The sequence below is a fragment of the Sorex fumeus genome, unplaced genomic scaffold (genome assembly GCF_029834395.1).
Source record: "Sorex fumeus unplaced genomic scaffold, SorFum_2.1 ptg000122l, whole genome shotgun sequence".
In the NCBI taxonomy this organism is placed as follows: domain Eukaryota; kingdom Metazoa; phylum Chordata; class Mammalia; order Eulipotyphla; family Soricidae; genus Sorex; species Sorex fumeus.
Genome location: NW_026606179.1, coordinates 3,066,074 through 3,208,476, shown reverse-complemented (window position 1 = coordinate 3,208,476; position 142,403 = coordinate 3,066,074). Strand labels below are relative to the sequence as shown.

Genomic DNA, 142,403 nt, shown 5'->3' with positions numbered 1-142,403 from the left:
TACCATCTCCAGGCCCTGCACTTCCCGGGAAGCATCTTAGCGTCTCCCAGCAACCTCCGTGTTTGCCCTTATCTCCTTCACTGAGCAAAGCAACAAATTCTGAGAGATACAGTCCACCTGCTGCTAGATTATCATGAACAAGAACATACCCAAACCTCCCCAAATCCATTTTCCTCGGCCAAGTATATCACCGCAGCATGAGCCTCTCACCTGTGACTTGGACAGCTGCTGTGTCACCAGGTTGACGTCAGGTGACTCTGAAGTGGAGGGCTGAGGGGCCCCCCCAGGGTCTGGCAGGGGAGGGCCTGATGGGAAGTAAGGCAGAACACCCGGGGCACTGGGGCCAGGCAACCCTGGCGCTGGTACCAGAGACTGAGGGGCCAGGAGGCTAGAGGAGGTGGCAGTCTGAAGTGCAGCAGGGCCGGGAAGGGGCCCAGAACTGGCAGGGTGGGGGACAGGGCCAGGAGGCACACAGACAGGCTGAGATGCAGAAGCTGAGGTGGAACCTGCAGGTTGTGGTGGAGGGCCCGTGGGAGGGCTGGTGGGCTGGGTTGTGTGGGCTGTGGGTACTGGGGCCTGGGTTGGTGCCAGTATGGAGGCTGGTGCTGGGGTCGGAGCCGGGGGCCGGGCCATGCGAGTCCAGCGCTCCAGCAGGCTACGATCATTGTCACTGAGCACCAGGCCAGCCAAGGGATCAGTGGATGGGCCCCCAGAGACCCCAACCCCTCGCTCCTTGCGTTCCCGTTCTTGTCGCCGTTTCTCCCGTTCCTTGGCTCGCTCTTGTCGCCGTCGCCGTTTTTCCTCCCGCTCTCGCTGGCGCTCCTGGGCAGTCACCGGCTTCCGAGGTTCGGGAGCTTCCAGCGGGGCACTGGGACCATCTGCGGGGAAGTTGGCAGCAGTAAAATAAAGAGCCTGCAGCCACGTGCCAGCCAGGAGCTCCCCTCTGCCACCCCCTCCCCAGCCAGTTCCGGTTTCTACAAGGAACCTCTGAGCCGACTCCGCAAGGACTTGAGAAGAGCAGCTTTGAGCGCTGCCTTGGTGTTGTCGGAAATGGCGCCCTCCCTCTTTGGGGGAGCAGGTTCACTGGCAGGCAAGGGTGGCTGCAAGGTCAGATCAATGGTTTCAGGTGCAGGGCCAGGGCATGGTGGTGGGGCTGGAGGAGGTGACTCCATGGCACAGTCCCCACTAGGAGTCCAGGGACTGGGCATCTCCACATCAGGACAGCCAGGCTCACTGGCCACAGGCTGCAGAGAAGGCTGGAAGCGAATCTGCTGGCGAATGCCCTCACGCCGTGCGTGGAAGTCCTCGATCTCAGCCACGATAGCCTCCTTAATGCGCTCCCTGGTGAGGGCTTCTCGGTCAAAGGCAAAGTCAAAGGGTGGGGCACAGTCAGGCTCATCATCAGGGTCATGGTACTTGGCAAGAAACGGGTGACGAAGGGCAGTGGCTGCTGAGATGCGAGCACTGGGCTCAAAACGCAGCATTCGCCCCAGCAGTGACAGGGCCTGGCGGTCTGCACCTGGGTACACTGTCTCCCAGGGCACAGGTTGGCGTGGTGGCAGGCTCTGGATATAGGCCCGCACTCTCTCAGCCCCCACAGCCTGAATAACCGCTGGTGAGGGGGTACCCAGCACCATCATGATCAGCTGCAGTTGGTGCACATAGTTTTTGCCTGGGAAGAGCTGGCGCCGGGCCAACATCTCCCCAAAGATGCAGCCCACAGACCACAAGTCAATAGCCTGTGTGTACTCATGGAGTGAAAGCATAAGCTCAGGAGCCCGGTACCAACGTGTGGCCACATACTCTGTCATAAAGTACTGGTGCTCAGCAGGGGAGGTACACAGGCCACGGGCCATGCCAAAATCACCGATCTTCAGCTCGCAGTTTTCATTCACCAACAGGTTGGAGGGCTTGAGGTCGCGGTGAATGACCTGAGCCGAGTGCATGTACTTAAGGCCTCGCAGCAGCTGATACAGGAAGTAACGCACATGTTCCAGCGTGAGTGGCTGTGAAGAGTGAATGATCTGATGCAAGTCACTTTCCATCAGGTCCAGGACCACGTAGCTGGAAGGGGAGAGAGATGTGAGCCCCCCACCCCCAATACCCCAGCCCCTTCCTCATCGTACCATCCCAGCTCCAGGCAAGTAATGGCAGTAGCCTTGACTCTACAGAGGCCAACAGCATGATACAAAGATTCTAGACTCTAACTTTTCCATAAATTTAAGCTGAAGTATTTTTCTCACTAGAACTGTTTTTCGCGTCAGAGAAATGAGGAGGTTATACTAAACCAGGATAGGCCAACAGATTTGTGTTTAAAACTCTCACCATTATTTGGTAGTGACAGCTTGAGGGACTCTGATGAAAGCTGTGGAGGCTTCTCCTTTTCTGTAGGAAACTGTTTTGTAACTGGCAATGTTTGCTACATGGCAAGGAAGCCATGGTTATAGTAGGAGAATCCTACATTTACTATCCCATAGACATCTGTACTCTTCTGAAGAAATCCCAATTGTGGCTGGCAAAGCCCTGCGAGAGCACTAATTCTGAATTCATAGCAATTGTCCCAGTCTGCTTGACATTTAGGTTCAGCTTAGTTACTTCCAGAACAGTAGCAATATGGCCCCAGACTTCAGAAAAAGTCTCAACTTTGCCTCCCTCTCCCAACAATGGTTCTTACACAGACTTAAACTCGCCATAGGGAACAGTGGGCCTCAGAATGTCCTTGATGGCGATGATGTTGTCATGCTTGAAATGCTTGAGGATCTTCAGCTCCCGAAGGGTCCTCTTTGCATTGGTCACCACATCAAAAGCATTAGGGATCTTCTTAATGGCCACCTGCTGGCCTGGGGAATAAGGAAAAGGCTGACATCCTAATGTATCTGGGGTAGCAGCAGGATGGCACCAGGCCCCTTTTCACACCTCCTAGGATGCAAGTAAGAGCCATTCTGTACATAATCTGTGCCAAGCCCTGCAGAAGACTCCAGGAACATCTGAACACGAGCACATGTTCCCTTCACATCTCTCCCCAGGGCAGATACTGACCCAAAGTTAAGAGAGGGAAGCCTGGCTCCTCACTTGTGGGGCTTTGCAACATTAGTGGAATTAAAGCCTGTGTTTATTCCTAGATTTGCCCCACCTCACACCTCCCGCCCCTGTTGCCTGCCTCTGGCATCCCAATACACTTCTCTTTTGGAAAACAAGAACCTACATCCATGCGGGTCTAGAGGTGGTCACTGGGCCAAGGAGGAAGCTGACAGACAAGGAAGGAAAAAAAAAAGAAGAAGAAGAAAGAATAAAACCCACCCTTTCCGAGAAGAGGGTGGGACACTGAGCCTGGCACTCTGCTTGTCAGCAGCGGCGCCAAGGCAGGACTCAGACCCGCGCGCTTCTCATGAGAGTCACCTCCTCGTGAGGGACGCCGAGGCAGGGCTCAGCCCTGCGCGCGCCTGGTTGAGGGACGCCTGCTCGTGAGGGACGCCTCCTCGTGAGGGACGCCTGCTCGTGAGGGACGCCTCCTCCTGAGGGACGCCTCCTCCTGAGGGATGCCGAGGCGGGACTCAGCCCGCGCACCTGGTGAGGGACGCCGAGGCAGAACTCAGCCCCGCGTGCCTCGTGAGGGAAGCCGAGGCAGCTCACCCGTGAGGCGGCGGCGCGCCGACGACACCACCCCGTACGCCCCGTTGCCTATGGTCTCGATGATCTCGTACTCGTCGCCCACGTCGAAGGTGACGTCGAAGGAGCGGGCCTTGAGCAGGGCGAGGTTCTTGGCGGCCACCGAGACGGCGGGCTCGGCGGGCTCCGTCTTCACCGGCCCCGGGGGCTTCCCGGCGCCGTCGTCGCCGTCCTCCTCCTTCAGGGGCTCTGCCATGCCGCCTACACGGAGACGCAGGTGAGGGGGCGCGGGGCACGGCGTGGGCACCCCAACTCCGCGCGCCGTCTGCGCGGGCCGGGCGAGCACCTGGCGGGCACGGGCCGAGGCGCGCGGCGCGGGTGGGGGAGGGCGCGCGGGCCGGGAAGAAGGCGAGGGGCGGGGCAGTCCGCCTTCCTCGCGCCACACTCACCGAACGGCTCCTCGCCCCGACACCTCGCCGGGGCCCTGGGCAGTCCCCGGGCTTGCCCCGACCCGGGGCAGGGCGGTGGCAGGAGCCGAGGGGTCACTCGCTCGAGGCCGCCGCCACCACCTCAGCGTCGCGCCCAGCCCCGCCACCCTCCACCCGCCCCGCCTTCCCAGACCACGCTCCCTTCCAGCGTCTGGCCAATCGCTAAGGGGTCTCAGCTGAAGTTCCCGCCCCCTCGACTTACTGCATCGAATCCGCGCCCACCCCGGGACGAAGCCACGCCCCCGTCCCGCTCGCCGGCGGGGCCCGCCCAGAGGCCTCTGGGCGTTCCGCCGGGCTGAGCCGCCGGCCGGCGTGCTCCCCGCGCAGGCGCGCGGTGGAGGCTACGCCCGTGTGTGCGCGCGTGCGCCTGTCTTTCGGCCAGCCCCGGGAAGTCGTGCTCGCTCCCGGGAGCTCCGAAGACCTAGGTGGGCCGAGCCCGGAGCCTCGGCGGCTAGCTCGAGAAATTCCCCCCTCCCTAGCTTCCTCTTCCTTTACCAGTCCGTTCCGCCCCGGGAGCCCAGCTCTGCGAAAACGCCATCTCCGGTGGCCGCCAAGTCCAGTATCGAGATCCTGGTCCTCCGGGGCCGAAGAATCCAACCTGCAGCCACCCCTGACTTCCAGTGACCGGTCTGCTTCACGGCTTCCGGCAGCGCGGGGCCTCAGCTGGCGCTTCCCTGATCTCCAGCTGCTCTGTCCTTGATATGCCCAAGACCCCTGCCCCGCACGCCTCGCTCACTTTACTCTCTGACTGAGCCCTGGGGGGGGGGGGGGGGGGGGGGGGGCAGTGAGTGGCAGTCCATAGAGGAGAAGGCAGAAGCGAGAGGCTCATGCCGGCTGCGATGCTTCATCCTTGGGCCTGTGCATGGTGAAGGGGTGGGGATGAGCGCAGTTCAAGGGCGTCCAGGTTCCAGGGGCTTAGATTGAAGAGATTCTCCTGGCTCACTGCTTCCAGGTCACTCCTGGCAGAGGTCTGGGGACTGAACTAGGTTCAGTTGCGCACAAGACAAAAACCTTCCTATTGTGCTATCTCAAAAGTTATACTGTACCTTCCCCTGAAAAGTGAGCTTTAAGGAACAAACTAGTAACACAAGAGTAATCCAGACCAGAAGTGAATTGTGTTTTGCATGTTAATTTGCAGTGACACACAACAGAAACTTGTATAACGCATATGATGGATGCGATTACTTCAATTAAAAACAAACGATGAAACCATTTCTAGGACTGCAGCTATAGCACAAGCGAGTAGAGCGCTTCCCTTGCACATGGTTGACCCAGGCTTGATTTCCAGTATCCCAAATGATCACAGCCCTGCCAAGAGTGATCCTTGAGCACAAAGCCAGGGTTAAGTCCGGAGCACAGCTGGGTGTGCCTCTCCCCCAAAATAAAATAAACATCTTATATTCTCCACTTTTGTGTTTTCATTTAACTTTGTTTTGGGTGCTAAGTGCAGGACCCACTGGCTCCCTGGGATGCTTAGGAACCATGTGGTGCTGGAGCTTGCATGGAGCCCTTGGAACCATCTTCCAGGCCCTTCCTAAACATACAGAAAATTCCACTTTCGTGTATAGCTCAATCTTCACAAACTTAATATACAGTATATATTTCCTATTTTTTAAGAGTTTCTATTAAAAAATTGCCCCTCCCCCACACACACTGGGCACAGAGCACAGGCTTTGAGTATGTGAAGCCCTGGGTTCTATCCCTGACACCAAAAAAATAAATAAAAATAAGATAATACCAACCCCTCAGATGCCTCTTTTCCAGTGGTGACAGTTGCTTTTTGTTAACTCTTTTTGGTTTGTTTTGGAGGCCTCACCTGGCAGTGCTCAGGGCTTACTTACTCCTGGCTCTGCACGCCTGCCAGGGCTCAGGGTACCATATGGGGTGCAGGAGATCAAAACCAGGTCAGCTGCATGCAAGGCAAGCACCATAAGGAAAAATATAGTAGTATTAGGTTGGCGCCAGGACAAATAGGTATCTAGTACTGAGACATGGTTGAACTATAGGTTTGCTTCTTATTTTCCTAAGAGTATAGCAAAAAAACAACGAAGTATCTTTTAAACAGTTGACCATTAATAAAGTGTACTCATGGGAAATGGACATTTTCTGTCACTAAGGCCTGAAAATATTTCTTCAGTGCTCTTTCTTCACATGATGGGGCAGACAGTTTTCCCTAACTCTAAGACACATACAACACTAAGTCCTCAGTGTCTCTAAATATAAATAGGGGGATTTAAAAAATGGAACCACTAAATATCTTTTCAGGGGACAAAAGAGGGCCAAAGGAACAAAGTGGACAAAGGCATAGTCCTGTCTGATGCAAGAATATAATAGAATATCAGGAGCTCATACTGTGTGTCCTTTAAATACTTCTCTATAAATATTTCAGGTACACTGGGTATATAAGTTGAAACTACTCAACATTTTATGACAAAAACACACACTCTCTCTCTCTCTCTCTCTCTCTCTCTCTCTCTCTCTCTCTTACACACACACACACACACACACACACACACACACACACACACACACTGCCATAAAACCCTGGGAAGGTCTTCCAGTATCTAATAGACAAATTCAGTTGGCATTCCTCATTCTTGCCTTGCTGAATTCTGAATTCTGCCACATATGACACAAGACTGCTTTATTAAGAAAATGCTTCAGAGCTAAAGAGATAGTACAGCAGGTAGGGTGCTTGCCTTGTATGCAACCAACTCAGGTTGAATTCCTGGCATCCGATATGACCCCCCCAACCCAGAACTGATCCCTGAGCACAGAGCCAGAAGTAAGCCACCAGATGTGGCTCCCTACCGCCCCTCCCCCAAATAAAACCGCCAGGACCAGAGTACTGTACAGTGGGTAGGGTGCTTGCCTTACATGTGTCCAAAACTGGATTCAATTCCAGCGTTCTATATGGTTCCCTGAATCCTACCAGGAGTGAACCATGAGTGCAGAACCAGGAGTAAGCCCTGAGTACCACTAGATGTGGCCAAAAAACAGAAATGAAAAAGCTAAAGGTACAAAGGTTCAAGTGAAAAATCTTGATCTTACCCCTAAGTGGTCACTTTTGTTGGTTTGGTTTTATTAGAACCAAGAAATAAACTCATATGCCAAAAAGGAGAGAGAGAAACAGAGACAAAGACAAAGGGAGACACAGTCTGAGACAGAGACAGAGAGAGAGGCAGAGACAGAAAAAAAGCCCCTGCCATAAGCAGGCTGGGGGATGGTGGGGTGGGAGCTGATGGGAGGAAACCTGGGGATACTGGTGCTAGAAAATTTACACTGGTGGAAAGATGGGTGTTGAAATACTGTATGACTGAAATCTAACCACAAACAGCTTTTTAAGGGTCTATCTCACAGTGATTCAATAAAATTTTTTAAATAAACATTAAAAAAAGAAATAAGCTCTTATGCTGGAAATATGATTCAATGGTAAAGTTCATGGCTTGGGACCGGAGCAATAGCAAAGTGGATAAAGCTCCTGCCTTGAGTGTTGTCGAAGTCCAATATATTTCATTGTTTAGACCACATTTTGATTATCCATTCATCAGCTGGTATCCATTTAGAGTATTCCACTTTTAGCTATGATAAAGAATACTGTGAGTGAGTAATTAGTGCACAATGTTTGGTTGTATTTAACTTTTTGAGAAATGTCAAAACATCTTTTATAGTGGCTACACCATTTTATAATCACCCCAGCAATATACACATACACTGTGTGTTTTGTGTGTTTTGGGCCAGACCTGGCTATGCTCAGGGGTCACTCCTAGCAGGGTTTTGGGGACTGTACGTGATGCTGGAGATCAAACCTGGGTTGGCCGTGTGCAAGGCAAGGCCCCATCTGCTATATATTATTCTGGCCTTCCCCAACAATATTTGAGCTTTCCAATGACTCCACCAATGCTCAAAAAAAAATTTTTTTTCATACTAAAAATTTTTCTCTTTATCTCTTTTCTTCCATTTTGTTGTCATTGTTGCAGTGTCAGGAGTTACACTTAGTTGACTGTGGTGCTCACACACTTGTTTGAGATGTCCTGGGGATGAAACTTGTGACTATGGAGATCACATCAGCAGTACCTGTGTCACACTCAGACGTGTGGAGAAGTGCCTGGGTGGAACTGTGGTTTCACTCATGCCAGGAAAGTGCTCCTCCACTAAGCCACTGGACCCACTGTTTTTTTGTTTGTTCATTCATTCATTTATATACTTTTAATAATAGCAATCCTAGTAGGTTTCCTAAAACTGACATGTTGCTGTGGTCTTGAATTGCATTTTAAAATGGCTGATGAGTTTAAATATAAACACCTTTCCATCTGGTTATGGACCATTTTGTTTTCTTTGGGGGAGTGTCTGATCATCAAATCCTTTGTCCATTTGTAATTGCATTTTTTGCCTTTTTATTGTTGTGAGAATTCTTTATATAGTCTTCAAAGATCCTTATCGGATGTGTGACTCAGACATACTTATTTCTATTCTAGCATTTGTCTTCACTTTCTTTTTGGATGGGGGTTAAGCCACACTCTATACTGGTTAGGGACTACTCCTGACTCTGTGCTTAGGGATCACTGCTTGGGCAATCAACCTTATGTGGTGCTAGGGATTGAACTCTGTTGGCCCAGAGAAGGCAAGCACCTTAACCCCTGGGACTCTCTCCAGGCCCTGTCTTTAATTTCTTGATGGTGTCGTATGAAACACTAGAGTTTGTGTGGTTTTTAATTGTTATAAATTTAAAGCTTCTCATCTCATTCTGTCATTTTAAAAACAATACTTTGTCTTTTGTCATTTGTACTTTGAGTGCTGTATCTAAGAAACCTTTCATTTTTCAAAAATAGCTATTGTATCCTTTTAGAATTATAATCTCTAAAACCAACACCCCATAGGGGACATTTAGATTAACTGAAATTCTTTTTGCTATGGGAAACAGTATCTTGAACACATGCTTTTGCACAGTGCAAGGATCCCTGCAGGGTGCATAGCAGGAAGTGGGAGAGCTGCCTTAGAGAGTACTGTGCTTTGCAATTTTAAAGCTAATGGCAATTTTCTGTCCTTAGAGGTGGTACCAATTTAGACTCCCACCAGCAGTATGAGCAAATGACTCACATAGTGCTTTTGAAAAGTTTGGAATCATTTACCTATGTTTAACATGGAGGGTGGGCATCTGCTGAAAAGTCTAATTTCTTCTGGAAAACCATCAGAACTTTCCAAAGTTGTAGAGACCTGCATTTCCACAAAGCAATACTGAACAATAACAAGCCTGAGCCTCCAGCTAACCATGTCCCTCCATCCCCTCCTTCCCTCCAGCACAGCTTCCCTGCCAGAGGCCCTTTACTGCTGGGCTGCCACCACTGTGTTTTATATGGTATTAAAGTACAGGAGTTAAGGTGTTTGCCTTGCATACAGTTTGATTTTCCTGGCATTGCATGTGGTTTCCCAAGCAGCACCAAGAGTGATCCCTGAGCATTAGCGGATGTGACCCAAAAAACAAAAAGGAAAACAGAAACAGCAAAAAGACAGAAAAGCAAGAGTCTGAGAGAAAAAGAAAAAAGAGAAACCCATCCGGAAGTCAACCCAAACGTGTCTGTGAGAGTATAATGACTGTCCCTGCGTCATATACAAATATTCAGCTCTTTTGACTCTGTCCCCTGCTTCTCCACTGTAGGCATCTGAGTTCTGATCTAGACTATAGAAGTAATCTGAAAGTATTTCTAGGTGCCACAACTGCAATGCATTGGGGGATGTGAGGGGCATGTAGTGCCAGGGATTGAACCCAGAACCTTGCCTATACTTAGCACATGCTCTACCACTTGTGCAAGCTGGATGCTTCAATGTTTGGGTCTGACAATGTGCTGCTGCTCAGCCCAGTGCTGCTAGGGTCTACCAAGTCTCCACCCAGTGGTGCTGGGGGGGATGGGCTGGTATGAAGTGCTGGGGATCAAACTCAGGTGCTTGTGCATGCCAGGTATTCATTCCAGCTCTCTGGCTATTCCCACACTCCCATTGGTAACTTTTTAGTAGAATTGCTTTCCTGGGTTTAGGGATGTGGCTCAGAGGAAGAATACCTGCTTTGCACCAGATCCCTGGCGTATCACGAAGTATATTCCTGGCACTGTAGGTACAATCCTGGCTGCAGTGTGGCTTTGATCACTTATGAAACACAGACAGGGGCTGAAGATATGGTACAGTGGTTAAGGCACTTGACTTGCACATGACCAACCCAGACCCATCCTTGGTACCGCATGTGGTCCCCAAAGTCATCCAGAAGTCATCCCTGAGCAAAGTCCCAGGAACAAGCCATAAACTCTGCTCAGGAATAAGCCCTGAGTGACTGAGAAAAGGAGGAGGGCAGAGGAGAAGGGGAGGGTGAGGGAACAGAAGGCGGAGTGGAGGAGGAGGGGAGAATGAGGGGGACAGGGAGGAGAAAAGGGAGGAGGGAGAGAAGGAGGAGGAGGAAGAGGAGAAGACAGCAAGTCTTTAGCCACCACCCTCTGTTAGCCAGCTAATGTCTAACAATTGCCTTCATTCTGACACTCCTGGAGAGTCGCCACCAGGTAAGTCCCCAGTCATGCAATACCCATTCCACTTCAGAGGCCAATAGCAAATCGCAGGTACCCTGGTTTTCACTGCTTCCATTCAGCTTGGCTTGAAAAGTTCAGAGACTGAGGGTGGCTTCTTCCTCTTCGAATTTAACTGTTTGCTGTTCTAGCAAATAGGTGTTCTAACTTACAGAACTCGAAAATGATTTACCAGGTTACTCAAGGATCTGATCAACTTTCCAGATGACACAGTCAGATGAAGAGACGTAACAGGCAGGTGGGGAGGGTCCTGACTCAGGGGCTCCTGTCCCTGTGGGGTGCTCACCAATGTGGACCACTTCCAATGTTCACTTTGAGGATTTTCACGGAGCCTTGGCATGAAGGATGACATTAAGAATTATTATTTCTGGGGCTGGAGCGATGATAGCGGGTAGGGCATTTGCAGTGCACACAGCCAGCCCAGGTTTCATTCCCAGCATCCTATATGGTCCCCAGAGCACCGGCAGGAGTAATTCCTGAGTGCAGAGCCAAGGAGTAACCCCTGTGCATAGCCAGGTGTGACCCAAAAGGCAAAACAAAAAGAATTATTATTTCCATCTGCACCCCTCTCTTGACAGTAAGGACCAGTCTGAAATGTCCAAGTTTCTAATCTTAGTCTTCTTCTCTTGTGACTAACCCCCCAGTGCCACCCCATTAGAACAAAAGATGTTCTCTGTGCAGTTATCTCTAGGAAATTACAAGGCCTTTCAAAGGCCGGTGTCAGGGACAGGGTCAAAGATCACACATTAGAACAAAAGATGTTCCTGGTGCTCTTATCACTCAGGAAATTACAAGGCTTTCTGGAGCTCTGTGCCAGGAACCAGAACAGTTCTCACACAGATTGGGCTAGGGGGCGGTGGGGGGTGGGGGACCTTTCCGGAACTGTAGAGCTTGCGTGCTCTTCATTAGGGAAGTGTCGGGGAGGTCGCAAAGACACACTCCTACAAATAACTGGTAGGGGATGGGTGGAGAGTCACATAAGGGCAGCGGCTGTCAAGGGCCAGTAAAGGTTGAGCTTCACCTCTCATTGGACGACTCAGCCAGCCGGTCAGCGTTGATTGGCCAGGCACACTCGCTTCTGCAGAGGCAGAGTCTCCAGCTTCTGCCAAACTCAGAGGAGAGGCTAGAGGGCCAGCTTGAGCTTTAGGGAAGGTGGGTTGCAGTCCTGGGGAGTCATAGATGTGCTCTTCATGCTGCACCCACCCTCTCAAGGCAGAAGAGATGGTGTTGCCGAGGCCAGGAGCACTGGGTGGAGTCTCCATCCGGGGAAGCTGCCAGACTGATGTCATTGTCTCCCTTCCAGTCCCCAAACTCCCTTTCAAAGACAACAGTTAGGCGTCAATATCACATGGGTTAGAATCCTGCTCCTCTAGTGTGACCAAGACTTTTTTGTGCTAAAGAACCTGTGTCCTATCCCCCTCCAGGGGAGACTCTTACCTGGCAGTTACTTTCGGCTAGGAGGGGAAATCAGAGAAACAACTAACTTGGGCCTGAGAGCACCGACACAGGATCCAGCCAGGAGAGGAGCTGAGAACAGAGGACAGAGGGGTGAAGCACGTGCAAAGGGCTGACAACGCTGAGCGCACTGCAGTCTAAAGACAAACCTGTAAGGTGGGCAGCTGGTAACTCAGAGAGCTGATACAGGCCAAAGCCATGCGGGGAGCAGGACTGATTTCAGTGTCCTCATTTCTAACGTGGGGATGTCCAGGCCTTCCAGACTGGGTTATCTGGTGAATTTTGAGAGGTGGCCTGGCCTTTGGGAGGTTCTGAACCAGTTCCATTATCACTCAGAACCCCCTAAACCCAGAGGTATTAGAGCGCATCTTTTTTGTTTGTTTGTTTTTTGGGGGCCACACCTGGCAGTGCTCATGGCTTTCTCCTGACTCAGGGAACTCTCCTGGCGGTGCTTGGGGTACCATATGGGATACTAGGGAACCTGGGTAGGCTGTGTGTAAGAGTGCATAAACATTTCTATCTTCAACTTCCTCTTTATTTGAGCTGGAATCATGGTCCCCATTAACAGCAGAAAGAAAGAGGGGCACCTAGTTCAGAGGGAAGGTAATTGATGGAAGACTTTGTCATGGTGGGGGCAGGTGGGGGAGCTCCTCTGCATTTGGGACTCGCTGTGTTGGTCCCCATTCCTCACACAGACACACCTCTCACTGACTAAGGCACAGCCATGAGTCATCTGTGTCACGACCTCACTGAGTGCCTGCAAAGACACGGAGGGTGGGGTAGGGTGGGAAGCCCAGAAGGTCAGATCACACCCTCAGCTGCGGAGCCAACAGATGTGGCTCTCAGCACCCACTCTCGCAAGGGCTGGCACCCCACTTCTCCAGTGCTCCTGTCTGCAGCGGGCCCTCCTGCTCCTGCCCCTGGGTCCCCTATTGGACAGTATGGTCCTGGATGGGCAGGGCAGAGGCAGCTTCCTAAGCAAGGTCACTTTCATCCAAGAACCTGAAGAAGACACTGTGTTCTCTATCTGTGGAGTAAGGGCGGGGGGTAGGGGGAGTTCAGGAATAAGAACTCCTCCATGAGCCCTTTATACATTCCCTCAACTGTAACCACAGAGAAGCTTCTTCAGCCTTTCTGGTTTTTTTTTTTATTACAAAAATTTTTTAATAGTGAGACATCATGAGGTACAGTTGCAGACTTACACATTTTTGTGCTTGGGTTTCAATTATACAATGATGGTATCGTATTTTATTTATTTATTTATTGTATTTGGGGCAGGAGCGATAGCACAGCGGGTAGGGCGTTCGCCTTACAAGCGGCCAACATGGCCGACCCGAGTTCGATTCCTCCGCCCCTCTCGGAGAGCCCGGCAAGCTACCGAGAGTATTCGATATGCCAGACACAGTAACAACAAAGTCTCCAACGGAGACGTTACTGGGCCCGCTCGAGCAAATCGACGATCAACGGGAGGGCCTTTACCTTTACCTTATTTATTGTATTTATTTATTGTATTGATGGATGGTATTTACCATCCCTCCACCAGTGCCCACTTCCCACCACCACAGATCCCAGTATTCCTCCCACCCCCCATCCCTCCCCATCCCACCCTGTCTCTGTGACAGGGCATTCCCCTCTGTTCTCTCTCTCCTTTTGGGTGTTGTGGTTTGCAAAAGAGTCATTGAGTGGCAATCATGTTTGGTCTATAGTCTACTTTCAGCATGCTTCTCCCATCCTGGGAGGATCCTCCCAACACCTTTGTTTGGTGTTCCCCTCTTTATCTGAGCTCCCTTTCCCCCTAGTATGTGTGGTTGGCCTCCAAGTCATGGAGTAAACCTCCTGGTACTAATCTCGGCCATTCTTGGGTGTTAGTTTCCTATTTTGTTACTTTATGTTCCCCAGATGAATGCAATCTTTCTATGTCTATCCCTTTCTTTTTGAGTCATTTCGCTTAACATGATACTTTCCATGTAGTACCACTTGTATGTAAATTTCGTGACTTCGTCTTTTCTAACAGCTACATAGTACTCCATTGTGTAAATGTACCAAAGTTTCTTTAACTAGTCATCTGTTCTCAGGCACTCAGGTTTTTTCCAGATTCTGGCTATTGTAAGGAGTGCTGCAATAAACAGGCAATTGCAGATGTCACTTCGACTATACTTTTTTGCCTCTCTGGGATATATTCCCAGGAGTGGTATTGCTGGATCAAATGGGAGCTCAATTTCTAATTTTTTGAGAATCATCCATACTGTTTTCCAAAAGGACTGAACCGGTTTGCATTCCCACCAACAGTGAAGGAGTGTCCCTTTCTCACCACATCCGCACCAGCACCGGTTGCTTTTGTTCTTGTGGATATGGGCCAGTCTCTGTGGTGTGAAGTGATATCTCATTGTGGTTTTGATCTGCATCTCCCTGATGATTAATGATGTGGAGCATTTTCTCATGTGCCTTTTAGCCATTCGGATTTCTTCTTTGTGAAAGTTTCTATTCCTTTCATCTCCCCATTTTTTGATGGGGTTGAATGTTTTCTTTTTGTGGAGTTGAACCAATACTTTGTATATCCTTGGAATTAACCCCTTATCAGATGTGTAGTTGGCGAATATCCTTTCCCATTCTGTAGACTGTCTTTGTATTTTGGTAACTGTTTCTTTTGAGGTGCAGAAGCTTCTTAGTTTAAGATAGTCCCATTTGTCTATCTCTGTTTTCACTTGCTTGGCCAGCAGTGTGACATCTTTGAAGACACCATTAGCTTCTATGTCATGCAGGGTTTTGCCAACTTTTTCCTCAGTGTACCTTATAGATTCCGGTCTGATGTTGAGGTCTTTAATCCACTTAGATCTTACTTTTGTACATGGAGTTAGGCAGAGATCTGAGCCCATTTTTTGCATGTAGCCATCCAGTTTTGCCAGCATAATTTGTTAAAGAGGCTTTCCCTGCTCCACTTCACTTTTCTTGCCCTTCTTCTTTCTTGCCCTTTCTGGGTCTCAGTCTCCCATTCCCTGTAATGGGGATGGTCTCTTCTGTCAGGCAGAATCTCTCCAATCTCTCCACAAAACATGGGGAATGGGCTTGATTTAAATGTGGGCCCTGCTGTTAACCATGCAGTGGCAGGGCTAGAGGAAGAGAGGGAATACAAAATGCAGGGGGTGGGGGGGGGGGGAGGAAGCAGAATTCAAAGTCTCTTCCAGCTCCTAACTTAGGAAGAGGAGTTAAGATGTCATCAGAAGGGGGTATGGTGCCACTAGCAGGTAAATCTGTATCTGTGAGGTGAGTGCATCAGCAGCCTGATGGCGCCTTCAGACTTCCAGATACCCCAAAATTGCTGCTGTGCCTCTGGCCAGACCCCAAAAACTTGGGGCAAAGTTAAGCAAGAAAGTAAACAGCCAAAAGTTAGGTATGTGGGAGACACACCCACAAACCACCTCCGGCTCAGCTATATAATTGGAGACGTGGCCTCTCTGGTTCCTGATTGAACTGCTTAACAGCCATGAAACAAATCTTGAAACCCAACGGCTTTTGGCAGAAATGCGTCCGGTTCCTGCAGTAGGTTACCGGCATCAGGCCACCCCAGGTGGGAATAGATTTTGTGCCTTGTCCTGTTCCCCTTGGCGGCCCAATGACCGTCATCCTCCAGAGGTCTGGATAGTCAGGTTTGGGCCCGCAGTGATGAGACATGTAGGACCTCACAGGATGGGGGTGGATCCGGCCCTTTCCTCCCCACCCCAATGAGACCCCAACTCACTGCCCACAAACAGCCTCTCTGGCTCCTGATCAAGCTGCTTAATGGCCATGACCCCAGAGACTCGGAAACAAATCTCAAAACCCAGCAGCTTTTGGCAGAAATGCATCTGGACCTCACAATAGGTTACTGTCGCTGAGCCACCCCAGGGGAGAAAGGGTGTTGTCCCTTCACCTACTCCCTAGGCGGCTCGGTGGCCGCCATCCACCAGAGGCCATTGGACAGTCAGGTTTGGGCCCACAATGATGAGACATATGGGGCCTCATGGGATGGGGGTGGATCCGGCCCTTTCCTCCAGACCCCAATGAGACCCCGAGTCACTGCCCACGAACGGCCTCTCTGGCTCCTGATAAAGCTGCTTAATAGCCATGATCCCAGAGACTCAGGAACAAATCTTGAACCCAGCAGGTTTTGGCAAGAAATCCCTCCAGATTTAATTGTTAAAATTTCAGAATTTCAAAATCACGTGGCCACTACTGCAGCCACACAACATCATATGTTATTCATAACCAGCAATAGAAAACAAATTGTCTACTGTTGCCTTTTCAGCAGATCTGAGTGTTGGGGTAAAATCCCAAATAATAGTGGTGGGTCTGTAAGAAGAAAACATCCAACCCCATGAAAAAATGGGGCGACAAAATAAACAGAAACTTTCTCAAAGAAGAAATCCGAATGACTAAAAGGCACATGAGAAAACGCTCTACATCATTAATCATCAGGGAGATGCAGATCAAAACAATAATGAGATATCATTTCACACCACAGAGACTGGCCCACATCCACAAGAACAAAAGCAACCAGTGTTGGCATGGAAGTGGCGAGAAAGGGACCCTCCTTCATTGCTGGTGGGAATGCCGAATGGTTCAGTCCTTTTGGAAAACAGTATGGACGATTCTAAAAAATTAGAAATTGAGCTCCCATTTGACCCAGCAATACCACTCCTGGGAATATATCCCAGAGAGGCAAAAAAGTATAGTCGAAGTGACATCTGTACTTGTTTGTTCATTGCAGCATTTTTTACAATAGCTAGAATCTGGGGGGGAAAAAAAAACCCTGAATGCCCAAGAACAGATGACTGGTTAAAGAAACTTTCGTACATCTACACAATGGAGTACTATGTAGCTGTTAGAAAAGATGAAGTCATGAAATTTATATGCAAGTGCTACTACATGGAAAGTATCATGCTAAACGAAATGAGTAAATGAGTAAGAAAGAGAGGGACAGACATAGAAAGATTGCATTCATCTGGGGAACATAAAATAACAAAATAGGAGACTAACACCCAAGAATAGCAGAGATAAGTACCAGGAGGTTTACTCCATGGCTTGGAGGCCAGCCACACACTCTAGGGGAAAAGGCAGCTCAGATAGAGAAGGGAGGACCAAATAAAGGGTGTTGGGAGGATCCTCCCAGGATGGGAGATGCATGCTGAGAGTAGACTTTAGACCGAACATGATTGCCACTCAATGTCTCTTTTGCAAACCACAGCACCCAAAAGGAGAGAGAACAAAGGTGAATGCCCTGCCACAGAGGCAGGGTGGGATGACGGGGACAGGGGGTGGGAGGGATACTGGGATCAGTGGTGGTGGAGAGAGGGCACTGGTGGAGGGATGGGTATTCAATCATTGTATAACTGAAACCCAAGCATAAAAATTTGTAAATGTACAACTGTACCTCATGGTGTTTCACTAATAAAAATCTAAAAAAAAAATGGTGGGCCTGGTGTCAAAATATTGAATGTAATCAAAGTAGAGAGAGTAATTTGGAAATCATCTGCCCCACAGGTAGGGGGAGGGTGTGGAATGGGGGTATCCTGGGGTTTTTGGTGGTGGAGAATGGGCACTGGTGAAGGTACGGGTGTTTCATTGTATGACCAAGACTTAAACCCGAAAGCATTGTAACTGCACTCAGGGTGATACAATAAATAAAATTATAAAAAATGTAAGGTGGAGTTCATGCACAATTTAATCAGCTTAATAAGTGACTGAATAAATAGCAGTACTCCTACAAAAAATAAATAAAATAAATTTAGAAAAATTTAAAAAGAAAAGATGGCATCAGATTTGTTTTGACTGTTAGATCCCCACTTTGTAAGGACTATAATAATACTGAATTGGAAAAGAAAATGTCAGTCACACCATGTATACTGTTGGACCAATGGCGGATTAAAGGTTTGTCCCTGGAATTGACAGGCGCCATCTGTGCTTACTCTGAAATGATGTGCCAACTCGAACTCCTTGCTAGCCTCTGGACTTGATCTCTGTGTGCTCTGACCCTGAGCAGTGTAAAAAGAAACATTTTCTCCCTATTCGATCATATGTCTGTAACCATATCTTGCTCCCCTCAAATATGATACTGCTTTTTGTGACTACACACTGCAGTTAATCCTGTTGAACCTCGATGCTTTGTTTTATTGTATACTGGAATGTAGTTTCAGGGTACAAATGTGAACACAGGCTTGAGTTCTGGGCGCCTACCTGCTGTGCAGTGCATAGGAGGATGAATAAAGCTTCTTGTCCATCTCTTGTATCTGGCCTTCGTGACTCATTGAAGGTACAACACCACAAACAATAAAAACCCACCAACCATGGCTAAACACCTGACTTTTGAGTTTTCATTGTAAGAAATCCAGAGGACTTTGTCAGTTCCACTTTAGCTGTTGCACTGACCCTTGTCAAGGACTATGGTTTTTCTTTTAATCTGGAATTTCAATTTTCTATCTGCCTTTTCCATCCTCATGACATTTTGCCTCTCAGGAATGCAAGATGGCTGCTGTATTCCAACCATCACATTCATGTTCCAGGTAGGATAAAGAAGGGAAAAGGTCAGGCTAGAGAGACCGTACAGGGGTTAAGGTGCTGACCTTGCCTGCAGCCAACCCTGTTTCAATCCCCAGTACCACACAGTTCCCTGAACATTGCCAGAAGCCAAGATGCACTGTAGCACTGTAGCACTGTCCTCCTGCTGTTCATTGATTTGCTCGAGCAGGCCCAGTAACATCTCCATTGTGAAACTTGTTGCTACTGTGTTTGGCATATTGAATACATCATGGGTAGCTTGCCAGGCTTTGCTGTGAGGGCAAGATACTCTCGGTAGCTTGCTGGGCTCTCTGAGAGAGACAGAGGAATCGAACCCGGCTTAGCCTGGCCGGCTGCGTGCAAAGCAAACGCCCCACCGCTGTGCTATCACTCCAGCCCAGATGAGGGTTTTTGAAAGGAATTGGGAGAAGAGAGGGCAAAGGTCATAGGTGCAAGTGTTATCACTAGGGCTTCTGGTCAAAAGGGCAGTGGGGCAGTACTCTTGTGCCCAAGACCAAGGGCCTCTTCTCGAGGGGTCTGCACGCTGTGGAGAGTTCAGGATTCCCCAGTTGGGGTTAGCAGTACCCCCATATAGACCACAGCCTCGCCCAACCCTGGGGCTCCCGGGTTCTTTCCAGAGAGGTCTTGCCCCCAAGCCCAGTATCTCACTGCTGACAAGCAAGAATAAGTGAAGAGTTGAGAGTGGACAGTTACTTATTGCTTGACTTTATTTGGTTCTGAGACCATATCTAATGGTTCTCAGGGCCTAATCCCATTTAGTGTTTGGGGATCACTCTTGGCAGTGCTCAGGGTGTCATGTTCTGGAAACCTAACCCCAGCTGCCCACATGTACAACCTGTGCTCCAGACCTATAGCTATCTCTCAGTCCTTGGTTGGCAGCTTTGTCCTGCTCTATCCACCACTGTCAGCCAATGTCCAAACACACTTCGTAGTCCCCCACAGTGCTCACACCTACACGTAGTTCCTGAATCCACATGAAAATATGGGCACGCATGTACCCAAACAGGATACATGGGAACACTGCTCCACAAACACTGAACTCCCAGAGAACGTGGGACATACACAGATACTCTTTTTTTTTTTCTTTTTGGGTCACATCCGGCAATGCTCAGGGGTTACTTTTGGCTTTTCACTCAAGAATTACTCCTGGCGGTGCTCAGAGAACCACATGGGATGCCGGAAATCAAACCCGGGTCAGCCGCTTGCAATGCAAACACCCTACCTTCTGTGCTATTGCTCCAGCCCCAACACACACTCTTACATGTACATTTGTGTTCACACACATAAACTGACATATATGCATACACAAGGATGATGTGTACATCTGCAGACATATTCACACAGATACACAAACTCCTGGGACAGACACACTTACATATGTGTGCAAACACCTTTCCACCCTCCCTCCTCCACTGCTTCTACTTGGTCTTTTTTTTTTTTTCTCAGCTCACAGTCACTGGGATAATCTGTCCCCATTTCCACAGATCCTGAGGAAAATAAGAGGGACAATTTCTATTGGAAGATCCCTTCCATACTAGACACTGGGCCAGGGCCATGCTTAGCCCTGAGAGGCAAAGGTGACCAGTGGGGTGGTTTGTAACTTCCCAGAAACAAAGACCCCGAAGACTGTGTTCAGCATGGAGATAAAGCTGCCCTGGGACCCATTACGGCAGGTCCTGTCCTCTCTCCAACAGTGGTATGTACATGCCAGTGCCCTCTCTGGAAAGGGATCCCCCAGGCAGCCCAGGGACTGAGAGTGGTTTGGGTGGGGGGCCAGCAGGAAGTCTCCTGGGAAGTGGTTGTCCCCAACTTCCAGAGGCCAGAGTGGGTGGTTGACCTTGTGTCCAGATGACTCCAACTTGAGGCCATTTGTGGCTTCTCAGCACCCCACTCCTGCCACAGGGGGCTGGCCAAGCCAGGGCAGAGCAGGGTTTGACTTGTCATATTGTCACAGTGCCTGAAATGGCACAGTTAGCCTCATAGTTCTTTGTGGTCCTGGAGAACCCAGTAGTTGAGTAAACACCCTAAGGCTGGCATTGCCCATCCCAGAACATTCTGCAGGCCTCTCTGCTTGCTCTGGGGAAGGGCCTGGAGACTCATGTCTATTCTCTGTCCTCAGAGATCCATGAGGATGAGTGTCATTACGCAGCCACAGGGTCACGTGAATCTTCTGAGCCCCTCTGCTCCTGGTCTTCCCTCTTTTTTGCAGAGTTGAGTTCTTAAGGCTAAGCCAAGCCCTCCTCTTCCTCATTCTGCTTCTTCTCCCTGAATCCCATGCTGCCCCCTTTCATCCTGCTCTAACCTAGCCCTCTCCAGGAGTTCCAGATCCTATGCTCAGTGCTCAGTGCTCCCAAGATATCCCCTGAGGGACATGCCACAAGCCCTCCAAATCTATAACTTGACAGTTCCCCACCCCCACCCCCTCCGGGCCCCTCATTCTGCACAGGCTACCAGCCATCCAGGAACTCACCTGGTGCTTACCCAGGAGCCTTCCTTCTCCCTCCCCTCATTCCCCACCTACTTCTCCCATCCACTACTTTCAAAGCAACCCCCAATCTTAAACCCAAGTCCTTCAACCATAATTGATGAGCACCCACCTTAAGCTAGGTGCTATTCCAGGTGCCAAGACTTTGGCATGGAACTACACTGGTGCAAATCTATAACCTTGAGTAGCTCCAATATGAATTAAGAGGAAACAACTCATTATATGGTGAGTGATCACTCAGTCACACTGTGCTTTAATGGTACAAGGCACCGGACAGAGAGATCAAGCAGGGAACAGAGCTAAGAAGGGCTGATAAAAGAGAGGAGGTTCTGGGGCCAGAGTGATAGCACAGTGAGTCGGGGCCTTGTCTTGCAGGCGGTTGACCCAGGCTGGATCCCTGGCATCCCATATGGTACTTTTGTCCAGGAGTGATTCCTGAGAGCAGAGCTAAGAGTAACCCCTGAGCATTGTAGCACCCACAAAATCCAAAAAGTAAATGAATAAAAAGTAAAAGAAAGGTGGTTATAACTTTGAATAGATACCACCTACAGGGGGGAATATTAGGTCAAGGACTTAAAGGAGGAGAGGAAATGAGACCCGAGAAGATTTGATGAAGAATATTCTGGGCAGAGGGAACAATCAGCAGAAAGGCCCAGAAGCAGGGTGTCAGTGTCACAATGGTCCGTGGTGTCCTTCTGACTTCCTCTTTGGCTCTTATAATACACATGCAGCCAGAGTGCTCTATTGAAAAGCACAGGTGAGATCGTGTCCCTGCATGAGGGTCCCTATACAAGCCTCTCAGCTTGATGCCCAGGCCTGTAAGGCACGGTCAGGAGCCAGGAAAGGTGGCATCAGAGTAGGACCTGCTTGTCTGAGATGTGACATGAAGTTAAGATTCATGGGCACAGCAGCAATGCTACTTCAGAGGGTTTCCTGGGAAACCGTTCCTTTCTCCATCAGTGATCTCCATCTGTGAGTTCCCAACACAGCCACTGTCACTCATGCTAGAAAAGGCTGGACAAAACGACTGAGGGTGTGTACAAATGCAGGAATGGTTAGGAAGTAGGCTAGGGTGAGAAAAGGAAGGGGCTCTGCCTGAACACTCCATATGGATAAAATAACCAGTGTGGGGTGGGGGTATCTTGCCAGGGACTGAGTGGATAAAAGAAGAGCTGCGGGGCCAAAGAGATAGTACCCGGTTAAGGTATTCGCTTTGCATGCAACTGCTGACCCTAGCTTCATCCCCAGAACTACATATGGTCCTCTGAGCACCATCAGGAATGATCCTGAGCACTAAAAGACTAAATCTGGGTGTGACCCAAAGACTAAACACACACACACACACACACACACACACACACACACACACACAAATCAGAGCAGTGGTAGCCCTTCAATGCTCCTTCTGTAGAATTTGGATTCTAATGCCCTGACCATCTGGCCATTTTCATGGATTGCCACAGTTAGAAATTTCATGGTACTGACAGAGGTAATTTTGACACTTTAAAATGTATTAATGAGGACCGGAGAAATACGAAAATGGGTAGGCACTTGCCTCGCATGTGGCCAACCTGGGTTCAATCCCCAGCATCTCATACGGTTCCTTGAGCCCACCAAGAGTGATTATTCCTGACTGCATAGCCAGGAGTAACCTCTGAGCACCACCTGGTTTGGTCCCAAAATAATAAAAGTGTTCTAATGAATGTCTAACAGGCTAGAGCGGACTCAGCAGTCACATAGGCTGATCTGAGTTTATGCCCCTGGTTGAATGTTCTTTGCAAGGGTCATAAACCTCCACTAAGGTTTTCATGCCATCAGTCTGGACTGGTGCCTGGATTGGAGCATTTCTTGCCCTTTTCCATCTAGTCTCAAGACTGTGTGACCTAACAATACATCCCATTAGCTCTCTAATTATCTAACATATCCTCTGCAAAACAATTCCTGCAAAGAATGCAGGAGTTGGAGTTGCAGTGATAGTACAGTGGTTAAGGCTATTTGCCTTGCATGAAGTCAACTGGGCTCAATCACCATTATCCCTTATGTCCCCTAAGTACTGCCAGAAATAATTGAGTAATTGCAAAGGTAGGAGTTACGCCTGAGCATCACTGGGTGTTCCTCCCCACAAAAAATAATGCAGGGGGGGTTATATTTTGTCCAACTCCACTTATCTGTCAGGTCACCTGGGATCCTGCCAGGGAACTTGAGTCTTGAGGGCCACGGGACTTCCACCCTCATCCTTCTCTAACCCTCTCTTTTGGTTTGTTTATTTTATTTTGGAGGGGGGGAACCACACCTGGTGATTCAAAGAGCTTATTCCTGGCTCTGAACTCAGAGCATGGCGGGGGTCACATCCACCAACTGGCCCCCTGGCGCCGTGTAATCCCATCAACGGCCAAGACTCAGAGACTATAAAAACCAGCTCCCGGAAGAAGAACAGTGCAGTCTCCTGCCCCCGCGCCTAACTGTCCTCGCCGCTGGGGCCCCTTGGAGGGGAGCGGGTTGAGCTTTCCTCCCCATCCCAACCAGGGCTCCAGCAGCCAAAGACCTCCAGGACCAGCCACCACCATGCTGAGACCACTCTCCGCACACATGAAGGTACTGGCAGAGGGACAAAGTCACGGGGGTTCCGGGGCCGAGATCTCCAAGCCTACTCGGATTTGGGCCGAGCATCCTCCACCCAGATCCTCCAAATTCCAGTAGGCAGGGGTCACACCCACCAACTGGCCCCCTGGCGCTGTGTAATCCCATCAACGGCCAAGACTCAGAGACTATAAAAACCAGCTCCCGGAACCGCGTGGCCGCATTCGCAGCTGCGCGACATCCTATTATGGCATTTTATTATCTCATTCCTACTTTGGACAAACTGGCAGGCTACCAAATGTAGCCTGCCCACACGACAGAGTCTGGCAAACTCCCTGTGTCGTACCCAATATGCCAAATACCAGTAACAATGATGGGTCTCATTCTCCTAAAGAGCCTTGAATATAATCTCAGAGCTAGGATGAAGGAGATGTTACTGGGGCCTGCTTGAGGCAATCGACGATTAACAGGATGATTTGTGTGATTTGATTTGTGAACTCGGAGATCACTAGTGGTGAGGTGCCAGGGATTGAACCCAAATCCACTGTATATGAGTTTTACCTGCAGTACTATCTCTCCAGCCTCATCATTCTTTTCTTCCTACAACTTTCTACTGTCACCATTCTTTTGGACATCTCTTTACTTGCTTGCTATCTCACCGCAAAGTTAACTCCATGAAGGTACCATTGTGTCTCGTTTTTCAGCTTTATCCCAAATACCTGCCATGGTTCCAGGTACATAGTAGGGGCACAATGAAAGCCTATTGGGTGGGTGATAGTTCTAAGGTCAATGGCTCAGTTCTTCCGACTCTGATGTTCATTTTCTATGCATCTCTATAACAATCTGAGAGAGTCCCATTCCAGGTCTTTCATTCTTTCTAGCCCAACCCCTGCCAAGGCCTCTCACCAATGCCCCCAGTCTGGAGCCAGACAGCCACAATATCTCTTGCTGTGCAACTTTGATGAGGTCTTGAGTACCAAGATTTTATCCTCTGTGTGGGACCTATTAACTTCTACTTAATGAAGCTTTTACAGGGACCAAGTGGCCGAATGACCAGAAAGCACTTTGTGATATACCAGCTCCATAAAATAGCATCAGGAAAGGGTCCTCCCAACATCTTGCAGAGGGGGGAGTATTGGAAGCATTAAATACAGCCTGGAACTCTTGAAAGGTTCATAATCAGTTACATATGATGTGATAACATAACTAACAACTCCTTTTATAGGATATATTGTAATTTTACAACTTGTGATATAAAAACATAACACTCTGGGGGCCAGAATCAGGTAGGGTGGTGGTCTTAAATGCAACCAACCTGGATCTGATCCCTGGCACCCCATATGGTTCCCCAATACCCCATCAGGAGTAATCCCTGAGCGCAGAGCCAGGAGTAAGACCTGAGCTTGGTGCTTATAGCCCCCAAAACAAAACAAAACAAGCAAATATGTACACATAGGACTTTTAAAATCTAAAACCTACACAAATTGGAACATGTCAAAAGTTTGAAGTATCATTAAAAAATATAGTCTTGTTTTATATTTTATAGACCTAGAACTTGGGCTGGAGCAATAGCACAACAGGTAGGGCATTTGCCTCTCAGAGAGCCCAGCAAGCTACCAAGAGTATCTCGCCCACACGGCAAAGTATGGCAAGCTACCCGTGACTTATTCGATATGCCAAACACAGTAACAAGTCTCACAATGTTACTGGGCCCGCTCAAGCAAAAATCGATGAACAATGGGAGGACAGTGACAGTGACAGTGACAGTGACAGGTAGTGGGAGGATCAGGCGGGCTCCCTTAACGATCTATAAAAAAAAACAAACAAACCAGCAGACTTAGAAGATGCTTGAAGGAAGGAGTCTATGCCCAGCATTTGAAGAGCTCAGGTTTAATGTCCAACTGCAATAACTCCCAGCCACTGTCAGGTATAACCCTGGTGGCACCCCTCACCCTTAGAGAAGCCCCAATACAAAAACAAAGTCAAGAAACAAATTTTGAAACATAATTTTTTTGGTTTATTATGTAATAACTTTTTTAAAAAATCACAATTTCCATCAAGCAGAAAACTGAGGAAGTGAGTGGAATGATGTATTCTTCTCTAGATTCTTTGTACTTGTGATGTGGAGATATCTGCATGTCTTTGGCTCATCTGGGACACTTGAGCTGGGATGATCTCAGGATAGAACATGTGTCTCACAGATATGAGGTCTGGGTTTCATCCCGGCACACCCTCCCCCAGGTCATCCTCCTTTTGTCCCTTTACCAATCTTAGTGACTTCAGCTTATTTACGAATTATATCATGTTATGGGAGTGGGAAATGACTCAAGGGACTGGAGCAATGTTCTTGCTGCAGCTTTGGTTCAATGACCAGCACTCCACAGGTCCCCCAGCATTTTCTGAAGTGATTCCCAAACACTAATCAGGAGTAGTACCCAAGCAATGCTGGGTGTGGTCCCAAAACCAAACAAATCAAACAATATAAAATTTATGTTGGCATAAAATTGGTCTGGGTGCCCAAAGAATGTGTGCCCAGAACTAGGGACTTAATTCACATCACAGCAGAAAGGACAGGTGTAGTCAGCCATTCTGGTGCTAATATGGTAGCAGGATTACACCCCTCCAGCATATCCCACATGGAACACAATATTTCCTGGACGAGCACAAGAAAACAAATACAAGTTCTGACAAATTATGTTAGATAGCTTTGACAGGGAATAAAGAGAGCACCAAACAACTGATCGACCCACAGAGCTTCCCTGGAGGCGAAAGGGCAAAGCAGTGAACTGGAGAGACTCACTCCTAGTTTGTACTGGCACAATGGGGGAGCAGAACAAGGCCCCACCACTCTTAGTGAGAGAGGATGGTAGTCCTGAAGACACAGCCAGTATAGTACTAGCCTCTGGCAAATCTCCTGAGACTCAATCAGTATACAATACTAAATCTCTCATGTAAGAACATTAAAGTGGAAATGTGGAGGATGTTTAATGAGCTCAAAGAAATAATGGAACAAATATCTAGTAAACCACAAGAGAATATAAGAGCAGACGTGAAAAATCTATAAGCAGATGTGACAGAACTTGGACCATAGTACAGCAGATAAGACACTTGTAGTACACGGCCACCTGGGTTCAATCCCAGCATCCCATGTGGTCCCCCAAGCTCCACCAAGAATGATTCCTGAGTGTAGAGGCAGGAGTAACCCCTGAGCTTCACTGGATGTGGCCCCAAAACCAAAAAAAAAAGAAAAAAAGAAAATGTCAGGGGCTGGAGTGGTGGTACAATAAGTAAGGTTCTTGACTTGCATGTGGCCAACCCAGGTTCTATCCCCAGCAGCTCATATGGTCCCTTCAGTCCACCAGGATTGATACCTAAGTGTAGAGCCAGGACTAAGTCCTGAGCACTGCCATGGGTGACCCAAAAACAAAAACAAAACTAAATAAATAAAAAGAACCAGAAAAGAAAAGAAATGACAGAACTAAAGGATTTGGTAGGTGACCTGAAAGACTCACTGGAGGGCCTCAGCAGCAGAGTAACAGAAGTTGAGGACTTCAAGACAGTGAGTTCAAGACACAGAAAACCTCCAGACAGCAGCAGAGGTCAGGTGGGGGCGGAGGGGTGAGAGAGGAAACCCTCAAAATAAATGACCAACAGAGGTCAGAGAAATTGTATCCTAGGTTTGATCCCCAGTGTCCCATATGGTTCCCTGAGCACCAATAATAGTAATTCATGAATGCAGAGTCAGAGTAAACCCTGAGCATTAATATATGGCCCCCAAACCAAAACTTAATAAATTTAATGAATAGTAAATAGAGGAATTCTGGGATGAATTCAAGAGAAGCAACACAAGAATCACTAAAATCCCAGAGACCCAGAAATCTTTAGTCAAAGAAATTATCACTGAGAAGTATACATATTTGAAGAGTACATGCCCCCAGATTCAAGAGGCCCAAAGAGTACCAGCTAAAAGAGACCCAAATAAAAAAACTCTGAGACACATCCTAATAAGAATGATGAAAGCCATAGATAAAGATAGAATACTGTTGGGCTGGAGCAATAGCACAGCGGGTAGGGCATTTGCCTTGCACACGGCCGACCTGGGTTCAATTCCCAGCATCCCATATGGTCCCCTGAGCACCACGAGGGGTAATTCCTGAGTGCAGAGCCAGGAGTTACCCCTGTGCATCGCCAGGTGTGACCCAAAAAGCCATAAAAAAAAAGATAGAATACTGAAAGGAGCAAGATCAATGTAGAGAATTACATATAAAGTAGTGTCCCTAAGATTTACAGCATATTTATCAAATAAATATGATATTTTCTTCGAACACTCTTGAACTTATTCGCCAACGTGGCTTGGCACATGCCTCAGGCAATCACAAGCGAACATCCGAACTGGCAAAACAGTGCAGAGAAGCCATCAAGGATGACCTCAAAAACAGGAGAGCAGCAGTACTGGTACTTGTGATGTGGAGATATCTGCATGTCTTTGGCTCATCTGGGACACTTGAGCTGGGATGATCTCAGGATAGAACATGTGTCTCACAGATATGAGGTAGATGCGGCAGAAGCTGGGAAAAGCATTCGTAATGCCCGCCTGTCCTTCACCAACTACAAAACCAAGATGACTGCCCTCCGACATCATGATGGATCTATCACATCTTCTAGAAGGGCAATGGAGAAGATTATTCATCACTTCTACTCAGATCTCTTTAATAGCCACGTCCACTTGCCCACATACCACATACCACATGATGGATATGTCGTTCCCAATGTTCTCCCTTCCGAAATCCAACATGCCATCTCGTCAGTAAAGAAACAAAGAGCACCTGGCCCAGACAAGATCAGACCTGAACACCTGAAGAACTTACCATCAGTACTCATCAACACATTGGCTCGGCTCTTCACATGCTACCTGTCTGAATGCAAGGTTCCATCCCAATGGAAAACCAGCAGGACTATACTACTATACAAGAAGGGAGACATCCACGACATTGGCAACTATCGCCCAATCTGCCTATTGTCTGTCATCTACAAACTGTTCGCTCGAGTCATCCTGAATAGGATTAGCAGAACACTAGATGAAGGACAACCATGTGAACAAGATGGATTCCGAAAAGGATTCAGTACCATCGACCATATCCACACGATTACTAAGCTCATTGAGGTTTCTCGGGAGTTCAAGATGCCGCTCTGTCTAACGTTCATTGATTTAAAGAAGGCCTTTGATTCTGTTGAGACGGAAGCGGTCATGGAAGCCCTAGCCAATCAGGGTGTACAAACTCAATACATCAGGATCCTCCGTGAGCTCTATTGCGGATTTACTACCAGGATCTCACCATTCTACAAAGAAGTAATCATCCATATCAAGAGAGGGGTTCGGCAGGGTGATACCATTTCACCAAAACTCTTCAGTGCCACCCTCGAGAACATCATGCGACGACTGGAATGGGAAAGCATGGGAGTGAAGATAGATGGTCGGCAACTATACCACCTCCGCTTTGCTGATGACATCGTTCTAATAACACCAAATATCAGCCAAGCGGCACAAATGCTGAACGACTTTGACCGTGAATGTGGAAAAGTCGGACTACAACTGAATCTTACGAAGACAATGTTTATGAGAAACAACCTTGTTCCTGACGCTCCATTCGCTCTCAACGGAACCACCATCTCCGAATGCAACAGTTATATATACCTAGGTCGAGAAATCAACATGATGAATGACCTGGCACCTGAGTTGCGCAGGAGGAAGAGAGCAGCTTGGAATGCCTTCAAGAGCATTGAAGAAATAACTAAAAGGACAAAGAACCTCCAGCTACGAGCACATCTCTTTGATTCCACTGTTCTTCCTGCATTAACATATGCCTCAGAGACCTGGACCCTACGAAAACAGGATGAGAATGCTATTCGGGTCTCTCAAAGAGGAATCGAAAGAGCTATGCTTGGAATATCACGATTCACTCAAATGAGAGATAGAATCCGGAGTTCTGATCTTCGTCAATGCTCAAGAATCAGGGACGCTGTCTCATTTGCCAAGACATCAAAAATCAGATGGGCTGGACAGGTAATGAGGTTTACAGACAACCGCTGGACTAGAGCCATCACTGATTGGATTCCACGGGACATCAAAAGATCACGTGGACGCCCACCTACAAGATGGTCAGACTTCGTCAAGACCCTGAATGATCGGTTTGAGACTCTGCATGTTCCTAGAATGAACAGATACCATTGGGCTACACTAGCACGCAACCGGGATGAATGGAGACGTTACTGGCACCCGCTCGAGTAAATCGATGAATAACGGGGATTAAGTGATTAAGTGATTAAGTGATTATCAAATAAGACAACAATGAGAAATAGTTTTTTTTAAAAAAAAAAGAAAAGAAAATTTAAAAAGAAACCTCAATGAAGAGAACACCTCCTCATTCTTGTTCAGAATCAAAAGAACAACTTCATGGATAAGCAATAGCTCAGAAACTTCATAGATTCTAAATCTTTTCACAAGAAGAATGACAAGACAAATTTCACAAACATGCCAAATTTCTACTGAAAGATGGCACAAAACTCCATGATAATAATCTTATCCAATGTCAACGGTCTAAATGTACCAAGTAAGAGACATAGAATGGAAGGTGAATGAAAAAATTGAATCCAACCTATAAGAAGCATTAGGTGAAACACTAAGGGCAAATAGACTAAGAGTCAAAGGTTAGAAGACAAATTTTCAAGCAAATACCGTCCACCAAAAGGCTAGGTCACAGTCCAGTCCTCATCACGGTCCTCCCGTTGTTCATCGATTTGCTCCAGCGGGCCCAGTAACGTCTCCATCATGAGACTTGTTGTTACTGTGTTTGGCATATCGAACATGTCACGGGTAGCTTGCCAGGCTCTGCCATGCGGGCAAGATACTCTCGGTAGCTTGCCAGGCTCTCCAAAAGGGGCGGAGGAATCGAACTTAGGTCAGCCATGTTGGCCGCTTGTAAGGCAAGCGCCCTATCGCTGTGCTATCGCTCCAGCCCTGAAAGGCTAGGTATCAGATGACATTTGCTTCAGGCTTTAAAAAGTTATAAGAAATAGAGAGGGTTATTTCTTAATGACCAAGAGAAATGTACATCAGGAAATACTCATACTCCTAAACATATATGCCCCTACTGAGGACCAGCAAAACAACTGCTAATAGACTTAAAGGAAGACATCCAAAGTAACACAGTAAAAACATTGATAGCAACACAATGGAAACTTCAATACAACTTGATAGATCAACTAGACTAAAACTCAGCAAGGAGGGGTTAGAGAAATTGTACAGAGGATAGGGCACTTGCCTTGCATGCAGTCAACCAGGTTCAATCCCCAGCACCCCAAGTACCACCAGGAGAAATTTCTGAGCAGTAGCAATCATTGAGCATCACTATAAGTACTCTCCTCACCTCCTGCCAAAAAAAAATACATTAAGAAAATATTGAATTTGAAGGAAGAAAAGGGCTTAGTAGATATGTAAAGAGTTTTTCATACCCTTGTATATTGTTTGTTCTCAATAAATTGCTTTTATTGAGAACAGAATGATCAAAACATATTTTCTTAGAAGAAAATTGGTGTAAATTGTTGAATCTCACCTTAATGTGTCCAAGGTGAGATACAACAATTTACACAATTTATAATACAATAATATTTTATGATACAATAATTTTATAATACAACAATTTACACTAATTTTATAATTGTATGAGGAATTACTAAGATGTTGTTACAGGTTAAGCATTCTGTGTTATTATTTGAAGACAAATACACATTCTTCTTCAATGCACATAGGACATGCTCCATGATGACAGACCACATGTCAGGCCACAAAATATACATTCATAAAATCAAGAGAATATAAATCATGTCAACTATATTCTCAGATGATGATTCACTGAAAATAGAAGCTAACCACAAACAGAAATGGAAAAATAACTCAAATACTTGGAAATTCAATAGCTCACTACAGAACAACCAGTGGATCAGAGAGGAAATCAAAAGATTCCTGGAAACAAGGCAGCTTTCCCCCTCCCTGAACTTCCAGAATTCTGGCAGTCATGGCTACATCCTAAAGCCACCACCCAGTTAAAAATTTAACTCCAGCTGTACCATCCAGTGAAAAATTTTGAACTTCCTGGAGCACACAGCTGTGACAATATCTCCAAACTCTATAACACTGATAATCCAGTGGCAACACTCCAGATTGGATGGGAGATAACACAGAAGGCAATCAATCTTGACTTATCAAACAGTAACACAGAAGGCTTAGCATGGTGAGATACAATAATTTACACTAATTTTCTTCTAGGGCAATACTTTTGATCATTGTGTTAGCAATTTATTGATAATATGCAATATAAAATACATTATTATGGGCCTGCTATGGGGGCTGGAACGATAGCACAGCGGGTAGGGCGTTCGCCTTACAAGAGGCCAACATGGCCGACCCGAGTTCGATTCCTCCGCCCCTCTCGGAGAGCCCGGCAAGCTACCGAGAGTATTCGATATGCCAGACACAGTAACAACAAAGTCTCCAATGGAGACGTTACTGGGCCCGCTCGAGCAAATCGACGATCAACGGGAGGGCCTTTACCTTTACCTTATGGGGGCTGGATTGAGGGGTGGTTGGAAACACTGGAGACAATGATGGAGGGAAGGTGATAATAGCAGTTGGGTTGGTGTTGGAATATTGAACTCCTATAGCAAATTATCATGAACAACTTTGCAAGCCACAGCGTTTATATAAGAATGGGGGAGATTTACATAAGTAGGCTTTATCTATTTCATGTAAACTCCAAAATATATTAGCACAGAATTTCTTCAAAAGTTTTTTTAGGGGCTGGAGCAATAGCACAGCGGGTAAGGCGTTTGCCTTGCACGTGGCCAACCCGGGTTCGATTCCCAGCATCCCATATGTTCCCCTGAGCATCGCCAGGGGTAATTCCTGAGTGCAGAGCCAGGAGTAACCCCTGTGCATCGCCAGGTGTGACCCAAAAAGGCCAAAAATAAAGTTTTGTTAAAAACAGGTAAAGCTTCATTGTTATCATAATGAGATCCAAATATAAAGTATATTTTAATGCAACATACTTTAGATTCCAGAGTTGAGAATTTAATTATGTAAATGAGAATAAGCATTTTGCTATATTGTGTTAAAGGGTTTTATTTTCCTTATTAACATAGGTTAAAATCATATAGAAATCACAAATTGGCTCTTACTGATTCTTTTTCTGATCATTCTATTTGCTATTTCTTAAGGTTTTGTTGAAACAAGTAATAGAAAATAAATTTGTTGGGGCCAGAGTGATAGTACAGCAGGTAGGGCATTTGCCTTTCACGCGGCCGACCTGTGTTTGATCCTGGGCATCCCATATGTCCCCTGGGCACTGCCAGGAGAGATTCCTGAGTGCCGAACCAGGAGTGACCCCTGAGCATTTCTGGGTGTGGCCCAAAACCTAAAACAAAAGAAATAAATTTGTTATGTGACTAAGGGGACAGGTTGAGGATGAAAGGGAAACAGGGGATGGTGGTGGAGGGAAGGTCACACTGGTGGTGTTGGATCACTGAATGCCTGAAATGACTGTACAACAAACAACTTAGTAAATCACGGTGTTATAAATAAATAAATATTAAAATTTAAAAAAGAGATTTCTGGAAACAAATGAGAATGAGATTTGCATAGTAAAGTGGCAGGCTACAAAATTAAGATGTAAAGTCTATGGTTTTCTTATTGAAATATAAGAGATATTAAAAAACAATCCCATTCACAACTGCGCCTAAAAAAAATCAAGTACCTAGGAATCAGCTTAACTAAAGAGGTGAAAGACCTATACAAAGAAAACTACAAGATTATGAAGAAATAAAATAGGACATAAGAAAATGAAAACACATCCCCTGTTCATGGATTGGGGAGATTAACATCTTCGTAATGACAAGACTCTCCAAAGTATTATACAGATTCAATGCTGTCCCTATGCAGTTCATATAAGGATATACATACATTTTTCAAAGAAATATATAAAATTCTGGGGCTGTAGCTATAGCACAGCGGGTAGGGTGTTTCCCTTGCATGCGCCCAACCCAGGTTCAATTTCCAGCATCCTAATGGTCCCCCAGCACCGCCAGGAGTAATTCCTGAGTGCAGAGCCAGGAGTAACCCAAAAAGATATATAAAAGATATATATATATGTATATTTGTGATGAGGTGACCCAAAGTTAGCAGAAAAGCAGTGGCTGCTAACAGAGAGCTGAGAAGCAGGGTGTAGTGCTCTAAGGTCAGGAAGCCCTGGAAGCAACCTCTATAGATATCATACATTACTCTCTCCAGCTGCCAGAAAGAGGAAAATTTTACCCCAATTAACCAATAAAAGCCAAATACTTAAAGTCTAATTTCTGTACTGAAATTGTGCTTTACCCAATGAGAAAATTGGTTGATGTGATAAGGAATGTTTTAAATCTTGCCTAGACTCAGGTTCAGGACTATTCATCACACTGAGACCCTTGCCCTCAGGCTTGGCAGCCCCTGCAGGTTAATAAAGCTCTTCAATTCAGCAAACAAGCTTGTTCAAGACTACTTGAAAAATTCTCACTCCATAAAAAAAATTCTTGAAATTCATATGGACCAATACCCTCCACCCCCAGCCCCAATAACCAAAGCAATCCATGGGGAAAAGAATATGGGAAGCATCACTTTCTCCAGCTTCAACTGTACCACAAAGGTTGTAGTTAAAACAACATAGTACTGGAGTATGGACAGACCCCCAGATCAATGGTATAGAATAGAAAATCTAGAGACCCTCAGGTATATGATCAGTTAATTTTCAATAAAGAAGCAAGAGTATGAAGTGAAGAAAGGAAAATAACTCTTCAACAAGTGGTACTGAGGAAACTGGTAAGCCACATGCAAAAAAATTGAACTCAGACCTCTTTCTAACACCATGTACAAAAGTCAAATAAAAATGGATTAAATACTTCGAGAGTATACCTGAATGCATAAGGTACATAGGGGGAAATATAGGCAAAACTTTCCGTGACATTTAAGCTAGAGGCATCTTTAAGGATGAAATACGGCTGACCAAGAAAGTGGAAGCAAAGATAAACAAATGGGACTTCAATAAATTAAGAAGCATGTGAACCTCAAAGGAAATGATACAAAGAATACAAATAAGTCCAAAAACTCAAATTATTTGACCACCATTCATCTGATAAAAGACTAATATCTAAGATATATAAAGCATTGGTAGAATTCTACAAGAAAAAAAAATCCAACCCTATCAAAAACTGGGGAGGGACTAAAGCAACAGCACAGTGGGTAGGGCATTTGCCTTGTATGTGGCTGACCCGGGTTCAATTTCCAGCATCCCATATGGTCCCCTAAGCATCGCCAGGAGTAATTCCTGAGTGCATGAACCAGGAGTAACCTCTGTGCATCGCCCGGTGTGACCCAAAAAGAAAAACAAAACAAAAACTGGGGAGAAGAGGGGCTGGCGCAACAGTATAATAGGTAGGGCACTTGCCTTGCATATGACCCAGGTTGGATTCCCAGTGTCCCCTATCGTCCTCTGAGCCCACCAAAAGTGATTCCTGAGTGTGGCTCCAGCAGTAACCCTTGACCACCACCTGATGTGGTCCCAAAACCAAAATAAAAATAGAAATGGAAAGAAGAGATGAACGGAAACTACCTCAAAGAAAAACTACAAATGACCAAAAGGTATATGATAAAAAAAATTACTCTGGATCATTAATCATCAGGGAAATGCAAATCAAAATAACAGTGAGATATCACCGCACACCAGCATCAGAGATAGTGACACTCATCAAAAAGAACAATAACCAGAGTTGGCAACAGGGACCGTCTTCACTGGTGGTGGGAATGTCTACTGGCACAGACTTATTAATGTGGACATTTCTCAAAAAGCCAGGCACTGAGCTTCCAGTGATCCAGCAATTCCACTCCTGGGAATATCCCCTAGGGCCCAAAAGCACAAAGCAGAAAAGACATCTGCATGCCTATGTTCAATGCACCACTAATCACCATAGCAAAAATTCTGTTAACAACCTAAATGTCCAAAAACAGACAAATGGGATAAAGAAACTATAGATAAAGAAACTAGGGGCTGGAGACATAGCACAGCGGGTAGGGCGTTTGCCTTGCACGCGGCCGACCTGAATTCGATTCCCAGAAACCCATCTGGTCCCCTAAGTACCGCCAGGAGTAATTCCTGAGTGCAAGAGCCAGGAGTAACCCCTGTGCATCGCCAGGTGTGACCCGAAAAGCAAAAAAAAAAAAAAAAGAAAAGAAACTATAGATAAAGAAACATATACACTGGAATACTATGTAATGTAATTTGCTGCTACATGTAAAGATCTGGAGAGTATCATGTTGCGTGAAATCAATCAGAGGGAGAATAGATTTAGAATGATCTCTCTTGTATGTGGGGTAGAAAGAAACTTCACAGGGGAATATCAAATGCCCAAAGGCAATAGAAGCAAAGAGCAGAAGAACTGATCTTCAGTAAGGAAGGGTGGGGATGAGGGGATACGTTAGGGAAGGGCAATGATGAAAATGAAAAGTGCCTGCCACAGAGGCATGCTAGGGAAAGGAGGGAAATTGGGGACACTGGTAGAGGGTAGTGGACAGTGGTGAAGGGATTGGTTTTGGAACATTGTATGTCCGAAACTCAATCATGACTATCTTTGTAAGTGTGATTCATGGTGATTCGATTTAAAAAAATCACATCATTCATAATTCTAAAATCTCCTTCTCATAGCTTTCTAGAAAACCTCCACCACTATCTTCTGGCTTCTTTTCTACACACACACACACACACACACACACACACACACACACACACACAGTCTGCAGGCACATGCATGCCCTAAAATTCTGGGGTGCCTGGGACACAGTGGTGCTTCAAGAAAGAAACCATGAAAATCATCTCTCCAGAGGCTAGAGAGATGGAACAGTAGGTAGGGCACTTGCCTTGCAAGCAGCCAACCCACGTTTAATCTTCAGCATACCATATGGTCCCCTGAGCACTGATGGGGTAATTTCTTAGTGCAGAGCTATGAATAACTCCTGAACATTGCCAGGTGTGGCCCAGAAGCAAAGAAGGAGGAGGAGGAGGAGGAAGAGAAGGAGGAGGAGAAAGAGGAGGAGGAGGAGGAAGAAAAGGAAAAGTCATCTGTCCAAAACCATAAAAAGCCATGGGTGCCTGCCCTGGCCCTCACCAGTCAGCCACAGGGTACCAAAACTTCACCCAAAGATGGAGCTACACAGGGTCATGGGAAAATATGACCAACCAGTTCAATTGGGAGCTGTCTGAGAACATGTAGATTTCCTAGCCTTTTGTGGGTTGGTGGGGAGGGGAGGGAAGAGGCTGTGCTGAGGGTTTACTCCTGGCTCTGGTCTCATGTATCACTCCTGGCAGGCTCAAGAGACCATATATGGTGCCGGGGACGGAATCTGGGTCAGCTGTGTGCAAGGCAAGTGCCCTACCCACTGTATTATCGCTCCTATTTTCTGAGGAGCAGATGTTCAGGCAACAGGAACCCAAATGCCTCCAACAAAACCTGGTTCTGCTGGCACCAGGCAGTCTGTCCTAGCAGCAGGCATCCACGTGGGCTTGTTGGACACCTGTTTTAATTAATTTGGCGTCTGACTGGACTGGTTGGCACCCATCCTTAAACATTGCCTGGAGCTAAGCATGCTTCATTCATAATTCCTTTGATTACCTCTATGCTTAACTGGTCTGTTTTAGTTAGTTTATTAAAATGTATTAATCCTCTGTGAACAAGCTGCACAACGACCACAGATAATCATTGCAGAATCTCTACTTCCTCTGCCAGCTCCAACACTGGCTCTGCAGTCCCCTGGCTTCCTTCATTCTATCCTTACATTCCTTTCTCTGTTTCCTTGTGGTCTTTTTTTCTCTCACAGGCTGGTCTGTGTCTGGGTTCATTTTTCTTTGGCTAGTTGAAGGAATTCTAAATCATGCCAACGCTAGTGGTCTTTGTTTTGTTTTTGTTTTGTTTTGGGGCCATATCTTGGTCCTGCAGTCAGAAATTATTCCTTAGCAGTGGCTGGGAGAACATATGGGATGCTGGGGATTGAACCCAGGTCAGCCGAGTGCAAGGCAAGTGCCCTACCCACTGTGCTATCGCTCTGGCCCAAGGTCAGTGGTTTGCTACCACCAAAATGGGTTCCGAATCCAAACGCAAAGTTGACACAAAAGTGGTCTTGTACATTCTAGCAAGTTTTCCCTGAATTTCTGTCTTAGGTACTGTTGCCTTCCTAGGGTGGAGGCATTCATGACCACATGTTTATGTTGAAGTTGTCCGCTGGGCCCAAATTTCTGGTCTAGGTAGTAACAGTGTCATTCATGAATGGTGGTGTAGTTTCCGGCTGTGTTTTTCTTTCCTTTCCTTTTTGTCATGACAGGGACCTCTGTTGTGTTTCTTTCTTTTAAAAAAATACTTTATTTAAACATCATGGTTTACAAAGTTGATCATAATACAGTTGTTAAGAACTTTTGATGTTCCAACACTAATTCCATATGAGTGACCTTCCTACCATCATTGTCCCCATTTTCTTTTTTTTTACTTTTTTTATTGTCATTTTTTATAATTTTATTTATTGAATCACCGTGAGAGCAGTTACAAAACTTTTGGGTTTAAGTCTCACTCATACAATGAAACACCCGTCCCTTCACCAGTGCCCATTCTCCACCACCAAAAGCCCCAGTATACACCCATCCCACACCCTCCCCCTACCTGTGGGACAGATGATTTTCACATTACTCTCTCTCTACTTTGATTACATTCAATATTTTGACACCAGACCCACCATTGTTATTTAGGATTTTACCCCAACACGCAGATCTGCTGAAAAGGCAACAGTAGACAATTTGTTTTCTATTGCTGGTTATAAATAACATATGATGTCGTGTGGCTGCAGTAGTGGCCGTGTGATTTTGAAATTTCGGGATGTTAGCACTTAAATCTGGGGGATTTCTGCCAAAACCTGCTGGGTTCCAAGATTTGTTCCTGAGTCTCTGGGATCATGGCCATTAAGCAGCTTGACCAGGAGCCAGAAAGGCCGTTCATGGGCAGCAACTCGGGGTCTCATTGGGATGAGGAGGAAAGGGCCGACTCCACCCCCATCCCATGAGGCCCCATGTATCTCATCACTGCAGGCCTAAACCTGACTTACCAATGGCCTCTGGAGGATGGCGGCCACCTAGCCGCCAAGGGGGAGCAGGCGGAGGGACAACACACTTTCCCCCATGGGGTGGCCCGGAGACAGTAGTAACCTACTGTGTGGTCCAGACACATTTCTGCCAAAAGTCACTGGGTTCCGAGATTTGTTTCTGATTCTCTGGGATCATGGCCGTTAAGCAGCTTGATAAGGAGCCAGAGAGGCCATTTATGGGCGGGAACTCAGGGTCTCATTGGGATGGGGAGGAAAGGGCCGGATCCACCCACATCCCATGAGGCTCCACGTGTCTCATCACTGTGGGCCCAAACTGATTGTCCAGTGGCCTCTGGAGGATGGCAGCCACTGGGCAGCCAGGGGGAACAGGCCAAGGCACAAAACCTATTCCCAGCTGGGTTGGCCCAGTGCCAGTAACCTACTGCAGGGACCGGATGCATTTCTGCCAAAAACTGTTGGGTTCTGAGATTTGTTTCTGAATCTCTGGGATCATGGCCATTAAGCAGTTCGATCAGGAACCAGAGAGGCCATGCCTCCAATTATATAGCTGAGCTGGAGGTGGTTTGTGGGTATGTCTCCCACATACCTAACTTTTGGCTGTTCACTTTCTTGCTTAACTTTGCTCCAAGTTTTTGGGGTCTGGCCAAAGGCACAGCAGCAATTTTGGGATATCTGGAAGTCTGAAGGCGCCATTAGGCTGCTGATGCACTCACCTCACAGATACAGATTGACCTGCTGGCGGCACCATACCCCCAGTGTCCCCCATTTTTTATTTTCCCAACCACCTTCCAAGCCTAGCAGACTTGGACACACAGTATTTTGTTTTATGTTGCTTGTTACAACTAAATGGTTAGAGAAATTATCAAAAATACTTCAGTAAAAGAAAAATAATGAAAATTGTTAAAGCTCATTGGGGGTTAAGTCTTTGAAGATTTACTAAGCTGTTTGCTGCTAGTTGAGTCATTAAGTCATTGTTTTTGTTTGTTGAGCTTAGTTGGTTTCTATGATACCTTCCTAACTAATTTGATATGCTCCTACTAGAATTTTATTATTGTGGAGTTTGGATCTGTAGAACTGGGCTGTTGAGTTGACATGGCAGTGGCTGTGGGAGGTGGCATGGCTGCTGAGTCTTCTGGAAGTACAGGGAGGGGAAGAGGGGCAGGCTGCCTGCTCCCATTTTGAGAAAACTCCAGAGGTCTCAGCCTGACATGGAGGCAGCTGGAACTTTCAGTTTGGCGTCTGCAGAGATTCTTAGTGAAGCTGTGGAGTTAGGCCATTGACATGATGGCATCAGTGTGGTGCAGGTGCAGCTGCCAGGGCTTCAGCAGGGCAGGACTTGGCTTGCCTCGCTCCCATGGGCACCCCAGAGTTTTCAGTTAGGAGACCAGTGAGTCCATAAATTTTAGCTGTTTGGCTTGCATCTCCTAGGAAGAGATTTAGTTCATGAATCTGAAAAGTAGGGTGGGTGGGAGGTGGGCCTCATGGTTGTGTTTCTTAAAACAGAAAAATACTTTTCTTAATGGTGGGGGGAAGGTAAAACATGATGTGGAGATGTGTTTGCTATGATCAACAGAAAAGGGGGCCAGAGAGATAGTGTAGCAGGTAAGGTGCTTGCCTTGCATGCAACATGATCCCTGGCACCCATGTGCTCCCCAAGCCTGCCAGGAGAGCAGAGTGAAGAGTCCCTGCGTGTAGAGCCAGGAATAACACTGAGTAATGCCAAGTGTGCCCCTTTCCCCAAAATGATCAGAAATGAAAAATTACCTGGCTCGTCTATTCTGCCTTTTCATTTGCTGTCCTGACCCATAGAGTCTGTGGAAAATGCTCTGATTGTTCACACAGAAAGTGGCCTGGTGTTTCAATCCTGGCTAAGGGGTTGTGTCTGAAAATCCCATCCCACCAATGGTGTGCCCAAACCGTTCTACAGACAGGAAGCCTTTCTGAGAACTCCCCACAGTCTTCTTCATTCTTTGACCTAGACCCCGGTACCACATCTGGGCCGAGTCAGCTGTGTTGGGGCTAGTTGTGAACATGAATGCCCTGTGCTGAAGGGGTCAATGCAGGGAGACTTGAAAGGTCCTTGACGGCAGAGCTAGGTTATGATGTCTGTTATTTACTATCTTGTTCTTTGTATTTAGATTTTTATTTGGGGGACAGGATGCTGGACATATCTGACAGTGCTTAGGAGCTATTCCTGACTGCTTCTGTGCTCAGTGACTCCCCCTCACCCCCACAATGCCCACATGATGCTGGGGATTCCAGTTTGGGTCTTAGACACCATAGCACATGCAGGTATGGTGCTGGGCAGGGATGGAGAGAAGCTGTAGGACGGTACAGAGAGACCAGGGAAGACTCGGTCTTGGCTTGTATCCCTTATGAAATTCTACCCTGGGCCTGGCCTTGCCCCATCCCCAGGGCCTACGTGCCAAGCTTTGAGGAGCTCAGAGGCAGCTACTGGAAGCGCTTTGAGGGTACTGAGGAAAAACTAGGAACTGGAAGTCACAGAGCCCAGGCCCAAATCTAACTCATTTCCTAATCACTGTGACCTTTGGCAGTTACCGCTCTCTCTAAACTTGACTTCCCATTTGTGAACAGGAACTGAGTGCTTGCACGATGACGATGGACACCTGAAGTGTGTGGTCTACAGAATGTTGTGGAGGTATAGAAATGGATAATGGGATTTTCTCAGCACATTTTTTTTTTTGTTAAGGTTCAGGGCACATCCAACAGTGGACAAGGGCTACTCTCGCTCAGTGTTCAGGGTTCACTCCAGTGGTGTTTGGGGGTGAGGAGCATGCAGTGATGGACACTAGACTGGGTCTTCTGCATGCAGATTGTTGCTCCAGGGTGGGCCCCCATCTATAAGCAGGACCCCTGTCCCCAGCAAGTCCCTAGTTTCCCTTTATCAGGTGATGCATTGGAGAGGAGGACATGCAAGAGGAGACCCTTCCTGGATGTACAGATTGGAGACCAGAGCCAAGAGGAACAGATTAGGGGCCTGCTCAGAGGCTGCTGCAGCTGCTACTGCTCCTTGGTGAGAAGCCTGCAGGGGCCAGGGGAGCAGCAGGGAAAGAGGCGTTGTAGGGCACATCCTGCAGTGTTCTAAGCGTGACTGGCTCTGCAGATCACATCCTGTCTCTGAACTCAGGAATTGCTTCTGGCGGTGCTCAGGGACCATATGGGATGCCAGGGATCGAACCCCAGTCAGCCGCCTGCAAGCCCTGCCCACTGTACAATAGCTCAGGTCAGTCTTTTAAATCACCATGAATTACAGACTTACAAAGTTATTCATTATGAAGTTTCAGGCGTACAGTATTCCAACACCAACCCCCTCACCAGGGTTTTTTTAAAGATCGCGACGTAGTCTAGGATGGGCGCCACAGAACTGTCACTGGACAGTGGTGACCAGCGCCCAGTAAACCTCTTCCATCCCGTGAGCCCCTGTCCCGCTGTTCTCCCGGTGGAGCCAGAGCGACATCTCGTGGCTAAGAATTTACTCTACACCAAAGCTTCTGGCGGACCTGAGTCAGGGGAGAGCCTCCAGATTTCAGGGCGGGCTTACTAGCACATTCTGCCGGCTGGGGAAACCATACTAGCACATTCTGCCGGCTGGGGAAACCAGACTGGGCATTTGGGACAGCTCCATTCTCGCGCCCCGGCCACGAGTGAATATTCCGGACCTTCCATGGAGAGGGGTGGGGCTGCATAGCACGCCCCGTCAGGCCCCGCCCCTCGGACGCTCCCGCCCACTGAGCGGGGTGGAGCTGCTGAGCCGCCCCCTCAGGCCCCGCCCCTAGGCCGCTCCCGCCCACTGAGAGGGGTGGAGCTTCTGAGCCCGCCCCCTCAAGCCCCACCCCTCGGCCGCTCTCGCCCACTGAGCGGGTGGAGCTGCTGAGCCCGCCCCCTCAAGCCCCGCCCCTCGGACGCTCCCGCCCACTGAGAGGGGTGGAGCTGCTGAGCCCGCCCCCTCAAGCCCCACCCCTCGGCCGCTCTCGCCCACTGAGCGGGTGGAGCTACTGATCCGCCCCCTCAGGCCCCGCCCCCAGGCCGCTCCCGCCCACTGAGCGGGGTGGAGCTGCTGAGCCCTCCTCCTCAGGCCCCGCCCCTCAACGCTCCCGCCCACTGATGTTACGCAGCGCCTAGCACGTACCCTTGCCTCCGCGAACGTCTCCCTTATAAGAGTGTCCCGCGCGCCACGCCGTCTGTTTCCAAGGTAACCCTGGAGCCTCCTAGTAAGACGGCGTGCGCCGTCTGGGTATCCCGCGCGCCCCCTCCCCGCCATGGCCGCCGCGGGTCCCAGTGTCTTCCTTCTCATGGTCAACGGGCAAGTGGAGAGCGCCCAGGTGAGGTGGGGTCCCGCTCGACCCGTCCGCACTCTCCCGGCCGCCTGGGGCCTGGGGACGCGTGCTGTTCTCGAGCCCTCCGGGTTTGGGCCGGGGAAGGAGCCTGCGTCGGACAGCCTGGCGCCAGGTCGCCTGCCTCCAGCCTGGGGTGCTGTGTGAAGGCAGACCTGGGGGAGAGGCCTGTGTTGGCCCTGAAGGGGTGTTAGGGGGACACCCAGCACCGCGGACGCGCTTCATTGCCAAGGGACGTTGTCCCGCAGCTCTGCACCGCGCCCCTGCACCGTGTCGGAACCTCGAGACCCTTGGATTTGGCTTCAGAGTGGAGATGATTTGGTTCATCTGATTTGCTTGATCTGATTCAGGGTGGTCCTCCCGGGATGATCGGAGGAGGGTGTGTGTGTCTGAGAGGGGAACCTCTGTCCACTTGCACCTTCCACGCAGCCTTTGTTTCCTATGCATTTAGAGCAAGCCGCACTCAGCCCCACTCATTCGGTCCTTTCCTTAGGAAGAGAGGGTGTAACCATCACGGCCCCAGCCCGTTTCATAGATGGGAAAACGTACCCAGAGGAGGGGCAGAGCTGACACTTGAACCACAATCTGTTGATGGCAAAGCTTTGCCCTGTTCTACCCTGGCGAAGCATTGGAGCTGGTGTATGTTGTTTTGTCACTGTGAGGATTCAGATGATTTGGGTAAAGCTCTGCCAGGGCCTGAGTTGCAGTGGACATCTTGCCCTTTTTTTTTTTTATTGAGGGGGAGGGGGCACACCCAGCAGTGCTCAAGACTTGCTCCTGGCTCTGTGCTCAGGGATCACTCTTGGTGGGCACAGGAGATCATATATGGTACCCAGAGTTGAACCCTGGTTAGCTGCGAGCAAGGCAAATGCCCTACCCATTCTATTATTGTGCCAGGCCTCTCCTTGCCTTCTTCTTTCACCTGGAATGTGGCTCCAGGCATCATCTGCCAACCTTCCTCTGGACAGAGCATTTCCCCTCTTCCATCCTCTCCCCTGGGACTGGGCTCTTAATATCATCTCATCCTGCTCCTCTACCCTCATCGCTGGCACTCGGTTGTCGGCCTGCATGTGATGCTGTCTGGAGAGCCCCTGTCAGTCTCAGGTCCCTCATTTCAGCCCCAGGGCCCTGGGCATCCTCTGAGCTTGCCACCCTCCTAGGTGCCAGGGACACAGAAGTATCAGACTCGCTTCTGGTCACAAACTGCTAAAGTTGGCAAGAAATTCCACTGACACAGTCTTGACCCCAGAATGTGCTGAAGAGCCTGGGAGGTGGCTCTGGAGGATGGGGCAGGCTGCCTCTCTAAAGGGGAAGTTTGGTTGGAAGAGAAGGTTCTTGACTGGGAGGGGAAGGAATGGGAAGGGGTTGTCCTACAGGGCAGGAGAAAGGGGTCGGAGCAGCCCAAGATGTCCTTTGGACACAGGTCCACAGGTCTGAATTCTAGGCCCTCTGCTAGAGTCTGCCCCACACCATCTCGTAGATCCCACACCAGGTGCCTCGCTTGGAATTCCTCCCCGCTGCAGCACGTCGGTCTCAACCTGAGTCTGCAAACGTCTTGTGTACTTGTCTCCGCAGTTCCCTGAGTATGATGATCTCTACTGCAAGTACTGCTTTGTGTATGGTCAAGACTGGGCTCCCACGGCGGTAAGCTGGCCCTACCCACAGCACCATGACAGTGGGGGGGGGGGGGGGGGGAGGGGAGGTTCAGGGTCACACACATATGAGCTGATTTCTGGTACAGTTGGAGCGGAGCCCGCTGCCTCCACTGGGCTCCTGGACCCCTCCCCAAGGCTGCGCCCTCTCACCCCTCTCCAAGAAGCCCTTAGCTGGCCCAGGACACTCGGGCCTGTCTCCTCAGCTCTCATCTGCCCTTCAGGGGCACTCTCCTTCCAAGGCTTCCTGAGGAGCACTTGTGTCCACCAGGAGAGGGATTGGGAGGGCAATTTGGATCTGCTCCACCCAGGAGCCCTCAGTCATCCCTCACAGCAGTGGAGGAGATGGAGACCCAACTTGGTTAAATTCTCTGAGACTTTTTTCTCCTCCGTATAGCTGAGGTGAAAATACTTCATTTCCAGAACCCACTGGCTGATGCCCGCATATGATGAGTCTTCTGGGTGCTTCTGGGCTGGGGAGATGGTGGTGAATCACATCAGCTAAAGGCCCCTGACCTGGACTTCACTCTCTTAGGGGGAGCAGACAGCGGGTGGCAGTATTCCAGGTTGGCAGCTAGGAGTGGCAGCAGGCAGGGGCTGGAAGATGAGGAAAGAGCTGCAGACCCAAGCAGGTGGCAGCAGAGCAGAGTCCTTTCTGGGGAGGTAACTGTGTAAAGACCTGGAGGAGGTGGACATGTGTGGGTAGAACCGTTCAGGCTGATAGCAGTAGAGTGTGAAGGCCCAAGGCAGGAGCATCCTTGTCTGTCTGCAGAGCAGCATGAAGGACATGTGGCCAGGGAGCAGCGATGCCAGAGAAGAGAGATGTGGAGGAGGGGGAAGGGGCCAGATCATGGTGCCGTTGGGAGAGGTCGGAGTGGGACTGTTCCCTTTACTTGGTTTTTGGGGGGTTTTTTTGTTTTGGTTTGTTTGGTTTTTGGGGTGTTTTTTTTTTTTGCTTTTTGGGTCACACCCGGCAATGCACAGGGGTTACTCCTGGCTCTGGGCTCAGGAATTACCCCTGGCGGTGCCCGGGGGACCATATGGGACGCTGGGAATCGAACCCGGGTCAGCCGCATGCAAGGCAAACTCCCTACCTGCTGTGCTATCACTCCAGCCCCAGTTCCCTTTACTTGGTGGGATTGACCTCCATCAGAGTTTTGGAAAGAGAAAAAGTGATGAAATTCTGTGCTTCAAATAGCCCTCTACTGGATGGAGACATAGTAAACCAGGTAAGGCACTCGCCTTTCGGGCAGCACCCCAACACACATATGCTTCTGGAACCCACCAAGAATGATCCCTGAGTGCAGAGCCAGGAATTAGTCCTGAGCACCCCTGGGTGTGACCCCAATCCAAAATAACAGTAGTAATAATAATAATTAAAATAAGGTAAAATAGACATCTAGGTTTGGACATGTGGCTCAGCAGTAGAACACTTGCCTTGCATGTGTTCTGCCAGTACTGCAGAAAAGAAGGGAAAAAGCCAGCTAGTAAATAAATATAATAGGTTTAGGCAGTGGGGAAGAGGAGCAGGCAGGATCCCGGAGACCTCACAGAGACCCGCAGAAACAGAAGAAAGCCAGAGTGTGCTTTCTATTTGTTTTGTCATTTGGGGGCCACACCCAGCTGTTCTCGGGGATCACATGTGGCACTGGGGATCCAACCCAGGTTGACCCTATGTAAGGCTAGTGTCCTACCTGCTGAACTATTGCTCCATCCCCCAAAATATACTCCCAGTTTTATTATTTTTCAGTTATGTGTTTTTGGGGTCACACCCAACAGTGCCAAGGGCTCACTTGTGACTCAGGAGATCACATGGGGTGCAGAACCCAGGCCTGCTGCATGCAAGGCAAACACGTTACTTCCTGTACTATCCCTCTGGCCCCATCCAGAGTATGCTTTTTAAAAGGTAAATAGGATCTGGGGCGATCATGGCTGAAGTGCTTTCCTTGCACACATGGCTGACCCTGGTTCAATCCCAGCACTCCATATGGTCCCCAAGTCCCGCCAAGAGCAATCTGTGAGTACAGAGCCAAGAGTAAGCTCTAAGAACTACAGATGTGGCTCTGAAAACAAAACAAAAACTTATTTGAATGAGTGAAGTGGATGTTCCTTCTGGCTCCTCTGTTCTGAGCAGACTGGAGCAAGGCCTGGAGGGAGCTGCCACTGCAGATGAGCAGGTGTGGCCATTGGGAAGGCTAAAAGTCATTGAAGTTCAAGTTTATTTGGAAAACCAAGTCAAGGTTTTACTGCTGAACAGAGAAGGACCATAAGGGGAGGTAGAGTTAAGAACATCCAGGCAGGGGGCTGGAGCAATAGCACAGCAGGTAGGGCGTTTGCCTTGCATGCGGCTGACCCGGGTTCGATTCCCAGCATCCCATATGGTCCCCAGAGCACCGCCAGGAGGAATTCCTGAGTGCAGAGCCAGGAGTAACCCCTGTACATTGCCGGGTGTGACCCAAAAAAAAAAAAAAAAAAACCAGAAAACATCCCAGGCAGTTGAGTGCTTATTCTGTTAGGTGGGAGATGTGAGCCCAGCAGATTCAGGAGTCTCCAGAGTCCGGCCTGGCCTGGGTTTGATCCAGCTTCCCACCAGATTTGCAGGTAGAGCTGGGGGGCTGGCAGTGGAGACAGGGAGGGTCCAGGCTGGGCATGGAGAGCAACCAACCCCCGTGGGAACCCTGGTTTCCTAGGATGTCATGCGTGGAGAGATATGTGCAGGAAGAGGAGTTACTGCAGGGGGCAGCAAAAAGAAAGACCCACAGACCCGGGGGGGTCCCCGAAACCCAGCAGAGGAAACATCTGAAATGAGGGTCTGTGAGATGTTTCTGGTGGACCTCACACTCGGAGAGCAGAGAGTGGCCAGGGGGTGATCAAGGGCCCAAGCACTTGCGCCGTGATCGGGTGGCCAAGAGAGAGGGTGGCAGTGGTGTGGACGAGGTGTGCAGGAGCAGGGGCTCTGGTTGGTCAGGCTCGAATGTGCAAAGACATGAGAAGAACTACAAGCTGCTCCCTTAGCTCTTCATCCCCTTGGCAGAAGGTAGTTGAGTGAATGCATATGGGGGTGCTTGGCTGCTGATGTCACTGGCCTGGTCCCCACAGGGTCTGGAGGAAGGCATCTCCCAGATCACCTCCAAGAGCCAAGATGTGCGGCAAGCGCTGGTGTGGAACTTCCCCATCGACGTCACTTTTAAGAGCACCAACCCCTATGGCTGTAAGTCTGTGGGTGCTGGGGGTGGAGAACCCTCAGTTCTGCTGCTGCCAGCACCCCTCCCTGCCCAGTTCCAGGGCCCCGCCCAACTCTGTGCTCCTGCCACTCAGCCCGGGGCCTCCCCTCCCTCCTTCCCCCTTAACAAGCCCTTCCTTGGGAGCTGGAGCCATAGTACAGTGGGTAGGGCACTTGCCTTGCACACTGCCAATCCAGGTTCGAACCCTGGCATCAAATGTAGTTCCCTGGGCACCACCAGGAGTCATTCCTGAGTGCACAACCAAGAGTAACCCCTGAGCATTGCTGGGTGTCGCCCCTCCAAATCAAAAACAAACAAGTCCCTGCACGTTTGCTGCACAGCTTGGCCTCGGGAGTGCAGTGTGGCCCTTCGAGGTACCCTGAAAGCCTTGGGAAGCTCGTATCTGAGACTGGCTCTGGCTGGCGAGCTGCCCTTGCCTCTCCCTGCCCGTGTTGCACTCTGGCCCCGTGCCCACGCCTGCCCTCTCCTGCTCCTGTTGGTCCCTCTGCTGCTCCACCCACTTCCTTCCTCCAGGCAAGCGGTGCTTTCTGCTTCACCTAGCAGTCTGGAACCATTCTAATTGCTCACTTTCACTTAACAAAGTCTGGAAAGCCCACACTAGTGCCCGAGGAGATAAGAAAACCCTGCAGGCTCAGCCAGTTCCCTGAGCCTGTCTGGTGAGTGGGTTTCTCTCCGTTTGTTTCTTATATTTGGAAACAGAGAAACCTCCTCCCAGGAAGGTGACAGTACTCACTTAACCTTCTAGTTGCTGAGCCTGGATTTGATTCCAAGTTCTTTTGACTCCCTTTCTTCCTTCCTCCCTCTCTTCTTCTCCTTCCTTCATTCTTCCTTCCTCCCTCCCTTCCTCCCTTCCTTCTCCTTCCCTTCCTCCTTCCCTCCCTCCCTTCCTCCCTTCCTTCATTCTTCCCTCCCTCCCTCCCTTCCTCCCTTCTCCTTCCCTCCCTCCCTCCCTTCCTCCCTTCTTCCCTTCCTCTTTTTTGGCTCCCCAAGCAGTGCATAGGGTGTCCAGGTGCCACTCCCAGCCATGCAGAGCCAGCCCAGCCTGTGGTTGAGTGCAAGGCCTGAGGATATAGTGCTGTTCTAACCTGGCAGGGCTGAGGACAGCCAGGACCACACCTGGCAGGGCACAGTGAGGGAGGAGATGTGGGGTCATGAGGCTCCAGGGTTTGGTTTCAAACTGCTGAGCTGTCTGCCTCACCCCTATCTGATGTCTTAGTCCAAGTCTCTTTGGTGCTCTTGGCATGGGCTCAGGCTTGCTGGGGGCAGAGGATGAGGATCAGAGTCTGCCTAGCTCCATCCTGGGCTGGGAATGATGAAAAGCAGGATCAACTAGTTGAGGCATCAAGGAGTCCCAAGACTAGCTGAAACCAAGAAAAACACAGGCCTCCAGAGACGTCATGTCACTTTGGGAGCATGTGCTGAGTCCCACCAAGGTGGCTGCAAGTTGCACTAGAATGTTGGAGAGCTGTGCCCAGAGCCCCTCGCAGGTCTGTGTGCCCCATCCCAGACAAACATAGCTGAATGCGGCAGCTGTGGAGGGCCCTGCAGCAGGTGCCAGGAGGGCTTCCAGAATCAGAGCGTGTAACACCTGAAGTCACCATCCTACAGAGTCACGCTCATCCCATCAGCGGCGGGGAAAGGTGATGAAATGCAGTACCCACTGATGGAAAATACTTAGCAAACCAGGAATAGGAGGAAGTCCCCGAGATCTGATCAAAGCTGCCTGCAAAAAACCTGAGAGCAAGCATCACTATTTTCAGTGAAAGACTTACAGATTTCATTCTTCAGATTGCTTTGGACTGGAGAGATGGTGCAGTACAAAGGCGCTTCCCTTGCAGGTGCCCAGTCTGGATTTGAACCCCTGGCACCTACATTTTTTCTGAACACTGCCAAAAGTGTACACCGAAGCATCACCAGTTGTGACCCAAAAACAAAACAAAATTGTGTTGTTGGAGTTGTATTGATAGCACAGTGGGCAGGGCATTTGCCTCGCCTGCAGCAGACCAGGGTTTGATCTCCAGCATCACATATGGTTCCCCAAGCACTGCCAGGAGTAGTTTCTGAGTACAGAGGAGTAACCCCTGAGCATCATCAGGTGTGACCCAAAAAGAAAAAAAGTTTTTTTCATCCATAAACATGACATAAGTATTAGGAAGAACAAAACTGATATCATTCACAGGTGATAGTTATATATGTAGAAGTTCCCCAGAAATTCACAGATAAATTAGTAGAATTAATAAATTGGCAAAAATGCCAGGAATAAGACTGGTAAACAAAATCAGGTTTGTTTGTTTGTTTGTTTCTTTTAAAGGGGCCAGAGCAGTAATACAGCAGGTAGGGCACATGCTTTGCAATTCAGCTGACCTGGGTTTGATCTTTGGCACCCAAATGGTCCCAAGACCCCCAGGAATGATGCCTAAGTACAGAGCCAGAAGTAAGCCCAGAGCACCTCTCAGTGTAGCCCCTGAAAAATAAAAGTAAATAGAATATTTTTGTACAAAGTATAAAAGTAAAGGGGATTATATTTAAAATTTTTTTATTATTATTAACATTATCAAATAATATCAACATAATTCTGTCAGATATCAGACCTTCATTTTAAGGCCCAGTAATGAGGACAGGTGGTCCTGGCAAAGGAGAGACATCTGGATCCACAGAAGCCCCAGAACTGATCTGCGCCCTTGGTCTGGGGAAAGGTGGCACCACACGACAGGATGAGATAGGGACATGATAAGTGGTATGGGAACAACTAAATGCACATAGGCAAGAATGAGACCTGACCCCTGCCTCATACATATCCTCTGCCCGGAGTCAGCTCCAGAGGGATGAAGGTGAAATCAGAAAACTCCACGAGGGGTGGAGGGGAGGGGCTGAAGACTTGCACAAGACGGACTCGGATTTGATTCAGCATCATCCATGGTTCCCCACGCTCCAACAGGAGTAACCGCTGAGCATGGACAGGTGTGACCTAGCTGCCCCCCACCCCATCACCCCCACCAAGAGAAAAAAAAGCATGGGAGACTAAAGCCATACTGGTAGTGGAAGTTTTTCCACATGCACTGCAGTGGGCTGGGACATGGCTCAAGGGACCACACACACGTCTTGCTGGGATGGAGGCCCTGGGTTCCATCCCCGACCCCCAGGCACTACTGGTGCCACCCCACAGCAGTAAAATGAAAGCCCAGCCCTGTTCACAGCATTTATTGACCAGAAGGTATCAGTGACAGGACTCCATGGCAGTGGGTGCCTTGCAGACATGATGCGCTGACCCCTCCATGCTGCCCACAGGCATCCGTGCAGTGCCTGCTGCTTGGCTGGCTAGGGCCAGCACACAGCTATCCTGGTGCACAGCCAGAACAAGCACAGGCGGCACCCTGCGAGCACCACATGGAGTGAGCATGACAAGGGCAAGCACTTGTGAGCAGCACCACAGCCAAGTGTGTCACCCTGGACATATTCTCTCTCTCTCTCTCCCCCCCCCCCATCTCCTCCCTCTCTGTGCCTCTCTTGCTCTCTTGCTCTCCTCTCTCATCTTCCTCTCTCTCCACTCATATTTCTCTAAATGAAACAGTTTTACTTAAACACATGCACAAAGAGACAGCTTGTGCATCTCGTGTGTTCCTGCTTTGGAAACAGCCCAACAGAAACTGCAGGCAGTGGCAAGAGCTGGTGCGAGGGAATGGAGGATGTGCTGCCTCCCCACCCATCAGTGCCTGCCAGTGAGCACTGAGTTAGGTGCCCGTGCCCCACCAGGGGTCAGGTTTTAGCCAGCACTGAAAACCAGCCTGCCTGGGGCAATAAACAATCACACAAACGCAGCCGAGCCAAGGAAACTGCCCAAAAGCTCCAGGGCCGGGATGTGTCTCAACGGTGCAGCACTTGTGTTGTATGTGGGAGGGCCTGGTTTGATACCTGGCACCACATACAGGAATTATGAGAAGTGTTTTTTTTTTTAAATGAGGGAGCACAGGGCCCAGAAAGGTAGTACAGGGATTAACACACTAGTCTTTCATTTTGCTGACCCTGCTTCAAATCCCAGCACCTCATCTAGTCCTCTGAGCACATGAGGGTAACTCCTGAGCACAGAGCCAGGAATACTGCAGGGTGTGGCCCAAACTCCCGCCCCTAAAATGGGCAGAGCTGAAGTATTGAGTTTGGGGTCCCATTTTTTGGACCCCACTGTGAACAGAAGTGGCTTCATAAACTCCGCGGGGCCAGAGTATTAGACACAGGTTAGCCTTGGGTTCTATTCCCGGGTCCCGATACAACCCCCCAAGCCCACCAGGAGCGACCTCTGAACACAGCTGAATGTAGCCCCCACACAAATAGAAGTCCAAATGGTCATTCCCTGTGGGAGCAGCACTAGCAGGGACAGGCCTCCAGGGCATTTCTGGCCTGTGTTGGTGTCGGAGCTGGGCATGTGGCAGATAGGGGCCCAAGTGGCCGGGCCCCTGCTCCTGCCATCTGCCATCACTGTCCCTCACTCATCCAGAGGCTCCCATGCTCCTCCCAGAGCAGGGAGCAGGTTTTCTTGCTTGTCTCCTAAAGGGAGATGCACAAGGTCTACTGGACACTGCCCTCTCCTAGGCCCCCTGAACCCCCGTCTGGCCTGTGTGCATGAAGTGTGAGCTTTTGGCAGCCCTGCCCGCCTGCAGCCAGCTCCCAGAAGTGGCCTTTGGCTCAGTTCTCAGCAGGTCCCAGGACCCCAGAGGCACTGGCTGTGCTGAAGCAGGTGTTCAAGCGGTGTCGACTGTCTGGCTTGTGTCTCCTGAGTACAGCCTACGGGCCTGCCCTTGCATTTGGGTCTCATCTCCCTGGATTCTGTTTGGTTTGGTTTGCTGTGGTTTGGTTTTGGGGCCACACCTGGCTCAGAAGTTTCTCCTGGCTCTGCTTAGGAATTACTCCTGGCAGTGCTTGGGGGACCATGTTGGGATGCTGGGATCAAACCTGGGTCAGCCACGTGCGGGGCAAACCCCCGCTGTACTTGGCACTAGCTCTGCATCCCTGGATTCCAGGGCAGTGGAACCCGCCAGTACCATCTCCCTCACAGAACTGCCCTGCCCAAGTTTGCCTGTGTGCTAAGCCCGTTTTATCCCTCCAAGGGCCCCAGATCGTGCTCAGCGTATATGGACCAGACATGTTCGGAAACGACGTGGTCCGAGGCTACGGGGCAGTGCACGTGCCTTTCTCACCCGGGCGGTAGGTTCCCCCTCGACTGCTCCTCTCTGGGGCTCCTCGGCATCCAGGCACCCTCAGCCCGCTTTCCCTGCGATGGTACTTGCTCTGCTGGAGGTGTAGAATCTCCACAGGCAGGCGCCTAAAAACCTTTGTTTCAGGCACAAAAGGACCATCCCCATGTTTGTCCCAGAATCTACATCTAAACTACAGAAGTTCACCAGGTGAGTCTTGGGGGGGGGGGGGGGGGGGGGCTTCCCTCCTTACAGGGCACCTTGCCAGCCTCTCAAACTGCCCTGGGACTTGAGGCCAAACAGAAACGGGGCCTGGGGGTTGATGAGGGTCACAGGGCTCCCTTCACACCCTGTCCAGAGCAGAGAGGACACGTGTGTGGACTAGAGCGAAGGGGAACCTGTCAAGTGGGGAAACAAGTCAATCCTGTGATGGTCAAAGCTGAGGCAGCGGCGCCTTGTTGGATGGAGACTCCTCCCCCTGCACATCTGTGAGAGGAGTCTTGGGCTTGAGGGCACAGAACAGGAGGGCGTGTGACAGGTGTGGCGAGCAGAAATGTCGACAGAGACATCGGGAGGTAGGCAGCACAGAGAGGCGTAAGTACAGAGACCAGCCAGGGGCAAGCAAGAAGTCCCAGGGCCCTGCCAGCCGACCCAGGGTCCAGGTGTGGGGCAGCTGCTTCCTGTGCCTCACGCCAGAAACACTGAGCCCAGATGCCTGTATGCTCCTGTCTCACCCCCAGCCAGGGCCGGCTTCCTAGCCCGCCCCCCCCCCCCCGTTTGCCCCCGCCTGCCTCCCCAGGACCAGCCGCTCCCTATGGCCATGATGGCTTGGGTGCGGGCAGCACAGAGCAGGGGTACACGTGGGACCAGGCATGGGGGACAGGCTGGCATTGCCCCCAGCAGTGGGCAGCTGGCAGGGCACGCCCAGGAGCCTGCAGCAGGTTGAGTCCACTGGGAACTGCTCTGGAAATTCGGGAAGCCAGTGGCCCAAACCAAGTGCGCCTGCCAGCAGCAGGTGCGCGTCGGGGGCCACAGAGCCCACGTTAGGGAAGCAGGTTGCCAGCCACGCGGGGTGGGGTGGAGGACACACACTTCGGGGAAACGCAGCTCCCACTGCCTCACCTGCCATCCCATCTGGGATTCTCCCCTCAGTGTCCCCTGTGCCACCACCTGCCTGCACATCATGCCCCCCACGAGTCAAGTTGAGGGAAAGCCAGCACTGGCTGTGGGCTGAGACCTGAACCCACTGCCTAGCGCCCAGCACTGCCTTTCCAGTGGTGGGAGGGTCAGGAGTGCCAGGCTACCAGAAGAGGCCTGAGCCCTGAGCCCTGGTCCTCCCAATGTCCCCCGTCTCCCCAGCTGGTTCATGGGACGGCGGCCTGAGTACACGGACCCCAAGGTGGTGGCCCAGGGTGAAGGCCGGGAAGGTAAGGTGCGGGTCCCCAGTCCTGTCCACAAGGCGGGCGGTGCCGGCCCAAGGACCCCAGAGCCCTGGGGACATGCGGCTTCCCAGCCTGCTGACCTGCCCTTCTGTCTCCAGTGACCCGCGTCCGCTCCCAGGGCTTTGTCACCCTCCTCTTCAATGTCGTGACCAAGGATATGAGGAAGCTGGGCTACGACTGCGGGGCGCTAGACACGCACGGCATTTTGGGGGCCAGCCCCCCTGAGGACCTTCCCCGGTGAACCTGCACACAAGCGGCCACTTAGCCAGGCGGAAGCCGGGAGGAGAGCGTGGCGGGATAGCCACTTTATACAATAAAGTCACCTTTTCACCAAGTCCAGGCCCCTCAGCCTCCCTGGGCTGTGCCCACAGCTCCCTTGGATCCCACAGGGGCAAGGGGAAAGTGCCCTCAGCACCCCCACGACATGCCCTTGGGCTCAGTCCTCGCCCTGGATTTCCGGCCCTAAAACCCAGAACTGGGCACACTAGCCACAAGGGAGAGTTAGGGGTTCTGATGACTGACTCATTGGGTGCCCAGCACGTGTGCCAACCCCAAGCACCTGGTTGCAGGCAGAACCCAGCTCACCCCCGCCTTGGCCTCCTGGAGGGGCCAAGCTGCTTCCTGGGACTCTGCAGGAGGGTGAGCGTCAGGCCTGTCATTCACAGCAGCCTGGGTGCGGGGAGCTGAGCTAACTTGCAGCCACACAGCCAGTGTCTTCTCCCACACCCTGAGTAGATGTGCGTGCCCTTCACCAGCATTTGCCCCTTCCCCACCAGCCTCTCAGGTACTACCCCATAGGCCCTGGGTCATCTTCTTCTGCAGCCTTTCTTGGCAGCATCGCCGCCCAAGCCTCCCAGTCACAGCCTTTTCCTCGGCCTACCCCCTGCAATGACCTTGACAAGCCACTCACTCCCGTGCCCACAGACAGTCCCGGTGACGACCTGCAGAGCAACTCTACATGCATTTGTCCCGTGCTCTCCCGGGCCCTCAAGTCAGACCCGCCTGCCTGTGCCCATGTCAGTCCCTCCTGTCCTGGCTTTAGCCTGACCCAGCAGAGCTGCAGTCCGGGACATGCACTTGCCCTTCACACACCCTCACCTGTCTGCACTCGCGAGTTCGCTGACCTTGGCCTGCTTCTGCTCACACCGAGCACAGCTGGTCAGAGCCACCAGCCCACGCACACATGAATTTCTGTTGGTTCACTCTTGGCACTCTCAGGAAATGCTTTCAGTTTCCCCGAAGGCCTCCAGTGCCCCTGTCACTCTGTCAAGCCATGATCATGACTTGCCAGTGGCCCCACTGGAGGGCACCCCTTGTGTGGAGATACTGGCCCTCGGGCTTCTCACCCATGGCCGGCCTTTCTCAGGGTATGTCCCATCACACTACCCCCCAAACTGACCCCCAACACCTGCCTCTTGCTGGCAGGCTCCCCTGGAGACGCCGAGTCCATCTTAGGCCTCTCCCTCCCTACCCACACTCATGTCCAGCCTCCTGCCCAGCCTCAGACATCAGAGCCTCTCCCAGCAGCTCCTTCTCGTGTTTGCTTTTCTGTTCCATTTTTTTCCCCCCAGTGGAGTAACTTGTTTAATTTAGGGAGTAAAAGAGGGGAGTCCCAGAGTGAAGGGCAGGGTACAGGCAACACTGGGAGTGCACCCATTTACTCATTAGAACGATCAAACAGAAGCTGAAAGGGTTTTATAGCAAATACCCTTACAGTGTAAGTGGCCACGGGGGCTCCCACCCCCGCCCCGCCGCTGCCTACCTGTGTGCCCACATGCAGCAGCCTCATACCAGCCAAGCATCTGTGCAGGGATGAGCACTCACAGCCGAGTCCTGGAGGCTGCGTGTGCCCAGCCCCGTATCACCATCACCGTCACAGTGCTAGCCATTCCCCAAGTCCAAACAGTACAACTTAAGATCTGACTTGTCGCTGGCATGCTTGAGTGGGAGTTGGGCGATGGTGAGGAGTGTCCCAGAACAGGTGAGGCTCCCGGCTACACATCCCCATCTCACTCAAAGCTGTGTGCTCACCACGTGTCCTTTCCTCAGAGCTCTGAAGACACTTCCAGGCTCCAGGAGTGGGTGGTCCTGAGTAGCTCTGGCTGCACAGGCGGAGAGCTGAGAGCACGTGCTCCATGGCTCAGCTCATGCTTTGCCTGCAGCAGGCTAGGGCCAATCCCCAGTACCACGTGGTTCCCTAAGCACTGCTGGGGTGGCAGCACAGAGCTGGAGGTATCCCTAAGTACTGCTAGATGTGACACTGCCTTTCCAGGATAAAGTGTGTGTTGAACAGTTGTTCAGCACTGAGCTATGATCCATTTAAAACCTCCCAAAACGGGCTGTAGCTGGAAGCTGCAAGGTTGGTCCCGGACCGATGGAACTGATGCACCCAGGAGTGTGGGCTGGCGGCTCTGTCTGCGCCCCCTGGCACTCACACCACAGTGAGAAAGTCGTGCAAGCACCTGAATGACACCTGCAGCCAACAGCAGTGACCAGAATGCACAGGGCCACACTGAGGCGAAGAGTACTACCCACAGTCACAAGAGAGTATGAGAGGAAAGGGCAGGGAAGCACAAGAAAGTAGACCCCTCCCACAGTAGTAGACCCCTTGCACTTCCTTCTCTGGCACTGAGGCCCAATCGTAGCAGGACGAGCACGAGCCACTAAGCTGTCAGGACAGCACCGTCATTGTGTTCCTGCAAAGCTGATGGGGGCACTGGAGTCAGGCACGGTTTCTGCTGTGCCCAAGACCCAAGGCCATATGCAGGTGACACTGACTTAGCAGCTGGGTGGTGGGCAGGAACACAGACTGGCAGCAGGAGAACCTGTTGGTGGAGCCAAGGACAGAGGAAAGGATGTGTGGGTTTGTTGGCGGTTGGATGTTCAGCTGTCACTTTAGAGATGAGCGTGGAAAGTAGCTAACAGCTTACCAACAAATGGCAAGAAACAAACCAAGCAAGGATAGCAAAAGAAATGGTGGGAGATGGAATGAAAAGTGTTCTGAATAAAAAAGGCACAGTAAAACTCAGGTCAACAAATTCTTTGTTTTGTTTTTGGCACGTGTGTGTGTGTGTGTTCACTAGAGATGGAAGTAGTAGCTGCCACTGAGCAAAAGAAAAACTGGGGATAAAGCAGCATAAGAAAGAACTGTGTGCCCACTTCCAGCTTCAGTGACAAGTGAAAACTTTTAGTGCTGAGGGAAAAAAACCCAAAACTTTGTGACTTAAAAGCCCCATCATTTGAGCAAGAGAGTAAGTTCTGCATGCAGGAGGCCCAGTTCCCTGAGGACTATCAGGAACCTTCGCCGCCCCCCATCCCCCCTCAGCACTGCCAAGTGTGGCCCAGAAACCAGAAAACCATCATCATTTGTTACCAGGATTCTTTATTTTTTATTTGAGGACCACACCTGGTGATGCTTAGGTGCTATTCCTAGCTCAGCACTCAGGAATCCTTCCTGGTGGTGCTCAGTGGACCACAAGGGATGCCTTGGAATCCGTGCTGGCTATGTGCGAGGCCAACACCCTCTCTCGGGCTCAGCTAGCAGGGTTGCTGAGGTAAAGGGAGAGCTGCTTCACGGAGCGGCCCACTTTTCCTGTGGGAGGGAAACAAAAGCCTGGAGGCTAGAGGACCAGCCACAACACTCAGTCACGTGTCCTCCCTCCCTTTTTTCTCCACCTCATAAGTCCTTGGACATGCAAGACCCCGAGAACCTGGAACATCACTGCTGTATCACGACTTCTGTGCCAGCCTCAGGCTGTGCTGCAAGGGCCAGCAGTGGGGATCCCCAACACAGGAGGGTGGTGCCCTGTGGGGGATCGACCAGGCTGAATAATGCAGCATGACCTGACTCCACCTTGAAGCACTCATCTGTCCAGAGCACCTCGGCTACCTCAAGTCCCAGGCCCAGCCCCGCACTCTGTGCGGGCACCTCAAGGCCACAGAAAGATGAGTAGGATAAGGGTAGCCCGAGCAAAGGCTGACACCCAGACCCTGGCAGGAAGACATGCACGGCTCCCGTCTGCATCCCCCCACCTGCCTGTGTCTGGGCTGCATCCTCCGGGACTGCACTGGCCACGCTGCCTTTAGAGGCTGGTTGAGGTTCCGTAGCTGTTGCCCGCTCTCAAATCACAGGTCCCCAGAGACCCTGCATGCAAGAGATTCTGGGGAAGACACTGGGACCTCTGCACCAGTCAGCTCTGCCCTGTGAAAGCTGCCCAGCTGCCCAGTGGCCACTGGCACAGAGGTCACTGGAGCAGCTATTCTGTGGTGTGGCCCTGCCAGAGGAGCTCAGCAGCTCAAGGGTACTGCTTAGCACAGCCTGCCATCTGGGGCTCTGCACCAAGTCCACAGGGAGAGAAATGCACCCCGATGCACAGCCACAGCAACGGGAGGGCCAATGGCCGTCACTTCCCCAGAGGCCCTCCAGACTCCCAGCACATGCTCCTTCATGCTGTCAGAACACTGGGTATGGGGTCCACTTAGCTCTCAGGACCAGGTGGGCCTCCTCATGAACCCCAAGCCAGGCTGGGTTCTGGTGGGAACCAGTTGCCTCTCCTATGTGGTGAACTGGATAAAAGACGGGCTGGGGAAGCAGGAGTCGGTGCAGCAGGCTGGGTGATCGTCCTACTTGCATCTGGCCCAGGCTCCATCTCCAGCATTCCCCTATAGCGCCCTGAGTCCCGCCAAGAGTGATCCTTGAGCACAGAGCCAGGAGTAATTCCTCAGAATCACCAGGTGTAGCCCCAAAACAAAACCCCTGGGAAAGACTCAGGCAGAAACCGCATCATGATACAAATGATAAATTATATTTATATAGTAAATAAGTATCAATAGTCAACACAAGTTCAAAACTAGCCACCAGGCCCTGGAACTGAGCAGAGGACTTGGGGACCCCCCCACCACGATGCCAGGATCGCACGAGGGCACATGTGCAACGTGTGGCAGTGGCCGGTGGCTTCATGATCAGTGCATGGGAACAGGAGCGGGCAGGGCCAGGCTGCTGCTGGGGGAGGGGCTGGAGTCCTCCTGGGTTCTAGTGGCCAGTGGCTGTGACCCTGGGCCTGCCCTCGTGAAGGACTCCTTCTGTTCCCAAAGAATCACCAAGCTGAGTGGCAGTCTGGTCTGTGACCGTGAGTTGGGGCCCACATGCCCATCTGAGTGACAGCACCTGTCTAGGGCAGTCCCTATCCCTGCCTTGGCCTCTCCCAAGCTGGAAAAGACCAGAGACTCCGTAAGTAAGTGGGGAGCCCTGTGGACATGCCCCAGGTCTAGTCTGGGCAGAGGCATGGCCGGCTGGGAACTCTGGGCAGCTGGCTCCAGGACCCTCCTGGGGGAGGAGAGCAGCTGAGTGGACACCACCTGGCCTGGGCCATCTCCCCAGGGTCTCACTGAGGCTCAGCTCTCCTCCTGAGCTGAGGGGGAAGAGCAGGGGGCCTGCCAGTGGCCAGCTGGGAAGTCTACAGAGGAAAGCCCAGTATAGCCCCTTGCCAGGTGAAGACACTCAGCGGGCTGAGCAGGCTGTGGCTGCCGGGTGCCGGCCCTTCCCAGGAGAAGTCAGCCTGCTCGGGCCCTGCCATTCATGACAATTTCCTTGTTTTAATGATGGAGGGATGGGGAGGAAAGCAGGAGGGAAGAGGAGGTAATATTAGTGCATGTTTGTTAAAAATCTTTTCTGTGAAAATGATTTTCTTTCCCTCCAAAATATGAGATTTTTAATGTCACAAGTTAGCTTGTGGGTGGGTCGGGCCCAGCCCTGTTCTGTCGCTCCCAGGTCAGTCAAGGGCCACAAGCCCAGGAGCCACGGGCACCAGAGGCACCGCCCTCCCACCCCCGCCAAACCCTCTCTGAGGAGAGCCTAAGACCAAGGAGGTCCCAGACGCCTGAGCTCCCAGATGGCTTGTCCACATCTACGCTCCGCTGGGTGGGGAGTTCTAGTCAACCCTGCAACCCAGCCACAGCACGAGCCAGGGAGGCTGGGTCACATTCATACAGAACAGTTTCTCCTTACCCTCCTTGAAACTGGTATCATCAGTCAGAAAAATAGCCTCTCTCTTAGGATCTAGGCAAAAAGCCTGAAAGCTAGTCAATTTGGTAATTCACTAAAAAAATGGAGTTAAAGAAAGGAAAAGGCAACTGGAGGCTAGAAATGTTTTGTGGCTGTTGCAATTTTGTTTCTGTATAATCAATTCCCATATTTTTCCCTATAAAGAATTTGCTTTAGTTTTTTCATAAGGCATTTTTTGTCACTTCATTTTAAAATTTTAAAATTTTCTTGCAGAGTTAAAACCATAAATAAGAGGCTTTATATCACGGACATGACACGTGCCAAAATCTTAAATTCAGCCAGACCTGGTCAATTCTATCAAAACTAGACAGTTAAATAAGAACCACGTTATAAAAATATTAGCCAAAAAAAGACTATTAGATAATTTTGCAAACTCAAATATGAAACTGTACTAAACAAAATATGTGCAAACGTATACAAGCATAGAGCCGCGTGGCAGGGTTATGCTCAGATTAGTTAAAGCTTGCTCTAGTGGGTTTCATTCCAGAGCTCCCAGGGCTGGCGATGACTCTGGACTCACACAGGAGTCGGAGAGGAGAGAATATGCACAAGCACGTCCCCCAAAGGCCGGGTCTAATGAGGGCGGCGCTTTGCTCCCTACACACCAAGGGCAGCCTGGGGTCTCGGTGGGGCTGGAGCGGGGTCTGCCCCCTCCCCGTGGAAGGGCCGGGGCCAGGGCCACACTGACCACCTCCTTGTCCCATGCCACCAAGAGCCAAGCCCGTCTCCTCAGGAGCGGGCAGGAGGGCGGCGCTGGGTGGGGCGGGCTGATCCACCTGTGACCAGGGAGCCTGAGCGCCCCTGCCCCACTGACTCCAGTCACACAGCACCCCTGCTCGGCGTCCGTCTGCGCACCCCACTCCGGCCGTGTGTCTGCTCAGTCCCAGGCCCAGGCACTAGAGGAGGAACGGGTTGGTGGTGCCGGCAGCCGGGGCTGCCGCTGGGGGCATTCCCACGCCGCCCACCATGTTCATCGTCAGAGTCGAACCACTGGCGCCCAGAGCTGCGTGTGAGGCTGCCGAGGGCCCAGCCAGGGGCTCCACGGCTGGGCCTGGCCCGAAGGCCATGCTGGTCCCGAGAACAGGACTCCCCCGCAGCTGGTTCAGGGTCAGCGGCTGGGGCTGGTTGACCTGGAAGGGATTGACAGGGGCAGGAGTCGCAGCTGCACCTGGGGAGAGAGCAGGACAGCACAGGTCAGGACAGTCAGCGCCAGGTGCCACGCTCTCCCCTCCAGCAGGACAGGGCAGGGCCCACACACCCTCCTATGGTGCTAGGACCCCCACCTCAGCCCTTCTAATGCATCAGACCCTCTGTTTTTTATTTTCTTTCTGTCCCAGGGCGGTCTGGGCAGGCCATTCTAGGCAGGACCTGTTTCTTGTCCCCAGCACCCTAAGCCCTGCAAGAAGAAACTGGAGTAGGTTTCCTGAGAGGGACAGAGGGCAGTGGTATCTCACAGGACAGGAGGAAGGCGCCGCAGTGGGGCGCTGGGCCAGCGAAGGGGGGCAGGACTCGGCCTACAGTGTGGACACTAAAGCCAGGGCTGAGGAGCCCGAGGGCAAGTGCAGGTCTGCTGGGGGCCAGTGGGGTGGGCTTTGGTGTGGAGAGGCAGAAACCCACAGCAGACTGCAGGCCTCTGGCTCTCCAGAGAATATTCCCACGCCCAGGAGCTGGCGGGCAGCAAAGTCCCAGCTCTTCTCACCCAGCACTGTTCTCCAGCAGACAGGACTGGCCAGGGGCACTTGCCAGGTGGCAGCTCCCCCTCAGAGACTCCACCCTGCCCTGCACACCAACAGGTGGGCCCCAGGAAGGAGCCCTGAGAGAAGGGGATGGCGAGGCTCAAGGCGGCCCCACCAAGATGAGCAGAGTGCAAAAGAGGCAGGTGTGAGCGCACCTGGTGCCAGGAAGGGGTTGAGGGACGGGGCCGGCGGGGCCGGCTTGGTCACCAAGGAGTCCAAGTTCACCAAGGCGGCATTGGGGCCCAGGAAGGACTCCGGTGTCTTCCGGGCGCTGCTGGGCTTGCTGGAGGCGCTGCTTGGAGGCTGAGAGTCAAAGGGGTCAGGGCTGGTGGCTCCGTTGTCCTGGGGTGGCGGGGAGGCCACCTTCTCGGCTACAAGACAAGGACACAATGGACAGAGTTGAGGGCAGGGCCCGGCTCCCAGATGGGGACCCTGGTGCAGAGCAGAAACATCCCCAGGGCAGATCCCTGCGCAGAGGCCCGATGTTCATTGCAGGTTGCAACAGTCCCGACTGCAGAAGGACGGCCACGGTCGCCACGGCCCGTACCAGCCCCTGACGTGCAGGGACAGAGCAGGGGGGTCGGGGGCTGGCTCCAGTCAGCATGAGAAGCAGCCAGGACAGCCCCAGACACGATGCTGTTCTGGGTTGGTGGCAAGGCAGGAGTGACTCTTTTTCTTTCATGTTTTTTATTTTCAAAATTTTCTGCAATGAACATGAAGTTTTTGGTAGTAAGAAAGCTTTTTCTTTTAAAGAATTCAGCCAACAGAGGGTGTGCTGAGACAGGCCAGCGGGAATGTGGTTTGCTGTGCCAAGATGCAATGTGACAACAGGAAGACGGTTCTTAAAAATGGCCCTGCCCACCCTGCAGTAGTGCCATTTCTAGGAATCCAGCTTCAGGAAATAATGCAAACTTGTGAACAGGGACTTAAGCACAAAGATGTTCACTACAGCATTATTTACTTCAGAAAAACTTGAAAGCACCTAAAATGTCGTCTCGCAAAGCAGCGATGCCAGGACATCCAGAGAGATAAGCATTCTAAAATATTCTCTGAAGCACTGTTAACACAGTGATACAATGTTCCAGCCCACCCTCTGAGAGTGGATGGGAAGACTCTGACATAATGCGCCAAGCCAGAGTCTCAGAGCCCAGAAAATACCAGATGGAAACACGACAGCTGAGGCGAGAAGGGAGAATCAGACTCTTTCCTTTTCTTTCACACACACTTGCAAATTTTCTCCAATGGAACACCTCCAGAATTGGGGGTGAATATTCTGCTAGAATTGGGGGCAAATATTCCGCCACTGCGGAGACGCTCACAGCAGCTGAGGCACAGGGCAGGGTGCGGGCAAGGACAGTTAGGTTGGCTCTGGCCTGGAGAGGAAACAGGATTCTTGTTCTTAATGCAGCAAAGAAAGACCCCAAGAAGCAGCACGTTCCAAGATGCCCCTAGCTCTCTGAGCTGAGAAGAGGCCCAGGGGACCGTCACGGGCACCCGACTGACCATACCTTACATCAGGGCAGTCAGGCCTGTGGCAGCGGCTGGGCGAAGAGGCAGAGAAGTGGGAGGGAGGAGGGAAAGGCATGGGAGAAGCCGAGAGAGAGAGAGAAAGGAGACAAGTTGCTGGGAGACTCGCCCCAAGAGGCACAGAGACAGTCTGGCTTTGCCCCCAACCTCCATCTAGGGCGTGCACGTAAGCCTCCCCACTGTCCTCCACACTGCACCCTGCATTCTCCCAGACAAGGGCACAGACTGGGCAGCAGGGGAGCAGGAATCACAACATGGGGGTAATGAAGTTGGGCCGAGACACCCTGCGCCGCCCCAGCTGGGATGGCCCTCCCTCTGGAGATACGAACAGAAATGATGGATCAGATCAGGGATGGGAGATGGGGGGCGGGGTCAGGGCACCTCATCCTCCAGGCTCTGGGGGGATCATAGGAGGGAGGGCGAGAAGAGGGAGGCAAAGTCAAGGGCCCAACACAAAAGGAGAGAGAGAGAAATGCAGCCATGTGAGTTTTCACTGCAATTTGACTCATCAGTCTTCCAAGATCAAAACACAAAGGAAATGCACAAAAACTGTAGGCTTTTTTTTTTTTTTAGTTTTTTTCTGTTTGGGGGTCACACCCAGCAATTTTCAGGGGTTACTCCTGGCTTTGTACTCAGGAATCACTCCTGGCAGTTCTCGGACACCAGGGATCGAACCCAGGTTGATCACACACAAGGCAAGCACCTTATCCACTATACTATCACTCTGGCCCCAAAACTGATTTGAAAATGGATTATTATTTCTGCAATAACTGGGCTATCAAATATACAGAATATTACAGAAACTGCTACCTTTACATACCTGTTTTCTTTGAAGTTCGAAGGTTGTCAAATTCAGAAAAGTCATCTTTAACTGTACCATTCAAATTACTGAAGAGATCAAAGGCCCCTGGGTGAACACAAAAGGCCAATGATATGGCTTCATCGTGCTTCCAAGTCGACACCTAGAGTGGCTTGCCGCAGGGACCTCCTCCCTTGCCCCCCTGGGTGCAAGGGGCACATGTCTAAGGCCGCTCCCACAATCCCGTCCCAAACAAGAAAGGTCAGCAGTGACCAGACCCCATCTGAGCTGTGCCTGAAACCTGGGTCGGGCCGTAGGGAATAAGTAGGCGTGGGAATAAGTAGGTGTGCTCGGCGAGCGGCATGCCAGGGGCCCTGAGCTCCCCCTCACGCTGACACAGCAGGGGAAGAGTTGACAAGTGCAGGCACACTCACAGGTCCTGCCAACCAAGGCCAGGCAGAGGGAGGCTCACCAGAGGCAGAGGCAGACACAGGCTTGGAGGCAGAGGCGGCCGCCCAGGCATCAGAGTCTTTCCCAGCACTGGGTGCAGGGGGCTGTGTGGCTGCCCAGGGGTCTGAGCTCTTGGCGACGGAGTGTGTTCCCGCTCCGGTACCCACTCCCCACGGGTCCACAGAGGCGGCTGGCTTGGCACCTGAGGGTAAAGCAGATGGAGCTCAAGCCCACAGAAAGCTCTGGGCAGCTGAGGCTGATTCAGGATGCTGCAGCCATGGAAGTCGTGGCCAGGGCAGGAGAAGCAGCCACAAGCATGTCCACGCTGGCTGGAGGCGGCTTCCCGGGCTCTGCTCAGCCTGCTCTAGCAGTTTGGCAGTTTGGCTCCCGCAGTGTAGTAGTTTCTCAAGGGTGACAAACACAACAATAGCACGACAAGGAAAATAAAGCCAACTTACACAGTTATCACCGAGCTCTGAAGAACTCAATTCAATGGCCTTTTTCTACCGTTCAGAGGCTGAAGACTTAGAGCAAACCTAATGTCTGTGTTTTGGTGTTGGGGTGGTCGGCAGTGCTCAGTGGCAATGCTCAGGGCTTACCTGGCGGGGCTCGAGAGACCATAAAGGGTACCAGCGATCAAACCCAGGCTGGCTGCGTGCAAGGCAAGGCTCCCACCTTACAGGGCAGACCTAAGAGCGCAAATCTTCCGGTTCCTTTCCGTGCCAGTCTGCGCCCGGTGTGGGGTCTCCTTTCTCCCAGAGGGGCATGCCACTGCGGCCACCGAAGGCAGCACGTCCCCAGACCCACCCCGTCATGGTCTGTGTGAAGCCTGTGCTGATTTTTCCCAGGCTTGATTTTCCTTTGATCATGACAGAGCCTTGATTTTCCTTTCGGTTTGGTCATGGAGAAGGACCTTCAAATCACAGACCAAGTACTTGCCTGGGCCTCTTTCTACACTCAATGTAGGTATACATACTTGCCCGTGCTGCAGGAGGAACTCTCCTGTCTGCGGTGTAACTAAAGGGATTTGTTTTACTGCCATAGAACATTCCATTCCAGGTAGGTTGAAGGCTCTAGGGCTCCACTCAAGGGACTGACACAGGTGGTGAATCCTGGCACCATAGGAGCTGTGGCACGACCCAGTCATAGCACCATCCACCATCAGGTCCCACTAGTGGAACTGCTGTCGTCCCATGGGACAGAACTCTCCTGCTCCTTGTGGAAGACGCAGCGCCGTCACTCCCACCCTCCGTGACTCCTCTCCTCCTCAGCCGCCCCCACCCGCAGGGCCCTTGTTTATCTCTGATTCAAGGATTCTTTCCATGTTCTGAATAGTGATTCTTTCACTTGCGCTACAAATAACTTCTCCCAATTTGGGGCTTTCCTTTCACTCTCCTTAAAAGTACCTTTTGCTGAAGAGAGAATCTATGAACTTTAATGGAGCTGAACATTGTAGTCATTTTTTTTCTGGGGTGAGGGGACAATTGAGTCACACCCTGTGCTGCTGAGGGGGCGAGTATAGTGCTGAGGATCATACTGGATCACACATGCAGGGCAAGCACCTTAACTTTCTACCATCTTCTGGCTCCTCTGCTAGCTTAGTCCGAGTAACCTCACCTGTGGGAGGTGTCCTCCTCCTTTCCCTCTGCTGCTGCCCTCAGGGCTGCTGGGCTCTTCCTCAGCCTTCTGCCATTTCTTCCTGCTAGTGCGGACCACCAGGCCCAAGGAAAGCATGGGTGCAGACACCCTTGCTCTGTTATGATCAACTCTTCACATTTCCTAACCAAATGTTACCACAGGCTTCCCCTTAGAAAGTCTGGAATCAGCATATGGGAGTCCTCCATGTCCCCAATTTGCTGAGACTTTGGCAGGGGCTGTCGGGTGACTTGTACTAGTGGGCTTCTGCCTCTGCGACAACACGACTTTCCTTTCAGACTGTTCAGACAGGACCCTGGCCAATGCCTTGGTTGCAAGCAGGTTTTCAGATTGCACTAGATAATGCTGATGCTTTTTCCCACTTTGGTTTTGTGACTGCTTCTCTGCTGAGGGTTTTTGTTCCTAATAGGGGTTAACCTGACATGGGTCTCCTGACCCTAGGTGTCCTACTGGGTTTCAGTGTCAAGGTTATGCTAACTTACACAAGGAGATGGACACCATTTTCCCAGACTCTAAAGCATTTTTAAAAAGTGAAACTGGAGGTACAGGGGTTAAGGCGCTTCCTCTGCACCCCACTGACCCAAAGGTTCAAATTCCCAGCACCATATATGGTCCCTGAGCACAGAGCCAGGAACACCCCTGAGCGCTGTCTGGTGTGACCCCAAAACCAAGAAATAAAGGTTCAACTGTTTCATAAAATACTGTTAAAATTTGTCAGTTAAGCCCTTAGAGTAAATCAGGGCTTAAATACAGACACAACTTCTTTCATGGTTTACAGAACTACTTAAGAAAAAGTAGTTTGACCCAATTTGACTACTTTTGTTTTGTTTTAAGGCTACTCCCTGCAGTTCTCAGGGATTACTCCTGGCTCTGTGCTCAGGAATCACTCCTGGTCTCAGGGAATGAAATGGAATGCCAGGAACTGAACCTGGGCTGAACCTGGGTCAGCCACGCAAGGCAAGAAAGAGCCCTACCCACTATACTACCTTATACTTTCTATCCCCTGAAGGTTTTTTTAATTTATTCTTTTTTTCTAAGTCTTCAGATTTATAGACACAAAGTTCATCAACCAGCCTCCCACTGTTAAGTCTTAATAGTGTCTGTACTATACTGTTCTAATACAGTGGTGTCTTTTTGTTTTTTCACTTAAACTTTTTTTTCCCCCACAAACTTATTATTGATTTACAACATTACAGAATTTCGGGGGATAACTACCTTTAGAATTAATCTTGCCAGAGATGGTTGTAATAATCTTGTCAATGACCAATTTCTGTCTTGTGAATGTTATATGTTTGTGTCCTAAGTTGCTGATTTCTATAGTTAAGTTTATTCCTTCTATTTTGTAGTAGAGTGCTACTCTAGCCTCTAATTGTACCTCAATATTTTGGCACTTTTTTTTCCCTCTAAGAATATAAACATTTAAAGCTAGAAACTCCCCTTATCTATTGCTTCAATTCCCCAACAAATTCTGACATGATTACTTGGTTCTAAATATTTCTGATTTTTATCACAACAACTTCCTTGTTTTAGGGTTTGTAAATACTTTTCAGATGTGAAGTATTAATTTTTCATTATTTGAAGGCCACACGATGGTGCTCAGGGAACATCCCGGAACTGGGGTCAGACTGGGCCTCTTGAGCACTGGTACAGAAGACAGGGGCACTTGTCTTCCACATGGCCAACCAGATGTGATTCTCAACACCCTGAGCACAGAGCCAGGCATAAGCCCTCAATCCTCAATTCTCCCCAAACATGAAAGCAGGGTTCAGTCCTGCTCCCAATCCCCTCCTCCTTTTGCCCTACCGAGGCCCAGAGAGCCCGCCACTCAGCTTCCTCTCAGCGTCCTGGGACTCCCATGGAGGGGCATCTCTGTGGGGTGAGGCCTGCGCCCTCCCCGCATAGGCCCCGCTCACAGCCTGGCAGCAGGACGGACGTGAGGGTTGGAGGCGCTGTGGCTTCCAGAAACAAGAGACAAGCTGCCACTGTGCGGCCATGTGAGTCTGGAGCCTGCGCCCAGGCCCGGGGTCCTGAGCAGGCAGAGCACAGGGCAGAGCAGGGAGGGAGGAGCTGCTTTGAGGCTGTGCCAGCAAGCAGAGCGCTCTCAGAAGCAGCCGGAGCGCAGAGCAGTACCTGGCCGTGAGCTGGAGGCCAGGGTGCACTACCCGCAGGCATGAGTGATTATCATTGTCACCCCAGCCTGCAGACTCCCATATGGACTCAGGGCTTCTCCTGAAGCTGGCCCAGCCCACGAGGGCCTCTGGAAGGCTTATCTATGTGCAGAGATTCCTCCAGCAGGACACCGAGCCTGCTCTCTGCCTCCACCCCGCGGCTCGCAGAGCCATGTGGGGAGAGGGGAGGGCTGGAGCACGTGTTCTGAGCTGGTCGCGAGGCAATGGAGAAGACACGGGTTTGACTCACAGCGGCCCCGGGATCTGGTGCCAGGTTGCCTCCAATGCCCCCAGACACACCATAGGTGAGCGCTGAGCAATGCTGGACTAAAGGAAAGCACGCGGAACCACCAAGTGTTGCACTTGGGGAGCGAGGACCACGGTGTGGCTAAAGGCTGCTATCCAAAGTCAGTTCTGTGTGCTAAGTGGGGTCTCTGGAACCAAAGAATGCAGACAGCTTTTTTTTTTCCGGGGGCGGGGGGGATGGGAGATTGAGGTCATACCGGGCAGCGCGCAGAGACCAGTCCTGCCTGGCCTCAGGGGAACTATGTGGTGCCGACCTGCTGTGCTATCGCTCCAGCCCCAACATAGCTCCTTTTTAAAATTGAAGGTGCTTCCTGTTTACAATAGCTAGAATCTGGAAAAAACCTGAATGCCCAGGAACAGATGACTGGTTAAAGAAACTCTGGTACATCTACACAATGGAGTACTATGAAGTTGTTAGAAAAGATGAAGTCATGAAATTTATATACAAGTGGTACTACATGGAAAGTATCATGCTAAGCAAAGTGAGTCAGAAAGAGAGGGACAGACATAGAAAGATTGCATTCATCTGGGAAACATAAAGTAACAAAATAGGAGACTAACACCCAAGAATAGCAGAGTACCAGGTTTTAAGTACCAGGAGGTTTACTCCATGGCTTGGAGGCCAGCCACACACACTGGGGGGAAAAGGCAGCTCAGATAGAGAAGGGAGGACCAAATAAAGGGTGTTGGGAGGATCCTCCCAGGATGGCAGATGCATGCTGAAAATAGACTATAGACCGAACATGATTGCCACTCAATGCCTCTTTTACAAACCACAGCACCCAAAAGGAGAGAGAGAACAAGGGGGAATGCCCTGCCACAGAGGCAGGGTGGGAGGGGGGAGAAGGGGGTGGGAGGGATACCGGGATCTATAGTGGTGGAGAATGGGCACTGGTGGAGGGTACCGGGATCTGTGGTGGTGGAGAATGGGCACTGGTGGAGGGATAGGTATTCGATCATTGTATAACTGAAACCCAAGCACAAAAATTTGTAAATCTCCAACTGTACCTCATGGTGTTTCACTAATAAAAATCTAAAAAAAAAAAACCAAAAACCTAAAAAAGGTGCTTAGGGACTGAAGGTAGTACAGCAGGTAGGGCAGTTGCTCTGCACATGGCCAATCTGCAGCCCAAATGGTCCCCCAAGCACTGTCAGGAGTGATCCCTGAGCAGAGAGCAGGAGTATGCCCTGAGCACCGTCACACATGGCCCAACCCCCAGCCCACCCCCCTAAAATCAAGGTTCGAGATATAGTGAATTCTTTCTGGGCAAGGGACATGGTCGTGTGTACAAAGCAACGAACTGTACAATGAGTCCTGAACAAAATGAACAAAAGCCCCAGAACCTTGGGGTAGAGGAACCAGAGGTTCATCTGCCCTAACCCCCTAAACTCCCCACTCTCAGGGCAAGACCAGGGACACTGAGGGTCAGCAGCCACGTGAGAGCAGGGGTGGGAGAGCAGGGCCACCTGAGTATATATAGCATCACACACAGGCAGAAGGGATGTGTGGGCAGCGGCAAGATGCATCTTGCCTATCTCCACGGCCCAGGGCAGCCACAGGATGTGCTGGGCTTTTACAGTCTGTGGGATGGAGCGTCTCCACACCTGCTCACGAAGGCTCTTGGGAAACTCAGGAGTCGGAAGCACGCGCAGCTGAGAGCTGCCCCTCTATCCACAGGCATCTGTGGGGGCCCCAGCTTCGGCAGGATTTCATTCCCTCCGAACCACTGCTTCTCAACTGTAGGTCTCCAGGGGGGTTTTAATAAAACACCAATGAAGGCCTCTTCCACATTCCCACACACAGATCTTGGCGAGGCCAGGACCATTTTTAGGAGCTCCCACGTGGATATGACACGCAACCAGAATGTGTGAGAGCCATGGAGTGCCTCAAGATCTCCTGTGTGGGCCAAGCCTCCTCAGACCTCCAGCACCCGCTGTCCAAAGGCCCTGCCCAGACACACAGCCCCAAATGGACAGACCCCTGTGGGAAGGGGCTCAAGCCCGCCCCATGATCGGGGTGCTCTGCAGTTCCCTTGGTCCTGAGCTGTGCCTATGCACCTGGAGCAGGCTGAGGTCCTGCCCCACAGAGTCAAGCACAGACTCAGCACACACTCGGGGGCCAAGGACACACCAGCACTTTAAGGCAGCCGGGAGTGTATCACCAGCAGTGTGGATTTCTGAGCTGTGTTCTCAAAAACACAGCTTTTGAGTTTTCTAGGCAGACAAAGGTTCCACAATTAAAGCACTTGTGTCAAGCAAACACAAGTCTGGAACTCTCCTTGGACACCCCACCATTCCCAGGCTTTGGGCAGTGTCCCCCAACCTCACAAAAGAAAACACCCCAGTGACCCCCACATGGCACGCATGTGCAAAAACAGCTTTTGCATCACCTGAATCTCAACTCAGGTAAGGAAGGGCTAAGCATGCCAGTTTTACCCAAAACTGACGAAACCAACTACTCAGAGCAAAAAGAAAATATTTCAATATTCCTGAAATTCTTTTTTTTTTAACCATGGCACTGTGACCTAAGAGTCTAATGGAGGGAAGGCACTGGCCTCACATGTGGCTGACCTGGTTAGATCCCTGGCACCGCCAGGAAGGAGTGACCCCTGAGCACAGAGCAAACCCTAGCAATACCAGGTGTGGCCCAAATCCCCACACTCCACACCCAAAAATCAGCTGTACACACTACAAAGATTCCAGTGCTTTCTCACATGTCTGCACAGGTGGAGCACCCCCATCCTGGCTTCCACACGGAGTCCCCCACTGCTATCGCTAACAGAAAGCTGCTGCAGGGCCTCGGCCAATTCTTCCAGTCACTTGATTCCCCTGCAGAAAGGCCAAGAACCTTAAAAACCAGCACCATCCGTGAGGTGCAATGTTGAAGCAATACGCTCTGGCCCACAGGCAGGCCCTGCACTGTCAGTCACAGCGAGGAGAGCTTTGGAGGGGACAGAAAGGTGAGCTCGAGCCAAGCCCCGAGGGTGAGGACCAGGGGAGAGCTACCCAAGCGAGGGGAGCGCGACCAGGATTGTGGCCTGGGTGCATACAGGAGAGCTTCTGGCCAGGCTATGGCGGAGTCACCAGCCACACGCTGCCGTGCCTCACTTTCCTCAGACCCCTGGGGACCAATGCTGTGCCCACACACTCCCTTGGATATGGGCCTGTGGGAAAGCAGCCCAGCCCCTGCACACTGCTTCGGCCAGCAAAACCCAGGGCCAGCCTCTCCTGTGAATGAACAGTCACACACTGCAGGGCTCCTGTGTGCTCACCCGCCACCTCCTCGGCAGGGTCCAAGTCATGGCACGCACTGGATAAATAAATGCTTGTTGAAAGCACAAGTGAGTAAGACGGAAGGAGGATGGAAGCAGGGGCAGAAAGATCAAGCAGCTTCCGTCTCCGTCTCTGTGGGCCCGTTCAGAGGAAGCATGAAGCCTCCCCAGTACTCACCCATGAATATTCATGTGCACAGAGGCAGTCAATCCCTGTGTCACAGGACGAGCTGGGGGGTCGGAGGGGTGGAGTCACCAGAGAGCAGAAGCACCACCTGCTGCCCCTGCCGGAAGCCGCCAGCTCTGCCCGGGCCAGCCAGTGGGCGGGCGGGCAGCGAGAGCGCTGTGCTGGCCAAGGCCTTCTGAATCAGCCGCCTGTGCGCCTTCCCGGACCAGGTGGCTGTTTTGTGTGTCGGGAGGCGAGAGGAAGTGCCCCGCTGACCTGGCAGGCTCCAATGTCCCCCCCTCAGCCTGGAGCGTTTTCTCCCAAGGCCACTGTGGAAGCACGGGTGACGGCAGGGTCTGACACAGCGGCTTTCCCTGACAGTGCTGCCTCCCAAGACACAGGGACAGTCGCACCCATCTTTCTCACTTTAGACTCTGCCTGGGGTCTGGGGGTCATGCCACACCCACCACAAGGTTTTCTTTTTTATAACTGGTAAATCTGACATGTCTGGAAAGATGGGAGTAAACCATTATCACCCGGTGGTGGCCTTGGAAGTTGTGTGTCAATCGAGCTGTAGTGACCCAGTGGCTCAGTTGTACGGCATTTCCACTGATGCCTGGAGATGCTCAAGTATTGCAAATTTAAGGATATACATGTAATTATAAAGCAGTATGAATACAGTAGTATAACTGCTTGGACAATGTGAAAACATTAAGTGCCAAGAAAATAAGAGGGGAAATAAAAAGAAGCAGATAAGCTAACTTCAATTTTATTTGAGAATTCCTATTTTTGGGTTTGGGGCCACACCCTTAGGGCTCAATCCTGGTGGTGCTCAAGGGACCATATGTGTGATATCTGGGATTGAACCTGTCGGCAAAGTGCAAGACAAGTGCCTTACCCGCTGTACTACCGATCTGGCCTGTTCCTTAAATTTTAACCGTGATTTCTTGATGCAAGAATTTAGATGCCTTTTCTAGGACTTGTCTGGCCACAGTCCAGCTTTACCACAGTCCAGGAGAACAGGGCAGGGGAGCATGAGCACTGAGCTTACTGTATGACAGAGAAACCAACAAAGTCTCTGGGGCTTGACCCTCTATCCACTGCCCAAATCACTGGTGAAATGCCACATGCATCTGGCTCATGACAAGGGTCCTGAGCTGAGTCAATGGCAAGAGACAACAAACTTGCAGTTTAGGAATGATGTGTGGTCACCTGCAGATATGAGCCCAAGCAGGTTAAGTTTTTTTTTTCTTTGCTTTTGCTTTTTGGGCAATGCATTGGGGTTACTCCTGGCTCATGCACTCAGGAATTACTCCTGGTGATGCTCGGGGGACCATATAGGATGCTGGGAATCGAACCCGGGACGCCCGCATACAAGGCAAATGCCCTACTGCTGTGCTATAGCTCCAGCCCTGCGGGTTAAGTTTTTTAAATTGATTCTCAACTTCTAAAAATAGATCTCAAAAATTTAGTTCATAATCTTCTATTCAAAAGCATAGTCAAAGGGTCATAAAAAGAAAGAAAAGAAAGCCCTAAACTGAAGTATTATTTAGTCATAAAAAAGGAACAGAGGAGGACAAGGTGGATAAACTGAAAGCATAGGGCTGAGAGTTTGATACCATTTGTAAGAAATGGTCAGACTGCATAAACAGAAAGCAGACTGGTGCAGTGACTTCTCAGGTGGGAGGGAGTTTCTTCCTAGAGTGATGAAAACATACCACAATTAGCAAGAGGCTCTCACAACAAAGAGAATGGCTGCTAAACTCCACCAAACAGCATAACTATGATGAGAAACTTGAATTCCATTACAGAATAACTGGGGGAAATCTATGGCAGCTACCCTGGAGGTCTGGCTTTACTTATTCAAAAACTAAAGGATGGAGCCAGATCGATAGTACACTGGGTAGAGTGCTTGCCCTGCATGCAGCTGACCCGGGTTTAATCCCCAACATCCCATATGGTCCCCCAAGCACCAACCAGGAGTGATTCTTAAACACAGAGCCAGAAGTAACCCCTGAGCAATGACAGGTGTGGCCTGAAAACAAAGACCAAAGAAAGAAGAGGTTGGTCCCCAGTGGGCAGTTCCTTAGGCAGCACTCAAGGGGCCTCTCACGGCTGCCCTGGCGAACACAGGGTCTTGTTCTCTTGGGAAATGTAAGAAGCTCAAACACTGGAGGTGCAGGGCCCAGTCCCTGTGGGCTTGCCCTAACCCTCCCAGCTTGCCATGACCTTAAACGCAGGCTGTCTGCCAGCCAAAGAAAATGCAGGGCAAAGCTCTCCACTGAAAATATGCAACTTTGAGGATAGAGTGATAGTACAGCAAGCAGGGCGCTTGCCTGGCATGCAACCGACCAGGGTTTGATCCCCAGCATCTCATATGGTTCCCCAAGTCCCACCAAGTGTGGCAGGCCCCATAAAAAGGAAAAATGGTGTTTTGGGGGACAGTGATGTGGCTTGGTGATCAGGTACTTGCCTACAGAGGAAGCCGTGCTGAGCTGGACCCCTGCAGCCCGGCACACCAGATATGCGACATCTCTGGCACATCAGGCACGTGTGTCCCAGACACGGAAACAACCAAGGGAAACTAGTCAAAAAGTGAAAGTGAGATCACTTGACATCCCGTTACTCATTGATTTGCTCGAGTGAGTGCCAGTAACGTCTCCATTCATCCCTGTCACATGCTAGTGTAGCCCAATGGCAACTGCTTGCTCCAGGAACACGAAGAGTCTCAAACTGTCCGTGTTCCTCAAACTGTTCAGGTCTTGAGGAAGAAGTCTGACCATCTCTTAGGTGGGCGGCCACGCGATCTTCTGACGTCCCTTGGAATCCAGGAGGTAACAGTTCTAGTACAGCGGTCATCTCCAAATCACATTATGTGTCCAGCCCATCTGATTTTCAACACCTTGGCAAACGAGACAGGGTCCCTGATTCTTGATCCTGGACAGAGGTCGGAACTCCGGATTCTTTCTCTCATTTGAGTGAAGTGTGATACTCCAAGCATAGCTCTTTTGATTCCTCTTTAGAGACCCGAATAGTATTTTCATCCTGTTTTCGTAGGGTCCAGGTCTCTGAGGCTTATGATAATGTAGAAAGAACGGTGGAGTCTAAGAGATGTGCCCGAAGCCAGAGGTTCTTTGTCCTCTTAGCTATTTCTTCAATGCTCTTGAAGGCATCCCATGCCGCTCTCTTCCTCCTGCGCAACTCAGGTGCCAGGTTGTTCGTCATGTTGAGTTCTCGAGAATTGCTGCATTCGAAGATGTTTGTTCCTTTGAGAGCAAATGATACCTCAGGAACGAGTTCATTTCTCATGAACATTGTCTTCGTGAGATTCAACTGCAGTCCGACTTTCCACACTCATGGTCGAAGTCGGCCAGCATTTGTGCTGCTTGACTAATATTTGGTGTTATTAGAATAATGTCATCAGCAAAGTGGAGGTGGTATAGTTGTCAACTGTCTATCTTCACTCCCATTCCTTCCCATTCCAGTCCTCACATGACATTCTCAAGGGTGGCACTGAAGAGTTTCGGTGAAATGGTACCACCCTGCCGAACCCCTCTCTTGACCTGGATGATCACTTCTTTGTAGAATGGTGAGATCCTAGTAGTGAATCCGTAATACAGCTCACAGACGATCCTGATGAATTGAGTTTGAATGCCCTGTTTAGCTAGGGCTTCGAAGACCGCTTCAGTCTCAACAGAATCAAAGGTCTTTAAGTCAATGAACGTTAGACAAAGCAGCATCTTGAACTCCCGAGAAACCTCAATGAGCTTGGTTATCATGTGGATATGGTCGATCGTGCTGAATCATTTTTGAAACCCGGCTTGCTCGCATGGTTGTCCTTCATCTAGTGTTCTGCCAATCCTATTCAGGATGACTCGAGTGAACAGCTTGTAGACAAAAGACAATAGGCAGATCAGGCAATAGTTGCCAATGTCGTGGATGTCTCCCTTCTTGTATAGTAGTACAGCCCTGCTGGTTTTCCATTGGGACGGAACCTTGCATTCAGACAGGTAGCATGTGAAGAGCCAAGCCAATGTATTGATGAGTTCTGTCAGCAAATCCTTCAGGTGTTCGGGTCTGACCTTGTCTGGGCCGGGTGCTGTTCGCTTCTTTACCGACAAAATGGCGTGTCAGATTTCAGAAGGGAGAACACTGGGAACGACATATTCATCCTTTGGAATTTGGTATGTGGGCAGGTGGATGTGGCTATCAAAGAGATCCAAGTAGAAGTCACGGATAATCGTCTCCATTGCCCTTCGGGAAGATGTGATAGATCCACCAGGATGTCAGAGGTCAGTCATCTTGGTCTTGTAGTTGGCGAAGGACAGGCGGGCATTGCGAATGCTTTTCCCAACTTCTGCCACATTGGCCAGCACTGCTGCTCTTCTCTCTTTAAGGTCTTCCTTTATCACTTCTCTGCACTGCTCTGCCTCCTTTCACGAATCTCCAGTGACCCAGGGATCACAACCAGAAGACCCACCCTGCTGGGGCCAGATAAATACCTCATCAGCTGACCTCCACTATCTCCGCTACCCAGCCGCTGCACGCTCAAGGCCGCTTTCCAGCAGTCACGCGACACATCATAAGACACTTAATACCCATTTGTCATTATTGGTTTCATTTGAAAATATGGTTTGAACCATGCGAACACCCGCAAGGGCAATTAGAGGCCACCCAGAAAGCCTCTACCCTCTCAGAGAGCCCGGCAAGCTACTGAGAGTATTCCACCCACACAGCAGAGCCTGGCAAGCTATCCGTGGCATATTCGATATGCCAAAAACAGTAAATACGATGGGTCTCATTCCCCTGACCTTGAAAGAGCCCCCAATATGGCAGCGTTAAGAAGGATGAGCAAGGAGAGGCTGATTAAATCTCAGGGCTGAAATAGGCTACCAAAACAAAGAAGGACTAAAATGATTGTCTGTACTTTCAATGCACATACACTGGCATCGGAAGGACCTAATGGTGTGAGCGCAGAAGATCAAGTATGACATCATTGGTCTGACCAAGAGGAGAAGACATCGATCACATCACACCATTTTTGACACTGGAGAAGAACTGTTCCTTGGAACATGCAACAAAAGAGGTGTTGGTGGTGTCAGTGTCCTTGTCAACACAAACTTGGCCATGAGCATTGATTCATTCAAATGCTTAACAACCCGAATTGGATAATTACACTTGAACAGATGTGGCTCGCTGCCAGCAGTTTCTATCTTCATTGTCTATGCACCAACATCCAATTATGATGAAGAAATTGAGAAGTTCTACATGGAGCTGGAGAAGTTCTATAAGGAAGACCACACCATCTACAAGATCATTGTCGGTGATTTTAATGCCAAGATAGGACCGAGAACATTAGCCAAAGAACTCCACATTGAGATCCATGGCCTAGAATGGAACAAACAGGGTGAGAGACTATCTGAGTTCATCATGTCAACCAAGACCAATCCATGGTAACTCGCAGTTCCAGAAGGCTGAATCTAATCCTTGGACATGGGAGTGTCCCAGTGGACAGTTCCACAACGAAACTGACCACATCATATTTAATCGACGGTTTTGCCTGACCCATGTTGCTGTTGTCCCAAAATTCCAAACAGGATCAGACTGCCGTCTCCTTCGTGCAAAATTCTACTTCATGAAGTGGGGAGAAAGGGCTGCAAAGTTTACTATTTGGCACTATTGCAGCAACATGGAAAGATGCTGTTGTTGACGACATTGACAAAGAATACAATCGACTGGTTCAGCACCTCCATGATTGTGCAAGGAACACGGAGAGAGAGAAAGCCAGAAAAAGACGTCTGTCTTCAAAAATTCTCGAGCTTATTTGTCAACGTGGTTGGGTGCAAGCTCGGGCAACCACAAGCTAACATCCAAAAGTGAGATACTATGGTATAATGAAAGTCTGTTTTGCTCCCATAACCGCTGAGCATAACAAACCAACTAACTCAACTGGTTCCAGTGTGACCATTCTTTTTTGAGCACTGAAAAGCTACCAGTCTCTGGGGCCAAAGAGATAAGACAGGGGTTGTGGTGCATGCCTTGCATGCAGCAACCCTGGTTCAATTCCCAGCATATGGTGAGGCCCAAACTCATTGGCCCACCTTCCCACAAACTACTAATCTCTTCAATGATCATTATTCAGCTCTCAAAGCGACAGGTAATCTTTCCTTAGAACGTCTTAGTTACAAAGTGAGGTGGCCACTGGGTTTGAATACGGAGACTTTCATTTGTGTCTCCTGCACACGGGGTCCCTCACATATGCCTCATGCCCAGAATGCGCTCCGAGATCTCCCAGATGCCCTGACAGGGCTACTGCTGAGGTGTTCCCGTCCTGCTAGGCCTGCAAAGGACAAACGGGAGTCGAGTCTGGCCCATGCACGGCAGGGTAAAACCTGACATCTGCTACACCTGGGCAAGCATCCAGGAAACCAATATGAATGTGAAGATAGTTCCAGGTTGGGGAAACACACTCCAAGGCAAGTTGCCACAAAATATACAATTTAAATTTCAAAGCCTGAAAGCCTCCCTCTCAGGCATGAGCAGGCGTGTGACCACAAACTCACGAGCTAAGGCCTGTGTCAAGGAACTGGGAAACCCAAGATGCACCCAACATGTCCAACCAATTGCGCCACTCCTGTTTCAAATATTCTGTCACAAACTCTCTTACATTTTGCATTAAAAGGAACCATCAGGGGCCAAGGAGAGAATACAGTGGGTAAGATGCTTGCCTTGCATGCAGCTGACCTGGGTTCAATTCCTGGCACCCCAGATGATCTACCAAGCCTGCCAGGGGTGATCTCTGAGTACAGAGCCAGCAGTAAGTTCTGAGTACAGCTGGGTGTGACCAAAAACAAAAATAATAATCGTAACAAAACAGAAATAAGAAGAACCATAAAGTATTCATTTAGCCTATTAAGCTTATGCACTATTGCTTTAAATGAGTACAAAATTTCATTTCTATTCATTATAACAACTTGAATTACATATTTCACATCATATATTACAGTTTCTTAACCTGGAGTTCTGGGTACAAGGCCAGGTGAGTTGACAAGTGACCAGATAAAGGACAAGTTTCTGATATGTGTGGCAAATAGCAGGAAACTGTTCCCAGGAAGGAGAGTGCAGGGACGCAGGCCACAAGCGCGGGGTGTCAGCTGCTCGACCTGCCCACTGAGGGTATGCAACCACACTGGCTCCCACCTCCCCCAGATAAGAGCAAGCAGTTCAACCCAAGCTCGAGCCACCCAGCAGGCAGGGAGCAGAGACCCAGGGGTGTCTTTACCGAATGACGACCAGGAGTCTGCAGCGCTGGCTGGGGCCACTGGCCCGCCCCAGGGGTTGCTCTGGTTGGCGGAGACTGACGGGCCCCACGGCTCTGCTTTGGGGGCAGCAGGGCCCGAGCTGGGGAGGGCGTCCATTAAATCCAACAGAGTAGTCTGCGGTGGGTGCGAGCAGTGCTTTTGAGATAAACAGAAAGAGACAGGGTTTAGTTTGGCTACAGCAGACATTCACAGAGTGGCTGCAATGCTGCCTGCTCCTCTTAATGGAGCAGGGGAGGCCCAGGAAGGCATGAAGCCCCATCTCCTGCCCTGTCCCATCATCCACCAACCCTCCATCGCCTTTCCCCCTGCAGCTCAGCTGCTGATGGTGTGCCAAGGGCCGCCCAGTAGGTGGCTGCCCCTCCCCCTGCCTCCCTCCCAGTTGCTGGCCTGCAGCCAGGCCCCCAGGCTGTGCCCTCCCGCTCTCCCAGTCTCTCCCGGACGGAGCCCTGGGCCCTGTGTGAGAGGCTCTGTCCCTGCCTGGGGGTGAGTTCACTGGGGACAGAGCTGGGCCCTGCCACCTTCAGGACCCAAGTGGGAGCCTGGCCTGTAGTGGCAGTGGATAGAGGAACCGAGACCAGAGCCAGGAAGGGTTTTCTCTATCGGGAACAGTCCCAAAACACTTGCTATGCCCCAACTGAACAGGCCTTGTCAACAGGGCTCCTGGACGAAGAGCGGCAGGAACTGAGGGTCCACTCAGTATCCAGGGCACACAGGCCCACGGCAGCCAGGTGTGTTTAGCAATAATCTGAGGGTCTGAGGGTTGGGGTGGGAGTGTGGGGGGCCACAGCCAGCAATTCTCAGGGGGCTCACTCCCAGCTCTGTTGCTGGGGGACAGAAGCAGGATGGGCACTGAGCAAGGCAAGCACCTCACCCCTGCACTGTCTCTCGGGTCCCTGTGGTGGCTCACCCCTGCCGCAGGTGAGTGCAGGATGAAGCGAGTCTCCCAGTGCCCTTTCCAGGACGTGCTCACCTCTCTCTTTTTTGGAACTTTCACTGTGTCTCTTCTGCTTTCTTCAAGGGCCATCTGTAACCTGAGGTCATCCCCCCGCCTGAGCCGTTCTTCCTGCAGAGGACAATGGACCGTGAGGCCAATGGTCACTGTAATAACATCACTAAGAACAAAGCACCACAGACAAGAAGCAGGAAAAACAAAACTACAAGACAGATTCTTTCAGAGAAGGCTCATGGAACAATCTAGAACGGTTACACTTCTACATCCAACATGGCTCTCCTCCATCTCTCAGGAGCCTCCCCAGAGGGGGGTCCCAGCAGGGAGATGGGGGTGGCGGCATCACCAGACTGGGAGAGTACTAATGTACTAATGTGAGCGTGTGTTTTCCTCATAATGAAAATGGCTTTATAGTTCTTTCCAATTACAGAAGCAGTATGTCTCCTTACAAGACACAGAAATACGACAATCCAGAAAGGAAACAGAATGGGGATAAAAATCACTTAACACTCCACCTCCCACTGGGTGTGCTTCCAGAGATGACTGTAGGTATTTGTTTCTAAGATTTCTACCTGAAATGATTCATTATACTTAATTCCTATTTACTCAAGGCAAAGTTGTCATGTACAAAAGATGGGATCATCTGGCTTTTATCCTCTATAAGAGCTAAGCATAAATATATTCATTATATTTTGCTTCTCACAAATATGAAAATGGAGATGAGTGATGAGTGAATACGGGCTGGAGCTGGCTGTGGGGACTGTGCCGGGCACAGGGGCAGACTAAATGGCTGTGTCTCAGCCAATGCAGCTGCTCAGGGTGGCAGCTTTAGGTATTTCTGGATATTGCTATACAAATCCCGCGGCAATGAACTGCCACCTAATCACTCCCAAGTGAACCCCACTTCTAAGAGGGCAGCAAGCACTTGCTACTTATCCTTTCTTTTCTGCATTATTTTTTAATTGAATCACTGTGAGATACACAGATACAAAGCTGTTCATAATTGAGTTTTAGTCATACAATGTTCCAATACCCATCCCTTCACCACTTCACATTTCCTGTCACTGATGTCCCCAGTTTCCCTCCTGCCTCGATGGCAGGCACTATTCTTTCGCTCTCCCTCTTTCCTACCAGGCACTGTAATTTGCAAAACAGGTCCTGACAGGCTCTCATGCATGTCCGTTTCTCTTCTTTCAGCATGCAGTTTTATTTTTAGGGTTTTTTTTTTTTTTTTTTGCTTTTTGGGTCACACCTGGCAACGCACAGGGGTTACTCCTGGCTCTGCACTCAGGAACTACTCCTGGAGGTGCTCAGGGGACTATATGGGATGCTAGGAATCGAACCCGGATCAGCCACATGCCAAGGCAAATGCTCACCCGCTGTGCTATCGCTCCAGCCCCCACAGAACACAGTTCTTGTGTAGAGGGATCATTTCCAGCCACCACTGCCCTGGCGTCACTCTCTGTCCCAATTGTCCTCACACTCAACCCTTTTTAAAGGCCAGTTCTGGGAGACAGGCCTGAGAACTGTGGCCCGAGGGCGGCCGTCCTGGGAAGGTTTCAGCAGCATCTCCATCCCCTCCCCAGCACCCCCAAATGCTGCATGCTTATTAATGCAAACCAAGAACTGGGAACATTAAGCCTACACACACACTTCCGTCACTCTTGTTTCCTGAGACATTTTATTTCAGCCAATCCCCCCAACCCACCACCACCACCATACACATACATACAGTGTTTCGAGGTTTTTGATTCACTTTCCTATAATCTTCCCAGGACACACACACACACACACACAGTTCCGAGGTTTTTGATTCACCTTCCTATAATCTTCCCAGGGTGCTAAGCCACATGAGCCACGCCCTGATGGCCAGGCCTGCAGACACAGCACACGCTCTTGGCAAGACAAGGGCCCTGCCTCCTTTACTGTCCCTCCAGACCCTTGAAAGCACTGTTGACTGTCTCCTTCCTTGGCACCTGCTTTAAAACCTTTCCCTAAAGAACCCTGAAACTTGGTAGCTCACTCTGCAGAATACTCCCTCCCGAGAAAGAAACATGACGTGACCCTCGGGAAGCCCATCTGAAACGCCCAGGACAGGCCCCAGGTCACTGTCCTCCCTCACACAGAACCGTCACCAGGTGGACCCCACTGACCTGCTCGGCGACTTCTCTGCTCATGGCCAGTGCCAGCTGTAGCTGCAGCTCCTCTTCTCCACTCGTCTGGGGCCGGGCCTGCTCCAGCTCAGAGGACACCCGCGGGGAGGTGGCTGTGGGAAGGGCAGAGTCACCAGAGGCAGCGGCAGTGCTCGGCGATTACCTGACCCGCGCGTCCCGCTCCCGTCCATACCCACCAGGCCTGCCACAGCCTAACCACTGGGCACTGTACAGGAAAGGTTTGCCAACAGTTCAGTGTGCAAATCGAGCCATGATCAAATGGTGTTTTACAGCTCTATCAGCCATGTGGCACCAACCAAGAAAAGAGACCTTCGTAGTGGAGCCACTGCAGAGAAGACAGAAAATATATACAGTTCTTGGGGAAAAGGACCAAAGGACATCTTTCAAACAAGCATGGGACACCCCAACACTTAAGAATCATCCTAGGAATCCAGGATATGGCCCAAGGGGTAGAGTACAGACAAGGCCCTGAATCTGATCCACATGCCCCCTACCCCAAAAAGCAACATGGGGCATAGGCCTGTTGACCCCCCAGCATCACTGAATATATAGCCCCACAACAAAATAAATACATAAATAACCCAACAAAAAATGTTAAAGAATCTTAAAAAAAGAAAGAAAGAAACTCACTCTCAGTATGATAAAGATCAGGGAAAATGAAGCCCAAACATTTCTATAGCAATCCAGGTTTTCAAGTAAAACTTGACCTGACTTGGAATGATGGAAATATACTGACAATTTCTGCCCTGTGCACTTAAAGCTCTCAGCAGTGCCTGTGCAATGTGCAGCTTGGAGGGATGAGACTTCCTCACTGATGCAGCAGAGCTGGGAGAGGAGCATCCAGGGCACGCGGGCAGCTGGGTAGGGTCAGCACAACGTGCAGCAGGGAGCAGCACATCCCCAGAGAGTGAAGCTTTGTTCCTAGGCCTGTGTGTTCCCCCTCTGCCCAGTCAGGAACTCACGTGGGCCGCCCAGCTGCAGGTTCCCCTTCCCCGTCTGCCCAGCCTTCCCCATACGGCTCCTCCTCTGGGCTGGGGGGGAGGGGGGGTCAACACCCACCCTCTTCTGCAACTGGGTGGGTCATGCTGGAGGACTGCTTGGTGGAGGGCCCAGATCTACCCTCACAGCATCACATCTATCCCCAGAGTTTGGCAGAGCGTTGGATGGGCAGATGGACACACGCACAGATGGCAGGACAGACAGACAGACAGACAAAGGGCTCAACTTCATGACTGATGAGCGATGGTTTGAAATGCTCTTCACTATGAGTTCTTGCACTGCGTTCCTTCCATCTTTCATTACATCCCTCTGAATAAACTAACCATCTGATCTGTCTCCCCCAAGTGCTGTGCCTGTTCAAATCTTCCATCTAAACTGGCTCCTTATCATTTTTAGTGGATTATTCATAACAAGCGATACAAAATTAATTATTGAGGTCTTGCTCTGGGGTCAGGCTTTGGGAGTCGAGTGGAAATATTTGAAATACAGTGATGGGAAGGTATCATGGTGGTGGGACTGGTATTGGAATATTAAATATAATAAATTATCGTGAACTTTATAAAAATAAAATTTGAAATTAAAAAAATATAAAAATAAACTGGCTCCTTAAGGTCTGTCCATCGGAGAAAGTCAAAGGTGGGGATGAATCCTGACCTGTGAGGATGGGCTGGGTGGGCTCTGGCTCAGCACAGGAACAGGAAAGAGATGACACGGGAAGGTCTGGAGTGTGAGGGCCAGCGACCGAGGGGCGAGGGGAGGCTGGGAGGGGCAGCCTAGGCAGGGGACAGGACCAGCATTACTTTGTCACGCAACTTTAAAACCACACACAAAATTCAAAGCAGTAAGTAGGAGGTCATTTGGAACAGCTCTGCAGTGGGGGCCTCTGTTCTGGCTTTGATTGCTCTCAACCAACAGATTTTTTTTTTAAGTCAGCAATTACCACATGTCTATTCTAAGCTATACAAACAAGTCAAAGAACAAATCAAAAACAAAAATGCTGCCATTATCAAATACACAAATAAATTTTTTCCTACAGAAGAGTAAATCAAATCCCATCTTACTGCACCACTCTAGTTCTTTTCCAAAGCATTTCTTTAAGAATAAAGTTAATTGGTAACAAAATGTCCTTGAAGTCATTTTGCTTATTTGGTTCCCCCAAATATACTTGAACAGGGAGTCCATGTTCTGCTGTGCTTGCTCCAAGCCTCACCCGTGCCCCTCACAGAGCTTATCCATTAGGGCCTCTTGTGTCCAAGAAGCGAAGGTGGTAACATTCAGACTGGCGGAAACAAGGCAAGGTGGTTCCGGAGGACTCTCCCAACCAGATCAACACCCACACACTCACTCACCCTGTGCCCAGCCTCGTCCCTCGCTCCTCATCAAGACGCAGAGGCTTAGCAAAGTCCCCGCTGATAACAGCACACCCTTCATCTACCTCCCAGTGGAAACTATGAGGCCACGAGCAGAAGCTCTCCTAAGCTACTCACTCCAAAACCAATGATCTGAAACATGCCCTGTCTCGGCAGCAAGCTCAGCAGCAGCTGGGAGAGGGAGAGGGGCTCCAAGCAAGACCCCAGGAGAAACATGGCCTCCCTCACCCCTGAGGAGTCCTGGCTGGCATCAAGTGCATGTGCACAAGTTTCTGTCTACCTAACACTGGCTGTCGGAATAATGTCTGGCCAGTGCGTATGAAAACAGCTTACCACATCAATGCAGAGATTAGAAACAGGGGCTTCCCCGAGACACTGTGGTTTGGTAGCGGATGTGCAGCTCTCGCCGGGACAGATGGCAGTGTCCTGACAGCGGCGCTGACAGCGGCTCAGCTGCAAGGGAGGGCTCCACACACACTCCGGCCCTCCTGACTGCATCTTGGCCCCACAAAGGGCCTCTGTGTCCATGCAGGTGACAGAAAACACAGAGATGCTTGTGAGCTGACCTGAATGAGCTCGATGACCACCTGGGCTGAGCCCTGGTCCTGCTGAGAATCTGAAGGGCCTCAACTGTCAGGAATCAAGGCGGGAAACAAGGGTCAGGAGACTGCCCACTCTCGGTAAGTCGATGCTTTCTGACCGGACACACTGCAGCGATGCTAGTGGAACCACAAATGCATTGAGCGCCACCTCCACCTCCTGCGCTGACATCTTGGGAATGCAGGCACAGCCTTTTCTGTGCGCAGGGAGCCCACAGAGTCCACCATCCTCTCAAAACAGGCTGAGAGAAAGACAGAAGACCACGCAGTGCAGAAGGACGGGGCCTGTTGGACTGGCAGTCTGGATTCCGCAAACTACCAGGTTAGTGACCCAAGGACCCCAGACCGTGAGAAGACCCCCGTTCCCCAAACACCCTCCTCCAACAAAGGACAACATTTTCTAAGCAAGGTCTGCTGGCCAATTTCAAGTCATTTTGAAAGAAGCAGAGCAGTCAAGGTAATAGAAAAACAGGAAATTGCTTCTTCTCATCAGTTGTTTTGCAATCTTCCTAGAAAGTACTTCAGCAGCAATTACGTGCATATATGCTGAGTCAAGGGGACAGATGCTGTGGCAGGGCTTTACCAGCAGCCAGGACCAGCACTGTGACTTCTGGGAAAGCTCATGCATGCCTGGTGCCTGCAGGATGTGTCTCTAGCTGGCGCTGTGAAACCCCCACTAGCTGTACCCTGGCCCATCTGCTGCAGATGGCACCCAGGCTCAAACCTGGGCCCACCATTCCCTCAGGGAGACCCTCTCTGAGCTTCCACGTCTACCTGAGCAATGGGACCTTGAGGATGCATCTTGCCCCAGGTCCCCGCCCTGCTGGAGTCCAGCATCTCACAGCTGGAGTTCGTGGGCACTCCTGTCTGCTGTCTCCAGAGCAGCAGCCACAGAGGGGGCGTCTGACACAGCCACCCTCCTCTCCGGGCACATCTGAGGGTGGGACACAGCACAGAGCCGCTTCCTCTCTCAGGCGCCCAAGTCCCCAGTCCAGCCAAGTTCCTTCCTTGTTACTCAACTACACTCAAGTGTTTACTGGGTTTTCAAGTGGCGACATCTTCCTGAAGTTCCACGGGCCACTTCCTGAGTCAGTGATAAGCCTCGGTCACTGAGGACACCAGCCCAGCAGCCCTGCAGAAGGCCCTACCCAGTGCTTACATTTCAGCCTCCCAGGAGGGGGGGTTGGGGGTGGAGAGAGGGAGGGAGGGAGGGAGGGAGGAGAGAGAGAGAGAGAGAGAGAGAGAGAGAGAGAGAGAGAGCGCTTTGAGTAAAAAAAGCAAATGAAGAGAGAATAAGTTCAGGTTACCCGAGTTGGAAAAGAGTGAGCGTAGAGAGACCATGGGAAAGCCTGCATAGTGGAAGATGAGAAGTGCACCCTTCAGACCAGAGAGCGGGGGTGAAGAGGGCATGTGAACAGAACAGGGCCACCCCTGCGCTCACGAGACCCTCAGCCTGAGACAGTGCTGGCCGAGTGACTGCAACCCAGACTCTCGAGCTCATTTCCGGGTCACATCAGTGCAGGGTGAGAAATGAGCCCAACACCACACCAAGCACAGGCCGGCAGCTGCAAACAAAGAGTCGCTCTGTGCAGGCCGTCCTCTGTGCCTCAGGCCTGGGCAGCTGGGCTGTGCCACCACCACACATTGCACAGGCAGCCTGTGGCCGGGGTGGCCTCGCTTTTGACACAGCCATCGTGGGCATTCTGCAGATGACAGCGTGCATGGGGCGGTTCCCGCCATGATGACAGCCTCGTCTCTCTCCCCCAGGGAAGACACGTACTGAAGAACACAGCGATGCCCACTGATTCAGACACTCTGGCAGGAGAGGAAGCAGAATCCCTCCTCTTATCCTGTACCACTTTCTCCCCCAGACGGCTGTAGCTGCTCATGACTCTGCCCAGGAAAACCTCTGAGTACATGGTTCATGTAAGCTCCACATGCAAGGGTGCTGCACAGGAACCGCACCCCTCGCTCGCAGTTTGTGTTTTTGCTTGTCTTGGCCTGACCTCAGCGAGTGTTCGGGGCACGAGAGGTCACCCAACAAGGGGGGGTTATCTGGATGCCCGCCCAGACCCGGGGGCTGCCACTCTCCCTCCTCACAGAACCTTAGCATGGAGGCCGCTCTCTGCACTTAGTCTTCCTTCTGTGGCATAGACACAGGCACTCCTAGGACTGTCAGGACGAGCCCGTGAGAAGTGACACTTACCCAGCACTCAAGGGTATCTGTGGACCCTCAGTTCGGGAGGGCTCCACCCTCCCTCCTAACCCCCAACTTACAGACCAGGCCCAAAGCTCTGAGACAACAGGACTTGCTCAAGGTCGCCCAGCCAGGAGAAATGGGCCTGACCATGAAGGCTTTGCTTTTTATCACTCTTTTCACAGAGAAGAAACTCGGGCACAAAGAGGTGTAATAGATCCCTCCCACAGAGCAGGGAAAAACCCAAAGTCAAGTCTCAAGTCAGTCCCAGGCTTGCTCCCTGAAGGGGCTCAAAGGTCCGACCTCCCCTGCTCTAGCCAGACACCATGTTCTGCGTCCCTGTAAATGGGTTACTGTGTCCCAGTGAGGAAAGACAATACACACAAATACTGCAGTGAAGGACCACGCAGCGTGTCAGAGGAGCAGAGGAGCAGAGGCCTGGGGGCAGAGGGCAAAGAGGCTGAGCAGACAGGACCCTCACTCACGGGGTGAAGGGTCTAAGGTGGTATAAACAGACGAGTTCCAAAGGGCAGTCCTGAGTCTGGAGGGTGGGAGTAGACCAGCGAGATGGGCAGTCTAGGGAACGGCGTGCTTGGGCAGGAGGAACACGTGGTCAGATACTGACATATTTAGCCGAGAGACTCGTTACACCGGGGATGTTCCTGCCCACCCAGCCCCGGCCCTCACTGACCCAAGGCACCCTTCATACCATCCACACGGTGCGAACAGAGGCTCAGCACTCTGGACTGGTCCTTTTGTGTTTTTTTTTTTGTTGTTGTTGGTATGTATCTTGGGGCCATACACGGTGGTGCTTAGGGGCCTTATGTGGTGCCAGAGATCGAATCCACACTAGCTATTGGCAAGGCAAGCACTCTCTCTGCTGTACCATCACTCAGGCCCTGACACTCCACCCCACCAGAACGTGAGGCCTTATCTGGAAGGGGTGAGATGGGGGCGCCCACCCCGTGTGACTGCAGTCTGTGGGGCAGACACATGAGGAGAGGGGATGGGTGACACAGGAGTGGGGTAGCGTGTAGCCCACACACACCCAGTACTGTTGATACCACCACCGCCACCCCAGGGAAAGCCAGGAAAGAGCAATGAAGAATTTCCAGGGGGAGGCTGGGCTCGTCCACACCTGAAATGGGAATTTCTGGCCCCCGAAGGCTAAGACCGCCTGCACCTGCCCCTGGAGCTGCAGGAAGCCACAGTGTCACCACCATCCCACAGGTGAGTCAAGGCCAGGCTCTGCGTCACGTGGGAAATGGCGGCACGGCACCTGCACTCCCCAGGAAACATCCTGGACTTCTCTGCTCAACGCCCCACTGCTCCCCCTGGGAGACCAACCTCACCGGCTACATTCAGTTCTAGAATATTCCAGCAGGCTGTGTTCTCCTTCTACTCCCTAAGTGGGTAGAAAAACTCATTTCCATCCAACTCCACCTTCTCAACCACCTTGTCTCCCAACTGTGCCACAGGATGAACCACGGAGCTCAACCTGATTCACAAATCACCCCCCAACCCGACTCACCCATCATCTCTCCCCTACCCCTGTCAGGCAACAGAACAGGACAGGCACATGGCAAGCAACCGGCTGGCACCAGCCCACAGGCCCACTTAGTCTGTGCCTTTGCTGACCTGCTGCAGTCACGCCACCCCTAGACCCTGCCAGAGGCACCGACCTCTGCACAAGCTCCCATGGCACAAACATGTATCGACACACTCTTCCATGCAGTTTTCGGTGAAAACTAGACAAAGACTGTGACTTCCAAAGCTATAACTCACAAGAGATTTGGGGGTCTGAGGCTTTAGTCCACAGATACAAAAGCTGAACCCCAGGGAGGAAAGGAGGGAGAGCCCATCAATGGCTGCATTCCGCCCAACTCTGCCTGACCAGGGAGAGCGGGAAGCTGAGCAGAGGTGGAACAGAGACAGAGGCAGTGCAGCCCAGTCTCGAAACAGGAGCGTCCATGGCAGCTGCCCTCGGGCTGCAGATGAACCTGCTGAAATAGGCAAGGGAGCCTGGCAATGAGCTTTCAGAAAATAGTAAAATGTACGAAGAAATTGCCCAGTCCTGAAGAAGTCCAAAGACAGAAGGAACACAACCCTCTGAGATGCAAATTCTGAGCTCTTTGGAAAGGGAGAAACTGAAGCACCACCCAGAGACAGGTAGACGCCCTCAGAAAAGGAGCACTTCTGAGAGAATTCAAAGGTAACAAGAATAAGAGAGGCCAGAGCAGGGGAGATAGCACAGCAGGTACGGCACTTGCATTGTAGCAGGCAACTTGGGTCTTATCCCTAGCATCTGCCAGGAGTGATTTCTGAAAGCAGAGCTAGGAGGAAGCCTGGAGCATCACTGGGTGTGGTCCCCCATAAGGAGGAAAGAAATATATATGGGAGTCCAAGGCAATGCTGGGCTGAAGACAGCACAGTGAAGAGGGTGTTTGCCTTTCATACAGCCTACTGGAGCTCAATCCCAGGAATCCCATCTGAACCCCCGCCTGAGCAGAGCCTGACGTAAACCTGAGCACCACAGGGTGCGCGTCCACACCCCACCCAAACAAAAAGTTCAATGTCAACAGTAGTTTCTCAGAGAAGTGACTGTTACCGTTACTTTTAACTGGAAGACCAGTTTAAGACAGCAATTTCCTTCTTTTAAATTATTACTTATCTTAAAACACACACATAAACACAAAACCAATCCCTGTACCCACTCTGGGTTCTGGGGCTGGCAAGTGGCATAACCTCAAAGATTCTGCAATGTTTCAATAATCTCCTATGAAGTAGGACGATACATGGAAGAGTGAACCAAGAGAAAGCTTAGAAAAGCTTTTGGTCCAGAGTCTGCCATGACACCACTGACGCTGGAGAGAACCTAGAGATGATTCTGATCCTGAAAGGGAAATGCGCCACCTATTAGGGGCTTCCTCATGCAGGCAGGGTGGGAGACCACCAGTGACTATATGGAGAAAGTACTAGCACGGTCCCACTTCATCACCCAAGATAGGTCATGGGTCGGAAATGTAAGGATGTAGCAAAAGGCAAATACACGAAGTAAGACAAAAACTAACAATAATAACAATCAGACTGTACAATCAGATTGTATTTTCACAAGAATGGCCGCTAAGGAGTCAGCCAAAGGGGAGCTTCTGTGGTCACTGCACAGGGGTAGGCAGTAGCCAGCATGGGCCAGCCCCAGTCTCTCTACTCACTGGCCCAGTCCCAAAGTGCACAGGGGTCAGAACAACTCCCAAGTCATAGACGTTCCAAGATGCATGTCCAATTTCCTCCCGAAGCTACCCCTGGGCATTTGTTCAACCATTCGCCTCTCCGGAACCAGAAGACCACTCAGAACAAGGTCATAGGGCCAGATTGGGAGCCCCTCGCTGCCAACGGCACAGTGAATGGCACAATGTCGAAGCATGGTCAATGGCACATTCAGTCTTACAAATGGGCACATAACTAACATTCTGAAAACAGGCACTTTTTGGCATGGAACTATGCATCGCCCTTGAATAAGACTTTATCATCTGCATACCACAGGGCAGGAGGTCTGCTTTATTTCCATGGGGCACTAGCCAGACCCTGATCCCTTTCTGGGAGGACAGCAGCCTGGGGGAATACGGGTCCCTGAGCTGGCTTTCAACTTCCCTCTAGATTAAGAACCTTGTCAAAACCACACAGTGGGAGCTCCCAGCCAAGACCTCCCACCTCCACCCCAGTGCAGGTTGCTAATACAAGCAGCTGGGGCGCTGCGGGCCAGTTCACCCAGCAGGGTGCTGAGTGCCACTGTCTGAAGCTTAGAATTCTGGGTTAATCAGAACATGCTTCTGTGACAAGATAATGAAACAGGAGCACAGCACAGCATTTACAACATTCCTACGATTGCGGGAAAGAAATACTCAGGGAGGAGGCCAGAGCATTAGTTTGGTAGGTGAGGAGCTTGCCTTGCATGCCGTTGACCTAGGTTCAATCCCTAGCAAGCCCTAAGCACTGCCATGAGTGATTCCTGAGAGCAGAGCCAGGAGTAGCCCCTGAGCAACACTGAGTGGGTGACTCAAAAACAAAACCAAACAAAACACTTAGAGAAAAGGTCCAGAAGCCAATAATTCCAATAGCTATCTGTATAAAAGACAATGGGATTTCTTCATCTTTTTGTACTTTGTATGCTATAATGAGGACACACACCACCTTAATCATGGAACCAGTAGTTTCTTCTTTCACATTTACACATTTGCCAGTCAGAAGCAGAGAAAGGGAGTGGAGGGACAATGAGTGAACTGGATGAAACTCCTCATGAGGAGACAGATCCCATCACAACCCCAGTTTCTAGCTGCTGAAGGTAGGTGTGAGGTCTGTGGCCGTGACTCTGAAAGGGCACTGCCCCAGCCTCCCGCTGAAGAGAACGGGACACCATGTCCAGCAAGCAAGCATGGTCTGGCTCAGCCCACCAGCTAGGTCAGACATGTATCCCAGATTCACACGCAGGCAGAGAGAACACAGCAGGCACCACATTTGCCTTACATGCAGCTGACCAAGTTCAATCCCCAGCACTTCCCAGGAATAACCCATGAGCACAGAACCAGGAGTAAGCCCTGACCACCATCAGTATGGCGCAGCATCCCACTGAACAATATATATAGATATAGATATATAGATATAGATATAGATATAGATATAGATATAGATACAGATAGATAGATATAATTTAAAAATCTGGCTTCCCAGCCGGCCAGCTACAATGGCTTAGTTAAAATTTTATTACTAATAAAAACTAGCAACTAAATCATGTGGCTAAAATCAATATTAAGCATCAAGAAACTATGCAAATGTTCTCCCTTTTGGAAAACAGTGTGGACGATTCTAAAAAATTTAGAAATTGAGCTGCCATTTGACCCAGCAATACCACTCCTGGGAATATATCCCACAGAGGCAAAAAAGTATAGTCGAAGTGACATCTGCACTTGTTTGTTCATTGCAGCACTCTTTACAATAGCCAGAATCTGGAAAAAACCTGAGTGCCGGAGAACAGATGACTGGTTAAAGAAACTTTGGTACATCTACACGATGGAGGACTATGTAGCTGTTAGAAAAGATGAAGTCATGAAATTTACATACAAGTGGTACTACATGGAAAGTATCATGCTAAGCGAAATGAGTCAGAAAGAGAGGGAGAGACATAAAAAGATCGCATTCATCTGGGGAACATAAAGTAACAAAATAGGAGATTAATACCCAAGAATAGCCAAGATCAGTATCAGGAGGATTACTCCATGGCTTAGAGGGCAGCCGGGCATTTTAGGGGAAAGGGCAGCTCAGATAGAGAAGGGAACACCAAATAAAGGGTGTTTGGAGGATCCTCCCAGGATGGGAGATGCATGTTGAAAGTAGACTATGGACCGAACATGATTGACACTCAATGCCTCCTTTGCAAACCACAGCACCCAAAAGGAGAGAGAAAACAAAAGGGAATGCCCTGCCACAGAGGCAGAGTGGGATAGGGGGGATGGGAGTGGGAGGGATACTGGGATCCATGGTGGTGGAAAATGGGCACTGGTGGAGGGATGGGTATTTGATCATTGTATAATCGAAACCCAAGCACAAAAATTTGTAAGTCTACAACCGTACCTCATGGTATTTCACTAATAAAAATATTTTTAAAGAAACTATGCAAATATACAAACAAATACACAAACTATACAAATATGCAAAACATTTCTATTTCTGTAAAGTCCTACAAGAAGTACTTCCAAATGACGAACACTTGGAGCTGGAGAGACAGAACAGTGGGTAGGGCACTTGCCTTGCACACAGCCGGCCGCGTTTTAACCCCCGGCACCCATATGGCCCCTAAGCCCCTCCAGTGGGATCCCTCAGCAGCACCAAGTGTAACAAAACACAAAAACAAAAAACCTAATGCTCACGTTTGAAGCAAACCCCTACAGAGATGTGGACATCCCATAAAAATGTTACCAGAAGGAAAAAGAGCTGAGGTTGATCTACACTTGGGTTTACTGAGCCCCTCCCTGGCTCCCGACCTGGCATGTCTGAGCACACAAGACAGAAAACAGTGATTCAAATAGTAAAGATTTCAATACAGATCATTAATAAAAAATAACGCGAGGAGCGGGAGCGATAGCACAGCGGGTAGGGCATTTGCCTTGCACACGCTGACCTGGGTTCGATTCCCAGCATCCCATATGGTCCCCTGAGCACCGCCAGGAGTAATTCCTGAGCACAGAGCCAGGAGTAACCCCTGAGCATCGCCGGGCATGACCCAAAAAAGCAAAAAACAAAACAAAACAAAACAAAAACCGCGAACTACAATGAATATGAGTTAGTCTTTTTCCCCATATGAAAATCTACATTTAGACCTTTGAGACTTTAGCTCTTATTTTTATTTATACAATCTCAGGGCTGGAGAAATGGTACAGCAGCAGATAGGGTATTTGCTTTGCACACGGATGACCCAGTTCAATCCCCAGCATCCCATATACCTCCCCCCCCCCCCCCCCCAAGCACCACCAGGAGTAATTCCTAGATGCAGAGCCAAGAGTAACCCCTGAGCATTGCCGGGGCGGCCCCAAAACAAAATAAGTAAATAAAGGTGAGCAGGTGAGCGGGTGTGCGGAAAGCGCACGGCCAAAAGAAAGGACACGAAGCCGGGCAGTGCCTAGGCACCGAGCTAAGCCCAGGGAACCAGAGACAAGAAAACGAGAGTCCTGAGCTACGCAGTGGTGCAGATGGAGGTGAGGGAGAGAGCAGGTGGTGGGGCCTGACAACAGCCCTCAACACCTGGCCCCCTCAGTGCTGGTGAGAAGAGGCTGACGCGCTCCTCCTGAGGCCTTCTTGCACAAGACGCAGCCCTCATCAGTGAGCCTCTGCAGCCCACCCAGCCCAGACGGCAGGCCTGTGCTCGGTCCCCATGTGAGTGCATACCAGCACTGACCCTGAACACTGTCTATGGCCTGCACGGCTGTTTTCTGATGGTTGCTATTGGATTCCAGCCTGCATGGAGCAAGCACTTACCTTCTGCTCAACACTCGAGACAGAAACAAACAGAAGTGAGAGGGACAGGTTCTGTTCCTGCTTCCCAACAGTGCCCGGTGATGGGGAAGGTGTAGGGCAGGGAGAGAGAACGTGGCACACAAAATGGACAAAACGTGACAGCATGTGACACTGCCCAGTCCTCACGTGGGGCGCAAGAAAAGTGTCAAAACAAATCATTCTTATCCCTAGCTCCTCCCAGACTTGAAGAGCATCAGACGCCCCACATGACCCTGATACCCCGAGTTACTCATCAGAGGCAGGTGTGCAGGGCAGGCACCCACAGCAGGTCGCAGGAGAGCAGGTAACTGTCTTCGCTGTGGAGGGGCCTGACTTTAACTGGAAAGACACCTCCCAGAAGAGCCGGGGGCAGAGAACACGCCTCAGAAAAAGAACCACTGATATTTAAAACAGACCTTTCAAACATAAAAAATAAAAATAAAAACAAAACAGACCTTCCAACTTTGCACACACGCAACCTAGGACACCGAAGGGGGGGTTCTCGGGTGTCTGGAGATTACGGGGGTTAAGGCAGTTGCTTTACATGCAGCTGACCCAGGTTCGGCCCCCAGCACCACACATGCTCCCCCGGGCCCCACCAGTCGTGACCCGAGTAGAGTCACAAACAGTCCCTGAATATTCCTGGGTATGACCCCCAAATAAAAGCAAACAAAGGGGCTGGAGTGATAGCACAGCAAGTAAGGAGTTCGCCTTGCACACGGCTGACCCGGGTTCGATTCCCAGCATCCCATAGGGTCCCCCGAGCACTGCCAGGAGTAATTCCTAAGTGCAGAGCCAGGAGTAACCCCCGTGCATCGCCGGGTGTGACCCAAAAAGCAAAAATAAATAATAATAGTAGCACTGTAGCACTGTCCTCCCATTGTTCATTGATCTGCTCGAGCAGGCACCAATAACATCTCACAACAAATTGTGAGACTTGTTGGCATATACTCTCAGTAGCTTGCCAGGCTCTCCGAGAGGGGTGGAGAAATCGAACCTGGGTCGGCCACGCGCAAGGCAAACACCCCACCCGCTGTGCTATGGCTCCAGCCCAATAATAGTAAAGAAAAATAAATAAAAAAGGTAAAGGTAAAGGCCCTCCCGTTGATCGTCGATTTGCTCGAGCGGGCCCAGTAACGTCTCCATTGGAGACTTTGTTGTTACTGTGTCTGGCATATCGAATACTCAAAAAAAAAAATAAATAAAAGCAAACAAAAAAAACAAGACAGGTTCTGAGAAACATGGGACTCTCCCAGAAACAACCTGAGTATGAGGGGAGAAATTGGAGTCTAACACAAGCACCTTTGATTGAGCCTTTAAAACACTCTGACCTTCCCTATTCTCTAGGGTACAGAGCTGGTTCCTCACAAAATCCCATCAACAGTGTCAAGAGAACCTGGTGGCCCAATGGAAAGCACCGCAGAGACAAACACTGTGGGCACACGATTCCCCACGTCGGACAGGAGTGGTCTCGTGGGTTGCAGGGGAATGTGATGAGGCACGAACGAGCACTGGTCGCACTGGGGCCCGAGAGTCCCAGCAGCTCCCTGGGACAGAGCAGGGCCCTGCCTGGGAGAACCAGTGCGGGCACGAAAGGCAGTGCTAGTAGGTGTCAGTGAAAAATCTGCTTCCCATTTCGCCTTTAATCGTTGCAGGCCCCGAACAAGATACATTATGAATCAGTCGAAAGAAAAGCCCCATTTTCAGTTACCCAGTGAATTCGGTATCGTCAAACACTGACCTAGAATCGACAGTACAGCTAACTCTCTGTTTACTACGGTAATGGGGCTTTCAGAAGGGGTGGTGGTTGGCTGAGAAGCAGGAACAATCCCAGTCTGTCCTCAGCAGGCCAGTATCATCGCATCAAGGGCAGCAGCTTCCAACAGCTGTCAATGGAGGCCTGGGGTTCACCTGGCTCTGTCAGAGTCAAGCTCCCACCCCCGCTCCGGTTTCTGACTCAATAAGCCAAGAAGCCGGGAGCACCACAGGAGGAGAGAGAGAAGCACCCCACGCTGTGCCCAGACAGTAGGGCAGGTTACGACGGGAGAGAGAAGACAGGGCCCTTGGTCCGCTGGCAGCTGGACCAAGAGGCATCAAAGGAGGCAGGGAGAGAGTTGGCTGTACTGACACCAGTTCACCCGCAGCAAGCGCCCGGCATTCTAGGAAGGAGAAAAAGCAAACCGCCGTCCCACCTCGGGCTGCGCGGTCACAAGTGAGGCAAGGCTGGGACCAGTCACCATTTGGGCGGGAGGCCAGCCCCAGGTGCGGCAGGAAAGGGTGGCGCTGGTTCAGTGGCGGAAGCTCCTCGCTCGGACCCAGCGGGGCCCCTGTGCGGTGCTGAGGGCACAGCGAGGTCTCGGGTGCTGTGGGCAGGGACACACACACACAGAGAGAGACAGGCCATTAGAGGGAGGGAGCAGAGGCACAGGCCCGGCTGGCAGCTGGCGCCCAGGGCACAGCCTGTGGACCAGGGATCAGAAGCAGGGAGCCCGGTGGCAGCAGCCGACCCCCTGGGGCACAACGAACCTGTGCTGAGAGGCCAGTTCAGGCCGGCCCGGGCATCCCCACCACCTCATCGCCGTCACCCCCCCGCCCCGAACTCTGTACAAAGTTCTGATGAAATGCACCAAAACCGCATCTACTTGTGAGGACTCCCCAGCCCCGAGAATACTGACCACAAAGGTGTGCTGGGCAGAGCGGCTCTCACACACAGGGCCTTCACATGGCCACGGCCACTTGCCAAAAAGGAAGCCATGGCAGCTGAGACCAACTCAGCCACAGGAAGGGTGTCTGGGTGCCTTGAGAAACACACAACTCTACTTCTTAAAGGGCATCTTCACTTTCTGGCATAACTGAGCCCAGGGAGAAATTTCTGGAAACCCCACATCACCCACCTCACGATACCCCCACCTTTTTTGTTTTGTGGGCCACACCAGCAGTTCTGGTGACTTCCTTCAGCTCAGGGACCACTCCTAAAGAGCTGGGGCGGAGGGAACACGTGGGCTACTTGGGTAGCTGCACGCCAGGCAAGCGCCTTCCACTGTACTATCACCCCAGCCCCTCCCACTCTTTTTTTCTCCCTGAAGTGGTTTCACAAAAGTCACAACAGAGCAATTCAAACTAAGGGGGTTGGAATGGCAACAGCCAGTAAGGGGACAAGAAAATGCTAACCTGCTTCAAACTAGATAACAATAATCCCTAATAATTCCTCAAGGTGGTGAGTGTGATTTTAATATGAAATCTCCTATTTGATACACTTGACATATTTCTTACAATGCTGCTTAGTACCAGTTAAAACCTGCAAAAGCAGGAATTATTAGGAGGTGATCTGGTAGTGGAAATAACTAAGAAATAATAAGTAAATGATAATACCACTGACTAAGCAAATAACAATTTTCTTAAAAAAAAAAATCTGGTGCCAGAGAAATAGCTCAATGGGTTAATTATGTCCTTGCAGGTAGGAGGTCCAGGCTTTGCCCCAGAACAAGATGACCTGAGCACTGCCTGAAGGGGGTCCCAATTCCCAACCTGAGCAGCCCCTGAGCACCTCTGGGTGTGCCCCCCAAAAAAAAATGAGGGGGGAGGAAGAGAAAAAGTTTAGCAATGCTGACAAAGTATCACCGATTGCAACAAGGAAAAAAGAAAGCCTGGGTGCAAGAACTTGTGTCACGTTTCCAGAGCCCAAACATGCAGTGCTGCATGCCCACCCCACGCCCACAGGCTGCCACGGCACCACATTAGCTCTGTGAGCCATGGCAGAAGGGACACACTCGGGGCCACCTCCAGCGAGTATGGTTTAGAGGACCAGCTTCCATATGATTCTGAGCCCACTCTGTCGCTAGCATCTCTCCTGAACACTGGGCAAAAGACCAGAATAATGTGACATGTAAAACCAGAGACCAGAGAGGCCCCACCCAGCAGATCCAGCCATGCAGCCACATCTCCGCACATGCTCCCCCACGTTCCTGGAGGGAGGCTTGTCCCGCGGGCACCTGCAGGGGTCTGTGCCTGCTCCCTCGTTTGAGAGGACACCAACACCCCATCTCTGACCTTTGGCGCCGCAGAAGCAGCAGCAAACACTGAGCCAGTCAGGAGACCTGCAGCCCAGTCATTAGACACTTAACACTAGAAGAAGGGACAGGATTATAAGGAAAGAGCATTTGTTCCTCCAAATGTCATCCCCTGCCCTCCCTTCCCCAGACTGAACAGCAGGCTGACCCGAGGCGGTGACAGGCAAGCCCCGCCTGCCTGCTGTGTCAGCTTCCTTCCATGCATCCCTGCACAGGCGGGCAGCTCAGGACACAGAGCTGGTCTCTAGATCGAGAGTCGGCACCCGAGGGCCCCAAGTTCACTGTGGAATCAAACTCAGTGCAGACCAAAGCACGTGTGGCATGGGCCACGGGAAACTGAGAACGGAGGATAGAGGCAAGCCCTCCCCCAGCACCCGGGCACTCCCCGAACTGCCACAGCCAGCGCCCTCAAAGGGCACAGGGAGCATTTCCGCTACTTACAGCCATGGTAGGAGGCGGGCGACCCCCCAGCCTTGCCGTACTCCTGCTCCGAGTAGCTGGTGGAAAGGTTGGGCTGGCTGGAGCCTCGGCCAAAGGTGATCTGGTTGCTGCCCATGCCTGTGGCCACCTGGGCCATGCGCTCCTTGGTTTTGAGAGCCTGGGCCCGCTCAGCCTTCAGCCGCTCCTCGTCCTTGAGTAGGGCCACCAGCTGCTTTGACTTCTCACGCACGTTGATGCCCTGGTCCTTGCCGTCACGGTCGATGTACTGGAAGTCCTTCAGGGTCTGGATGGCGAAGATGTTCTCGCGGCACTGCTGGGCCACCCGCTCGGAGCCGGTCTTGATGAGGTAGTCCAGCAGCGTCAGTGCCTTGTACACGTGCCGCCAGTTCTTGCCGTGGTCGTTGAGCCGCTTCCATACCATGCTCATGATCTCGGAAAAGGCTACCACGTTGTAGGTAAGGTCTGCGATCTCAGTCATCAGACTGCTGGAGGGGCCCCAGGGGTCATTGGAGGTGGCTTCCCGGACTTTGATTTCTGCTTCTGAGTAATTGTTCACAATGTTTTTCATCTGCCGTCTAATGGATGAAGTCGTCATTTTTCCTCTCTTAGTTACAGATCAGTGTAAAGCCCTTCAGAAAAAGACACTTTTCTGTCCTGGGCAAGTCTGAGCCCCGCAAAGTTTAGTCTTTGAAACAGATCCGGAGCAAGTGCCCTGACGGTCATTTCCTCCTCTGGAGGCTCAAATCCGAGGAGCTGGAAGCCATGACCTAGAGAAAGAAAGAAAATACTGACTGTGCCACCATTCCCAGGGCCAAAAGCAAGCAACAGTGAGACATTTCTGTCACTGGCAGGAACGGAGGTGTCAGGAGGTGATGAACAGACTACCCCGACCTCCATAGGAAGACGAGATTCCATCTTCCTTGCGAAACTACAAGAACTGAACTGGAGAGAGGGTACAGCGGGTAGGGCATCTGCCTTACAAATGGCTGACCTAGGTTCAATCCCCATTATCTCATATTGTCCCTGAGCCAGCCAAGAGTGATTCCTGAGCACAGAGCCAGGAGCAAACCCTGAGGAGCACCATCGGGTGTGAACCAAAAACAAAAACACCTTTTCTATTTTAAAATTTTTTTCTAAAGAAGAAGAAAAGAAAACCACCAAACACCTGAGCACAGATCCCAGGAAGAGACCGTGAGCACTACAGCTATAGCTCAACATCACACGCCCTATAGACAATAATAATAATCTGGTTCTGGGCCTGGGGGAAAGAGCTCAAACGGAGGCGTACATACGTGGCCTAGCACGTACTAAGTTAAGTCTCGAGCTCTGCAGGGCCTGAGCGCCAGTAGCCAAGTGCCATCAGGTTCCATTGCCAGTACCATTGCCAGAAGGAGCCCCAGGATCCCCCAGAACCACTGGAAGTAGCTCCTATTAAAGAAATAAAAATAATCTGGTTCTGTGGATTTATCTCCTGTACCTCCACCCCCACATTGTTCTTATCCAATTCCCTTATTTCTGAAAGGGTTACACCTTAAAGGATTCACCCAGCACAAATAATGTATCCACACTTCTCTCTCCCAGAAGAAACATTTACCAAGTCAGAGTGAGGTCTGCCTCTTCAACAGCAGGCTCAAGTCTGTGAATTTGGGGGCCCCATCACTTCTGTTCACAGAGCACTACGAGTAGCTAGCACTCGGCCCGACACAGACAGAGAAGAGAGGAGAGTCGGCCGTAGAGCTGAACTGGGGAAAGGCCTTGCACACTGGTGGAGGGAGAGGCCACTCGGGTGCTGGTGGGTGTAGGATGGGATGATTCCTGACACTGTCATTAATACTGCAGACTGGGGCACCTCAATAGGAACAAGGATGGATGTTTGAATTAACTAATGAAATCGGTGAAAAGTCTTGGCAGGAGACAAAGGTGAACACTGAGCAGCTCTGGATGCAAAAACAGAACCACCAACTCAGCATAGGGCTGGGGCCGCCTAGACATTCGCCCAGAAAGAAGCCTCAGCATAGTCATCAGCACTGAAGAAACTGAGTAGGGAAGGGGAGGTGGCGATCTAAGTTAACAGTCAGCTGTGAACAAGGAAGCATGGGGCTGAGAAGATCCCAAGGACTGCCAGGGGCAGAGCACAACCTGGCTGGGGTCTGGAGCACACAGACCCCATCCTCCACTCCACCCCCTACTGCAGTCTGCAGGTTCCTGCTGGGCCCCCTCAGGCTGGGTAAGGAGCCCGGGCAACCACTCGCCAGGTTGTCTCACTTAAAAATTATAAACCCCCACCAGGCAAGGACTATGTTTCCTGTTAGAGAGGAGGACCTAAGGGCCAATTTAAAAATGGACATTCCTAGGCTGGGACCCTTCTCCCCACCCAGTCCCTCCAACCCAGGGCCAGCTGCTGAGCGGCGTGTGCTGGAGAAGCAATGAGCGGCTAACCTCCCGAGCCCGGGGTCTCCACACACACAGGCACAAGGAAAGCCAGAGAACAGAAGGTGAGGTGGCGGGAGGGCACACGGGACACCGATGCCCACTCACCACACGCAGCAACACAGAAAGGGAGGAGTTCATCCTAGTGACAGTCGCCACATGTGTTCTAGCCACTGTGGCCTCCGCCTCGCACCCCTCAAATATGCCAAGAATCCTGCCTCCATCCCAAGTCACAGCCCTGGGCTTCTGCTGGGGGCAGGCAAGTCCTACCTCTTCACTGATCTGACCAGCGCTCAGAATCTTCTAAAGCCTCTCAGGGCAGCAGGGATCAAAATCTTCCACAGTGACCTACACATCTGAGTTAATTGGGCCTTTCATTCACAGCAACATTCAGAGATTTCTGGCTTATTCAGAGACTTGCTGGCAGAGATGGGGCAGGCCTGGAAAAGGAAAAAAGAAGACTTTGGTTTTTAATGAGCACCTCCCAGCTGCAAGTCCTGCAAATACTCATCAAAATCAGAAGCGGCATCAGATACACTGAGAGCCCAATCGCCTTCGCTTGTACAGGGACCACCAGTACTTCCATTGGTCATTTCATCTGATGCACAGTGGGCACCACTGCCCTGATTCTCAGAGAAGCCGGGAAAAGGTCCTCTGCCACCCACCTCCCTCCAGAACATGAAGCAGTTTTGATTAAGCACAAGAGCAAATTGTCCAGATAGAAACAGAAAAAATGGCCCCAGGTGTATGTAATAATGAACTGAAACAGCTTTTCCTGAGGGAGGTATGATACCAAGGGCACAGCTGCACCCATTTTGTCCTGGCATCTTCTGGTGAATTCTGAGAGACTCTAACTGGACCCCATGTCCCTGCAAGGAGAGCCAAAAGGTCACCAGGGCACCGCTGAGCCCCCTTGCCCTCTGGGGGAAGAAGCCAGCTTCTGGGCACCTGGACACAGACTACAGCCAGTCAGAACAGCACCTCAGGGTAGGGCCCACCCTGTAAAGATCTGCTAGAAGTCTCTAAAATACAGAGTCCTCCAGAAGGATGACTCAATACAGTACGAGTGAAAATCAGAAGAAACAGGATGGACCAGAGTGACAGAACAGCGGGGAGGGCATTTGCTTTAAATGCAGCTGACCTGGGTTCCCCACATCCCATGTAGTACCCCAAGTCCCATGAGGAGTAATTCCTAAGTGCAGAGCCAAGAGTAACCCCTGGGCATGGCCAGCTGTAGTCCAAAAGCAAAAAAAAAGAAGAAGAAGAAACACAAAGTAGAAATTCTTTAAGTGGCTGCCTGCCACTTTCAGAGCTTTCATAGAGGAGATGGCCTTCAAGAGATAAGGGAAAAGTGAGGGAAAGAAACTCCTACAAGGACAGAGCAATCGCAGAGCAGGAAGGGTTCTTGCCCTGCACGCAGCAGACCCAGGTTTGTTCCCTGGCACCCCATAAGGTCCCCTGAGTCCACCACGAGTGATCCCTGAGCCAGACCAATTAGTAAGCAGAGAGTACCACCGAGTGTAACCCCAAAACCAAGCCAAACCCCAAAACCCAAAACCTCCTTAGGAGAAGGGGCATCCAAGTGCCTCCAGGGAACCAACTTCAAAGCCACACAAGCCTCAGACTAGACCCTGCAGTGAAGCCTGCAATCCTGCCCCAGAGAGCCCAGGCCACATAGACCTCCTGGGCAGAGGCGCTGCCCATGTGGAGACAGTGACAGCCACGGCTCTGCAGCACACGTCTACCTCACAGCCCAGTTACTACTGTCCAGGGTCACCCCCTCATGTCTGAGTCGACCCTAAGCATTATATGTGCATACCCAGTACAATCCTGCAAGCCCCCAAAACCGCATCAGGGGACACAAAGAGTCAGGTGGTCACAGATGGGCACAGCCCCCAGTCCCCTGAGCACTGCCTGGGCGTCAAAGGCAAAACCAACCACCAAACAACACCAGCAACAAAAACCACCTCATCCTGGACCTGGAGGAAAAGCACAGGGGTTGGAGCACCTGCTTTGCACAAAGTGTGTGCTCACAAGTTCAATCCTCAGAGTCCCACATGCACCACACAGGATACTGGCAGCCACTACGTGCAAGCACCACAGAGCCGTGACCCCTGGTAAGCACTCCAGCTAAAAGAAGCGCCTGTACTGTGGCAGGGAGGTGCCACCTGGAATGGCATGTACCAAGTGCTACCGAGTCTTCTGAATGCTCGGCTAGGCAAGCCCGTGGGACAAAGACCCTGTCGAGCACAGCAGTATGTGAGCCCATGGGCACAGCCAGGCAGGCCTATGTACCATCGCATGACAAGCACAGCAAGATGAAGGAAGAGGAGGCAGAGAGGGCACTGAATAAACAAGCGTTTTTCTCACTCAAGCTAGAAGAAAAAAATTTTGAAAGGCCAAGGAAGAGAGACAGTACAGGGCAGAGACAATACAGGAGTACGAAGCTGGCCTTACCCGGCACCCTATGAGATCCCTGCATTTGGTCAGCAGTGACCTCTGAGCAGAGCCCAGAGTAAGGCCTGAGGACTGGTATGGCCCAATTTTTTGACAACTTGTTAAAAATTATTTTGTGGTAAGTAAAAGAAATGAGTTTGGGTGCTAGAGAGATAGCACGGCAGGTAGGGCATTTGCCTTGCACGCGGCTGACCCAGGTTCGATTCCCAGCATCCCATATAGTCCCCTAAGCACCGCCAGGAGTAACTCCTAAGTGCAGAGTCAGGAGTAACCCCTGTGCATCACCAGGTGTGACCCAAAAAGAAAAAAAAAAAAAAGTTCGTACAATTCTGTTACAACCCTTTCTTAAAATTTCCTTTTTAAATTTTAGGTTTGTACTGGGGCTCAAGAAGTCTTTTTTTTTTTGGGGGGGGGGGGGGGCACCTGCTATACTAAAAGCGCTACAAGCAAGACCCAGGCAAGCCCTGAGAATGCCCATCCATTCCCCTGGATGAGACAGCCATGAGTTCCAAGTTCCACAACACCTCAATCCAGCCATCGCCTGAAAAGCTGTTATGAAATCGTACTAACTGCAAGCCAAGGGGGTGGCTCAAAGGACAGAAAGCCTGGGCTGAATTCCTTGTACCTCATGGTCACTACTGGAGAACAGCCTCCAGGCACCAAGCTGGGTGTAACCCCAGAGCACCCCAGGGGCGGGAGAAAGGGGTTTACTGTGAATGCATTTATTAAAGCTCAGTTCCTGGGGCTGGGGAGATACAGTGGGTAGCAAGGCTCTTGCTCTTGCCTTGAACACAGGCAACTTGGGGTTGATGCCCGGTACCCCATAAGGTCCCCCAAGCCCAGCAAGAGATAACTAAGCACAGAGCCATGAATAAGCCCTGAAAACCATCTGGTGTGGCCCAAAAACTTAAAAAAAAAATCTGTTTTTGATACACATGAGAAAGCTTCTGGTAACCACAGACTTGATAAAAATACAATCAACAGAGGGGAGAAAATAAAACAAGACCTGTCACCTTGGTAGGTCTGCCCAGTAGTAACACACATTTCACAAAGGCCTTTGGTGCCTGAAGATTCAACCTCAAAATTCAGAATGCAAAAACTGGGGAGAATGCACAGGTGACAAAGCACTCAGCCACTGAGCTCAAGGTCCAGAGTTTAATCCCTGGCATCACATGCTCCCACTCCTGCAAGTTTGGCCCTGGTGGACCCTGAGCTCCAAACACACTGGGCCAGAGCAACAGCACAGAACCACAGGCCACCAAACCCGCATACATTGAGGCAGGTGAGCCTGGCCTATGTGGACCCTCACAGGAAGGACCTGGCAGATGGATGGTCCCTAAACAACAAACTACCCAGAGTGGATCCCTGGCACCTCACACAATCCCCTGAGCACCATCAGGGATCACTTCACAGTACAGAGTCAGGAATAACTGGATTGTTTTTGTTTGGGGGAGGAGAGGGGGAGCTGTCAATCCCAGCAGTGCTCAGGGGACCATGCAGTGTCAGAGTTCAAATGGAAGCTGGTCACGTGCAAGGCAAATGCCTTCATCCTTAGCTCCTTCTCTTTCTCTCTCCGGCCCTAGTAAAGATTTTTAAAGAGTGTTTCCATCTGAAAAATGGAATCTGTTGCAATATTCAAAATACCCCTGTCAAGAAGAGGGCCCAGTGGCAGAATATGCCTGCTTTCAGACCCAGGGAAGATAGCTCAAGGGTTAGGGAAGCATGCGCAATGCCCCGGACTTGATCCCCACCACCGAATGACCTCTTAAACACTGACAAGAGAGCCCTGATGCCAGGCAACAAGGCATCACCAGGTTCAAGCACTGGATCATCCAGCCAAGTGCTCCAGGAGCATTCCCCCCAGAACTCCCAAGATGTGCCCCCAAACCCTCCACCAAAGTTGCAGAGACAAGAGGGAAAGGAAGGGGTGGAGAAAGGCATCTAAACAAAACACTCTCCGTGTTGGAAAGATCCTTTGTGTTCCGTGGGAGAAGAGACCAGGAACAGTCTCAGACAGTCGAGGTACTATGGGCACACCCTCACCGCGGCAGGTCACCATCCTCCTGATCATACTAACTGCAAGCCAGGGGGTGGCTCAAAGGGCAGAAAGCCTGGGCTGAATTCCTTGTACCTCATAGTCACTAATGGAGAACAACGTCCAAGACCAAGCTGGGTGTAACCCCAGAGCACCTCAGGGGAGGGAAAGAGAAACAGATACCTCGATGAGACCCTGAAACTCCAGCAGGGGTGCTAGGCTGCTAGAAGCCAGGCGTTAATCCAGGTCTGCAGCTGACAAAGACACAGAGAGCTAAGGGGAGGAAAAGGAGCAGAGCGAGAAAGAAGTCCTGGAACTTCTGGTTTACCAGTATCTTTGGGTTTGTTTGGGGCCAAAAAGAAGTGCTCAGGGGCTATTTCTAGTTCAGGAGTGACCCCTGGGAGTGCTAGGGGTACATACACCATACCGAGTGCAAAGCGAGAGCCTTCACCCTTGTACTAGTTCTTCAGCCCCTCGATCTGTTGACTTATGCCGTTTATCCCTGGACTTTTCAGTGGCGTGAGTCAGTTTGGGCACATATGTAACCAAGAGCCGACTGCTTCCGCCTCCAGGCCAGTGCAAGGAGTACCCAAGAGGAGGTAGGCAAGGCCTGGCAGAGTGGCAAGCACTGGGCAAACTCCACATTCCACATGTCACACTCCTTAAAAGTCAGAGCCCCATGTCTCCCTTGAGGCCTCCAGCAGAAATGCCTCTTCTCCTTAAGGTTCCAGAGCCTTCCAGCAGAGACTGGAAATAGACTAAAAGAGCAAACAGAACAAAATTAAACAAACAAACATCAAATACCAAGGCAAGGCGAAAGTGATGCCCCTAGAGTCAAGAAGCATTCCATAAAAATGTGCTCCAAGGGCTGTGAGGCTGGGTGGGGAAATCCCTTCCAAATCTAGAGCTGCTGATCATGGTCAAAGATCTGGGAGGGAGAATGGATGGGGTAGGGGAAGTTTAGTGGGGGCGCACTGACAACAAGGTTGATGACAGCCCCCAGCTGTACAATCCAGCTGGCAACATGTGAAGGAAGAGATGTACCCTGTCCCGTGTCTGTGGCGCCCAGGGCTAGTATAGAGAACCAAATCCAACTATGGAAACGGGCATGACTGTCTCCACCCACCCGACACCCAAGAGACCCAGATCTGACTGTGACCATGTGGTCATGACCCAAACTGCTAGGCAGTGAGTGAAACTAAAACCCCCACCCCAGATGTCAGCTCAGACTCTCTCCCCAGCAGCCTTCAGTGACTTTCCATGGGTGTAACACACTGGTGCTGGCGCTACACTTCCTGTTCACTCAGCCTCTTCTAAGTGTGAGCTGGCACAAGGGGAACGCACAAGGGGCCAACCCCTGTCCAGGCAGATTAATAGCTGTGGGAAGCAAGACACAGCTCCCTCTCCTACCGAATGACATCAACACAGCCTCCTGCTCCAGCATCCCAGAATCTCCTGGAAACTGTCCCCAAGTGCAGTCACAGCAGAAGTGGACTCAGTGCCCAGGTGCCAGGCGCTGCTGTGACATGCCTAAACACGACACTGGTGAAATGCTTTGCAAACGTTCATTAGTCACCCGGCTTGAATGCTTCCTGTGTGTGGTCGGTGAGTGAAGGAATACCTCCATCTACCTACTGGGGTTCTAGGGTATCACAGCATAACCAGGAAGTACGGTCAGAGGGTGGCTGAGACTGCAGTTCCTGGGACCACACCACTCCAGCTCTCCACAAGACAACGGCCCAGTTAGAACAATATGGACAGTGGCACATTCTTTTCCACAGTGATCACGTCAGCCGAAAGAGAAAGGACTATTATGACTTTGCACAGATCAAGCGAGCAACAGCTCAGAGCCCAGTGACCACGGCTCAGGCATACGAGGACAGAAAGGGGTAAAGTCGTCCTTTCTCTCACACACACCAGGAAAACAATGAGGGTCCCTCAAAGAAACCTCTTTACTAGATGAACATGGACCTCTACATTCCAAGGACTTCTCTCTGAGTAAAGAAAACAAATTCTAGGGGCCAGAGAGACAGTACAGCAGAGAGGGCGCTCACCTTGCATGTAGCAGATCCAGGTTCGACCCCCCAGCACCCCACATAGTCCCTAGAGCACTGCCAGGAGTAATCCCTGGGTGCAGAGCCAGGAGTAACCTCACCATCAACCCGTGTGGCCCAAAAAAGAAAAAGAAAACAATTTCTATATTGTTACACAAAATATGGCCTAAAAAAACAAACTGCACTTCTGGGCAATAAAGTAGGTCCAGATAAACTGCTCCTGCACATTCCTCTCCTCCAGGGGAGGAAGAGTCCCCAAGCGGGCAGTCAAGCTCGAGAGGACCAGGCAACCCATTCCAGGGAAGAAGATCTAGACAGAGAACCCGAACAGCGTCCACTCAGAGGCCAGCCAACTCCTGGGACTTGATACAGCCTTCATTTCTTTAAAAACAGAAACCAAAGTGGTCAGAGAGTACAGGGACAGTGTGCTTGCCATGACTGCACTGCTTAGCAGTCAGGACTATGTCCTGGGCATTGCTGGGTGTGGCGCAAAATCAAAAATAAAGAAAAGTTAAAACAGAAACCAAGGACTGAAAAGACTTGTGAGACTTCACTTTTCCTTAAGTTCCCCCACCATTTAGTCTTTGGCAGGTGTTAAAGGTGGTCATGGTGCAAGATGGGGGGAACAAGGACTGAGCAAGAAGGAAGGCAGGAGCTGGGGCCCTGTCCCTGAAGCCTTCCTCCCCCGCACAACTCCAGGAAACAGTGGTGCTCCCGGCCTCTGCACAGGGCAGGACTCACACACCCCAGCAGCTCATCCAACGAGATGCATACAGACATTAAAGGATAAAAAGAGAATTCTCGAATCCCACCACCCATCCTCCTCCTTACAGACAAAGCGCATTCTTGACAGATCATGCTAAGAGCCCAGAGAGCTAGTATAGCGGATAAGGCACTTGCCTTGCACGTAGTTAACCTGTTTGCTCACTAACACCACCCACAGTTCTCTGAGCCCCACCAGGAATGATCCATCCATGAGCACAGAGCCAGGAGTAAGCCCTGAGCACTGCCAGGTGTGGACCCCAAACAAAAATATAATAATAATAATAATATTTTTCTAATTAAAAAATAAAAACCATGCAAAAAGGAAACTGTAAGTTTTGGTCAAGGACAGAATAAGGGACACCCAGTACTGAACAATGAGCAAGCTGTGGCCAGATGGCGAGATGACAGGACTCTCCCAAAGCCTTCCACGAACCCCCTCTCTGACAACAGCCAGGGCCTGGACCCCTCCGAGAGTCCCAGGATCAGACAGCCCATGATCCTGACCAGCAGCACAAATCCAGATGCAGATGCTTTGCTGGACTCCAAGGGAGTCCAAAGGAGGACTCCCGCTGCAAGTCTGAAGACCCCCTCCCACCAGGGAAGCAGCAAAGCCAGCAGAGACCAGGAGACAGAGAAAGGAAACACCAGTCAGCTTCAGACGCACCCCACCACTCCAGGGACAGGCCCTGCTATGGACTCTGGTTTAATCAGTATCATTTCAGTTTGTAGCATTTAGGAAGGGGGGGCGGGGAGCAGAGCTGCATGGGAAACTGTAGAATTCCCATGATTTCATGCTTAATTTAGACTGGGCTAGTGGCGGCAGTGGCGCTGAGAACTGGGCTGTGGCCATCTCCTGAGGAGCCAGCGGGAGAGCGGAAGCCACGGGCTGAGTCGCAGGCTCTCTTCCAGGCAAGCAGAGCAGGTAGGGCGCTGCCGGGAGGAGGCCGGGGTGTCCCCGTCACCGCTGACTCTCCTGCAGCAGCTCACAAGAGGAAGGTGACACCCAGGCATCGCCAGGAGACGGTCTCTTGTCCCACCATCAAGCCCGACCCCAACAGAGAGGTCAGGTCCACACTACAGAAGGCCAAATGAGAAGCTGGGCCACCCTAACTGTGTCCCTGAGGTGACCAGTGTGTCCTGTCCACATGCACTCTGTACAGTTTTTTCCCCTTTTTTTTTAAATTGAATCACCTGAGTATCTTGGTGTTAGAAAGATTTCATGATTGAGTTTTGGTCATACAATGATCAAACACCATCTCTCCACCAGTGTAGCTTTCCCACCACCAATGTCCCCAGTGTCCCTCCCACCGCCCCCACACCCTGTACACTCTTCTCTCTTCACTCACTTTCCATGTTACTGGAACAATCTGCTCAGACTCCTAAGAGAAGGCAGCGTGTGCTGGGAGCCTGGCTTGCTCTGCCAAATCACACCGTTCCTCTTCTTGTCCTTTAGTCCCCGGTTTACACACACCCCCGCAGAACCAGTTCCTGCTTCCCCTCCTTAGCAGACTCTCTTTCTGGGACCTTTCCATGCTTACACCCTTGCTCATCTATTTATTCCCAGGCGTCCCTCCAGTCACCAAGAAAAAGGGCCCAGTAGACCTTCAGCACATCTCTTAGATCCGAGAACAGAGTCTGGCACACAGAAACCAATCAAAAAACGTGAGCTGAATGAAGAGGTTAAAAATATATCAAAGAAAAGGTACCCCCAACCCCGCTGACTCAGAAACCAGAATTATATCCCGGAGAGCTATTCTCCCAGTTTTGTTGTTTTGGCGTTTTGGTCACACCCTATAATGCCTGAGGGACCATATGGAGTCCTGGGGATCGAACGTGGGTCAGCCTCATGTAAGGCAAGCACCTACCTGCTGTGCTATTATTGCTCTGGCCCCCTGTTCTTCTAGTTCTTGGTTCCCTTTTGGTCTCTATGTCAGGGGTAAAGAGAGCTGGAGAGCTGCTCTTACTGTCCACCCAACAACAAGCATCGGTTGCTTAATGAACCTCAGCACAGCACAGGGTGGCTCCAGGGCGGCACACAGCCACGGACCCCAGCAGGCCTCCTGCCCACCCTGCGGACCAGGCAAGCCGATGCACCTGCTGGGCCTCTGTTTCCACTCTGTCCAAGGAAAGCAATGACAGCCAATGCCCAGGGTTTCAGGAGAAAGCGCCGCTGCCGCAAAGGGACTGAAAAGTGGCAAATGGCAGATCTCAAGAGCTGCTTCCTCCTTGGCCCGGCCAACACTGCCTGCGAGGTGCTTCTCAGCGGGTCCCAGGGAGCGGTAGAAAGGACTGCCACAAGGAAAGTTCCAGTGGGAAGACGGGTCAGCCTCCCAAGCGGACCAGCCACAAGCCCCTCCATCCTGACCACACAGCCCTGCCACGCATCCCCAGCTCCAGACCTCCTCCAGCCAGAGACATGCTAATGCTTTGACACCAGCAACAGCGAGACACCAGGGAGAAGAGGAACAGGAAATGGAAGAGGTTCTCCACGCAGATGCCAGCAGACACTAAGCAAGTCCTAAGCTGAAACCAGACACGCTCTAAAAACGTTGCCCGTGCCTGCCGCTGAATCTCCCTAGCAACCTTAGGAGATGTGTTTGCTATCATCATCAGTTCACAGAGGAAGAAGTCGAAGAGCCAAGAGGGTAAGCAAGCACCAGCCGAAGCACAGTGCCATCAAGTACTAGGATCAAAACTTGTCCCCCAAAGTCTGGTCCCACCTCTTAATCCCGATTTTTCTTAAATCTGGCTCTAGAAAACTCCGGAGCTCAAAGTCCTAAGAACAATGCAGTTTTCTTTGCCAAGTCTGCAGGACCAGAAAGGGCCTCTAGTCCAGGCACTTGAAAGGCCTGAGAGAGCAGAGACCCATGGCTTCCTCCCAGGCCGCCTCTCCCAGACAGTTGACAGCCCCACACAGACATGCGCCCTGGGCGCCACTGCCCCTCCCCACGCAGACCAGGCATTCCCAGGCCTTTCAGGTGAGGGGACGAGAGGCCTCCAGAAGCCTCACAGGAAGCTTGGCCTCAGGACTCAACACCGTGGAATCAGACAGGATGGAAGAAGGGAACCAGCTACAGAGACAACACTGTCTTTCCAAATGTGCTCTGCAGAACTCACATCCTTAAGAAATGTCTCATTTCAACATTCACAGGAATAAATGTTTATTTTCACTTGAAAAAAAAAAAAGAACCGATGCCTCTTTGGCGATAGACAGTGACTTCTGCTAAACCACTCCAACTTTGGCAATCTGAGAACTTGACGCTGTTCTTTCCAAAGAGCTGTGGCCATCCAGCTGGGGATGGAGCATAGGCGCAACCCCAGGGGGCCCTGCAGGGTGCTCCCCACCCCCACCTCACCCAGCCCTCCCACCGGCCCTTTAAAAACAATCCCCACACTTCCCACAGGAGTGGCCCCCAGAGCTGCTGGGCATGCCTTCCTCTCACACCCCAAATAAATAATATCGAATAAAACAGCTGCTGTCATCTGAAGCACCACTCAGAAAAAAAGCTGGTCCCAAAGCTAAAAGGTAAACTTCCCTTTTTGGTACGGAATAAAAATATAATTTCCCTCCTTCCTCCTTCTGCTGGAAACAGTCCCAGGATTTTATTTACTCTGCAATACTGACTGGATACATTAGGAGGAAATGTTCCCTCTAACTCTTAAATGTCAGGGTCTACCCCAAAATGCAGGAGCCAGGGGCCAGAGCAATAATACAGCAGGTAGGCGTTTGCCTTGCATGTAGCCGACTTGGGGTTCAATCCCCAGCATCCCATATGGTCCCTCAAGCACCACCAGGAGTAATTCCTGAGTGCAGAACCAGGAGTAGCCCCTGAACATAGCCGGGTGTGGGCCAAAAAGAAAAATAAATAATAAAGGAGGAGCCAGTCATAATGCACTGCTGAGCACCTAATGAAGAACATGTGTAGAAAACACAGAGTAAGCCCTCAGACCCAGACCACGACCACCATGTCCAGCCAGGGCTCCCTCCTCTCCCCCCTGTTCCACTCAGGCCAACACCTTAGGTTCTGGGTTCTCTGTCCCGTGCTTTAAAAGTGAAACACAGGGCTGGGGAAATATTACACTGGGTAAGATGCCTCCCTGGCACACACTCAACCACAGTTTAATCCCCAGCACCACAGTGTCATCCCAGCCCCATCAGGAATGATCCTGAGCACACAGCCAGGAGTAAGCCCCTGAGCACTGCAGATGTGGCCTAAAAGTGGGACTAAAACTTAGTTTTACCACTGGGCTTGAAAGACAGTACAGAGGTAAAGCACTTGCCTTGCAATGCAGCCAACCCGTTTACTCCCCAGCACTGTGGGTCCCCCAAGTACCGCCAGGAGTAGCCCCTGAGCATCGCCAAGTGTGCCCCCCCAACCAAAACAAACAGAAAAGAACTTTACCACAAATTGATAAAACTCAAAAAGGTATTATAGTCTTCATAATTGTCTTTTGTCACCCAATACTATTTCTGAGACCCATGCGTGCAATTCATATATGCTCCCAAACCCACCTCTAGCTCTGGCGACCCGCGCTTCTGTGTACATGGCTGGTGTTAACACTCTCCCCTCCCATTCCATTTTCCTATCAATGGGTGTCTGAAATACGCACAGATTTTTTTTGTTGTTGTTGTTCTCAAGAATAGTACTAATAGGTACACATCTCCTGGAACACAGGTACAAAGATTTTCTAGAGTATACTCCTAGGAGCTGAATACAAATACACCCTGTGCTGTATTTTAAAAGTAAGTCTTTTTGTTGTTTTTGGGCCACACACACTTAGTTTATGCTTAGGGATCACTCCTGGCAGTGCTCAAGAGAACATACAGTGTCAGGGATCAAACTTGGGTCTCCCATATACAGAAGCATGCATTTAGTCCACTGTGATGTCTCCATGGCCCAAAAATGTAAACTTTTTAAGTTTTTGTTCTTCTAGAGGTACTGGGGACCAAACCCAGGTCTCATGCATGCAAAGCAAGTGCTTGACTGTTAAACCACATCCCCAGACCCCTTAAAAGTAGTCTGGGGGGGCTGGAGAGTTGGTACGGCAGGTAAGTCACTTGCTGATCCCAGTTTCATCTCTGGTACCACATAAGGCCCGTGAGCTCCAGCAGGAGGTGCCAGAGTGCCGGAACAGCTAGCAGGGAGGACATGTGCCTTACACAGCTGACCCGGTTTCACTCCCTTGCAGTCTATGTGGTTCCCTGAGTCTTAACAGGAGTGATCCCTGAGTACAGAGCCAGGTAAGCCCTGAGCACCTCTGGGTATGGTCCACATCATAATATACACACATCTGCTGATAATATACACATCTGCTGTCTTACTTCATAACACCACTTGATCACTACAGAGCAATCTAGACATAATAGCTGATTTGGTTCTTCAAATACTGTGTGTGGACAATGTAAACATGTGCAGGGATTTAGGGAAGCACAAAACATGGCTTTCAGCCTGGACTCAAGATAAAATAACCACAGACAGACCCGGCATCCAAGGGTCAAGCGGGTGCTCCAGGCAGCTCTGGAGATGAGGAGTGGCTGGGGAGGAGTGTGGGCACTGTCGGTGGGGCAGATACTGAAACAATGCTGCTGAAGAATGAAGCATGAGAGGGATGGATGAAGGCAGTGGGCACCCACGGGTATTGCAGCCCAGATGGTGAGTATGCGTAAACTCAGAACTAAAGGGCTGGGAGGAGGGTGGGACAGGGGACTGAAAGGTTCTCCGCATGTTATAGGACTTGAGGGCCACAAGGATGATACAGCAGGTAGGGTGCTTGTCTTGCATGCAGCCACCCCATATGACCCCCTGAACCTTCCAGGAGCAATTCTTGAGTGCAGAGCAGGAATAAACCCTGAGTATCATGGAGAGTAAGGCCCAAAACAAAACAAAACAAAAAAATCCTTATGCTGAGCACTTGCTATGTGTCAGCAATCACTTAAAAAATTACTCAATGAACTCTTACTATAAGCAGGGATATGATTTGGTTACAAATTAATTTGCCTTTAAATAGAAACACAAGGATCAGAGTAGGTACAGCGGGTAGGGCATTTTCATTGCACACAGCCAAGCCGGGTTCGATCCCAGCATCCCATATGGTCTCCTGAGCCCCACCAGGAGTGATTCCTAAGTGCAGGGTCAGGAGTAACCACTGGGTGTGGCCCAAAAATTAAATTTAAAAAATCATAAACACAAATATCCATTTTAAGAAATATAATATGTATGAAAGTAGATGTAATTACTGGTATGTGGGGGAGGCAATCTTGTTTCTAATGAGGGAAAATTCACACAGCCTAAGTACACAATTAAGTGGTATTTTAAGTACATTCAAAATGTTGCACAACTGTTACTGTCACTGTCATCCCGTTACTCATCCATTTGCTCAAGCAGACACCAGTAACGTCTGCATTCATCCTAGCCCTGAGATTTTAGCAGCCTCTCCTTATTCGTCTTTCCCAACGGTACCACACTGGAGGCTCTTTCAGGGTCAGGGGAATGAGACACATCATTGTTACTGTTTTTGGCATATCGAATACACCACGGGAGCTTGACAGGCTCTGCCATGCAGGCAGGATACTCTCGGTAGCTTGCCGGTTTCTCCAAGAAGGAGACCTAGATTACAAGAGGGCACGTGGCTGCATATGCAGTCACTCTCTTCCAGGAGCTTTGTTTTATAGTCTCGAATCTTGGCCACAGATGGGATTACATGGCGCCAGGGGCAGTTTGAGGGTGTAACTGCCTAGCTACTGGAGAATGGGGGATCTGTGTGGAGGAGGCCCAGTCCCGATCTGAGCAGGCTTAGAGATCTCAGTCCTGGGTCCCACACACCTGGGTTCCTCTGCCGGTTCCTTCAAGTGTGAGGCTCGTCCGAGCATGTGGAGAGTGGCCTTGAGCATAGCTATGGCTGGGTACTGGAGGTCTGTGGCTGCCAGGGCTCTGCTTGGGGCGGGGAGGGAAACTCAATCTGCCCCATCTGAGGGGCCCCGATGAAGACAGCCTGGCACGCGGGCAAGAAAGTCTTGCCCACGTGCCAGGCAAAGTTACACAACTATTACAACTAATTCCACAATATTGCCATTCCTCCCCCCCACCATCCAAAGCAGTCTTGCATCTATTAGTAGTGAATATTAGTGGCCTCTGGCACCCACTAGCTTCACAGATATGCCTGTTACCTATATCCATGTAAACACATGGCACGTGGCCTTTTGTGAATGGCTTCTTCAATCAGCATAGTTTGATTCATCCACGTTGCATTATTCATCAGTATTTCATTCCTTTACATGGCAGAGTGACTTCCCATACACAGATACACCACCCTCTGTTTACCCTCTTTCGGCTGGAGATCTGATATGGGCTATTTCCATTTGGGGTCATTTTCCTTCTTGGAGCTATAATTTGGTGGGAAATGCGGCTGTGGACACTCACGTGCAAGCTCTCTCAGAGACTTATTTTCAGTTCTGCTGGGTGAAGAATGTCAAAGGGTAGAATTGCTGGGTCATTAAGATAACTCTAACATTGTGAAGAAATGGCACAGTACTACAGCATTTTTTAAGAGTAAAGAAGTATTCAAGTGAGGGCTAGGATAGTTAAAAGGGTTCATGGACATGCTTTGCATGAGGAAGGCCGGGACTTTCCAAGAACACCTAGGAGTGACCCCCAATTCCTGATCTGAGACTAGCCCTCTGAGCATTGCTGGATGCAGCCCCAAAAGTAAAACAAACAAGCCCAAGAACTATTAAAACTAGTACCATTAAAGTTACTTTAGGGGGGCTGGAATGATAGCACAGCGGGTAGGGCATTTGCCTTGCACGCAGTCAACCCAGGTTCGATTCCCAGCATCCAGTATGATCCCCCGAGCACCGCCAGGAGCAATTCCTGAGTGCATAAGCCAGGAGTAACCCTTGTGCATCACCGGGTGTGACCCAAAAAGCAAAAAAAAAAAAGTAGGGCTGGAGGGATAGCACAGTGGTAGGGCGTTTGCCAACATGGCTGACCCGAGTTCGATTCCTCCGCCCCTCTCGGAGAGCCTGGCAAGCTACCGCAAGTATCTCGCCCGCACAGCAGAGCCTGGCAAGCTCCCCGTGACGAATTCGATATGCCAAACACAGTAACAAGTCTCATGATGGAGACGTTACTGGGCCCGCTCGAGCAAATCGATGAACAACGGGAGGACCATGACCGTGACCGTGACTTTAGGGATGGGGCTGGAGCCATACTACAGCAGGGAGGGTGTTTCCCTTGCATGCACCTGAACTGGGTTCGATTCCCAGCATCCCATATGGTCTCCCAAGCACTGCCAGAAGTAATTCCGGAGTGCAGAGCCAGGAGTAACCACTGAGCATCACCAGGTGTGACTCAAAAGGCAAAAAAAAAAAATTACTTTAGGGATAATGCAGAGAAGGAGCTAGACTAGAGTCAGTTTTGAACTGAGAGCAGAGGAGTACCACCTGACTAAGGGCACACAGGAGTACCACCAGGCAGAAGGGCCGAGGGTGTGAACAGGAAGATCACCAAGACACCACTGAGGTGATGAGCAGACAAGACCTGACTCTGGGATGGGAAAGGGCAGCAGAGAAACAAACAAGGCCGGAGACTCAACCCGTGGCAGCTAAAGGTCAGTGTGGGAGGAGGCAGAGGAGGGGAGCAGCAAGAGGACTGGGGCGCCCTTCACGGGACGCCGAGCTGGGAAGAGTGAAAAGCCCAAAGTGAAGAAGCAGGAAGGAGTAGTTTTCTTTCAGACAATAGTGCTGGCGGGGGCTAGCGAGATAGCATGGGGCTAAGGCACTTGAATTATGCACTGCCGACCACATATGACCCCTAAGCACAAATGCCAGGAGGAGTGAGCCCTGAGCACTACCAGGTGAGGCGCCACCCCCCACCCCACCCCACCTCAGCCAAAAAACAAAAAAATTGAAAAAATGAAGTTCCAGAAGAGTGGCAGGAGAGGGGGAGGATGGCACTCGCGGGGCAGAGGAACATGCTCGCTTACCCACCCGCCAGCCCCCAGAGCAGCAGGCAGCGGGCAGAGCGCCCTCTAATGATGCCAGCCCAAGGCCATACACTGAAGCGGTGGGGGCCACATCCCTCACCCCAGGCTCAGGACAAGGGCGAGAGCAGCCCCAGCTCTACAGACCCACAACTTCCCTCCCTCAGAGCTCTGAGCGAGGGAGAGCGCCCAGCACCTGCAGCCCCCGGACAGAACCAGGCTGCTCCCTCCATCTGGCCTCCTTCCTCCCACGCCCTCTGGACTGCAGCATCTCAGGCGGACAGAGGCCCCAACTGTCTGCGCTGCTGCCCGCGCGAGGCCTGGCACAGGGCCTGGCACACATCTGCTGCGGGATGAACGGCTCCACAGGGCTGAGTGCCAGCTGCATCTGCTCAGGTGCGTGCCCAGACTCCGGTACTCTCCCCTCTGACCACTCTTGAACCAAGGACCCAGAGACACTCCCCTGGGCACTGTCACCCTGAGTGGGGGATAGTACAGGCCGTGAAAAGCGGCCGACCGAGGCTCAATCTCCAGCCCCCCATAACTGTCAAGATGATCCCTGAGCACAAAGCCAACGTGACCCTAAAACCAAAATAAATAAAAACTCAGGGGCAAGAGAGATAGTTCGAGGACTGGGGTACAAGCTCTGCATGCAGGAGCTCCAGGTTCAATCCCTGGTACCATAAGCTGCCGAGACTGCCAGAAGCAACCCCCAGGTATCGAACTGGGAAAGACCAAGAAAAGAGAAAGAAATCAGGGACCAGAGTGATAGTACAGTTGAGTACAGCACTTGCTTACACACAGTCAACCGGTTGTATCCACAACACCCCATATGGTTCCTCAAACCCACCAGGAGTGATCCCTGAACACAAAGCCAAAAGTAAGCCCTGAGCACTGTGAGTTGTAATAGGAAGGGAGGGAGGGAGGGAGGGAGGGAAGGGAAGAGAGGGAAAGGAAGAGAGGGAGGGAAGGAAAGAGAGGGAGGGAAGGAAAGAGAGGGAGGGAGGAACCAAAACGACCAAGTCCAGTGGAGAGCTGGTCTCTCTTCCACCACCTCTCAGTGACTAGCTGAATTGCCTCTGGAAATAGAGCCTGTGAGGGTCCACAAGAAAATGGACATGAATGAGCTCTGTGAACTCGGGGGACACCTCTGGTTTTACTGTGAATTAGACCGATTCACACCCCCGAACAGAAAAGCAGAATGGAAGCAAGCTGATTCCCAATTGGGGGGAAAGAGGCAAAGAAGGAGTGGGGGGGGTCGATTTCTGAGTCAATTTCACACTAAATTAAACATGCTGAAACAAACAGAAGTCTGCATACCATATAATTTTTCTAATTCTTAAAAGACTAGAAGTATGTTGCCAAAAGTCAAAACACATAAACCAAAAAGAAATCAAAGTTGTTATTTTCCTCTTGGTTTTATCTCCATTCGCCAAGTGCTCTTATTCAAACAATGTTCACAGTGCCATTGTCCTGCTTTGTTTAGAGAAATAATAAGGGGGTGCATTTCCAGCTTGCAGACCAGTCCAAGAGCAGCCAATCTCTGAGGACTTAGAAATCCCTCCGGTTTCGGAATCCACTGTTCAGAGGCTGGGAAGAACTGCTCACATGCCTCCACATTTAACCAGTTTTCTCCGCGGTCAGTCTGGGGAAAACAAGGCCACCAGAACAGGGCGGGCCTTGCACACAACCAGGGCCTGGGCAAGCCGGAGCTACTCAACCAGGGGCACAGATTGGCTGCTACTGGTCAGATGCTCAGGCGTCGCTGTCATGGACTGCGCGCCTACTCTGGGTGACAACTCTGCCGAGCAGGCATCTGAAGGGTAAGAAAGAAGACGTGACAAGCAAGAGCAGAGACAGGTAAGGTCTGGACTCCTTTCCTGTGCCACACTGCCTATAATAATTCACACGATCCCCTCCTAAATCTCAGCCAATTTACCATTACTTCCACTGGTCTGTCCTCTTCTCCAGTGCTATGTTATCCTTAGACACTTTTCTTTGCCATTTGTTTCATATGTATGTGTGTGTATATGTGCATGTGCGTGTGTGTGTGTGTGTGTGTGTGTACACGTGTATGTGTCTGTGTGCATTCTGCAGTGTCAGGAATCAAATTCCAGGTCTCACACAGGCAGGCAAGTGCTCTACCACTGAGCCAGATCCCTAGTCCCAAAAGACAGTCTTTGGAAGATGTAGTCTTTCCACCAAGTAACTGTCCAGGAAGATCCATTAATTCAGCTCCTTCCAGATCTATGACAGTCCTGCATTATCCCATCCCCTTCTATAAAGCACAATAGAAGTGATGTGTCTCATTCTCTCACTTCATTTTACCAAAAAGTAACCTTTTTGAGGCCAGAGAGACTGGCAACGGTCAAGGTTCTTGACTCCACGCAGTTGATCCCAGTTCAATCCCCAGCACTACAGTTTGAGAGACCATCCAAAGTGACCCAAAGCCCCCAAGCACCTTCAGAAGTGGCCCAAAATCCCAGCCCAAATTTTGAAAGTGGGGGTGGGAAATTTGGGCAACACCCAACAGTGCTCAGGGCTCACTTCTGGCTCTGCACTCAGGGATCGTCCCCAGCATGGCTTAAGGAACTGTGAATAGTGTCGGGAGTCAAGCCTGGGTCAGTCACATGCAAGGCGAGTGATCTACTATGACAGTACAATTACTCTGGCCCACAAAATAATGCTCTTTTAAAGAAAGTGCCAGGGTTCTGATCCTGTACTTTATACATGCAAAGCACACAAATCTACCAGTGAGCTCCAACCCAAGACCCTTCAAACACTTTACTCGCTTATTTCAAGTTTCCCTTCCCTTTCTTCTCCCGTTGCTGCGACGACATGTCACCTATACTTGGTCCTGGTGCCCACCACAAGCTTGTGGTGCTTGCTGAGGGCACACACTTGACTGATGCTCAGTAGAAACTGCACTTTGTTGTGGCACTAGGGTCCCAAACAACAGCACTGCTGAGCTCATGCTTGGAGCATGTGGGGACACTTGCAAGGCTGATGCATTGGTCACTGTTACTCTGGGCCTTCTCCTCCTGCCCAACATTGTACAAGTCAGTGCGGGCCAAAGATACAGCCCAGGTACTAAGGGGCTTGCTTTGCATACGGCCCTGGTTTGATCCCCGGCACTGCCTATGATCCCCTGAGCACTTCCAGGAGTAATCCCTGAGCAAGAGCCTAGGGTAAGCCCTGAGCACAGCCCGATGTGATCCAAAAACAAAAACAAAATCAATAAAAGAAACACAAAATGAAGCACTTGCTCAGTCTATAGGACGAGGGTTCAGTTCCCAGTCCAGGGGACAGGGAAGGGTTGCAGGGTGGCACCACGACTGCTCCATATCCCATTTCCAATACGGAGCTAACGGTGGAAGGTTTTGTCAGGATGAGTCCCCCAAACTACCCAAGAGTAAGGAAAGCCTCCACACACAGACCTGGATAGCAAAGCTCACAGCAACAGTGCTATAAAAGCCAGAGTAGAAACAACTTTGTCCCTCAGCAGAAAAAGACTAATGTGTAGCATGTCCATACCATTTAGCCTTTAAAAAGGATGAAGCTGGCACTGGAGTGACAGCACAGCGGGGAGGGCGTTTGCCTTGCACACGACTGACCCAAGTTCAATTCCCAGCATCCCATATGGTCCCCGAGCACCACCGAGAGTAATTCCTGAGTGCATGAGCCAGGAGTAACCCCTGTGCAACGCCAGATGTGACACAAAAAGGGGGGGAGGGGGGAAAGGATGAAGATGGGCCAGGAAGATAGCACAGCAGGCAGGGCGCTTGCCTTGCACACAGCTGACCTGAGTTTGATCCCTGGCATCTCATATGGTCCCCCATGTACACCAGGAGTAATTATTGAGCACAGAACCAAGAGTAACCCCTGAAAACTGCTGGTTGTGGCCCCAAAACAAACACACACACAAATACATGCAGTAATGGAGCTGGAGTGATAGCACAGAGGATAGGGCACTGGCCTTGCACACAGCCAACCTAAATTCAAGTCCCGGCATCCCATATGGCCCCCAAAGCACTGCCAAGAGTGATTCCTGAGGAGTTGGGTCAGGAGTAACCCGTAAGTATTGCCAGGTGTGGCCCAAAACAAACAAACAAAAAAGGATGAAGTGGGGGTACAGCAGGTAGGGCTCTTGACTTGCATATGGCCAACTTGGACCCCATATGGTCAGGTCCCTCTAGGAGTGATCCCCGAGCACAGAGCTAGAAGTCCTGAGCACAGCCAGGGGTGTCCCAAAAAACGAAAGAAAATAAAAATACAAATTCTACCACATAGAAAGACACTTTTCCTGTGTCAGATTTACAAGAATCCAAGCAGCTGACACCCTGTGGGGGAGGCTGGAGAAATGGGCATTCACACAAGCTGGTGAGTGTGCAACCTGGTCAGGCCCCTACAGAGAGCGATCTGGCAAGACCTACCTAGCAATGTGCAGGTGTTTACCTCTGACCCAGCAACGTCCCTGGGCTTCCACAAGCTCCAGCACACAAATGGAAATGGTGCAGAGGGCAAGGGGCAATGGTGCGGAAGCAAGGGAACTCCTCGGGGGCACACCATCAAAAGCAAGCTGAGGGCCAGGGAGTGGGCAACCAGCAGGGGCATAGGCTCTGCACGTGCAGGACCCGTGCTAATCCCGGGGTACGGACCCCAGCCCCCACTGCCCAGCACCACCAGACCAGCCCTGGAGGCCCAAAGAATGCCGGGGAAAGCCCTAGTGGTGTCCACCAACCCAGAGCTTGAGCAACAGCACATCCTCAGACCTTCCAGAAGGGCTGAGCCAAAGGCACAGGGACCCTAAGTCCCCCTGAGGTCACCAGGAAAAGGTATGTTGAAAACAGTTTAACTGACATTCTGTACCTAGGGGGAGGGATTGAAAAAGAACCAAAGAAACACATAAAGAACAATTTCACAATACTTTAAGGCTAAAAGAATGACAATGATCTTCCAAGTACTGACATGCTAAATCTCTGGGCTACATTATAAACAAAGTCCTATGTGGCCCCCAGGAACCCTCCCGCCAGCTCGCCAAGAGCAGCCGGGAGTCTTCCCCTCCTAACCCACAATGCAGGCTGGTGTGAAGCTTCCTTCTCCCACGCTCCCCCCACCCCGCCCGGTCCCCTGGACTGGGCAGCGACCCCATGGCAGCTCTCAGCACGGCCCTGTACCTCTCAGGTGCTGGGAGGTCGGAGCAAGCATAAGCTCCAGTGTACCGCCCTGCACCAGCAGCCCAGCCTCAGCACCTGCACTAGTCAGGGAGCAGCATAGGCTGGGGGTATCCACGGATCACACGGAACCCCTGTCTGCAGGAAGCAGGGAGAACAGGAGACGGCTGAGGGAGGCCTAGGAGGCACAGGCCAGACTCAGCAGAGGCAGCAGGCGGTGAGCAGCAGGCAAGGGACAGCCCACGCAAAAGGAAGGTTGCCTACAAATGAGTGGGGAAGGTAGGAGGTGAGAACAAAGGCCATGGAGAGGGCTCAAAGGACTAGAACAAAGGATGGGGGTGGGGGGCACGCTGGGTTCCATCCCCCGCACTTCATGGCCCCCCCAATACCTCGAGAAGTAGAGACTTAGGATCACCAGTTAGTTTACCATCCCCACCCCCAAAAAATGACGAAAGGTCAGCAAGGATGGTCCTGGATGCCAGTGACAGAGCACCTGGCCTTTTCACAGACATCCGGGCCGGAAGAGCCCCCATCTCCAGGCCCATCTGGGCAAGCAGCTGCCTCTCACCCCAGGCACTGCCTGGCCTTTCCCCTGGAACTCAGCTCCCTGGCTCTAGCTGGTCCAGCCAGCCCGGCCTCTATTAACCAGGGAACAGGGCAAGATATAAAGGAAAAACAAAAGTGGCAAGGGGAAAAGAAAGACTCTGGCTCTCCAAGAGATGATGTTTGTCTGGAAATTTCCCCCTGAGCTGAATCAGGGGTCAAAAGATGCCAAACAAGATAATGCTCCTGAATTCAAAAAAGCAGAAAACAAAAAAACAGTACAGCAGATAGGGTGCTGGCCTTGATGCCACCAACCTGGGTTCAATACTCAGCTCCCCAAAGCCCTACCAGGAGTGATCCCTGAGCACAGGGCCAGGAGTAAGTTCTGTGAACACCCTGGTGAGGCCCAAAGAAAAAAGCAAGGAAAAAAGAAAGGAAGACCACAGCAAAAACTATATTTCCACATTTTCCACTCAAAGAGAAAAATCTTAGGCTGACTGGTACCAAATTATTTCTATGAACCTCATGGAAAAGTTTTTATTTATTTTTCCAAATTATCGGGTACGGAAGTCAGTATGTTAAATAAGTGTGTTCTTCTTCATAGGACATTTTCACCCTTTAAATTTAAATGGATCCTCTTTCTCTTCTAAATGAAAAACAAAATCTTTCATAGTAGCCTTGAAATCTCTACTAAGGGATTTCTTAAATATCCACCAGATGTTCATGAGACGCAGCACACAAACGCAAACGGGCTCCTGGGGGCGGCGATGTGACACATCTGTCCAAGTGCCACCTCCCCCTGCCACATGGACAAAGCAAGGCAGCCGGTGCCTGTCTGTCTGTCTACTTGTGGACACAGCTGTCAGTGTCAGGGCCATGCTGGAGCTGGAACCCTGGTGAGTGTGAGCTCCAGCCCAGGGCGACCCATCTCTCCTGGGCAGGCCGAACCCCAGGGGACGTGGCTGTTCACAGGGATCCAACCAACCCTGTATCCGGGCATCTGGTCTAGAAGTTGCTCTTTGATGACTCTGGGACAAGAAGCCCCTCAGCACTGCCCAGTGGTTGTCATGGGCAGGAAACCACTGGAAGGGAAAACCTCTTTTCTCAGACCACAGTCTGACTTTCTCCCCATGTCCATCCATCTATGGGTCTCTGCCTGTCTGCTAGTAAGATGTGAAATGGCTCCAGTGGTAACTCGCACACCCTTGGCTCGCCATACATCAAATCTCCAAGGAAACATACTGAGAACATGGCCCCATCCAGAACAATTAAAACAGAAGGTGATACGGGCCAGAGCGATAGGGCAACAGGTAGGATGCTTTCCTTGCACACGACCGGCCCAGGTTCAATCCCCAGCACCCCACCATATGGTCCCGTGAGCACTGCTAGGAGTAATTCCTAAACTCAGAGCCAGGAGTAACCCCTGCATCAACCAGGTGTGACCCAAAAAGCGGAAAAAAAAAAAACACTAAAAGGCAATGGGCTGGGGGGACGCGTGCCCCTGATGGGTGGCCCGCGGGATGCTGCAGTGCCCGCCCGCCGTCACGCGAAAACCCAGGTCCATGAATTGGAAAAAAATAAATAAATAAATAATAAAAGGCAATGGGCCAGATCGTATAAGGTAAACAAGTAGGGTGTTTGCCTTGTATGGCTTCCCATATGGTTCCCAGAGCCCACCAGGAGTAATTGCTGGGTGCAGACCCACGAATAACCCCTGAGCACCACTGAGTGTGGCTCAAAACCAAAAGCAAGCAAACAAATTTCTTAACAACCCAAAAGGCAACAGGGACCAAGGATCTGCACTTTTAAAAAGAACCCTGGAACTTAGTCCTATTCTAAGTTCCTTCCCAATTGGGGAGTTTCCTTCCCTTTCCAAACCTCTACTTTTCAATAAACCTTTCTATTAAAAAAAAAAATATTAAGGGCCAGAGAGATAGAACAGGTGGACCTTGCATCCCATATGGTCCACCGAGCACCACCACGAGTGATCCTGAGTGCAGAGCCCTGACTGAGCCCTGAGTATCACTAGGTGTGACCCCAAAACAAAATAAAATTTAAAAGGATCTCCCAAGTAATTAAAGTCCAGTTGGATCAGCTGAGAATCAATGGCTCAGAGAAAGTCAGCCACAGGGAGACAGACGGGCTACAGAACAGTGGAGGGACGAGGTACAGACCCCGCCAGAGCAAGGACAAAGCCTGCCTCTGAGCTGAGCTTCCCTGCAGGCTAAGCAAAAAGACCTCACACTTCCACAGACAGGAACAGCAGACCCACGGGGCAGATTCCCCTTGTCCTGAGGCCTGAGATCAAAGTCCCCCTCCCTCCCTCCCAAGGGACACACAACAGGAAGTGGGGCAGTGTGTTCCCCCACTCCTCACCATCAATAACCACCCACAGGCTGCAGGCCACACACCTCGTCTTGTGGACTAGTCACTGAGGTGCCCCTGAGTCAGCTCTAGGGTACCCGCTAGCTTCCTAATGGAAATCGACGCCTAATGAAAAGCAAAGCCGGCACACACAGAGCAAGTGACCAAACCAACTTCCCACCGACAACAGTGCCTCTGACCTCACTCCAGCCCCTGCTGTGAAGGCCACAGGCAGACCAGCACCGAAACAAAAGCACTGGCCTGACCTGTATCTTTGGCTGGAGGAATTCTGGCCAGGAACACCATGCCCAGAACTCAGGAGAAACCACAGAGCCCGAGGCCAGTGCTGAGCCAGGCCAATGCCCACCCTCAACCACCAGTCATGGTCATCTGGCACTGAGAACCAGGGTGTGTCCCTCAAAGAGCAGCCTGGAAGCAGGTCTGACTATCAAAGGAAACAAGAACCATCAGAGAAGTCCCTGGCATCCCTGAGAGCCAGACCTTTCATATAGGACGCCATTTTCCAGCATTAAACTACTTGGTTTGGTCTGGGGGCCACACTCATCAGTTCAGGGGTCACTTTCCTTGTAGCACTGGAGGACCACATGCCTCCCACCTGGGCCTCCCACATTCAAAGCATGCACTCCAGACCTTTGAGCCCACACCCCAGCTCCCTGAGGTGGTGGCTTTCAATGGATCACTCTAGTCATGCGTGATAAAGACTTAAATTTCACAAATGCCAATAGAAAACATACAATGAAAGGAATCAGAATGTACTGGTACTGGGTGCCAGAAAAGACGGGGACAAGAGGCAAAGAGTTCCAATCCAAACAATTCCACTAAAATAGCATCAGAGATGCTCTGGAATGCAGGGCCCTGCGTCAGGAAGAGGGGCTTAAGGAGAAGAGGCATGGTGCTGCCAGCGGGGCTGGGTCACGGAGGGAGGGCACCAGAGAGGGGAGCAAGTGCACCAACCTAACCATCAGATACTGCCACATCTGCACCGGTGTGAGACACTGGGTCCCCAGAGCAGAGCCAAGCGTGGAGGGAAGTGACGGGGCACAGGGGAGAAGCGAGCTGTGGAGAGCTGATGAGCATTAGCCCGTCCAGAGACAGCACCCACACTGGCACTGACCCGCGGCTGCCAGGCAACAGCCCGGTCCCTGGCTGCCAAGCCTTCTGATTCGTCAACGGAGCTGAAAGTCTGGAGCGCAATGCGAGATCTCCTGATTCTCCTGCTAGCAACTGTGACCGACGGAACAATGGCCTCCCCAAAATGTCCACATCCTAATCCCAGTTGGGTGACAAAGGGGAATTCAGGTAGCAGATGGAATTAAGGTTTCTAAGGCAGCTGACCTTAAAACAGGGAGAAGAGTTGAGGATGTAGCTCTGTGGTAGAACACTTGACACGTATGCGGGAAGCCCAAGGCTTTATCTCCAGCACTGCAAAAAAAGGAAAAAAAAATAGAGGTTGAGGCCAGGGCAATAGTACAGTGGGCAGGATGTTTGTCTTGCAAGCAACTGTCTCTGGGCTCCGTCCCCCACACCCCCGATGGTCCCCCAAGCACTGCCAGGAGTAAGCCCTGAGCACCTTGCCAGATACGGTCCAAAATTCTAAATTAAACTAAACTGAAAGACTGGGGTCAGAGTAATAGTACAGCAGGTAGGGAGCTTGTCTTGCATGTAGTCAACCAGGGTTCAATGCCTGGCACCATGTATGTTCCCCCAGTCCTGCCTGGAGTAATCTTAATATGGAGTTAGGAGTTAAGCCTGAGCACCCCTGGGTGTGACCCTAAAAACCAAAGGAGAGAGAAACCTTTCACTCTCGCCCTCGATTCTGACTCACAGCCCAGCAGCTTGCATCTAGCTTCGTTGAAGAGAGGTCCGGGGCCACAGCCTCAGCACCAACACACGCCAGACACTGGAGAGCCTCCTAAGGGGTGGCCAAAGTGATCCATCAGGGTCCTTACTCTTACCATCTGTTCATGACCTTCTCAGAACAGGGGACCTGCTCAGGTGTTCTGCTCCCAAGGGATCTGTTTACCAGTGTCAGCACAGATAACTGTCCCCTGAAATCTGGGAAACTGAAACTGGTCAGAACCCTTGTCACCTTCTCTTCTTACGTGATTTTTATTTGGGGGCCATGTCCTGTAGTGCTCAGGGCTTACTCCCGGCTCTGTGCTCAGGCATCACTCCTGGCAGTGCTGGGGGGACCAGATGCCAGGAATCGGGGCTCCAACCCGAGTCCACCATATGAAAGCAAGAGCCTTGCCTACGGGACTATCAACTTTTCTCTAACGGACAAAAAGAAGGACAGACCTCCTAGCCCCTCACCCTCAGCCAAAGCAGACTCTTGCTCTTCCAGCCCTGAGAGCTGGGCTCTCTTCAGTTTCTGAAAACAGCTACAGGGCCAGCTGGAGCTAGAGCTACAGCAAATGTGCTTCCTCATCTCCATGTCAGATTCAAGCCGAGCTGCTCCGATCAGAGGGACTTGCAGAGCCTGGCGCTCCGCCTCTCAGCACCAGAATAAAAGATGCTATCAGAACCACAGCCCCACTCAAACCATGGAGCCCTCACTGGCCTCAGACACATGGCACCCTCCTCTTACCCTTTCTCAGCTGGAACGCAACACTTTACCTGCTCAACTGGCCCAGCCACTCCAAGCTCCCAGCCTCCTTCAAGACTGCACTTATACATCAATTCCTCTGAAGACTCCTATGTCATCAAATTCATTCTCAAATTCTCTCTTCCTGGGGGAACTGACATCACTTGCCCCCCCCCACCTCCACCGCTAACCACACTTTGCTGCAGACCATACTGAGGACAGAACTGACTTTACTCTTCTCGGGGCTGGAGCAAGAGTACAGTGGGTAGGGCACTTGTCTTTCACGCAGCCCACCTGGGTCTGTTCCCCCATACTCCATATGGTCCCGAGTCTGACCAAGAGAGATTCCTGAGCACAGAACCAGGAGTCAGCCCTGAGCACTGCCAGGTGTACCCCTCCCCCCAAAAAACAACTACAAAGAATTTCCCATTTAATATCTATACACTCTCAGCTGTAACACACAATACACGTGCTCAGTACGGGGGGGGGGGGGGGGGGGGGCAGGTTATGGGTCGGGCCACACCAGGTAGTGCTCAGGGCTTACTCTTGGCTCTGTATTTGCCTTGCACAAGCCTGACATGGGTGTAATTCCCGGCACCAAGTTCCCCAAGTAATCCCTGAATACAGAGCTAAGAATAAGCCTTAAGCATCACTGGGTGTGGCCCCAAAACAAAACAAACAACCAACCCCAAAAATAAGGTGTCTGCTATAGTCATTCAGATCAGGCACAGGAAAGAAGCTGTTCCTAACTGCTTGAGCGAGGAGGGGGGTTGACACCAGGAGGCCTCTAGGCAGGGCTGGTCGCCTTGCCTTGCTAAGTTGCCTGTGACAACTAGCCCCATTCCCAAAGCGGGTTCACAGCCAGCTTGAGCATGGGGCAACTCCCGCTGTCCCCCAGTCACTGCCTCCCCTTCCTCCAGTCCGTCCACACTCAGGGCCCTAGTTCCTGCCCCTCCTCGCTCATTCGGATTCTGATGCCAATATTCTCTCACCTAATACATGGGACTCCCGGAAGCTCCCAGAAGACATTTAACTTGTCAACCCACACAAGCCAGCAGGAGTCCTTCAAATGATCACAACAAGCACCAAGTCTTGATGTGGTGGCAGCTGTGACCTGGCTCTGGCACCACTACCACCCCATCCCTGGGCCCCCAAACACCTCAGGGGCCATTCCTGGGCACACAGCCAGGAACAGCCCCTGAGCATGGTCAGGTGTGGCTCATACCCCCCAAGATAGTACTGGCTCCTCTATGGCCTGGGGAAGCTGGGTTTGGGGACCACGCCTAGCAGTGCCCCAGGGTCATCTCCACCTGGTGCCTAAGACTCCACCTCCCCCCCACCTTTCCCACAGCTCCCCAGACCCTGTGACCTGCAGGGACAATAGGGAACAACTGCGCCTCTCAGGGCATCACCTCCACCTCCCCAAGAAGCAGGCTCGGATGTGCACCCATGTGCTGGTTCCAGCATGTGCCCGAGCTCAGGAAGCTAGTCTGGCCCTCGCCCACACAATGATGCCATTGTGCCAGGAGCCCCTGCCAAGCAGCCCTTCCCAAAGCATTTAAGGCCGCACAGACTTCTCAAGAGTCACCCTGCTCCCAACTGCCAGCAAGTCCCAAGAAGGTTGCCTCCTCAAAGCCAGTTATCACCTTAGTCCTCACTGCTTTGAGCAGTGTCTCCCAGGACAGGGCACATGTGCACACACGCACACAAAGACAGACAGACACACACAGAGAGAGAGAGAGACACACACACACACACACACACACACACGGCACTAAGGTCAGATTGCCTACCTGCAGTTCCCTCACACTGAAGTGCTGCCTCCCCGCTGCCTTCCACCCCTGTCCCAATCCCTGCCACTCCCCCAGACTCTCCCATACTTTGTTCCATTCCTGACCTATCTCCTGACAAGTAATCAAAATTGCTGCACACCACCACACCACCAATTTCTATTTTCTCAATCAGCCAGTGCCTTCTGGGTTATTACTAGGGATTTGGGCACACCTGGTGTTCCTCGGGGCGTACTCCTGGCTCTATGCTCAGGGATTACTCCTGGAGGTGCCATATGCAGTTCGGGCAAGTGAACCCAGGCTTGGCCATCTGCAGGGCAACTGTTCTAGCCCTGCACTCTCTGAAGCCCCTGGACAACATCCTCAAGGGCAAGAAACAGTACTCCATCACACCCACCATTTCACACTCAAGCATCACATATTTTTCAGTTTGACACTGACCTCAAATGTCCTGCCCTATGGTCATGAAATCACCCCTGATGCCTGTAATTCTGCTTCAATCAGAGTATCTCCCATAAAGCAGTAGTGGAGACTGCTTTTTCTGATATTTCCCAAATTTTTTGGTGTAAAGTACAGTCATTCTAGTCCAGGACGGCACTGCAGGCACTCAGGGAAGATATGCTTTCAAGTAAAAAATGTGACTGGGGGGCGGAGGTGGGACAATGCAGGGAGTGAGCCCAGGTCTCATACAAGTGAAAACGTGAATGTTTTTTTTAAGTCTTTGAGTCGCACCCAGCAACACTCAGGGGTTACTCCTGGCAGTGCTTAAGGGACCATACAGGATGCCAGGGACCAAACCCAGGTCGGGCACGCGCAAGGCTAGTGCCTTACCTACTGTACTTCCACTCTGGCCGTGGAAACATGCCCCTCTCCTGCCGTGACTCTTTGCTGGCAAAGGAGCAGAAGAGGATGGGCTTCAATTGCCAACTTGTAGGTTTCATGATTTAGTTACCTCAGAATCTAAAACAGTTTACAAAACAAATGTGAGGCCAAACCTGCAGGGCCTGCCAAGAGTGCGAGCAGGTACCAACACATCATATTTACCATCACTCAGCTTGGGAGCCGCAGGCTATTCCCAAGCCTTGGGAAAATGATCACACCCCAGTCTCCTGGTACACTGTGAGCCCAGAACAAAGAGGACCCCAGAAAGCCTGCCTTCATGCCTACTGAGGAAGGACTCACTTTACGTTTTCACATGCACCTATTGTGCTCAGAGACTGAATCAGCACTGGCTTTCTGCAAGGCAACCTCCTTACTCTTATCCTCACACTGGCCCTAATGAAAGTCATAAAACTAGCAAGTTCTGAGTCCCGAGCAATAGTACAGCGATTAGGAAGCTTGCCTCACACACAACCAACCCAGGTTTGGTTCCTGGCATCCCATTGGGTCCCACATCCAGCCAGGAGTGATCCCTGAGCCCAGAGCCAGGAGTATGCCCTGAGCACCAATGGGTGTGGCCCCAAAACAAAAATACTACCAAGTTCATCTGCCTCAGTTTGATCACTTTTAACAAGTGCATTACCAGCAGACATGCCTGTGTGTCACATATATAAAACCAGTGTGCAGAGTTGGGCTGGAGTGAAAAAGAAAATAAGCTTCCCAAAGAGCAATGTGGGCCATCCCTTAACATAGATTTGTCCACACAGACTTCCTCCCAGCCAAGCCAGCAGGGCCTCCGTTCTATGCTATACCCATGTGGGCAGCATTGTCTTAGAATTGACTCTTGTGGGGCCATACAGGGGTTAAGGCACTTGCCATATATGTGGTAAACCCAGTTCAACCCTCAGCAACACGTGGTCCCTCTGAGCACTGCTGGGAGTGACCCTCAAGCGCAGAGTCAGAAGTCTCTGAGCACAGATGAGTGTTGAGGAAGGAAGGAAGGAAGGGAGGGAGGGAGGGAGGGAAGGAGGGAGGGTGGGTGGGTTTCATGATGCTTTAAAATCAGACAGGTGTCAAACTGCCAGTCACTGGATAGGTCTGGAAGCTTCAGCTTGAACGTTTCCCTTCCAGGGCTGTCAAAGGTATCTAACAAGCAAAGAGAGGACCTTGCTGGCAGCAGGTAAGGGAAATAAAGTGGTTCTGAGTCTGACACAGGTGACAAATAGCGAGGGGTCAAGGCAGGTGGCTGCACACCTCTGAGCCCCAGTTTTTGCATATAAGAAAGGGGGACAGGCGCCTTAGAGGATCACCATGAAAATAAAATCTAATACTGTGTATAAGAGGGTCAGAGTAATAGTACAGTGGATAGGGTGCTTGCCTTAGATGTGGCAACCCAGGTTCAATCCCTGGCACCCCATGATTCCCCTGAGCCTTCCAAGAGTGATCCCTGAGCACAGAAGCAGGAGTAAGCCCTGAGTACTGTCGGGTGTGTCCTAATAATAATAATAATAATAATAATATGCATAGGGCTGGAGAGATAATATAGGAGCTAGGGCACTTCCCTTGCAAGTAGCCAACCCAGATTCTATCTCCAGCATCCCATATGGTCCCCTGAGCACCTCAGAAGCAATTCCTGAGTGCAGAACCAGGAGTACCCCTGAGCATCACCAGGTGTGGCCCCAAAACAAAACAAAACCAAAAAGGTGCATAAAAGGGACAGCAGGGACTCAGTGGAAGAGCATATACTTTCATGTACAAGACAGGAGTTCCATCCTCAACCCTCACAAACACACCCTTAAAGCCCCCCCCCACCAAAAAAAAAAAAGATTTAGTATTGAGAGCACAGGTTCTGGCACTGAGAAAACTTCTGGGCTGGGCCAGAGAGACAGTACAGGGGTTAAGGTATTTGTCTTGCACACAGCTGGCCCTTTTTGATCTCTGGCCCTGTGTAAGGTCTCCAAGCACCGCCAAGAGTGATTCCTGAGCATGGAGCCCAGAATAAGCCCTGCGCACCACCATGTGTACCTAGAAATCAAATAAAAATAACAACAGAACCCATCAGGGTTTACATCCACATCCACCTTTGTTTTTGATGGAGAGCTGATAATTACTATGGGGGGGGGGGGGGCAGAGTCGAAACTCTCAGCACAAAAAGAACATTAAGTGTATCTGAATTGCGGGTGGGAACAGCAGCGCCTTCCAGCCTTCCATTAAGGCCAGCGGCCACCCCTAATGGTCCTGCGGGAGTCACCTCAGTCGTATCACTCCCCCCAGAGCTTTCCCAGAAGACCTCTAACAGTCTCGCCAGTGAACGTCGCCCTTGATGTGTGGTAATGATGAGGTGGTTTTCAAACAGAATCACAGATTTACAGGCTTTTTGAAGATTCCTGATCTCCTGCATTCCCTTCATTAAGGACAACCTCCCAGCTAACCTACATAGGGACGCCTATGACCCTCAGAGGCCAAATTACAATTGCCTCAGAAAAAGCCTCTCTGAAAAATCAAATCCCCGTCCCAAACGTCATGCCATCATCTTGTGAGCAATACAGAAGCATTCCAGGAGAGAGCTCCGCGGGAAGTGCAGGGCAGTGCAGAGGCAGCAGCGTGCTGCACGGCACTCCCACACACTGCCAGTGGAGGCCAACACCTCGTTCATGCTGGGCTTGATCTGCTCCCGGAATCTGCAGCATCCTGGGAAGTGGTCACAGATGCACACCACCAAGCCTCACCTGTATCAACTGAAGGAGAAGTTCTCAGGGTGGAGCCAGTCAGTGTGTTTAGCTGCTCCCTAAGTGGTTCTTATGCACACTGGAGTCTGAGAAACATGCATAGTTGATTCTGCAAAGTACCTATTACTAATCCCAATTTAGAGATAAGGAAACCAAGTTCAGAAGTTAGAGTGGTCAGCCAGGAGGCCAATTTGTACCCACGTCTGATTCCATAAGGCTTTTGTAGCCAGCCTGTTTATGCCATTGGAGGCTCTCAGTCACCAAGCCACTGGGCGTGATGTCTTTACCTCAGGAGGGGCGGGGAGTGCAGGATGCAAGAGGCCGGCACTCTGATGCGATTACAGGCGCTTTTAAACCCAGCCAAGATGGCCAGTCATTCCCCAGGATAAGCCCGCTTTTCCTGGCTCCATTTGTCAGTCAGTTACTAGGACGAGAATACATGGGGCGGGGTGGGGGTGAGTGAGGGTCCTTTCCTTTCCGTCCTCCAATACCCAACACCCAATGCCTCGCACTGCCCTGACTAGAAAGGAACACCAGAAGCCAGACTGTCTCTGGAGGGCTTGGAGTGTGACACATCCTGCCCAGACCAGGGATCTCACCCCCCTACCCGCCCCCGCCCCACCCCCCCACACCAGAAATGGTTTACTAGCAGACAGGTCATCTGGGGAGGAAGGGGAAGGCAAAACTGGATGAGTCAGAACATCCAGGACCTATAAACAGACTCAAGGCATGGGATGCTGACAGTTGGCCCTCAGACCCACCATCTCAGCCGGGCTCTGGTTCTCCCCAGTGTGTGTGTGTCTGTGTCTGTGTGTGTCTGTGTGTGTCTCACGGGCCCTAGACCAGGAGTCTTTGCAATGACTCTCAAACCTGTGTGTGTGTGTGTCTGTGTGTGTCTCAAGGGCCCTAGGCCAGGAGTCTTTACAATGACTCTCAAACCTGCCTATGCCAAGAAGAAGACACCACAAAGAACTCCATGCAAGTTCAGGGAGACTGAACAATGTTTCAGATCTGGTTTGAAGCACACAGGTACTTTTTCTTTCCCCCGCCAAACCTAAGTCTGGTCTCTGTCAGTATAAGTGGTCCATTAAATGCACAAACTTCAAGTGCTTTCACAGCTCCTAAGGTTAGGAAAAACAAAGTTCACTGACAATTCCCAGCCTTCCAAACAAACTTGATGATTGATTTTCAGATGGCAAATGTGTACGTGAGGTTCTCTGGCTCTCTACAGAGCGGATGGTGCAGGAGAGACACGCAAACTCGGTTGAAGCTGGCTAATGCCAGCGCACAACTCTTACCTCCTAAGGCCTCTCTCTGTATTCCACACACAGGTGGTAATGCCTAGGCTAGACAGAGAGATAAAGACAAAAAGCAACTATGTTTTTTTTTTTAAAGAAGTTTGATAAAACAACTCTGAATTTCAAGACATCAAAACATAACCAGGATATTCACTAGTACAGCAGATAGGGTACTTGCTTTGCACACAGCCCACCCAAATTAGATCTCCGGCACCCCAGATGGTCCTCCAATCCCCAGCTAGGAGTGATCCCTGAGTACAGAGTCAGGCAAGAGTTAGCCCTGAGCTAACTCCTGGTGTGGCCCTAAAAAAAAAAAAATTTTTTTTAAGTTTTTTTAACTTAAAAATGGAGACCAGGTCAAAAAAATGTTACAAATGAATATTCAACCAACCACACACTTATTTCAATGTTTTCCTAACTTTCTATTTTTAGACAGAACATTCCATTGATGAACTTAGCAGAAGAGTCCTTTTGCAAAACCTCAACAGACTGATGTAAACATTCTTTTCACAATGCATGGGGGTGATGAATGCTCTCCCACCCCACCCCATTTAATGAGATACTCCACAGGTCTTGGTCCCTTGTCCATTTGTAATAAAGTTTTTTGCGAATCCCTTAACCCCAGTTTGACTCAGTTTCTGAAATGAGGTAACAGTTCTATGTTCGAATTCAAAAGTCAGGATCTGGAGCCAGAGAGATAGTACAGCTAGTAAGGCTCCTGCCTTGTACACATCTAACCTGAGTTCCATTCCAGGCACCCCATATGGTCCCCCGAGCCCCACAAGGAGTGATCCCCGAGCACAACCTTGGAGTAAGCACTGAGAACTGCTGGGTGTGCCCCCACCCCACTCCCAGATGTGCCAATCAGATCAAATCCCAGCCCCATCACTTACTGGTTGTATAAACTTGGGGCCAAGACTTAAATTAAGCCTAGGCCCAGAGAGATAGTACAGTGGAGAGGGCACTTGCCTTGTACACAGCTGACCAAGTTCAATCCCTGGCATTCCATATGGTCCCTCAAGCCCCATCAAGAGTGATCATGAGCACAGAGCCAGCAGTCAGCCCTGAGCACATCCGAGGTGGCCATCCACAAAAAAATAAAGCCTGTCCTCCTGTCTCCTCATCTATGGCAGGGGAATGGGTAATTTCTGTGGTACTGACACTGGAGGGACACATGACGGAGACAGAGCACCCATACAGAGGATAAAGCACATGTCTTCCTTGTACACAGCCAACCCAGGTTTGTAAACCCAACACCCCATACGATCCCCAAGCCCTGACAGGAGTCATCCCTTTGTGCAGAGCCAGGAGAAAGTCCTAACTACAGCTGGGTGTGACCCAAAAAATCCAAAACAACAACAACAACAAAAAAAGCCTCAGGTAACAAATGCTTTTGAAGTTCGAGAGTAGAGTTAGAAGGACCCATATACTGGGAGAATTGTTTGGCAAAGACATGACAGAAGTGTTTCCAGCCAGACATGGAGCAGCAAGTCTAGCAATGGAAGAGGTGTTCTAGTTCAATTCGTCATATCCTCCCCAAACCCAAATCCAACCCTCTAATTACTCCAAGATGTAGGGGTAAAAAGACCTCACGTCACAAAATGACAACAACCCGAGCCTAGACACCCACTGATCGCTGAAGTACCAGGAACAGGAAGAACCACTGCCCATTGCAGGCAAAATATGTGCCTGGCCCACTGAGTTGTCTCTCCAGCCCTTTGGAAACATAAATACAGTTAGTTCCCAGGAGGATGATGATGATAATGTCATGCACAGAAATGTCTTGACACTTTTAGTCCACAAACACTGCTGCTCCTAATGAAACAAAGGAAAAGAAAAGTCTACTTGTCATTTTACATTCAGAAAAAGCCAAGTCACTAAAATAAAGCAGAAGCCCAAAGACCTTTCATCTGGTCAGAGTCTTACCAGAATCCCAACTCAGGAAATCCATACCACACTAATATTATGAAGGAAAGTTATATAAAGGAGCAACAATAAATCTACATACGATTTCTGCAGGACTAGGCTAACTCAAGGAACTCAGAAAACTCTTGCCAGTCTGGAGCACAGGCCAGGCATGTGGGTGCTAGGTTTGATTCCTGGCTCCACATGGTTCCCGAGCATCAAGATGGTGGCCCTGGTAGCCTGACAAGACAGGTCAAGTACTGCTGGCAGTGGCCTCGGGCACCACTTGGGGGACCAAAGGTATTTAAAAAAGAAAGCAAGAGAGAAAGAGAGAGAAAAAGAGGAAGGAAGGTAGGTAGGAAGGAAGGAAGGAAGGAAGGAAGAAGGAAGGTTGGTTCAGCAAAAAGATGGGTCATTTTTCAAGACTGCTCACAGCACAGTAAAGATGCTCACTTGCCAGTCTGACATCTTTCCTCCCCTCAAGCTTGGGAGCAAACTCCTGCTGGGAGAGATCTCCACAGCTCCCTCTGCAGTGTTCAAGGTTCAGGGAAGCAAAAGTCTGCCCACAAACCACAAACCAAGTGCCTGAGCACTGCAGCCCAAAGGATAATCCAAACTTGTAAAGTCAGGGGCTTTTGAAGGCAGCCTCATGAGAGGCACCTTCGAGTCCTTTGTGTTTTACCTTTAGTGTCCAGTATCTCATCAGACACTTATAAAACAGTGAACTGGGAAGGATGACTAACAATATTAAAACCAAAGAAATAGATTTGTAAAAAATGTACAAGTGGGACTGAATCGAAGGTGAGCAGATCTTGGTAGCTTTTCCAAACCCAATCACTAGAACAAGGCCCATTTTGGAAACAGACAGTCTTCAAAACATAGAAGGACCCAGGAGCTCGCTAGAGACGCCAGAGCATGCACAGAGGAGCCCTGGGTCCGAGACCCTGGTCAGATCCCGAGTTCCAGGGTGTGGTTCCAAAAAAAATTAATATGGATGAAAACTATCTGCAAACTCCATCACTGCAGTGCAAGCTTCGGTGTATGATTTTGTCAGCATCATCCATCACCCTGTATCTAGAGCTACAAGCTGCAGAGGTTTTCTGCCAAATCTCTATGAAGTGTGTGGAGGGGGGGCCTCAAATTCATCTTTTCAGTCATCAGTCCCCATTCTGATCCCTTCTTTTCATTTTCCGGAGGTGCAAAGAATGCCTAGTTCTCATCTTTTCCCCGTGCATTTTCTCGTGTGAACGTTAAAAATAAACGAGGGGGTCTGAACATCTTCCTAGATGGGGGGTGGGGGGGGAATAAATTGCCAACTGTTGGGAGCCAGGCCGAGTGCGTCAATTCTCACGCTGAGGTCCTGCTGCACGGCCTCGGGAAGATCGCTCCACCTCCGGGTCTCGGGGCTGCCCCCTTGACTCGGCTCTTAAACCCCGACTGGGCGGAGGAAGGCGCTCCAAAGGCCCCCGCGGGGTTTCCGCGGAGGCCGCCCCACCCCCACCCACCCCGCCCGGCCACCGGGCCAACTTCAGGTTGCGAACAAAAACCTGTTGGCACGAATTCCTCCAGGAAGGGCCGGCCTCTCCGGGCGGGCGCGCCCGCGGGTCGGGGCGGGAGGGTCTCGGCCGCCCCCGGAACAAAGGCAGCCGCAGCCTGCCTCTCTGCCCGAGCCCGCCGCGCCGCCCGCCCCGCCGAGCGCGGGGAGCGCGGGGAGCGCGGGGAGCGCGGGGAGCACGGAGAGCACGGGGAGCACGGGGAGCACGAAGAGCGTGGGGAACACCGGGAGCGCGGGGAGGGAGCACGGGGCGCGGGGGGGGGGGGGCACCGGGAGCGCGGGGAAGGAGCGCGAGGAGCAGGAGGAGCGCGGGGAGCACCGGGTGCGCGGGGTGCACGGGGAGCGCGGGGCGCACCGGGAGCACGAGGAGCACGAGGATACGGGGAGCGCGGGGCGCACCGGGAGCGCGGCTCCCGCACGCCGGACCGTCCGATGCCGGCGGGTGCCCGGGCCGCGGCCGGAGGGAGGCCAGGCGGTGTGCGGGGCCGGACGCCGGCCGGGCGGGGGTGCGGGTGGGTGGGGGGAAGTGCTCGGGCAGGACAGGCGGGACCGCCCCAGCCCGCGGGGCTCTCGGAGCCCCCAACGCCAGGCGACGAGGAGAGTCCGCGGCGGGGCTCCGCGTCCCCGCCGCGCGAGGTCCAGCCGCGAGGCCGCCGGCCCGACCAGTCCGGGGTCCCGCCGCGACGGGACCTAACGGGGGCGGCGGGTGCACGCTCGGGCGGGGCGGGGTGCCCCGGGGTGGACCCCCGCGCGCGTGCCCGAGAGGGGAAGGGTTCGCTCACCTCCGTTCCTCCCGGCCGGCCTGCGTGCACGTCCGCGGACGCCGGCGGCGCCGGAGACGTGGGGGCGACCAGAACCCGCGGAGCCGCCGCCGCGTCCAGCTCCGTTTGACACCCACACACCAGCCAACATGGCGGCCGGGAGGGGGCGCGCCGGCTGCGTGCGCGCGCGCGCCGCAGGCCCCGCCCCCAGGCCGCAGGCCCCGCCCCCGCAGGACCGCGAGGCCCCGCCCCCGGTCGCGAGACCCACGGGGGGCTGCGGAGCACCCCCGGAACAGCGCCTCAGCCCCAACCTCTCACATCCCACGCGCGCTCCCCGCGTCCCCCAGCCGCCACACAAACCGTGTCAAATTCGAGCCCGAACCCACGTCCTTGACAACCTCCACTCAGACCAGCACACAGACACACACACACCCCAACTCCGCGCACCGCAGCCCTGCCGCCAAGCTCGCGCTCGAGGACCCCGCTCCCCTCGGAGCAGGAGCCTGCACGGGGCGAGGGGCCTGCCGGGTGATAAATCCCTGATGCCCACTACAGATGTCTGCACTGTTTTCTAGCGTCATACATCAATAAGACATGCCCCCCAAATTATCTTGAGAAGAGGCCTTACTAGACGCCAAAGGGGTCCGGACACAAAAAGTGCAGCCCTGGGCCGGAGAGATAGTCAAGCGGGTGGGGCGTTTGCCTTGCACGTGGTCCACCCGGTTCGATCTCTACAGCCCATATGGTCCGCCTTAGCCCCACCGGGAGTCCTGCCCGAGCACACAGCCAGGAGTAATGCATTGCCGGGTGTAGCTTAAAAAAAAAATAAATAAACAGCACAGCCCTTTGTGTCCCTGTCCCGGGGCTTTTCATCCAGCCTTAAACTCTCACCCCTGCAACAGGAAAGGTCGTTTTCCTTTGGTTCAGCCTTACCACCATGGTGCAGGGGACAGGATGAGAGCACATAGCTCTCAAGATGAGAACACATAGCACTTAGGATCAGCCTCTGATCCTAAGTGCTCTGGGGCCAGAGCTATAGTGCGGTGGGTAAGCTTCCCTGAGCTCCACCAGGAATGATTCCTGAGCAGAGCCAGGAGTAACCCCTGAACAGCTCTGGGAGTGACCTCAGTAACAAATTAGATATTCTGAGCCTGCACAGCTAACCAACCTGCCCCTTCCAGGGCAGGAGCAGCAAAGACCCTGGACAGTCAGTCTGAGGGCTTCATCAGGTGGTCAGAGGGCACCATACCTGTCTGTGCCGAAGACACCCCAATGATATCACTTCTCTACCAAGCTTTCCTTTCAGAGAAGTTGTGTCCAGAAGTGCCCGCTCAACCCTCATTCACAAGGAGCAAGTCTCTGTGCTTGCCAGAGCCCTGAAGTGTGCTTCCGGGGAGGCAGCCAGGGCGAACGGGAGGGATGGTTCATTCACAATCCCATGTTGCTTTTGAACGTTGAGATGGTCAATACAGAGAGTTCTAGATGCTAGAAACCCACCTCCCAAATTTGCAGCCTCTTGGGCTAGAGTGATAGTACGACAGCTAGGGTGCTTGCCTTGCATGCAGACAACGAGCTTGATCCTCAGCACCCCACATGGTCCCCTGAACAGAATCAGGGGTGATCCCTGAGTGCAGAGTAAAGAGTAAACCTCATCAAGTATGGCCAAAAAAACAAAGAAAAGAAAAGAAAAAAATCCATTCTGTATCTCGGGGAGGTGTTTAGACTCAAGGACTCTTACTGGCTTTGTACTCAAGAGTGAGCCCTGGTGGTTCTCAGGAAAATATATGTGGTGCCAGTGATCAAACTGGGGTCATGGGATGCAAGGCAAACATCTTAACCCCAGTACTATCTCTCTGACTCCAGAAATCCATTTTTATTTGTGGTTCACCTGTACCCCGAACCTGTCCAACAC

General features: G+C 51.0%; 3 protein-coding genes across 4 annotated transcripts in view; 1 reads left to right on the top strand and 2 right to left on the bottom strand.

Annotated features, from left to right (window-relative positions):
• MAPK7 (mitogen-activated protein kinase 7) overlaps nucleotides 1-3,865 on the bottom strand; it is a 4,676-nt gene extending 811 nt beyond the window's left edge. The window contains exons 1-4 of one of the 2 annotated variants that reach the window (XM_056136661.1): nucleotides 3,634-3,865; nucleotides 2,675-2,840; nucleotides 986-2,064; nucleotides 211-878 (exon numbers count right to left, since the gene is read on the bottom strand). In XM_056136661.1, coding sequence (XP_055992636.1) covers nucleotides 211-878; nucleotides 986-2,064; nucleotides 2,675-2,840; nucleotides 3,634-3,865 — 2,145 coding nt within the window. Of the gene's footprint in view, nucleotides 1-210; nucleotides 879-985; nucleotides 2,065-2,325; nucleotides 2,511-2,674; nucleotides 2,841-3,633 lie in introns of those variants that run through there. The other variant, XM_056136662.1, reaches the window with a different exon arrangement.
• A 39,240-nt stretch (nucleotides 3,866-43,105) lies between these two features.
• B9D1 (B9 domain containing 1) lies at nucleotides 43,106-55,127 on the top strand. The gene is made up of 7 exons (XM_056136642.1): nucleotides 43,106-43,313; nucleotides 44,901-44,969; nucleotides 48,077-48,188; nucleotides 53,325-53,421; nucleotides 53,559-53,621; nucleotides 54,771-54,838; nucleotides 54,952-55,127. The coding sequence occupies exons 1-7, from the start codon at nucleotides 43,251-43,253 to the stop codon at nucleotides 55,092-55,094; spliced, it is 615 nt and encodes a 204-aa protein (XP_055992617.1). The 5' UTR covers nucleotides 43,106-43,250; the 3' UTR covers nucleotides 55,095-55,127.
• Nucleotides 55,128-61,791: 6,664 nt separating this feature from the next.
• Nucleotides 61,792-140,638, bottom strand: EPN2 (epsin 2). The gene is made up of 12 exons (XM_056135745.1): nucleotides 140,513-140,638; nucleotides 128,105-128,412; nucleotides 102,866-103,035; nucleotides 100,166-100,932; nucleotides 97,847-98,017; nucleotides 83,422-83,534; nucleotides 81,290-81,382; nucleotides 80,280-80,454; nucleotides 65,452-65,631; nucleotides 65,001-65,087; nucleotides 62,809-63,024; nucleotides 61,792-62,085 (listed from the first exon to the last, which is right to left on the bottom strand). The coding sequence occupies exons 4-12, from the start codon at nucleotides 100,758-100,760 to the stop codon at nucleotides 61,814-61,816; spliced, it is 1,902 nt and encodes a 633-aa protein (XP_055991720.1). The 5' UTR covers nucleotides 100,761-100,932; nucleotides 102,866-103,035; nucleotides 128,105-128,412; nucleotides 140,513-140,638; the 3' UTR covers nucleotides 61,792-61,813.
• Nucleotides 140,639-142,403: the final 1,765 nt, after the last annotated feature.

Coding starts and splice junctions, on each gene's coding strand:
- B9D1 (XM_056136642.1), top strand. CDS start 43,251: ATGGCCGCCGCGGGTCCCAGTGTCTTCCTTCTCATGGTCAACGGGCAA. Junction 43,314..44,900: donor GGCAAGTGGAGAGCGCCCAG/GTGAGGTGGGGT, acceptor TTGTCTCCGCAG/TTCCCTGAGTATGATGATCT. Junction 54,839..54,951: donor CCAGGGTGAAGGCCGGGAAG/GTAAGGTGCGGG, acceptor TTCTGTCTCCAG/TGACCCGCGTCCGCTCCCAG.
- EPN2 (XM_056135745.1), bottom strand. CDS start 100,760: ATGACGACTTCATCCATTAGACGGCAGATGAAAAACATTGTGAACAAT. Junction 98,018..100,165: donor GCCCGCCTCCTACCATGGCT/GTAAGTAGCGGA, acceptor CCCTGCCCACAG/CACCCGAGACCTCGCTGTGC. Junction 80,455..81,289: donor AAGTTCCAAAAAAGAGAGAG/GTGAGCACGTCC, acceptor TTATCTCAAAAG/CACTGCTCGCACCCACCGCA.